The 125,832-nt window shown below is 34.6% G+C and overlaps 7 protein-coding genes across 7 annotated transcripts; 4 read left to right on the top strand and 3 right to left on the bottom strand.

The window, feature by feature from the left end:
- Nucleotides 1-12,978: 12,978 nt before the first annotated feature.
- LOC102801515 (uncharacterized) lies at nucleotides 12,979-30,070 on the bottom strand. Its single transcript, XM_006825024.3, has 2 exons — nucleotides 29,720-30,070; nucleotides 12,979-14,765 (listed from the first exon to the last, which is right to left on the bottom strand). The coding sequence occupies exon 2, from the start codon at nucleotides 14,661-14,663 to the stop codon at nucleotides 13,536-13,538; it is 1,128 nt and encodes a 375-aa protein (XP_006825087.2). The 5' UTR covers nucleotides 14,664-14,765; nucleotides 29,720-30,070; the 3' UTR covers nucleotides 12,979-13,535.
- Nucleotides 15,712-24,048, top strand: LOC100377383 (uncharacterized). The gene is made up of 13 exons (XM_085500214.1): nucleotides 15,712-16,729; nucleotides 16,939-17,064; nucleotides 17,482-17,660; nucleotides 17,930-18,074; nucleotides 18,299-18,418; nucleotides 18,548-18,881; nucleotides 19,300-19,649; nucleotides 19,813-20,067; nucleotides 20,348-20,732; nucleotides 21,292-21,561; nucleotides 21,849-22,088; nucleotides 22,775-22,906; nucleotides 23,406-24,048. The coding sequence occupies exons 1-13, from the start codon at nucleotides 16,274-16,276 to the stop codon at nucleotides 23,753-23,755; spliced, it is 3,342 nt and encodes a 1,113-aa protein (XP_085356340.1). The 5' UTR covers nucleotides 15,712-16,273; the 3' UTR covers nucleotides 23,756-24,048.
- On the bottom strand, nucleotides 22,513-29,646 carry LOC146742167 (ATP-dependent DNA helicase Q1-like). The gene is made up of 3 exons (XM_085500216.1): nucleotides 28,347-29,646; nucleotides 26,670-26,843; nucleotides 22,513-25,150 (listed from the first exon to the last, which is right to left on the bottom strand). The coding sequence occupies exons 1-3, from the start codon at nucleotides 28,460-28,462 to the stop codon at nucleotides 24,550-24,552; spliced, it is 891 nt and encodes a 296-aa protein (XP_085356342.1). The 5' UTR covers nucleotides 28,463-29,646; the 3' UTR covers nucleotides 22,513-24,549.
- Nucleotides 30,071-98,174, top strand: LOC102801396 (GATOR2 complex protein WDR59-like). The gene is made up of 24 exons (XM_085500219.1): nucleotides 30,071-30,134; nucleotides 32,119-32,168; nucleotides 33,245-33,380; nucleotides 35,023-35,108; nucleotides 57,485-57,565; nucleotides 67,119-67,156; nucleotides 69,289-69,377; nucleotides 69,858-69,974; nucleotides 70,138-70,215; nucleotides 73,691-73,850; nucleotides 76,071-76,150; nucleotides 80,581-80,856; nucleotides 83,113-83,277; nucleotides 84,079-84,174; nucleotides 85,805-85,961; nucleotides 86,525-86,588; nucleotides 87,177-87,333; nucleotides 89,378-89,517; nucleotides 90,912-91,106; nucleotides 91,717-91,864; nucleotides 93,482-93,666; nucleotides 95,191-95,333; nucleotides 96,495-96,602; nucleotides 97,591-98,174. The coding sequence occupies exons 1-24, from the start codon at nucleotides 30,084-30,086 to the stop codon at nucleotides 97,857-97,859; spliced, it is 3,069 nt and encodes a 1,022-aa protein (XP_085356345.1). The 5' UTR covers nucleotides 30,071-30,083; the 3' UTR covers nucleotides 97,860-98,174.
- LOC146742166 (uncharacterized) lies at nucleotides 39,148-40,774 on the top strand. Its single transcript, XM_085500218.1, has one exon. It carries the CDS (start codon nucleotides 39,221-39,223, stop codon nucleotides 40,055-40,057), a length of 837 nt encoding a protein of 278 aa, XP_085356344.1. The 5' UTR covers nucleotides 39,148-39,220; the 3' UTR covers nucleotides 40,058-40,774.
- Nucleotides 98,175-102,005: 3,831 nt separating the features above from the next.
- On the bottom strand, nucleotides 102,006-119,151 carry LOC100378344 (ankyrin repeat and SAM domain-containing protein 6-like). The gene is made up of 13 exons (XM_006825016.3): nucleotides 118,215-119,151; nucleotides 116,592-116,636; nucleotides 112,780-112,984; nucleotides 112,185-112,282; nucleotides 108,019-108,176; nucleotides 107,595-107,820; nucleotides 106,543-106,595; nucleotides 105,152-105,301; nucleotides 104,793-104,982; nucleotides 104,063-104,180; nucleotides 103,298-103,527; nucleotides 102,909-102,976; nucleotides 102,006-102,765 (listed from the first exon to the last, which is right to left on the bottom strand). Exons 1-13 carry the CDS (start codon nucleotides 118,936-118,938, stop codon nucleotides 102,580-102,582), a joined length of 2,451 nt encoding a protein of 816 aa, XP_006825079.1. The 5' UTR covers nucleotides 118,939-119,151; the 3' UTR covers nucleotides 102,006-102,579.
- A 2,645-nt stretch (nucleotides 119,152-121,796) lies between these two features.
- LOC100366884 (tubulin beta-4B chain-like) lies at nucleotides 121,797-124,416 on the top strand. The gene is made up of 3 exons (XM_002741537.4): nucleotides 121,797-121,918; nucleotides 122,531-122,750; nucleotides 123,211-124,416. The coding sequence occupies exons 1-3, from the start codon at nucleotides 121,862-121,864 to the stop codon at nucleotides 124,275-124,277; spliced, it is 1,344 nt and encodes a 447-aa protein (XP_002741583.1). The 5' UTR covers nucleotides 121,797-121,861; the 3' UTR covers nucleotides 124,278-124,416.
- Nucleotides 124,417-125,832: the final 1,416 nt, after the last annotated feature.

Below are 125,832 nucleotides of genomic sequence, written 5' to 3'. Positions count from 1 at the left end.
ATAGGATTGCAATTTAATTGACTTGTTCCACATATTTCGATTCCGGGTTTTATAAGCTGCCGAATGAAACACTGACCGAGTTACTGGCTATCAGTCAGTGTATTCTTGTCTGACATCATATCTGACAAATCATATCTTTTATACAACAGTGTCGAATGATAGGTTGACTGTTCCTTATTCATATCGTGGGATCAATTTCAAATTCATGAAACCTTTGTGCAGCTATATTGCGATCCCTTATTGGTGTGAAGTATTGAAACACTTTCTTGTGTTCAATCTCTCTCACACATGGCTATGTTATCATTCCATGTAAAACTGCAGAGTAGTTCAATATTGTCTCACATATATGGAGGATGTTTATGAAAATGTGCCTCATTGGCATAGTTTGTATTCGAACAATGTAACAACATCCTCCAGTCCAGATGTATGTTTCTGAGTTGGGACATGAAACGAACACAAGTGCAAGTGGGTGCAGATAAGTACTGATAAAGTTAACCTGGGTATATCTTTGTTTTTAGCTTAGCTTGAAAGTTCAAATAAAAATCAAAGAAAGCTTAGAAAGAACTCCCATGTGCTGAGAGTATTGGAGACACATTAAATATAATTCGAAATTATTTAGCTGAAAACTAATTATGCAAATCAGAAAATTAATATGACCAGATTTGAGTGTAAAACTAATGAGTTCTGCGCAATGTAACAGAAAATCTATGTCTCCAAGTTTAATTGAAATGTGATTAGAACCAAAAAATTATGAATTATTATGCTTATTAGGGAATTAATATGAACAGATTTTTACCCAAAACTAATTAGGTTTGTACATTGTCCTAGAGCATCTTTATACTAAGTTTCATTGAAATGGAATAATTAGTACCGTGAAAACTCCAAAATTTCGACCCCTCTAAAAATTCGATCGCCTATTTATTTGCCGGTTTCTGTGTTTTATTTACCTTCAAATTTTCGACTCCACTAAAAATTGCCGACTCATTCTTATTCGAAAATTGCGACCAGTTTTAGTTTTCCCCCAAACGAAAAAAAAAACGATGTGAGCGTTCAAGCGGGACCTTCCTCGAAGGCATGAATCCGGGTTTCTGATTGACTGAGAGATTTTTATTTTATTGGTAACGAAAATATATTCTAAATAAACGAAGTTTCAAATAAAAACGAACACAAAAATCTCGGCATGCTGCGTTTCTGAATTGTTGATTATTACTGTACTCAGTAGTGATTATAATAATGTACACAAAATAAATTTGTTGAATGGTTATGAAATACAAATAAAAGTCAACTTAGTTTCATCGTAAGCGAATGATTCCGGTCTCGTATAAACGTTTGATGCTGTAGGATATCCGCCATGTTCTCTTAGGTCAAATAGGTCAAATCGCTAATTAACCAATCAAAAAGCTGGATGATGCCAACGTGTTCAAATTACCATAGCTTATTTAAATATGTTAATGTTATTGAACGCAATGCGGAAGAAATTGGTGTTGTAGTACGATATTTTGGCTTGGATTTTGATGCGAAAACGGCATGATTTTTTTTAAATAAAAAAATTAGTTGTTTTTAAAAAATAAACTGGTCATCTGAAGAATAATTTAACATTGTTCACAGTGATAACAGCTCATTCTCGAAAGGAAGCTTACCCGCTCACGCTAGTCACGATAAAAATCATACACGTGTACTCTTGAATAGACAAACGTCAATGACTACGGTAAAACTTAGACTCTATTTTAGCCGGCAGGATTGATTGAAATGTCCGAAAAATGACGCCAAAATACACCTTAAAAGTCCCATTTTATTTTCTTAAATCCCATTTTATTTTTTAATCCAAGGGCGAATTTACGGCAGAATTTGGTCCCTCAAATAAGGGACACGTGAGCTTTGATTCTAACCGGATACATTGCACTGGGTCGGGGAGATAGTTTGCTAAACTTCCATGCATCTTTTGTCCAATGGGTACCTGTACTTCGAACATTCGCAAGTTTTTCTAGGTAGTGCGAGACAGCTTTGTCTTTTGACCTATTAGTTTTGTGCTGACCTCTTCTCCGCGTCTTGATGTTTTGTTTTGCTTGTCATAATACTCACTGATTGATGACTTTGTTTAGATTTTGAGTTACAACTCGGCCACGACCTTTGCTTTTACCGTGAAACATGAGGAAGTTTACGTCAATTGACGGACATTGCATTTTTTAAAAACTAATGAAGCACACTGTCTATCATCCCCATTTTTTCATTTGCTGATTTCTATTCTGAAAAATTCGACCGTCCGAAAATGCACCTTAATTTTGACTATAAAAACACGTCACATATCGAACACCAATTATTTAAAACCGGTCGAAATTTTGGAGTTTTTACGGTACTTTAGATATCAGTGTGAAAGCTTAAAATTGGTTAATTATGCAAATTAGGTAATTAATATGTACAGATTTTAACCCACAATTATTCAGGTCTGTCTATTGTCCTACAGCATCCATGTACATTCATTGATATGTGATGTATAGTACCTGAGATATCAGTGTGAAAGTTGGTTAATTATGCAAATTAGGTGATTAATATGCACAAATATTTACCGGAAACTAATTGGGTCTGCATAATTCTAGATTCATTGAAATGTGATGATTAGTACTTTAGATATCAGTAGAAAAGCTGAAAATTAATTATGCAAATTAGGTAATTAATATGCACAATTATTTACCCTAAAACAAATCAGGTCTCTGCATAGTCCTAAAGGATCTATGTACCAAGTTTCATTGAAATGCGATGATTAGTACTTGAGATACCTGTGGAAAAGCTGAAAATTAACTAATTATGCAAATTAGGTGATTAATATGCACAAATATTTATCGAAAACAATCAATCTCTGCATAGTCCTTGAGTATGTAAGTACCAAGTTTCATTGAAATGTAATGCTAACTACTTATATCAAATGCTGAAAATTAATTAATTATGCAAATTAGGTAATTAATATGTACTGATATTACCTTAAAAACTATCAGGTCTGTGCAGTGTCGTATGACATCTATGTACCAAGTTTCATTGAAATGTGATGATTAGTACTTGAGATATCAGTGGAAAAACCGAAGATTGACTAATCATTATGCAAATTAGGTAATTAGTATCCACGGATTATTACCAAAAACTAATCAAAACCTAGCATTAGTTCAGAGCATCTATGTACCAAGTTTCATCAAAATCCAATGAGTGGTTGTTTAGATATCAGTGGAACAGTCATGGAACCACTAAAAAATAGCTAATTATCATGCAAATTAGGTAATTAATATGCACGGATTTTTACCAAAAATTAATCAAATCTGCGCATATGTTCAGAGCATCTATGTACCAAGTTTCATCAAAATCCAATGAGTGGTTCTTTAGATATCAGTGGAACAGTCATAGAACAGCTAAAAATTAGCTAATTATCATGCAAATTAGGTAATTAACGAGCATGGATTTTTACCAAAACCTAATCAAATCTGCGCATTGGCCCAGAGCATCTATGCACCAAGTTTCATCAAAAACCGATGTATGGTTCTTGAGATAGCAGTGGAACAGTCGGACACACATACACACACACACACATACACACATACACACATACACACATACACACACACATACAGACACACTAACTGCAAAGACTCCCATTTTGTGCTTCGCACATGGGAGTCAAAAAGCTATTCTTAAATTATGCAAAGATTTTATATTTTTGCTTTGATTTATTTTTTCAGATCATTAATATTTATTCAGTAACTCTATTATGAATCAGCTGGACAGTTTGTATGGCTGTAAAACAATATACAGTAACACGAGACAAACGGCAAGACTGCAATTATTTTTGTGTGAATAATATCGAAATAAGCAACACTACTCCAAGTTTGAAATGCGGCAATCCTGACACTTTGGTCATACTTGGGTTACAAACACCCCTCCAATAAAATACATCACTCTCTAAGATCTCTTATTTAAGGTAGTAACCCACATTATCACACTGTTTCATTACATAGAACTACTATAATGACAAGTCATAATACGAATATTTTGAATTGAGACATCCTAAGTAACCTGTACACAAATGAATATGGATCATATACAATTTTGTGTAACCATGGCAGTAGGTACTACATGGTGCATAGTCTTTATATGTGCATTTAATGTAGCGAGAGAAGACCTTTTTAAATAACATTCTTCAAACTATGAATTATTGCGAATTGTTGATTTGAATTTTGTTGTGATTTTAAGCAGTTGGACAATGGATTTGATCACTTGATTGGTAAATGTACATAAAAATGAATGCTAACATGTCATTGGCAACATTCGCAAGGTTCGTCTACTTTGTCCTATTTGGTATTCATTATCCTCTTATTCTTAACAACATAATTATTATATTCTGCAGACCACTGGTCAATAAATTTATTAAGATATATTAGTTGTAATATTAGCTAAGAACAGATCATTTGTGTTTAGTAGTTGTTACACATGTTTGTGTTTTCTCAGTTTTGAATAATGAATGCAACTATCTTACTGGAACACTGACTCACTGTCAAATCTACTACGTTAATGTCACGTGTTCCAAATTTCAAAAGATGTCAATCTGTCTGTATTTGGAGTCACAATGCTTTGGAATAGTGGTCCATCGAAGGTGTTGACTATTAGAGAATTACTAGGCTGAAAAAAACTCTCTGTAAACTTTGAAAAAAACAGGCTTTTAATACAATCGGGCAATGTTCAGACCTATCTCCCAAACCCACAAGTATAATACACGTTCCTCTCTTAACAATAATTTATGCATTTCCAAATGGAAAACATCCATGGGCCAGAGGACGTTTCGGTATAGAGGGGTGACCCTATGAAATAACTTACCACCCCATATTAGAAATTCAGCCTCATTAGGCATTGTTATGAAAACACAATATATCTTAGTGAAAACTTTGTTGTAAATGGCTCAAGCCTATAGTGTGTATATTGTATTTGTTGTTCCTACAGAGGGCCCAATGAAAATTGCTTTATTGTATATTGGCCTACCCTCTTTAAATAAAGTGATAAATAAAGTTACATGTGCCAAGTAACACTGAGTATATACCACATATTTCAGCTGAAAATACTGCAGTATTTCTTGGAAATCGTGGGTTTAGTGATTATGACAAGGCCCGGCAATTAGTCTGTCACGTGAAGCCTTTGTATCCGGTAATCAAATGACTACCTAGTATGTTCAAATTTGCTTTTATATAGCTAGGCTTTTAAACAATATGTGGTAAATGAAGTTTTTGAATGAAATAGAAAACAGGGAATTCATTATTGAATCAAAGAAAGCTTAGAAAGAACTCCCATGTGCTGAGAGTATTGGAGACACATTAAATATAATTCGAAATTACTTAGCTGAAAACTAATTATGCAAATCAGAAAATTAATATGACCAGATTTGAGTGTAAAACTAATGAGGTCTGCGCAATGTAACAGAAAATCTATGTCTCCAAGTTTAATTGAAATGTGATTGGAACCAAAAAATTATGAATTATTATGCTTATTAGGGAATTAATATGAACAGATTTTTACCCCAAACTAATTAGGTTTGTACATTGTCCTAGAGCATCTTTGTACTAAGTTTCATTGAAAAGGAATAATTAGTACCGTGAAAACCCCAAAACTTCGACCCCTCTAAAAATTCGACCGCCTATTTATTTGCCGGGTTTCGGTGTTTTATTTACCTCCAAATTTTCGACTCCACTAAAAATTGCCGACTCATTCTTATTCGAAAATTGCGACCAGTTTTAGTTTTCCCCCAAACGAAAAAAAAAAACGATGTGAGCGTTCAAACGGGACCTTCCTCGAAGGCATGAATCCGGGTTTCTGATTGACTGAGAGATTTTTATTTTATTGGTAACGAAAATATATTCTAAATAAACGAAGTTTCAAATAAAAACGAACACAAAAATCTCGGCATGCTACGTTTCTGAATTGTTGATTATTACTGTACTCAGTAGTGATTATAATAATGTACACAAAATAAATTTGTTGAATGGCTATGAAATACAAATAAAAGTCAACTTAGTTTCATCGTAAGCGAACGATTACGGTCTCGTATAAACGTTTGATGCTGTAGGATATCCGCCATGTTCTCTTAGGTCAAATAGGTCAAATCGCTAATTAACCAATCAAAAAGCTGGATGATGCCAACGTGTTCAAATTACCATAGCTTATTTAAATATGTTAATGTTATTGAACGCAATGCGGAAGAGATTGATGTTGTAGTACGATATTTTGGCTTGGATTTTGATGCGAAAATAAAATTAAAAAAAATTAGTTGTTTTTAAAAAATAAACTGCTCATCTGAAGAATAATTTAACATTGTTCACAGTGATAACAGCTCATTCTCGAAAGGAAGCTTACCCGCTCACGCTAGTCACGATAAAAATCATACACGTGTGCTCTTGAATAGACAGACGTCAATGACTACGGTAAAACTTACTCTATTTTAGCCGGCAGGATTGATTGAAATGTCCGAAAAATGACGCCAAAATACACCTTAAAAGTCCCATTTTATTTTCTTAAATCCCATTTTATTTTTTAATCCAAGGGCGAATTTACGGCAGAATTTGGTCCCTCAAATAAGGGACACGTGAGCTTTGATTCTAACCGGATACATTGCACTGGGTCGGGGAGATAGTTTGCTAAACTTCCATGTATCTTTTGTCCAATGGGTACCTGTACTTCGAACATTCGCAAGTTTTCCTAGGTAGTGCGAGACAGCTTTGTCTTTTGACCTATTAGTTTTGTGCTGACCTCTTCTCCGCGTCTTGATGTTTTGTTTTGCTTGTCATAATACTCACTGATTGATGACTTTGTTTAGATTTTGAGTTACAACTCGGCCACGACCTTTGCTTTTACCGTGAAACATGAGGAAGTTTACGTCAATTGACGGACATTGCATTTTTTAAAAACTAATGAAGCACACTGTCTATCATCCCCATTTTTTCATTTGCTGATTTCTATTCTGAAAAATTCGACCGTCCGAAAATGCACCTTAATTTTGGCTCTAAAAACACGTCACATTTCTAACACCAATTATTTAAAACCGGTCGAAATTTTGGAGTTTTTACGGTACTTTAGATATCAGTGTGAAAGCTTAAAATTGGTTAATTATGCAAATTAGGTAATTAATATGTACAGATTGTAACCCACAATTATTCAGGTCTGTCTATTGTCCTACAGCATCCATGTACATTCATTGATATGTGATGTATAGTACCTGAGATATCAGTGTGAAAGTTGGTTAATTATGCAAATTAGGTGATTAATATGCACAAATATTTACCGGAAACTAATTGGGTCTGCATAATTCTAGATTCATTGAAATGTGATGATTAGTACTTTAGATATCAGTAGAAAAGCTGAAAATTAATTATGCAAATTAGGTAATTAATATGCACAATTATTTACCCTAAAACTAATCAGGTCTCTGCATAGTCCTAAAGGATCTATGTACCAAGTTTCATTGAAATGCGATGATTAGTACTTGAGATACCCATTGAAAAGCTGAAAATTAACTAATTATGCAAATTAGGTGATTAATATGCACAAATATTTATCGAAAACAATCAATCTCTGCATAGTCCTCGAGTATGTAAGTACCAAGTTTCATTGAAATGTAATGCTAACTACTTATATCAAATGCTGAAAATTAATTAATTATGCAAATTAGGTAATTAATATGTACTGATATTACCATAAAAACTATCAGGTCTGTGCAGTGTCGTATGACATCTATGTACCAAGTTTCATTGAAATGTGATGATTAGTACTTGAGATATCAGTGGAAAAACCGAAAATTGACTAATCATTATGCAAATTAGGTAATTAGTATCCACGGATTATTACCAAAAACTAATCAAAACCTAGCATTAGTTCAGAGCATCTATGTACCAAGTTTCATCAAAATCCAATGAGTGGTTGTTTAGATATCAGTGGAACAGTCATAGAACAGCTAAAAATTAGCTAATTATCATGCAAATTAGGTAATTAATGAGCATGGATTTTTACCAAAACCTAATCAAATCTGCGCATTGGCCCAGAGCATCTATGCACCAAGTTTCATCAAAAACCGATGTATGGTTCTTGAGATAGCAGTGGAACAGTCGGACACACATACACACACATACACACACACATACATACAGACACACTAACTGCAAAGACTCCCATTTTGTGCTTCGCACATGGAGTCAAAAATGACACCTTAATATCTATTTAATTGCCTCAGCCTTCTTGTGACTCTTTGAAAATAATATTTTATTAAATTGCATTTATTGTACTTCCAGGTTTTTTGGCTGTCTCACTACTATTCTTATATTCTATTTATGTTAAAGTAAACATAACGCCTAGTTAATATCTTGTAATCTGTGATTTACAGCACAGGGGCTGGACTCGATTAGTTGCTAATCACAACTATTTTCGTTCCCTATTCCATTTGTATATTTTTGTTTCTATATATTTTGTGTGTTAAGACTTACTTTTTGGTTCAGAATAAACATCAATCTATCTATTTAGTATCATGATATACCAGTGTAGTAGTTGATGTTACATTCATTCAATGCATCATCAGTGTATACAACATATCCCATAATATGGTTGCAGTGTCATAAATAGTATGTATCCTATCTCTGGAGTGGTTAACTACATTTACATGCATTTGAAGCATAGAAAAACCTAGTCATTATGCGAATTTCAGCAATGATTCAACAAATGGAACCACATTAACACATGTACATGCTCATAAAGTTAGCATTGAACCTACAAGACATGCAAACCACCTGCATGTTTTAGAACATGTCCACACTGTACAAAATAACAATGTCGAATCTAAATGTAACTTTAGTGACTGAATTTCAGAAAATCTCTTTGAATGAATTTATAGTGTTGAATAATATTCAAATATTAACAAATTCTACTTTATTCTATGTGATTGTTCATACATATTTTAATCTAATATATCGATCTAAGATTCACTCATTAAAGTTCCATGTACCTCCTTAATACTCCTATCTCGTCAAGCTAGAGGTGATTAAATAAATGTCAAATGTACATATAAGGACTATGCAACATGTAGTACCTACTTTTCTGGGATGTCATAAGAATACAGGAAAACAGTCTTCCCATCATATGCCAAGTTTAAATCAAATATTACCACACCATTTCCAAGATTCAGAGGATAAACAAATATTGTGCGATGCTCAGACATTATAAGAAGGTGCCGAGCGTTCCTAATTTCTATTTTGTATCAAACTTGCCTTTGTTGGAGTCATTGCACATCAATTTGTATGATCCATGTCCTGTTTTGTACTGCAGAACAAGTTTTGTATGTGACTTAGGCTACACCGATTTAATTTTATGGATGACATCCACGCGCGCATTAGTTTTCGCCTGTTCTCAAAAAAAAAAAAAAAAAAAAAAAAACTCCGACGACGAGTCTCCACAGATCGGTTTTCTGTCCGGAACTTGCCGACTCACATTGTCGCAAAGCGCCGACTTGTCGTAAAACTCGTTTTGGACTACCTCAAAACCAAACTCCGCACAGTTAGATGCGCGTTACGTAAAGCGAAAAGACCCATGGGAAAGAGATTGCCTCAAAACATGCAAATTTTGCCATAAATGATCCAACATAGCGACCACACCACCAAAATACGTGAGCATAAAAGTTCAGAGGTGAAACGGAGGGATTGTTGTAGACTGGTACGCAATTGACGTTAGCCAGGGAGACGTTTACACAGCTATACGAAAGGTCGGTAGCGGCAAGCGAGTTTCGCCCAGACAACTTTAAGAACATATTGACATGTCCAGAGTGGCTGTCCCGCGTTTCTTCTGCAACGATGAGAGAAATGGGAGAGGAGTGGAGGTGTATGGTAGCCTAAAAGTCGGTCAGGCGACAAATCATTTCGGTTGCTTTGTCCGCATTGAAGTCGACAAAACTGCAACGAAAGCAGCAGAAGCTCCTTGGCCGAAGTCCCCTTACGGGGTGAAGAAAAGTTTCTTATTATTTTTTTTCCTTTTCTGATTCGGATAATTTGCTTGCACACACATTCAGTAATATTTTGATCATATGACCCATTTTCATCAAGATACATGTACATAATTTTCTGCATCCAAATTTGTGTTGACTCTCTGTTGGTGTTTTTTTTTCAATATCGAGCCTCTTATAATTTGTTACAGAGTTGAAGTAGTTCTAGAGCATTTGTGTCTACACTTAGTCTATCTGAAGTGTCACTTTAAAAGCTGTAGTTTGAATGTCAAAGAAGTTAATTTCCAGGTTGCTGTTGACAAACTTATTGTTCATTTTTAATTATTTTTTTTTTCAATACAACACAGTAAGTTTTTCTTTATTATTGAGTTGATGTGTATGCCTTTGGCAAAGCTAACATCTGCCTTATCCTCTTGCCTTTTCAAAATCAAAGGTGATGATACCTGTGACAGTAATACAGTACGAAATGTGTACATCAACATGTGCCTCCTACAAATAAAGACTTGTTTTGTTTTTTGATACACTGTGGTTAAATTCGTAATAATAGCTCCGTAGTCATGTGGTTTTAGCAGCATTTTTTTTTTGACCGAATTTTTTTTTTTTCGCCCTCTCGCATTAGTTTTGGGGTCTTCAGAGGATGTCATCCAGAAAATTAAATCAGTGTGGCCTTAAGGTGGATTTTTAGCATCTATTATGTCATGTCATCCCACCAATTATGACACTTCCATGTAATAAAGCACTGTAATATTTGATGATATATGTACTCTATAATAAAAATGTGTCAATGAAAAGATCAACTTGCTCAACAGAAAAGGTTGAAGTGTGAAAGTTAAAAATCAGAGAGCCAATCGATTTATTTAAGCCACACCCATCCTAATTGTTTATTGTCATTCTCTGCATTTCCTGTGGCATATTGCAAGGAAGAGCGAGTGAGTCAAGTAGTTTTTCTAGAAACTGAAAAAGCAATATTTTCAATCCAATGGCAGCCCCATCCTAAGAAACATATTATGAAATATTACCGAGGATATTTTCTTATTTATGCTGAACCAGACTAGACAGTTCAGTGAGTGTAAAACAGGTTTGTAGAACAGAGACTGAAGACCTATCGAAACGACAGACCTTCTGAGATTAATCAAAAATCTAAAAATAGCTGCAAGCACCCTCAGTAACAATATTATCAATTTAAGCTGAGTCAGTGATGTCTATTTGTGTTGTAGACCAGATAGTCTGAAACTGCCGGACTGTCGGGGTCAGGGGTCACTGGACAGAACAAAACATATATACTTCTTATACAGTGTATATATTATAGTCTTTTTCTCTCCTAGTCAGTAGATGGAACGTCAATCATTACTTTGATATTTGATCTTCTCGGTTCCGTCTTTCAGGGTGGCGTTCACCCGTTAATGCTGAAAAGTAAGTTTACAAGACTCTGTGGTCCACTGAAATTAATTGAATTTTTTGTTGCATAAATATAAAGAATAACAGTACAATTCATGTCATATACCAGTATTAGACCCATTTTTTTCATAATCATATTTCCTACTAGACTTCAGTAACCAATCCCATATGTCCATGTGGTTTATAAATACATTGAATTTATCAGCATTAGTGTTTCCAGGAATGCACATTTATTTGTGATAATCTGACAATTCACGTGTCAACATAATTTGCATACACTCCTCTTATAAATCCTGGATAAACATGACAACTTTTTTAAAATAAATGATAAAATCAACTAATTTTTATTTGTATGTACAAAAAACAAAATCATAAAAATACTTAAAACACTGCCATCAATGACAATATGAGTAACTTAAGGTAGAAGCCTAGTCATAATTTTTGACAAAATTGGTCATAAATCGCATGACAATGTTCATTAGTTTATTATTTACAATCATGAAGCTAATGTCTCATGGTACAATGAAATAGCATTATTTTGTGTGTTACAGTTATGCTTTTTGAAATATTTCTTGAAAATTGCTATTTTTAGAACATTTATATAGAACACAATGTTAAAGAAAAACTGCATTTTTTGACACTTTTTAAAACCTAGATTTTTTAAATAATTCAGAACAACAAAAAGTACTCCATCATTAACAATATATGATTTTTTCAGCCTATGTCACCAGGCTAGATTTTGAGATTTGCATAATATCTCTGCCATAGAAACCTGTGGTAAAAGCGTTATAATAGTGTCAAAATGGCGATTTTCCACTAAAATAAAACCATCAATTTCTCGAAAAAAAGGCTGGTGACACCCAACTTTTTTTAGGTCAATATCCTTATATTGCCTTAGAGCACAATTTATTGCAAAATGAATAAATTCTGTTTTTTTTAATTTATGAGTAGGCTTCTACCTTAAGTTCAGAAAGCCCAAAAAAACCTACAAAGTACATGTAAGTTAGGCTAAAAAAATGTTCCATTTATGGACATGAGCTGGTAAAATTATTGTGCAATGCTTGCTAACAAACTCATTATTTTGATGTAAAGCATTTTCTATTCTGAACAGATGAACATAGAACACTTGAAATGTTTCTTTGCACATCATTAGGTCCCTAATTCTATTCATTAACTTTGTATATTGAACAGTACGTACTTTATAGGTTACCGGTAGTTGCGTTTAGAAATCTAAGCAAAATTTGAAATAATAACTTAGCCAACCAAAAATTGCTAGAGCTTTCAACTCAGTTTTGCCAATAATATAACTTTAGGTTGTATAAAACAGCAAACATCACACAATAGTTTTACCATCTTCTACAATGTTAAAAGTTTGGATTTGTATATATTTATAATGTTTTAACCAAAGATAAAACTTGTTTACCACTTGTTTTCTCCATAAGTTAGACAGTGTATATTTATGCTTAGTTTTATAACTTTTGTCAAAATGTGTATTATAAGAATTTGAGAAGAAATGAGTCCATGAACCTATGAGACCCAGGGCAAACCAAGGCAGTAACGAGATCAAAAGATTTATTTTCTGGATTTTATTTTCTGTTTATTCCATTAATAGCTACATGTGCTAAATTAAAACCCAAGAAACATCGTCTACTGAAAGACTGGTGTTCTCGAGGGCCGACATCCGGACATTTCCTCCTCATGGCAGAATTACCCCCTACATGTGTAACATACATAGATTTGGTTGCTAAGGATGACATCAAAGTTGAGTTTGTACTGTTTTCTTGAATTTAGCTGTTTTCACCGGCTCTTCGATCAGCGATTCACAGCAGCTTGTGCAGAGCCCATAGAAATACGTGGTACAGTGGTGAACGTCTTAGCAACGTAGAAGGTTCTGTGATGTAGATTCGCCCCGAGAATATAATGACAACAGCAGTGTTTAAAACCTAAGAAATTTCCCAGCGATATCAAATCCACTAAAATTAATATTTCCTCTTTTACAGTATCTGCACTCTCAATCAGTCTATCAACTGAGATACAGGCTTGGAATAAACAATGAACTTTATATGGGCAATGTTTTAATAGTTTCACTATGTTCTTGAAGAGCCAGGACTACTAGTATATTGCATGTTTACAATGCCCAGCCTTTTTTGTGTTTCGTGCAATAACATGTGTGATTCAACTGTGATTCTAACTCTGGGTAACATAAATTTTTCCAATCACTGCATAACTTGTGCTGGTTGATCTGTTCCAATTTAGGGGCCCCCTCCCTGAGTACATCATAAACACATGTGATGTCTAGCATACTCACAGGAAGGAGTGGACCAATCCATGGCAGTCGTACAATAATCAGTGTTTTCAGCTGTGGCATATTTAAACTCCTAATGAAAAACCCTTTAGAGGAAGAGACATCAAGGTACTGCAATGTGGAAGACATTAAACTGAACTGTGGATGCAATTCTTCATGTTGGTACGGTACCCATATTTCCAGTTTCAAGGATTCCAGTTTTTTGGCATTATTTAAGAGAAAGTTGATTCTCTCCTGCGGAATGCTTTTATAAACCCAAAAGCGATAAAGTTCCAAACATTTTATTTCTTTGAAGGATGAAAGTAATTCCAGTGATGTTTCAGACCAATCAAATTCCAAGCGCAAAGTGTTGATGTTGGGGGAATGTTTATTCAGAACAAGTAAAAAACCTTGTAATGCCTCAACACGCTGCTCCTTTTTCTTTTCCATGAAATCATCAGTTACATACAGTGAGCTGGGTTTTTCTCCCGTCACTGTCCAATTACAATCAACAATGCTGAGTTCATTCACGGTTGTCATATTCAAGGCATAAACCAATAATTTCAACCAAACATTTTTATCCTCATGGAGATCAAACTGAAACTTCAGACTTTTAATAACTGCTCTCCTCTCGGCTAAATGAGCTATGTACCGATAACACCTTTGCTTGAAGTCTACATAGTGCGATAGTGATTTGCATTTCTCGCATGTATTGACAGGTCTTCGGTTACCTATACCGATGTAAATGGTGCAATCACAGGAGGTGAGTATATGAAAATCTACACAGTTCCACAGCCTTGGGGTTCGTAGTAGATCGTTCCAGGATTTACACACAGTGGCAATTTTTGCTTTCTCAATACTGTTTAAATGAGAGAAAATGTATACCTGACAGTCGGCTGGTAACTTTTGAAAAGGAAACAACTGAGTATTGTCATCCTGACTCATTGTAAGACTTGTACAATGTACATACATTTGTGCAAATAATTGTACAAGGACCTCTCAAACTTAGAACCGGTTCAGGATAGTCAGGTTTACTGCAATGATCTTTTGATTATATCACTGGTAATACAAGTTCTGAAAATACATGACAAATTCACAAATAATTAATATATAATAAATATATATTGAAAGATGGTTGATATTACTAAGCAGGCATGGTTTATAAATCTGCTATAGATTTAAATAAAAAACAATAGTAAAATTTCGCCGATCTGTAAATCTGACTACAGATTTTCAAAATTTACTGGCTTATTTTTTTAAATTATTTAAACCAGTTTTAAAAGCTGCTAGTCTCTTGGTATGAGAGTTTTAGAAAGTACTCAAGGCCATGCATTTTGAAAAATTTGTAGAAGACATCCATAGTTTTGAAGACAAAATAATATTCAAATATTACTCATCTTCTCCATGTTCCATGTGGTCTTGACAACTCTACTGCTGATAATGTTGAAAGGTATGGCCAGAGTTAAGGGTTCAACAGTGCATGATGCCATCAAAAACATCAGACAGAACCTTCTCTTAATAATTGCAATGTGGTATACCCACAGAATTTATTAAACTACTTGGTAGAATGATGCTTTTCGAAATTATTTACAGCTGCCACTTAAATTGAATACAATCAAACTACCTAAATATAACCTACCGGTACTGTTGTTCGTACAAGTGTCCTCGTATCTGAAAAAGTTTAGTCTTTCCAATAACAATATTTGTAGTACATGTAGTGTTATCCATAATTTGCATATTGGTTTTGAGAACACTATTAGTTTGTAGTTATAGCTGTAGTAGATATTTAACTTCCCTTACCCTCCTTCAAAATGAATGTTGAGTTTGCTCTTGGACAGCAAAAAATGTCCCCATGTCGAGTGATTGTCTCTTGATCGGAGCCAAACATTTGTCTAGCGAATACTTCCGATTTGGAAAAAAATAACCATTTTTGCAGAAACGTACCTTGCTCTTTGACGCTAAAAAGCAAGGTTTTAGCAATAATAAAATACACCCCCCCCCCACTCCCATCCTGTGGTAGCTGCAGTTCTGTAGCTCTGGATTTCGCTGGTGTCCGTTTTTGGCGTTTTCTGTTGCATCGGTAGTCTGATTCGGTCGTCTATTGGTAATTGCGAAACCCTAGAGCTACAGTACGAGACGTAGTCAGTTACCATACCGGACGACACAAATCCGTGTCGGCCAGGTTATTGACACTTTATTAGCAAAATTGGCTGTCTACGCTCACCTGTGTATGATCGATCGTTATCTAAACACATTTGACAACTATTCTGATTTGGATGTTCTAAATTACCGACGTTATCTACTAAAATCAGACGAATACCGGCGAAAACCCACTATTTACGCTTCAAGGTCAGCCATCTTGGAAATTTTGACCCATGACGTCACGGCGCGTCATAGTCTCGCAATTTCACGAATAAGCCACTCGATTGGAGTTGTGTTGAGATTTAATGAATATTATGGATGAAAACAACCACAAATATATATGCAATGTATAAAAAAAATCGAAACATGGTATCAGAAATAAAATAACATAATATAAATTAATAATTGTATTATTTTAATTATTTATTTTGAAAAAAAAAATGATAATAATAAAAATGAATTGTGGGTATTTTCTCACACAAGCCAGTGTTTGCTACACCTCCATATCCATTACCATGTCTATGTGTATCAACTGTGGGAATGCATTTGAGGTAAAGGCAAAAGGATATAAGAGACATTCTCTTGTGAAACAAGTTGGTAAAGTAGAGTGTGTCAAGGATGCACTGGATGAAGTGTATGAAACAAACCTGACACCCCTAGGCCACAAATCTGATGCACCCAGGTGCCTATGTCAAGATTGCTATGCACTTCTGGAAAAATCTAGAAGAAAAATTAGAGAAGGGAAAGAAGCCAAGCAGGGTTTTTTTGCAAGATGTGCTGAGGGTACATATCTTCATCTTAAAAGAAAAAGATGTACTCCAACCAGAACACCACGCACTCTTAAAAAACATAGAAATGTGGAGGATGCTGATGAAAACCATTATGAAACAGCAAAGGTTAGTGTTATATTAAATACTAGTGTTAAATAAAATAATTTATTTAAAGTGTTTGATACTCTATTCATTATTTGAAAGGAAAGTGCCACAATTTATTGTACTACTTTCTCTCAAACATTGATTGAATGGCAAAAACCTAATTTCACATGTTTCAAATCTTAAAAAAAAAAATGTTACAATAACCCTAATTAAAGCTTCTTTTTCAACAGAAATTAACATTTGTGAAAAGAGTCATTCTTGCTGTTAAGAGACATGATTATGAGTCTGCTATTAGCATTCTGTATCACAGAAGTGTTCGTGCACGGAAACAAATTGCTACTGTTATAAGCAACAAGGTAGGTTTTAAAGTTGTTGTTTTTGGTGTGTTCAACCAATTGTCTTTGGTTCAACACACTTTTATTTATGAGAATAATAAAGTTAGAACAAATCTGATTGGCAGTTAGGCATAAAACAAAGGAATTGTAAACATCACATGGTTTAGAGGTCAGACAATGATGACTGGCATTTGTGCTAAAACAAGCCAAGGACACAAAGTTAGCAAACATTGTGGAAATAATCATCTAAGTAGAGATGTTACTAATTAATGCAAAATGATGCTCCTAATGGTTAACCTCAGATTACTGCATAATCAAACAACTAGTTGTATACAGTATTTTAAATGTCATTTCCAGTAATATAATGCAAGGAAAATGTTTGATATTTAATATTTCTTTTTAATATATTTAAACTTCTTTGACTGAAAATTATTATAGGTAAGGAAGGAAGTTGGTAATTACATTAAAAAAAGCAGACCAATGACACTTTCTAAAGAGACATGCGAGTCTTTTCAATGGGAAAAAATAATTGAAGAGGTCAATTGTGGTCTACCTCTGCTGACCAGTATCATCAGAGCAGCTTTAACTACCCAACGTAGTCATAATCTGATAGACATGTAAGTAAAGTTTGTTATAGATGACAATTTTTCAGTATAAATTTTATTAAATGTGCCGCAGGAAAGAAAACAAGGTTGTGTGAATTATCACTTACATAAAGTATGCCAGTTTAGAAAAACAAAAGTTTTTAAACCATATTTGGGAGAGGGTGTTATTCAATTGAGTGTTGATTGGATTTATCACTTACTTAATTGCATAATATTTAAAGAAAACTGCTTTAGCATTATTTTAAGAATTAATGGCATTTATTTCATATTTGTGTTTGTAGTCGTTCTGATGGTAGCTGTGGCAAACTAACTCCAGCATATGGAATGATTATGTGCAATTTGCTACATTTAAGAAAAAGAAGAAAATTTAATATAATACAAGCATTTAACTCCATTCAAATGTATAAAAGTGGCTGTAGTCAGAAGGTATGGAACATACATAACAATAATTTCATGCCAACCAATGTTTAGACATTGTAAATACACAGACTTTTAAATTATATTTTCATGTCAATCTCTGGCTTCTGCACAATCTGTATTATTTATCTGCTTTATTTATCAGTATGCAGTATGCCCACAGTATTTACTAATCTAATTTTATTAAACAACTGACTTTATTTTAGATTATGTTATTTTTTTCAATTATGCAGCTTTTCAAGTGCTTCCAGCATGTTGGTATTTGTTTGGGCGTAAATGGAACACGTGGCACAATAGACAGAATGAGAAAAAACTTTGACAAAGAAATGTATGACATGAAAAGCAAGATAGAGGTAACGTATAAGAATTTATTTGCATAGCTATTGGTGATGAATAGATAATGGATACAATGAATGTCAATGTGAATACTATTAACAATAAAAGTGTATGTTAAAAGTCATTTTAAATACATATTTTGACAGGAAGAACTAAGAGATGATGCTCCTAATATCAGTAGTGATGATGGTGACATAGATGTTGCATTTGGCGATGTTGATAATATGGACAGTAGGCCTAATGTTCATACAACGGATGGTGTAACTACCATTCCTCTTCAAGAGTTAATGACTAGTCCTACTACTAGCAGTGAAAGTGATTGTAGTGCCAGTGAAAGTGATTGTAGTGCCAGTGAAAGTGAAATTTCCATTACTTCTGCAAGCAGTGATGATAAATCTACAGAGGAGGATGGTGTTAGTTACAGACGTTCTCTCTTTGGACCAGACACAGGTGATGGTGGAATTCAACCATTGAATGAATGTAAGTTATATATAGTGTTTTGCACTAAAGAGAAAATTAACATTGTTGTAAATTAGTTTTTCCTTCATTTTGTATTGGGTTTTGCAGCATTTACATATTCTGTAAAGCCCTCAATTATAAAAATGATCAGTATATGTTATAGTTTCATACCCATGCAGCCCTAGTTTATTGTGACAATTATGCTATTACTATGAACCACCAAGCATGCATACTCATATTCAAATTCATTGTTATCTGCAACAAATTATATTATTTGTACTTTAGACCAGGACCAGTAAAATGCATGGTCATTTGATTGACATAACATAGGAAATGTATGGCTCCATGGAGATGGCAGTTTGCTACCAGTTGAACTTGCACCGGCAGCAGTAGCCTTTCATAATGTTTACCCACTTGTCTGTTTTCATTATATTTTCAGGTCCTGGATACAGTCTGTGCTGGGACAATGTCCAGAAACTAAGTTTATCTCGGTATCATACATCGTCTAAACAGAACAAATTTTTAATGTGGGCGATGTGTTTTGCTACACAGAACAGAGTACCTGCTATGCATTTAAATGATGAAAAACGAGAGCTGGCTACAACAATTCCATTGAATTCTTTCCTTCCCTCTCAAGAGGATTGGGATGCCCTTGAAAAACGTATGGCAGTTGTTGTTTCAAGGATAATCTGCAAACATCTCACACATTTTAAGAGCTCTTATTCTGATTGTGTAGTGGAACATATTATTCATGAACAGTCTGAGTTATCTAAGAAGAAAAGTAAAGTGGTAAGTTAAGCCTGCCCCTAAATACCAGGTGTATGTAAATTAATATCTAGATAATATCATATTCTTAACATGTGTGCATGTGCAAGTATTCTGCATTATAAGCATGTGAAATTATGATATAGGATAAAGCAATGATGTATTCTTTCTTTATCATTGTAAACAGATAAATTTAGGAGTAGTGCAAGAAAACCCAGGGAGTAGCAAAGGGGTGCTTGCAATAATGAAACACCTGAAAAAGTATGTGCCAATGCAGCCAGATGGAACCCCATATACTATACTGTGTAATGGTGATCAACAGTCAGTTGAAAGAATGATTGATGCCCGCATATCTATGGCTGCTAGTGAAGACCCAGCTAATAGGCTAGCTGGACTTGAACCGGCTCCACAGGAGTTTCATAGACGTGGCATTGTATTACAAGTAAGAATCTACCTCTGCTCTTATGTCATATTAGTATTATTAGTACATATTGCATTTTGCTGTATTAAAAGTGCTTCTCTAACTGAGTTAAACAACAGCATTTTATATTCTAGTTGCAGGCATAAATGTATGGAACTATACAGTCATGTGCATCTTGATTCGTGTAATTTATTGTATGAATAATACTACACAACTTGGTGATCAGTATCATAATTTCCTTAGATACAAAGTTTATATCTTAATGGTATTGTAGTAATTAGTAAAACTTTATATTTTCTAGGACATCATGGATAAGATGTATAATGCTAAAAGTGCTGGCAGTAAAGGCACTTTATACAATATAAAGACTGTTTTTAAACACAAAAATGTGAAAACCAAAGTAATGGATAACATGAATGAAGTGACAGATTTATTAACATTCACTACTGAGGGATTGGTGTCACTGCTTTGCATCAAACTGTTGGGATTAGATGATATTGATGACAAACCTGCAAATTCTCCTTGTGAAGAAAGGAAAGAGTTGAGACAACAATACCTACAGACTGTATCAAAGAATGTAGTTACACATTTGTGGCCCGTTATAGATACTTGTTCTATTTCACAAGCTGCTGATAGTGATGATGAAGAAGATGCAAGAGTATTCTGCATATGTGACCCAGATGAAGGTATTCTATAAATTTATGTCACAATTTTCTCAATCACAAGACTTTCTATAAATTTCCAAATTCATTTTTTCTCCTGGCCACTAACAATATCGGGTGGTAGTCAGTATGTGTGTTAAATTGGACTATAACCAACGTGAAATTGCCAAAAAATAATTGTTGGTTCTATACCTAGTGAATTTGTATGAAGCTTACTTACTAATAATTTTCTTAGTAATCTTCATCAAGTGCACAAAAAAATAATAATAACTATAGTGTTTCTGGTCACAGTGTGAATGATTAATTTTCATTTTTTTACTCAGAAATTAACATCAAAGCTAAAAGTAGTCAAAAAGTGAGATAAAATATAAAAAATAAACTTGTGTACCAACATCATGTTTTTAAAATGATTTTTTTTCACTCTGCTTTAAAGGGCTTGTACTACTGCTAGTGTGTTGTGTTAACACAAAAACATAATTTTGTGGGGGTTATGTATTGGGTTCTTCATGTTATTCATTATCTTTAGTATATGTCAAAGTAAGGTGTCACAAGTATTTATGTTTAAATTTTTGTTTTAAAAAAGGTGTGGATTGTGAAACCTGGATTGAATGTTCCGCTGGCAAAAGTTGTGCATTAGGAAGGTGGTACCACATTGAATGTGTAAATTTAGAAGAAGATAACCTTCCAGGAGAAGATGAAGAGTGGTGGTGTTCACCAGACTGTGAAAAAAGTGTTTCATTTTGTTGTAAGGTGTATCAACCTGGTATAGAAGTTGTTAAATGTATGGCCGGTAATAACTGTCTGAATGGTGAACGTTTTCATGTTGACTGCAAAGGATTAGTTGAGTTGCCAGGTAATATATATACATTCATCAAGCCCATAGACACTTTCTTTTGTAGACTATATAATTACCTTCTCATGTATATTTATTTAAGAATACAGATAAGCTGTATGATTCAGAACTTGTTGTCATTATGTAAATATAAATTGGTAGCTGCAGTGTATTTGCTTGCTTACATTCAAATGAAGAAGTGTTTTAAATTTGTACTTTAATTATGTTTGCTAACCTATAGACAAACTTGTAACAGACAGCCACACAGCTATTACATTTTGTTCATCTGACAACATTTTATTATCTAGTTGATGACTGGTATTGTTCAGTTGCCTGTTACAAGTATAAAGAAGCATCAGATAAAAAGGATCACATTGCAGAGTACACCACTGCATTGACCTGGAAAGGTTTGAAGTATTTCTGTGAAAAAGATTCGGAAAGAGAAAATGATGGTGAGGCAATGATGCGGACCTGGAGAATCAATATGATTGATTTTTGGTCAAACAATCACTACAAGTATCTTATACTTGGGCACAGATTATTGGCAGGTAATGATATGTTGCTATAATTATAACATGATTAAGTGCATAGAGGTACATAATTACTGTATTTGCTCTATTAATAGCACATATCGGTACTAGTGTAAATGACAGAGGTACTGATAAGGTGATATTTTGATAAATCATACAATTTAATAAATCAGTATACAATCAATGCAACTGTTGGCTTACAATTGGAGATGCTCTTTTAATAGAGAAAATACGGTAAAAGTTGCAAGTCAAAAGTCTCCATCACAAGGTATCTCTCACTATTATCACCACTACAGACAAAATCTGAAAGCTTGTATAAACCCAGACACCCATAATTGGCAAAGCACAACGTTGCAGAGCAGAACATTTTTACCTCTCCAAATAATAGTTTTCTTCATGTTTCAAGTTTGAAAAAAATGTTGGTGTGAATAATTGAACAAAATTTTACATTAAATTGTCTTTTATTTTCAATACAATTCTGAGAGTGCTAGTACTGGTACCACTGCCCCAATAATGTCTACAAAATATGTACAGTAAAACATAAGCTTTTACTATGCAAGATTTACAGATACTCTGATTAAGAGTAGATTGGTTTCTTATTAGAGATCATGCACTATGGTGCTAGTTTTTACAGTTAATCATCATGGGCAAATAAATAACCACACATGCAAAGTTATTAAGACAATATAAAATCACATTTATAGGCATAAATGGTTGGATGACACAAAGAATTAGCCATGAACTAAAGTATAACAGGACTGCAAATTTGACAGGTGGAGCTGGACATAATATTCCATTAGATTTGGTAAATGAATTCCTAAATAATGAATTCAAAGGTAAGTCTCTCTGACTAAAGTTAAACTCTTAACAGATCTTGCATGAAATGGGATACATAATGCAATTTGAAATGAATAATTATACATGGTCAAGCAATTAATGAGCTATTTGGAGCACAACCAAAGTATAGGTACATTTTGTTTTAGCCCAACATACAGTTCTAAAATTAACCTAAACAATGAATATACTAATCAGCTTTTTAATATCACCAGATATAATTGTCACCCTAAAGATCCTATACAACACTTTGAATTATCTACATACAGTATTTGTCTTTTATGTGTTAAATACATCTTTAGATGTCTTTTCAATAGCCATAAACCCAATTGAATCATGAACTGTATAATTACATTAACTACATAACAGCTTAGCTAAATCAGCCAATATATCATGCTTGCTAAAAAGACACGTTTTACAGTGTACATGTACATACAATTTGGTTAAAAGTATTTCTGCAGACAGAAAGCACACACTAAACTTGCTTTAATATTTTTTCAGATAACTTGAAGCACACACATGGACAGTACAGTGATTCTCAAGTTGCACGTACCAGTCAATTGGTCGGGAATCTGGGCTCTAAGATGGACCAAGCCTATTTTTCTAAGGTCATTGACATTCATATTTCAAGGACAAGAGCATCCAAAGAATCTTATGTAGATGATGTTAGGAAATTTATTTTAACATACAGACATGATGGCCTTTTTGATGTAGTGGATGGCAGGCGGCATAAAGATTTTCCTGACTTTGAAAACAAAATCACAATAGAAATGCCACAGAAATTAAGAACCAGATTGCACAAATATTCTACAAATTTAGATGCTGAAAGAAGTTGTCTCCCAACTGAGTAACATCAATTACAATAAATAGCGCCAAAATATATGTGGGGAAGGCTAGCAATTTGCCAAAATGGTCACTGCAGCACTGTATTTTGCCACCAATACATACTTTGTTTCCATGATATTCTATATACGTTTTTCATGAATATTATCACAACATCTGTTGACAAGTGTACATATGTTTTATTTATATCTAGACACAATGTAAAGTATAGGAAAGACAGTTTTTAGACATTAAGTGTTGATATTAGATTTTTACTGTTTTGTATTATGGCTTAAAAATAAAATTACGTGAAAATAAAGTATTACACAGTATTGGGTCATTCCAGTTTATATCTGCACCCCTTCATGCATAGTTATATTTCCAAATCACAATTCACCATATGATATGATGGAAATCCAAAAGTATAATCCTTGTAGTGTTAGGGAGTTCATTTGTGTCACCTTGATAGTTGTTTCCATACATAAGATTTCCTGGTCTCTTTTATCAAACAAGTATACAACCTGAATTATGAAATATTTTTCCCATAATATTTTTGGAAAATTCTGCCTCATCAACAAAGGGTGCAGATATAAACTAGTATGGCCCATTGTAAGTCCTGCCATTCTTCTACAAGAATGATAAATATGCAGATTTGGGTAGCAATGTTCAGACCTTACAATATGTTTTGAAAAGGATGGAAAGTTGAGTTGTTTATTTCTGCAAATCAGTGTCATTATTACACTCAAATGTATCAATATTAGATAATGCATGTGGTCAATATATGTTGTAATGAAGTTTGGATTAGTGTGAAGGGGTTGTATGGCTATACTCCAGCTGATAAATGTTGGCATGGACAGGCTCCTCTACAGATACAGCAACATACACAGTGATGACATGTACATTTTTCCCCACATGCTTGTGTACACCTATCTCGGTTAGTGAGACCCTTCAGGTATTCTGCATCCATTTCAGGTATTGTCAGCTCTTGAAGAATTGCAATTCTGAGACACTTCATTTTGCCTGTATTCAAGTTATTGCAAAGTTTCTTCATATCTTCGTCACACCTTACAATATCGGTTTTAACTGCATAACAGTAAGCCTCACCCTTCCTTGTGACATCTCTCCCACATCGCCCAACTTCTTGCCAATATTGCAAAATATTATTGCTCCCTCCCCAGTGCAGTACCAAATCGACATCTGGGATATTGATCCCCATGCCAAATGCAACAGTAGCAACAACGCATCTGATTGTGCTGTCTGATAGAGCAAAGTTCTCCAGTACTCTTTTCTGGTCCTCTAATTCCACATTGGCATGAAAGACATCGACCATTCTACATCTTACATTTTTTTTCTGGTCAATGTATGCATGGTTGCCCAAGTAATTCATGATATTACTCCACTGTCTACCAGTTTGGGTTTGAGTTCTGGAATTTGTATTGACAACACAGTAGTGTTAAATTTGACATTAAATTAATTTATACTGTTAGTAGCCCTATTAGTAGAACATTTGCTTATATAATACATTGTAACCATGTAATACTATGAAATCAAAACGTCATACTTTAATTAAAAAGTGATAGTCATCGCACTGCTCATGTGCATCGTTTGTGTTAATAAACAATTTATGATTTACCGTTAACACATCACTTTTCTTACAAAAATTGAACCAAGCAAGCACATTTCCCTTATTTCTTTAACTTTATGGAAGCTCTCTTTCAGTCACAGTTGTATTTGTATTGCTAATGTAAACATTGCATCATGGGGTGTGTTGTCAACAAACTGCATGGAGTTTGACCTTGCTCAAGCACAGTATGATGACTAGTATTGCCCTTTAAGTGATCAAGTTTTACAAAAAATATCATTTTGGATGTACTTCTACTGATGATGTACTTCTAATAAAGTTATTTTTAATTTCTGATAATAATCATGTATAATTCGCTGAGAGGAGGTAAACAGAAGATGAAATATTTAGACCTGGTCTAGTCCATATTGTGAATACCCACTCTGGCAATTAAGGGCTATACATTATATTTTAGCCTGTTAATGCCACACTTATCAGTATACTGTAAAATACTTTATTTTCGGTTGGATTTAATTTTCACTATTTCCGCTGAAGGAGTGATTCAGTGAATATACCTTTTTTTCCTTTATTTTACATTCAAATCACCAAAAATCAGTGAAAAAAATGCCATACAAAACATCCAAAAAGTCTTTTCAGGGAAAATTAATTCCAGCTAAATTTAAGTATTTTACAGTATTTACTGATGCAGCAATATACATGTAAAACTTCAAAGTTAATATTTTGATTACACTGTGTTTGTAGTTTATAAGTAAATCATGTACGGATAAAATAAACTCTTAAAAAGTGTTGTCTTTCAAATGGCATCTAATTGTGCTATAGTCTTAACAGGAAACCTCCAAGTTAATTTATTTTTTTGTAAAAATGTTCATGGTTTTGTGCAGAGTGACAATGCAGTACATTTCCAATAATGTCAGAACATGTAATTATTTTTTTTTACTCCAATTACAGTGTAAATGTATATACAGAAACATAACAAAAGAACAAGCATGCAATATAATATATGTGAAAACAAAACATTTATTAGCATAAAATTAATTAGTTTACAAAAATATTTACTTCAAAGACTAATAAAAATTTGTTCGTGAGAGAAACTTTTATCTTTTGTTACCGAATATTTGATTATATGCAACATAGATTAATTAAAAATACAGACCTCATGTATATAATTGCTTTTCTTGCATTTTTCCCCATTAATTTAATTTCATCAATATACCACCTAACATCCTCTAAAAACTTCATTCCTGGCTGACTCTTCATTGATAAATAAATATTAGGCCTATATAAAATGACATTTTCTTACATTAAACATTTTAACTATTCTAAAATAAAGATCAACATTATGTAATATTGTAGTTATTTACCTGTCAGGATGCCTAGCTATTGTAAAAACTTCTTTGTCTTCTAAATGCAAGGTGTTTAAAATAATCTTCTGTACTTTATCTGTGCATGTAGCACTCAATATGGCCAAACTTGCTCCTGTGAAATGGCCTCGGAAATCTCCAACTCGCTTGTAAACAGGCCTAAAAGTTTCTCCCCTACAGGTATTATGAAACTTCCATGAATATATGATATAAGCATGTATCAAATGAAAGGCATAGCATATTTTTGAAAATAAGAACACAGATTCACAAATTCAACATTGGTTTTTGTGTTCCTTTTTTTTGTAATATGACCAGGGTAGTTACCAAACTCATTTAACATAATCTAGAATCAAGTATAAATATTTGTATGCAACAATATAAATTTGTTCAATGCAATGTACAATGAAAAAAATGCTCCCATGTATGAGGGAGATAAAAACACAATTAAATATGTAAATGAGCTATTAATTAGGTGGCAACTCATAACTACATATTATACCCATCACCTGCCAAGTTCAGTCACAATAAATTTCAGTAGTTTATAAGATACTAACAAAACTTAAATATCAGTTAAACCTGCAAAGCGACTCATTAAGTGAACTCGATAGTGCATTCCTCATAGATTAATACACAGTATGTTTTTTAGTCACATTTAAACTAACAGTTCACAAAATATCAACAAAAATTCAAAAATCAATATGCTAATGAGCACATTGATTAAATTAAAAATCAAGAGTACATTTCTTATAGCTAAACACTACGTCGCTATTAAAAATTTTGTCACATTTGGACTAACAGTTCACGAGATATATAAATCAAAATAATAAAATATGCAAAAGAACCCGTTAATTGAATTGAAACTCTATATGGCATGCATGGTGCAAAGCTCATATGGAAATGTATAAGTATGCTTATACCATGTTTAGTCAATAACACTACCGATAGAAGTTTAATTAAATATGCAAATAAGCTAATTAATTAAGTTGCATCTCAATAGTGCATATCTTATATGGAAATATAAAGTATGCTAAAACCAAGTTCACAGATATCAATAAAAATTCAAAATTAATTAAATATGCAAATGAGATTGTTAATTAAGCTGCATAGTGCACACCTGGTAAGAAAATATAAAGTTTGTTTATACTAAGTTTGGAGTCATTTCGACTATTAGTTCATAAGATATTAACAAAAAATTAATTGATCAGTAACCTAATTAATGTTACAGAATTATAATTCCTCTTCAGTCTATTCAACTGTACATGTGTACCAAAGTTCAGCTAAATTGGATCAGCAGTGTCCGAGATACTAACAAAAGGGGAAATTATTTAATTGGATTTATCTTGAAGTAAATATGGCAATGAGATTACCATAACAATAGAAAACAAGAGACTGCCACTCCCATAGAAATAAACATCAAGTGCAATGAAATTGAAACTTTCCTCTTTAAAAGACATCTGTGTTCATGCAGGGACAAACATGGTTAATTCCATAAACTTTCTATAAGCTTTTGAGCTAATAACATGGACATGACATCATAACAACGATTTCTTGTATTATAAACTAATTTTTGCCATTACTTTTACCTGAATTTATAGTAACTTAGGAATGTCATAGGATAAGTTTAATTCTGTATAAAATATGGATGTGTAAAATAAATTCACTAACTAAATTTATTACCATGTGCAAATAACATGAGCCTCATCCAGTGCTACAAGACATACGCCTTTCGTGTATATTTCTGATTCTAAAATAAATGACCAGTCATCTATTTCCAAAACACTCTCTGGTGACATAAAAATTACACTGTATCTTCCTCTTTTCAGACCTTAAAAAATAATAGAAAAAAATTTGAGTCACTTTTGATAAAAGATATTTTATTTTTTGGTTGTGTAACAAAGTTATTATTATTTTTATTATGAGCTACTTCTATAAAAAAAACTTTATTTCTGGTTAATTTTTATTTTGAGAGCAAAAATAAATAAACTCACCCTCAATGGTCTCCACCTCCATTTCATCTCTGTTTACAATGCCAGCACATTTTATTCCTTTTAATGACCAGTTGGCCACTTGATCCATAACCAAACTTTTTAGTGGACTCACAACCAGGGATATGTGGTGAATACCAGGCTCTGCTTGGTCCAACAATAAAGGCGGGGTGATGTATACATCAGATTTACCAAAACCTGTAGGCAATATGCCCATGGTATGCCTTTTATTCATAATATTTGTTATGAGCTCCAGTTGGTCCTTCTTCAACTCATAACCTAATAAGGTTTCCATCTTAACGCCAAACAACTGCCTCACAACTTCTGTTGTGTATGAACTCATTTTATTGTACAACACTGGCTTGTGTGAGAAAATACCCACAATTCATTTTTATTATTATCATTTTTTTTTTCAAAATAAATAATTAAAATAATACAATTATTAATTTATATTATGTTATTTTATTTCTGATACCATGTTTCGATTTTTTTTATACATTGCATATATATTTGTGGTTGTTTTCATCCATAATATTCATTAAATCTCAACACAACTCCAATCGAGTGGCTTATTCGTGAAATTGCGAGACTATGACGCGCCGTGACGTCATGGGTCAAAATTTCCAAGATGGCTGACCTTGAAGCGTAAATAGTGGGTTTTCGCCGGTATTCGTCTGATTTTAGTAGATAACGTCGGTAATTTAGAACATCCAAATCAGAATAGTTGTCAAATGTGTTTAGATAACGATCGATCATACACAGGTGAGCGTAGACAGCCAATTTTGCTAATAAAGTGTCAATAACCTGGCCGACACGGATTTGTGTCGTCCGGTATGGTAACTGACTACGTCTCGTACTGTAGCTCTAGGGTTTCGCAATTACCAATAGACGACCGAATCAGACTACCGATGCAACAGAAAACGCCAAAAACGGACACCAGCGAAATCCAGAGCTACAGAACTGCAGCTAATCCTGTGGACGCCCGATTGTGTAAACAATCACTACTCATCAATGTATTTGCCTTTTTCGTTGTCACAGATAAACATAAATACAAAATATACCTACCCAGATAATGTGTTTCAACTCATATCATGCTAAAAGTGAATATCAGTCATTCATGTCATATAATAGACCATTTTTTCCAATCATTTTTCCTGTTCCTGCAATGCTCCATGTTCCGATCAATTTTCGCCGCTTTCCAATACTTCCGGGATTGTTTATGAGTTGTTGTTTCTTTCCTATTAGTCTGCCGTAATATTTACTACATTGTTTTTATTCTAAATTACAGTTCTTTACTGCTGAACGTATTATGACATTGTAGTTATTTTCAGCTATTCCGCACAGACTATTGCACATGTACAGAATTCATTTTCTTATTTACGACAATCGTTGTGTACGACAAATGTCACCACTTGGCGGCAGCGTCAAAATGGCTGCAAGATGGAACGAAAACATTGTGGCCGAGCATAGAGATTTGCAGGTAATGCATTCAGCCGTATACCCTGCTTCTATCGCAGGGGCTTGACGATCCAAGTATACGGTTAGTTGCCGAAGTGTAGCAGGAATTATTGCTCAAAATGATTTAAAAAGACGCCACAAATTACTACTACTACGATTTAAACAGGATTGTTTATGGTGATTTCTAGCCATATATTTCCTGCTAGATTTCGGCAACCAAACACATACCTCTTAGATCTTCATATGCACTGCTCCGACCTTATATAACCAAGTATACGAATGAGCCAATCAAACTGCTACTACTCGTGGGGAGTGTTTTTTTTTTTAACTTTGAAACATCTATCTTTTTGGGTGATTTATAAAACCATACACTTTGCGATGTACGTTCACCATTTTATAGAAATTTTATAACTGATTTTTCAATTCCCGGTCAAATATGCCTGTAATGTCACATCATTTTAAAAAACAGGATCATTTTTAATAAATCCAAAATCACTTTTGTTTACAACTTCATACAAGAATCCTAATAATTGAGATTTAAAGTTCACAACAGGCAATTTTGCAATATTACGAGTTGCCCATGGGGTTGCAGGAATTATTTTTGCTTGCAAATATTGTATTCACTAATTTGTATTCTCTTTTTTTATTCTGCATTCATCTTCAGCCTCAAAATCTTTTTCACAAAATCTTTCAGCAATCCCCATTTTCAAATCACCTTAATTCCATTATATCATATTCAATACTTATATAATGTGTTTCACATATGCAACATTAATGCCAAATTGTTCAGAAGGTTGTCGTGTGAATTTCGTTTACTAATTTGCACCAATCTCTGCGATGCTGTATGAATGCAACCACAAAAACGTCAGATTATTAAAAAGCAAGCTAAAAGTCAGTGTCAGTGGTAAGCTTCAGAGCCACAGCAGTCCATCTGTCGTCCCCATCCACCACAGAAATATGATTTTACACAGAGAAATTTAGAACTGCAAGTATAGACAAATTACATCGAAATGCACACTAAATACATATATTCTAGACAGCTATCAAATCATCAATTACTATGAACGGTGAAGCTGGTGTGTTCATCATATTTGCTTCTACTCTCACAATCCCTAAAATGCGCAAGTGAATGTTGTTGAGTTTGTGATTGTGTTTCTTTACATGACATGAAAATTGCTACAGTCAAAGACATGCTGAATAAGTAGTCCACTCAGGGAGTGCACATGTATAATTGATAAACCTGGGGACCCTGTTTATAGAAATTGTTAAAGTACTAGTGTGGAATTGTTAAAATTTTTTGATTACTTAGTAACAAATTTGCTATGCTTTTAGAAGTACAAACTTGAACCAAAAGAAACCATCTGATCCTAATGACCTGCTTCCTTGAGAATTGAATTGTTTCTCCCTTTAGTTTCCAAGCAAAAAAAAATGTTGAGAACCGAAATAACCGATTTTGCACCCAATTGTCTATCAATTTTTATAAGAACATGAATTCAGTCCAATGGTTAGCCAGGGACCCAAATATCCAGTTGTGGAAAAAGGGACAATGATAGTTCAGCCATGTATGTAGACTGTCGACAGTTCTCGGGCATAATAAAGAGTCACTTTCAAACGCCATAGGCATTTTCACGAAATGCCAACTGCATTTTAAGCAAGGGCTGCAAGGCCTTACACCCCTCACTTGAAATGCCTTCAGCACTAATTTTGTTAAAACACCAACGGCGTTCAAAAATAAGTGACTCTTTATTATGCCCGAGAACTGTCGACAGTCTACCATGTATGCTGTACAGGACCAAAGAGACCACCTAGGGTGCTGGTGGATTGGAATCTAGAGGAATTAGGCAACTCCAATGCTTGTTGAATTATAACCTAAATTAAACCTGTGTTAAATAATTAACAACATATTGCCTCAAATACTTCTATTTTAGCAAGTGCATGCTTCCGTCAATTTATAATAACCCAAAATATGAAATTATTTCTCATTTCTCATTTAATTAATATTTCAGGCCAATGCCATGTCAGTGGATTGTACTGGCCAGTTTGCAATTTTAGCAGGGTAGGTATCTTTATTTTTCATCACATTATGAAAGTACATGTACATATGTAGGTTTACAATTTTTTGTTACAAGGAAATCATGCTATGATGTTGTACCCTATTATTTTTTGTTGGGTACCCCGGTAATAGTTTTACGCTTTTCAACCTTTTCATTAAATAATCATTATTTATTGTATCGGGTACATTGTTTGTATTATGACAGAATAGGTATATAAATATTGTTCTCTATAAGCTTATAATGAGGGGGTTCTGCGTTAAAGTCCTTGTTATGTCATGATGTTGTATTATTGGGCATGGTACCTCTGTGGACATTTTCGTTATTGGATCATTTGAGGACGCGCATCATAACATGCTTAAAAGGTGATGGTCATCTCACCGTATCCTGTTCGATGTGAAACTCGTAGCGATGTTCACAACACATGTAAAATACATTGTTTGCTTACACAAAATTTGAACATGCCTGACGACGATCACGCACTGTCCTTCAAAGACTGGATGGCTCACAATGTAAATGTTTACGAGACGTTTACCGTAGTATTATGTAGTCAGGGTGCAGGGTGTTAGACATGTATGATTTTAAAAGAGTGGGTACCATCAAGTGAATCACAGTTATGTTATGCTCATAACAATGTGTGTCTACGGTTGGTTCATTCCCACTGTTATTTAGCTGGATCAAACTCTGAACACCCCCCTCAAAATAGTAGTGTTTTATTCCAGCGTTTGTGGCACATGCTGAAGATCTGATATTGGTTTGTAAGTTGTGCGTCTGTAGCGTTACCAGCATGTGTTCCAATTATGAGAAACACGTAGGTAAATTGTCCACAGTAGTATTCACCAATGATTTCTATAGATTTAGTAGTATGGTTTGGGTGCTACTGATGTATGGAAAAAATTGCATTAAAATTTTGTGTGAACAAATTTTACCCTTGCTGTATACATCACATGAAGCCCATGTAAAAGTGAAATGATTCCAGGAATGTATTATTATGAAAGACATTAACTTAGCACTAGTCTGTGATTCAGTCACTACTACTGTAAATGTCAGTTTTGACTTATAACTTTTATCATACTCACAGGAAAAGAGTGTGGGCTGTAATTAATTTGGATACACCTCAGGATGTAGTGAAGAAGTTGTCAAGACAAAGCAGGTGGGAAGTCAGTGTCGTGGAATGGAACCCACATGTTTTACAGAAGAACTTATTTGCCGCGACTGTAAGTACATATTTCATTTGTCAACTTCTTGATTTATGTTTATTGATCAATATCACTTTGCACGACAAGGTGCATGGGTGAATTTTTGTTCTTATCCCATGATAATAATATTTTAATTTGAGAACTAGCTTACAATTTCTTAAAGGGCTGCAGTCGTCGTGCCGCGTCCTGTTCGATATGGGACTCATAGCGACGTATACAACGCGTGTAAAATACATTGTTTATTTACATGAAATTCGAACACGCGCTGCGCGACGACCACCGCGCTTTAAATACACAATGTGAAAGATTTGTACATGTAAGGAAAGAGAAATTACCATTATTAGCAAAGAGCCTTTTCCAGTACCGGTAGTTGCTGTTGTCCTGTTTATCGTGTTAGTTGACTCGAACTAATTTACACTTGGCTGAGATACAATAAGGCTAGGTGTATGTCATTTGGTTTTGTGGATCAGATACAAAATATTTCCATATTTAGTCAAAGTTATATAATTTTTGTGATGGCGCAGTAGCCTGTATATAGCAATAAACTTAAAGGGCGGTAGTCATTGTGCCACGCATGTGCAAGATATTTGGGTCTCGTATGAACAAAAATGACGACTTTGGCTGTTATGCAGATCAACAAGTACTAACTGAGACGTTACTAAGCTTTAAAGTATTTTTTAGGTGATTGGAAGGAATCAAGTTACCATAGTAATTAGTGCAAGACCTCATAATTGTGATTTCTATTAGAAGACCGCAATGGATTGTGGGAGAATCAGTGTTTATCAACATTAATGTCGCACATGCGTGGCACGACGACTACCACCTTTTAACCTTTTTTGCCAAACATCCCTGCTAACAAAAATCATAATAGCATTTCTAAAATAAATTCCTTTTTGTAGTATTGCATATGAAAACAGAATTATTGTATGTCTTTTTACCTAGAATTGTTAATCAGGTAACTATTATGTTGACGGTGAATGTAAATCAAGGTACAGTGTCATGCAATGTTAATTCTTGTATGACTTACACTAGTAAAAACAAAGTAATCTAATACACTCTTGTGAGGGCGCTCACATTATAATAATTGTTAGGGTGTCTGCCCAGAAACAGAGAGATATTGTATTTGATTCCCAAGGTTAACTCTTCTCTCAGCAGTGACAATAGTGCTTTCCACACACCTGGCTTCTGGTTTTCTGGGTTGGGAAAAATGTTATCCATACTGATGAAACGTAACTGGATTGACCTCTGTGCGTCCATGTGTGTGCACCCCAACCTATATCTTAGGCATGCCTGGACTGATTACATTCAAACTTCACACATACATTACACATAATAGTATACATATGCACATCAATTTGTTTCACGATCAGATTCAAGATGGCCGAATGGCGGCCATTTTTGTGCTGATAAATGATGAATATCAAACAGTTCTGGCATTCCGGAACCAGATCTCGGCTGTTTACAGTTTACAGATTTTGTTCAAACTTGGTACATACATTATAGGACCTTGATGCATGTCATTTTATTTTTCTGGTTGGATTCAAAATGGCCGAGTGGTGGCCATTTTGTTTTAATGAAGGTGGTTCTAGTACCATATCTCTGACAATCATTATAAATAAACTTGATGTGCAGGATTTGATATGTTCTTTTTATATTGTAGTCTAATCAAAGTGCTGATATTTGGAGTTGGGCGGATGGCTGTGGACGACAAATAGCATCACTGAAGGCTCACACAAGGGTTATAAGGTAATACTTCAATCATGTGATATATGAGTGTACTTTTGCACAATAACTAATCAATCACAATCATTACTGTTAGTTGAACCGGGACCCATGACTGATCGGTCACAAGTTAAACTCAGTATCCACTCCGCTAAAAAATCAAGATCCCCCCTCTCCCTCCACTATAATAGGAAAAGAGTCACACAATACTGTCACTTTAAGATAGACATTACTGATAAAGCATTGTTTGAATATGTGATGTCATTATTCAAAGCTTTGCAGCAGACAGAGCTCGTACAGTACAGTTTTCCAGCCACTTCATCCCTTATAACGGCTTACTTTTTGAATCAAAACAAAATTGATCATATCTATAACTAATGGGATATATTCATGGGTTTTTACACCCAAAAATGGAGGTAAATTTGATTATTTACCATGAAATACAAAACAAACACTAAAATTGTGCATAGCTTATTAGGTACCGATTCAATCTTACCCGTTTTCAAGACTTTATGTAGCATGAACATTTTCTATTATATTCATTAACTACACATTGCTGTATGCCATTTCTGACGTGACAATCAACGCAAGTACATCCAGAGATATTGTTCTCAAGAAATTCTGTAATCTGCATTTTCTGAATTTGTTTTGGTATTGTTTTATAACTGTAGAACTAACATGTATACCTTCCCAGTTACTGTACTGAGTAATCCTAGTTAAAATGACTGAAGTTTTTTTTGTATATTCTTAACAAGTTTTGGTGTTCTTTAGCCTGTGCTAAACTACTGTTTGCTTTCGTGCATGTACTCAATTGGGTCTTTCCAATATGCACATACCGTAGATTAGCTTACGTCTAAGATTGTACTTTGTGTAGCATGAACACTGCTATGGAGGAGAATGAGAAGAAAATAATTAATTTTAAATGTTTACTAGTATTTTCAATCTTTAATCTCAACATGAAGACCATATTTGTTCTATTAGTACCCGGGGGTAGTGCAATAAATAAATGTGGAAGGTGTGTCTATGGTCAAAAATTGACACATTTTTATGATTCACATTCATACATAAACTGCTTTTTTTATGTATGTGTACCCGGTACTTTAATTAGAGCAAATACAGTATGGTTTCTGTGACAAAATATGTCAGAAATATACATACTGTAAAAGGGTTAATTATTCACTGGGTTTTAATTTTGCTTATTTCGCTGAATGGAAAATGGGCTAAATTAAAACCCAGTGAATATGTAAAATTTAGCATAGAACACATTATCTAAATGACAAAACCGTGAATTTAAAACCCACTGAATATGCCCGAAATGGTGAATCAGCGAAATTTAAACCCAGTGAAAATTAGTCATTTTACAGTATACTATTTGCATTGCAATTTGCACATCGATAGACTCCATTGTTTTAAAAGTACACGTAATGTGTATCTCAATTGTGCTTTTGAGAATTTCTTTTCACAGCCACATTTTCTCCTCTCTCCATTTTTTGGTTTTGAAGTGTAAACATTGTTTCATGAAAAAAAATGTCTACCCCTCCTCCCTTATTGTACCGACTTTTGTGCTACAACATGTAGCTTGGTAACTGTGATATAATGTGCTCTAATAATGGTTTATCATGTACTAAATGGACGACCTCTGACCTTATGATGGGCTATTTAATTTAAAGGCATGTGAGCTTATCCCCAGTTTGTCTAAAATCTATCAGGACATGCCACGGTAACTAGTGTGTACACTCCAATAGTTACTACTTTACGATTATGGCATCTGTCGTCACTTAACCTTGGTATTATTGTACTCTCATACAAGGGCTCATATTTCATTATTGAATATAAAATGGTTTACATTAAAAAAAAATCTTATTTGCATAAATTAATAATTCACTAGCGTTTTCATGTGTATTGTGAAGCAGAACGTTTTTAAATGGAATAAATTCAAGCATAAAATACATATCTGACTAGAGTAGTAAATAGAAGTTTCTTTCACAGATAGACTTCTTTCACTAAGTATTATGAGTCACATGTGTGTTTTAAACATGCCTGGATTTATCACATTCAAACACCACGCATACATCATACATAAATATCTCATTTGATCTGCTTCAATATGGCTGCCATTTTACTATATTTTTTTTACTGTCGAATATTCATTCAGAACTTCTGTCATTTCAAAACCAGATCTTGGTTGTGTATAGATGAATCTCATTTAAACTTGGTAATAATGCAGTGCTGATCACATTCAGACTTCACACTTACATATATCCCGGGATACGTGCACATGCATTTTTTGTGTGATCCAAATCAAAATGACTAAATTGCTGACTTTTGGCCAATCTGTTATGTTTAATGAATGATCTTCCAGGCTTGTATAATTGATATTTATCATGGATGAACTTACATTGAAAATGAACGGGGTCTGTGTATGTCAGGAATTGTTTAGTTTATAAATTACAGAAATGATTGCAGTCATCTGGCCAATGAATGGGGAACATTATTTTAGGAATCTAGATCAGCTGCTGCTGCCCTCTAGTGAGTCACTCTCTCATGGATAACCAAGGTAGTCACACGGGAGCACCCAATAGAATTGTCATCTTCAATTTTCATCTCCCTCCTGCACTTAGCAAAAACCATGCTTGAACGAAACATTTGAAAATTTATAGCATGAATAAACATTAGTGAGCTTATTAAAGGGCACATTTTGCATTATTAGCAATGAAAAAACACTTCAAGTGTATTGGCTAGGGAACCGCTTTGTCATTAAAGTTGACGTGTGACTTAGTTAACAATGCAAGAACAAAGTGGACGTAAATAATGATACACGTAGTATGATTATTAGGGCTTTTAGCAACAGACTGTTTACTGTTGTCCTGATGGATGTGGCCCATTACATCTGATAATATAATTTACCTAATCCCAAAGTCAATAGTTTTTTTAACGGTTAGTAATTATTTGTTCACCGACTATTGTCGGGGCACCAAGAGTTACCCTACCCATTGTGTTACGATGTTGCATAGGTATGTACCGGTAACTGTGGGTGATGATTTAAACAAAGAGAGATTCAGTGTCTAATACAGTGTAATGTTTAAGCAGAATTAGTGTTGCAAATACAGACTCTGCAGAGGATTATTGGTGGTTGGCGGACAGAGTTAGCATAACTTTATCGTGATTTGTTGATGTGTTTGCTTATATGGTAAATAACTTCTAAACAACCTCTGGACTCTGTTGTCGTATATATTACCACCACGCTGGAGTGCATGTTCCTGTTGTGTCGCTGCTATGTCAATAGAAAATTGTTATATAAGTTATAGGCGCCAGGTGATGACCGTGTCTCGACGGATTTTTTGTGTTTTAATCTTTTGCGGAATTTCAATTTTTGGATTAGTTTCGCGTGACTGTGAATTGGCACTGTTGACTTCTGAGTGCCTGCTTTAATAAGAGTGATCGGACAATGCTGGAATCTGATCTGTGAATCGTTGCAGAATCACTGAATGGTAAACACTTTTTGCAAGTACTTCAAGCAGTCTATATTGAATGTGAAGAAGGTGCCCACGTGTACCATTACCTGTTTGACGGGTGACGAATAGCAGCTGGTGTCTGATCAAACTTGCCTTTGGTATCTCTGATATGTTTGTTTTTTTCCCATGTGGCAGGCCATGGAGAGTTACTTTTTGAAGGTGTCCTGCACAAACACTTGAAGACTACTGAACAATCTTGTTTACATTGATAACATTACCGATAACACTGCTAGCATCAATATTGATTCATGCAACCAACAATGCTTTGTCACCATTACAAATATCTTTAGTTTTGTTACGATGGACTGAAAGGCCTCAATATACGTGATAAAAAAAACAGCATTCAAAACTCTGATTTGAACTTTGTTGATTATTATTATTAATATCAGTATGTTGCACATTCATAAAGCATGGCATCTGAACACTGTTGAGGACAGTAGGCTGAACATGAAACTGAACCGACTCGAAAAAGCCAAGAGAAGTTGTATGAAAAACATAAATCACTCTATTCGAGTTGTGGAGAGGGATGTTGTTACATCAGGTTTGCCGGTAAGAAAAATTAGTACGTCAGTTTTGCGTGAAGCTAAAAGCGCTACAGTGAGGTTTTCTGTGATTTCTAGTATGAAGGAAGCAGACCAGGACAGTGACGAACACTGCGATAGTCGTACTTATGACAGTGACGATGTGTCTGTTGATGCTGATGATAGTTTAAATGAGCATTCTAATGATTGTCAAACTGACAGTAAAACTGAAATACAAATGGAAAGTACAACTGAAAAGATTGACCCAAAAAGCAAAAACGCGTCATCGCAGCCTCGTTCTCACTCAGCAAGGTCAGCTAGATCTCCGAAAGAGCCTGTTGCAAGACATAGACTTTCTACTGGTAGTTTATCTGCCACTTATAACCAATTTGCTGACCCATTTGGAAGTCGAGCCAGAGGCAAAGTGCCGATACATCACTACTTGCCTAATGTTACTGACATCATAGAAAGACAGTCGAGCAGTCAATCAGAAAACAAGACCAGTAGACCAGCAAGCAGCACAGGTAAAGAAAAAAAGGTGACAGCACGCAGCAGACAAAACAGTTCAAGCTCCCGAAGCTCAAGCAGCATGTCCTTGCTAACTGGGAAACCAACTGCTGACAATGCATCGTACATACTCAAACTGTTCAAAATGTGGAATGATGTTGACACACCTCTTGCCCGGAGACTCTTAAGGCGACAGGTAGTACCTGTGACCAATAATATGTACTTCACTAGTCCCTCTGTGTATAGAGCTGCAGCAGCAGCTAAACACAGTAAATCTAATATTGATGAAACTTACACTGACTTCTATCCAAGATCACAGCAAGGGAGAAAACTTGTGTTACATAACTATCTTTTACCCACTATATCCAGTCAGCAAAGGTCACTGGCATCGTGCTCACGGACAGTTAACGTGTCCAGCAAAGGTCACTGACATGTATATCGATTTAGCTTGTCTGACATATGCTTACGAAAATTAGACAGCTACAGAAGAGATCGCTGACGTCATGCATGCAGTTAGTTACTGTATACCACTAAAACTTTTATACTTCTATTGGATAGTCTTTTCACTGTCTGGTGTACATGTACTATATTATTTTTTCTCTATAGTTTAAGGTAGTGAGAGGGAAGGAACGAGTAACTGTTTAAATTGAGATACAGGAGAATATGATTGTGTATTTTCCTTGTTAATATTTGCCTAAAAAATTACTTTATGGAAGTTCCCATGAACCACTATAATTTTGTTTTGTTTTTCACGGAATTGGTTTGTTTTAGGCCGAAAAACAGGATATCACTTCTGTGCATCTATCCACACCTGTATCTCAGAGATGCGTGGGCTGATTTCTCAGCCATGCACATGTGCACATCATTGATTATCTTTTTTGTTTCTGTTGACCTTTTGACCAACTGGTGGCTATTTTAGTTCCTAAACACCAAAGATTGAATGATTTCCAGTGTTCATTTCATTCACAATTGGTATTGACATTATTGATGGTTGAGTACTGATGCATGTTTTTCTGTCATGTATTTCTTTCTTGTTTTTCCCCCGTCGCTACCTTAATCTAACAATATCTAGAGATATACAAAGTCTCATAAATGTTATCTTTTTTGTCTTCTCTTTAATAAAACTAAAATGTAATGGCTTACAAAATGTGCCCTTATTGATAGGATTTCCTAACACCTTAGCATCAAACATATTGTATAACTTTACATTTTTGATGCCAGTAATTTTGATGGTTTCTTAAGGTTTTTGCATGGCTACAGTATCTGGAAAAGTTACTGTGACTCACTGTCTCAAAGAACATTTTGGCAGTATTTTTGGCAGGCTTGCAAAGATTGAAAAATGTATCCTGTTAAATCAAAGGGATATTACCAGGTATTACCGTAATCAAAAAATAACATTCAGTAGACTCCTTGATGCATGGAGCTGGGACCCCAGCCACTGGTGGCGCTGTATACAATCGAAACCTATTGAGGCTTGTCTACGCTCATTCAGACTTGAATGTAAAGCCCAGAAACAGCTGTTGAATTTGGTGACCAGTTTAGTATAATAGAAAGCATGTACAGTCTTCAAATTACCACAATTGACAGAGTGGGGGGGGGGTGGTTAAGACCTAATATACCCCGATACGTGATTCCGGCGTTTCATAATAAATGCTTTCTATTAATAATTGCACTTTCAAATAATATTTATGAGTAATGTGTACGTCATGATCTCGTTAAAGGTCATTAGCATATTGTATGTGTGTGCTTTGGTCTCTTTTCCCATATTCAATCAAACAAATGTCAATCAAACCTCATTGATGTTGCTGAACGTTGTGTTCGTATTCAAAGCCCACACGTAAGCGACGCTTCAAGATATATACACCAGCTAACAAGACTCGCCAGCCCAACGACTGCATGCTCAGCAAATGATTTGTATGCACTCCTACCATGTCATACTCAATTCTGGTTCCCCCAGGAACTCTGGGTTTGTTGTTCACTTATTCTGGGGTTTGTAGAACCATTTGAGCAGTTTGAGTTCATTATCTAGAGTGTGTGGGATACAGTGAGATTGATTTCTGTGCTCTCATTTTACTGGCTTACATACCTCATTTTCATTTTGCCTTGATGATATTGACGTCATAGTTCGCTAAGGTGCCTCTTCATGGAAAGGGTGTATAAAGATGTAGATAACCTTCACGGAATTAAAGACTGTAGTGTATTCCTGCTTTTTCATGGTGGAAAAAACTAACATAGTCGATAGAACAGAATTTTGTGATGTTGATTGGAATGCTCAGAACAATATCACACATGCATGTTTTGGTTACATCCCAAATCCAGCATGTGTGTGCATGCAAACGGAGTAACATAGAGGAGAGATTAAGAGAGCAACTCGTGGTGTTTTTTTTAGAAAATTAGCTATAACAATCGTTTTATTTTGGTTTTGTGAACTGCAATTATTCTTTTGTTTTTCCAGTTTATCACCACTGAGGGCGCTCTTCATTGATCTGTGATCATTTTCGTGTGGCATGGCAGAAACGTACAATATACTGGGTATTCTGGCATTATTAGACGTGTTTACATTATGTGCATCTTACCATATACAATGTATCTGATTCTGTTCCATGGTGCAGTCACTTTTATTGAAAGACGTGTGATTTTACTCTTATTTCATGTGGGATTATGTACGCATGTGTGGAAATCAATAGTATACCACACATGTACATGTGAATTCAGGAGCAACTTTATCAATCAGTGAACCTTTAAATATTGTTTTACTAAATTCCTACTTTTGATCTTCAGTGTTCTTTATAGCCCCAAACTGACCCTTACGATTTGAAGTCTTTCTTGTGGTATTTACAAGAGTGTGCACCCATAACAATGTATGCTGTCCGTAATGTTAAATGTATATGGTATCTAGTGTGTTAAAGTTTAAATTGGTGTTTCATCAACAGTTTTGCTCATGTTTTTAAAATAAATAAATCACATTTGATATAAAAATTGCGATTCTGAGCACATTTTGTTAAATTTCTATTATTTGTTTATGAGTCATTCTAAAATTGATAAAATCACTTTCTTGTATAGAGGTTGGTTTGCACGCAGGATTTCTCCAAATGATCCATATGTGAACCCCTGAATGTTTTTGGGGGGTTCTACATCTACTTGTAAGAACACTATTTTTATGGGTAATTTGACAAAAACAAACTATTTGTTAATCCCCATAAAGAGCTGTAAACCGATTGGACTTGATATATATTCCCTGTTTTGTGATTAATCATCTTGTTTTGTTCTTAACTACAAGTAGTTATGATGTTGCTATAATCAGAAAAAAGAAAGCTACATTACCATCGATGCCAAACAAATAATAATAACTCAATTCAGACAAAATTACAGGGCCCTTCAATGTCACTTTTGAACATGCACAGATACACATATCCCTCCATATACCGGTATTCATTCTTCCATTCATTGACATGTGTACCTTGGACACGCCTCAATCACATTCAAACTTCACAATTACAAACATCTTGGGAAACAGTGGGATGGGCTGCCTCTGTATAATTCATTCCCACCCCTCTTTTTGTGGTAGCACTTTTCTATTTATCCCGAGTACTGTTCTTTGTTTTAAGTAACTGAAGATAAAGAACTAAGTTTCAGTCAGTGGTGTAGATGTTACATTTACTTTCATATAACCGTCTTTTTAAACTTAAATAACATTGAATTACACACATTTGAGCTATTTTTCATTTATAAATTTCCACTGTATCTTGGACAAACTTGTGTTCTAAACTTATTATATTACCACCTGAGATTACTCCCATTCAGTGGAATTAAAAAAAAAAAAGCAGCAAACTAATGTATGTGTCAAGGTAGTGCTAAAACTAGCTCACTAAATTTATTGTGAAAACCTGCTCTGAATTATTTACGCGTACGATAATGATGTAAATATGTCTAGACTGTAGACAAAAGTCTACAGGTGATTGGAAATTTGTTGAAACAAAGATGGTAATCATTAGTTCTGACCTGACAACATCCAAAGTAATCTTAATGACAAAATCTTGATTGTTTTTACTGTAAGAAATTATCTATAAATCAGAATTCAAAGTTAAAGTCCAAGTTAACATTTACAATGGGAGCAAAAGACAGATCAGTTATTAATAAACGGTTGTGAGTTTGAGGTGCTATCCCAAGGATGGTTGTCCTTCCCTTTAAAGAAGTTCAAGGTATTGTTGTATATACATTTTACAGACCATGACAGAAGGGCACTAGAATATAATTAGCTCTGCTTCGCTGCCCACACCCTTGGCAATCAGTCGTTTTGTCATAATAGCATCATTCTCACTACCATGTGAAATGCCATTAAAATTGATTGAGACTCACAATTTGATTGAACCATCCGCTTATCCACTATATTTATTTACGGTTTTCTACATTTTACTATGGGTGAGGCCCTCTGTGGCACGTCACAATAGTTCCATTGGATTATACCTGTCTTATTGTATATAGACAATGTGCAAAGCACTGTTATTTACGGGGCTAGGGCATGAGTTCAGTATGCGGCCCCATTATCAAAACATTGTTCCCAAAACAATGAGTACGGGGACACAGCTATATTTGTATACTTGAATTAGGGGAGTTTTTATAAGTATTCATTCCCACTCCCTAAAGGACAAGGATTTGGTTTTTGAATTGTCATGTACAATGTACAGGGGATTGGATTCATGAATGGTGAAATAACCTTCATAGAAATGTAATTAATGTGTTTAGTGCTGGAATTGTTTGGGTCCAAACTCACTGTCATGGTGTTTAATTGATGTTGTTTATATTAATCATTGTTCGCCCTCTACTATCAAAAACATGATCACCTATTAGTATTTCAAGGACTGTGTATCCATGTGTATTTCAAAATATGTTAAGTTTCGTCAGTGTGTGGTTGGACATCTCTGATTGTGCTTGCCGTTTTATTTCACCATGATGATCCGCGGCTTATTTTATTCAATAATTTCACCACTGTGATGATTTATACTGTGTATTGAAATTATCAAGTGGAGGCATTTTATTGGTTGTTGATCCCCCGTATAATTATGAGATAGGAATCTGTAGTATACGTGACACCTGAGCCTTAGGAATACAGTGTCATTGTGTTATTTGACGCTGATAAAGCTACTTGACAATGCTGTTACTGACAGCGCATTTCCACTGTAACACGGTACTCCCGGAGTGATCACTTAGCCGCGTATGGAGTTAGCCTTTTTTTTTTTTTTTTAACAGTAGAGGCAACCTTGGCGACTAAATGCAAGGATTTATATTGCAGTGTGTATGTGTAACTGTGCGATTAGGACGAACACTGGAGATGCATAGTTCACTGGAACAGTGTAGTAACGGTGTGTTTACCCCTGCTAAGCGTGAACCCATTGACCCATGCTTGTAAGCTGGCTATCAATACATTAATACAGCTCCAGCAGGCTTGCTTGTATCAGTGTCTAGAAGACTACCAGGAGAGAAGTTAACGTTACAGGAAGGCATGCCAACTTGTGACGATGGCGGCCAGGACAAAATCTCGTGTCACTAATGAGGATAAAGCTAACCGAGCCAATCATTTGGATCGGTGTCGGCTTCAGTTACAGTTAAAACTTTTAGAAAGAGCCAAATCTCACTCAATATGCTTGCTGAATAATCAGATTCAACATTTAATTATTTCAACCCGAAACATGGATATGTCGACTGGTGCGGCAGGGTTTCTGAAGCAGGAACACCGAGATCTCAAAGCCGAAAAGAAGGAGTATTTCATGTACGGTGAACGTCTGGAGAGTAGGAAGTTCTCCAAACGCAGTGCTATGCTGTGGACTAAAGCGGATTTAAGCGAATTTGATCATGATAATGACGCTGATGGTGTTGAGGACACAGAACTGCACTACCCTCCTCTGGAGTCATTGCTGGAAAGTTCGAGTGAAAGCGATGAAGAGGGGTTTCTTCATGACGGTGACGAGAACGATGTTGACACGTGTGATAGTGGATTTGGTGACAGTAACATGGGATCGGTGAGTTGTAACATGGGATCGGTGAGTTGTTCATCTTCGTCAAGTCCCAGAGTTCATTTTAGTGAGTCAAAAAAAAAATTGGGGAAATCTTCATCCTCCTTGTTCGAAAACTCAGCTGTTAAGAAACGCCGTCCACATACAGCCCCCCCTCATCAGAAGACTCGAAGCATTGGCACCCCACCACATGTCTTAAAGCGAAGTACTAGTGCTCAACCACACCAGCTGACAGGAACTAAATTTTCTTGGTGGCACGGAAACAACATTGATGTAAGCCATGATGGAAATATCCCATCTCCTTATGGAAATCACCATTCTTCGTTGTTCCCGCATTTGAAGCCGATAACGGACGATTACCGGAAACACGAATCTCTTGTAAAAAAACTCCTCCAACCTCAGCCTGTTAAGACAAAGATGTCCAAAGAAAACAGTGAGGAACCAGTTAAAACAAAGAAAAAGAGACGAAAATGGGCTTGGCGAAAATCTGTGTATATGCCAACAGTTGCAAGTCGACAGAGAGAATATAGCACATTTCTTGTTGCAAGGAGCATTCGCAAAAAAGACAAATAATTATTTTATTTCAACGTTTTATTTCAACTATATTTTAGATTTCATTTTCTTGCAGTTTGTTCAGAAAGCAATAATATATGATGCTAGTACCTGCAATTTGAAAATCAAAACCATGATCTCCATTCTAGCCATTGTGAATTTAACAAAACATGTTCTAAATTTTGAAAAATGGTTTCATTTTTATTGCTGCAGAAAAATTTAATTTTTTCTGTTCCCATGTATGTCAGTTTAAAAATGTGCACATCACAAAAACAAAAAATCATTTTTAATGAAAAAGCACAAATTTCTTGACAATTTCAGAATAAAATAATTTTTTTTTTAAAAACGTTTTTACAAATTGACCATAAGCATTTAACTTTTTTTTTTAGGCCTTGTATATTTTATTACTTTCTTTTTTTCCCCCGCAATAGGTATTTATTTTTGTTGTCATGTTTTCTGTGATCGAGCAAGTGCTAGTATTTGTTTGGTTATGGTACAACAATCTAATCCTGTAGAAGCTAGAAACAAATTCATTAACGTTTTTTCTTGCCTATTATTCTAGTCTATTCATATCAAGTTGGCGTTAGTTTAGCCACACACAGTTGATTCCATTCAGTCTGTGCAATACCTTCACTGTCATTGTTGGTTCTCTTTCATCTACTTTTAATTTGGCTGTTCCACCTGACTGGGTTTGTGTACATGTTTATGTAAGCTTGTGATTATTCATTCTTTTTTTATCCCTGCAAAAGTGGTTCGTGTAGCTATAAGAAAACTTCTTCAATAGTTTTCTTTTTCAGTATTATTGATTTTCCGTTATTACCAAGAAACTTTAGCATGGCATTTTCATTGTCATAACTGTGTCAACGTGAACTGGCTCGTTCAGTCAATAGAGAATACAGCACCAGTTGCAACTTTTTCATTTTCTGGCTCTTCGCCATGATGCCATCTTTGAGGAGGTGTTGACATTGACAGTAAATCTCCACAGTTTGCAATAATTCTTACAAGCCCAGCTTAATTAAAAAACTGTTGGAAGCCAAGTCGATGAAATCAAGTTGTTACTGCATGAGTTCCTCTGGTGATGTTTGATTTCGTTTTTTTGCTATGTATCATTGAATTTAACATGTACCCTCAGTAACTAGGTCTGAACTCGATTAACCTGTTTGTACTCATCTTTTGTATGGCAAAATGTTTTCTTTTTTTCTCTTGTATCCTCAGAAAACAACTGTCTTCTGTCTGTGTTCATACCTGTTCTTTTCTGTCCCTGTCTCTCTTTTGATACTAGTATTGTTGGTTTCCTGTCCCATTTTTTCTCATATTTTACAAACAAAATCAAAGTTACCGTAAGTTATATAATTTTTTTTTTGTCATCTGATCCTTATTTTTAATAAGCTAGAATATACTAAATATTGTTTTGAATCCATTCAACAAACAGGTATCCCTATAATTCTGCCAAGCTGTAGGTGTGGAAATACTCACGAAATGCGAGTCATATTTTTAAATTTGAAATAAAGCATTTTCTGTAGGCCATTTTGATTTCCGTTTTGAAATGTGCATGGTGTCTCATTATATGTGTCAAATGAATATCTTTGTTATGCTTTAATTAAATTAAAAAACTCACTACAAAATTTACGGTTTTACAAAACTCTACTATGATTTATTTTATGCAAAATAATTTATTTGTAATTGCACTGTATCAATGTATATTTCAACACTTCAAATTAAGGCAAAATTTAAATTTTACGCTTAGAGTGTCATTATATCATGAAGATCTAATAATTTTTTTAATGTCACACATAATCGACTAAGAATTAACCCAGCTCTAACTATGATGTGAAAAATAATTGAACCTCCACAGACAGACAGACAGCAACAAAATCAAAATGTCCTAAGATCTAAAGCCAATATCCCCTTTTAATCTGTTTTGTGGGCATGTGTGCCTCCAGTTAGCATATAAATAACACAGATAGATAAATACTGAATAAAAGACAATTACCGAACCAATAATGTTGCAGCTGTGTTTTAATATCCTGCTGCTGTTGGATGGGTGTTGCCATAGAAACCACTAATCAACTGAAACATCTTGCGTTAGTGTTTCAATAAGCCCTAGAATATTATATTAAATCCAGAGAAATGTTTTTTTTTTTTTTTCATTTCAAAATGTGTTCATAAATTTTATACAAATTTGTTTATTGGCCTTTGATGAAGCTATTGGCAGCCTGTGCTATTGAATTTTGGAAAAATTTATGTGCATAATACATGAGCTAATTTGCATAATAATTAGTAAATTTAAGGATATGCAATTTATTTTTAGCTTTACAAGTGGTTCAGTGGCAATCAAATCTGAGAAAGATCTATGCATGATGATTAGCTAATTTACATATTTAAGTTGTGTGGTCTTCAATTAACCTGCATTTACATTTAGAGTATGTATATTTTATGCATGTTAATTAACTAATTAACATATTTATTGTATACCAGTATTTCAATACTGTGTTTAGTAGGAGATTCCTTCAAAGGAATATTTGTATCTCAACATGAATGTACATTAGCTTATATGCATGTTTACATATATCAGTAAATTGCTTTAATTTTGTGGGAAACAATCTTTAGTTTTTTCAACAGATTTTAAGAACAAAGAGTTTGTATCAGTTTAATTGTGGTTCTTCAGACAGGTAGCTGCAGTAACTTAAAATAATAAAATTTATACTTATAAGTGCCATCAAATTATCATAAAACGAAAATTTTCTGTCAGCGAAAATGTGACTGTTTAGTTACGTTTTGGTCTTTCATTTTATTGTCGTTCTGCATAGCTACTGTTTACTCTTGAGATATTGACGTATGTCTGTGTTGACTCATACGTGTTAGAGTATTACTCATAGCTCGGTTTCAAGTACTCTTCATCTCGGTTTTGTTCGTTGCTAGTTAAATACTAAATCCCTTTTTAACGAAACAGTGAAGGACGTGACATCGTAAAATGATAAATAAAAATAAATGATGTAAATTCTTTGCAATGTTTGACAGTTAAACAAATACTTTAGAATGTTGTGAGGCTGTTATTTTATTAGATAGCATTGTTACGTTTTTAAGAAGTTTTAACCATTTGAACGCAGATCAGTGACTCTCGCATTTCACAAATTGAAAGCGCATACATTTTTCCATAGTTTCAGTCAAAATTGATCAAAAATTGTATCGCCAATGCAAAATTATATTCTGAAATTAACAAAAAAACTTTTAGAAAAATATACTAAGCAAAATTTTGTAGCAAAGTTCGGTGAAAAAAATAATTGACATTGAAAAAAAGTTACCGGTAGTCATCTCTACTGCAGAATATATTGTTGTATTCTGATCTTTGATCTCAAAATCATAATATCATGAATTCATCAAGACCTTGAAGATATTAATCTGTTTGCTGACTATAGAAACACAAATATGTTGCACTGACGTAAGGCAAAAACAAATAATTGAGATTTTATTCTGGTCAGCGCATGCATCATTTTTTTTTTTAATTCAAGGCCCGGAATCAATTTTAGCCCAAGCTAATCATTTGTGAAAGCTGGTAGTCACTACCTTGCTTATCAATTTCTACATCCTATGTGCATTTACACAAATTCAAGAGCAAATTCTTTATGTATTTATATGTCATATTTTTACACATTGAGACCCAAAGTGCTGTATCCCACCCTTTATGTATAGAGTCAGATTTGTGTGATACTTACATGTATATGTATAAATGAAATGTTTAATTTTTGCTGCTAGGAATGTTTTGGCATCAGTGAACATAAAATTTGGCAACAATCACTGATACTTTGTTTCTTATATATATATTACCCAGAAATATTTTCACCATTACAAAATTTTGCGATTTTTACTGTCTCTCGTAATTCGTGAAAACGATTAACAGTATTTATTGTGTTTCAAGAAAATAACTCCAATGTCAGCTTTGTATTGTCGTCTTAGCTGTAGTTTCTGTATTCTCATGTGTCCCTCCCTGTCTGTAGGAAAACTTAGAGCGGGAGGGTTGTCACCTGTGCACGCGCAGGAATTGGGTCCCGAGCGACAATAACAACACACACTAAAAACGCAAAGGCTCATGAATAGACGCTTGTTTGTAAACAAAGACACGCTATGGCCATCTGACGCATGCGCAGGTGACGACTCCCTCGCTTTAAGTTCGATTGTTCCACCTCCTGTCAATACAGTGTATTTACATGTACATTCGCTACAAAGATTTCTACATGTAAATAATCTATCTCTTAAAGCATCACAATAATTGTTCTACATTGTGGGTCCCATGTGACGTATGCAACGCATGTAAAATTCATTGCTTATTGTCTTGATATTTGAACGCACACTGTGTGATAACTGTTTCCAATCTGATTAAAATCTGATGTAGTGTACGGGCTTTAATTATTTTGGCTATAAACTTATTTTAATTTTATTTTTCATTACTTTTGTTATTAATGCCTTTTTATTTTATTATTTTACTTTGATTTTGTGATTTTTTTTAAATTCTGCCCTACCTACATCTGATCCGACGTCTATGTAAGTCCCGTTCAAATCTCGCGTAAGTAACAGCCAATCACAGCCCCCCTTTTATACAGGCTGTCGGTTGCTTACTTTTCAGTGTAGCGATACTCTACGGGCAATCTTTCTGTACATTATATTTTGCCCACTTGAATAAACAGAAAATTGCTAGTATATTTTTATTTGCAAAAGAAATTCCACAGCATTTTACAATTTTTGTTATTACATTGAATATTTTTTTCACTTCCAACAAAAGTGTACACTTCCAGATACATCTTCGCCAGCCAAGGTTCGTTCATTCAGTCATCGCTTCAATTTTACATCAGTGAGCATAATTATCTAGAATGGAAGCAAAAAAATAAGTAAATCGTAATGATTAGAACACTGTAAACAGCTATAGTAAACAATGCAAACTGATTTTAAATTGTAAAACGGTCACCGGCCCACGGCATCGACGCAGAAAATTGGAGCAAAAAAAAATTTCCTGATCAATTGCGATGTGTTCCAATAAAAAATATTTTATTCCAGTCCAAATCAGCTCAATTACTTTAATAAAGAGTTATTGTATAATGTACAAAATGTTGATGCAATTTGATGAATATTTACAGCTACGGCTTCAATACCGTAGACGATGTTGGCCCGATCTTCAACAAAACATCACCCGTCTCCAGGGCAGGCGACTGGAAAAAGACACTGGTGTTCGGTCGAAACGGTGGAAACAAAATCGTCACTCCCAGAATAACTATGCAAAATAACGATCTAAAGTCGAACCATTCGAGCCACAATAATAACATAAAAATGACTTTCGTTGCATTTGACAATGATAAACTTACCGAAAAGCCGTGTTATTCTCGGTCGCTAACGTCGGTATAATCCGCAATTTTATTTGAGTGTGTTTGCCACCCGACTCCGCCCGGTGACGTCATCATGTGCGCTATAGAAGGAGCTCTGTGATTCGTTGACTAAAATCGTCGATAGTGGGTCTCGTTGAAATCATGTTACATAGGCATCGGCTCAGATGTAGGTAGGGCGGAATTAAAAAAATCACAAAATCAAAATCAAAGTAAAATAATAAAATAAAATAAAAGGGCATTAATAACAAAAGTAATAAAAAATAAAATTAAAATAAGTTTATAGACAAAATAATTAAAGCCCGTACACTAAATCAGATTTTAATCAGATTGAACTGTTTCCTGCTTCTTGTCCAATTATTTGTTTTGAGGGATACGCCCACCATTACAAATCAAATGTATCCTCTCTTTCAAAAACAAAACAAAAACAATTTATTATTATTGTTATTAATAATTTTCTTCTATTTCTATATTTGCATAGTTAAATGTATCGTCTGTATATTTCTGTCTTATTTATTTTCAAATGTATTTTTTAACTTCATTTACATATTTATATTTGCGTTTGCAAAATTTGAAATTGTTATGCAAATTAACAATAAAGTTTCAATTTATGAAATTTCTGGCCGGAATAAAGTATTCTTTTTTTTCATCCATATAACATAATTTGGATCATAATATTTACACATTTAATATAGTGGCCAATATTTTTCCCTGTCCAAATGAAAAATGCCACTTAGATAAATTATAAACAAAAATTGATGATAATGTTGTGTATATACTACATGATAGACCCAATGGTGTAATGGCGATATTGTGACATGTATGATGTATGCATTTTAGATTGGTTCAAATATGTTAGCATTCTGTAGAACAAATTGTCCACCAGTTGACCTTACTACTGTAAAATACTTTATTTTAGCTCAAATCAATTTAATTTTTGTTGGGTGTTTTGTATGAAAAACCCTTTCACCACCATTGTCAACTTCAACAAATAACCTTTTTACTACCGTTGTCAACTTTTACTCCAAACCCTTTCACCACCATTCCCAACATTGACCCTAAACCCTTTCTCTACCATTGTCAACTTCATCAAATAACCTTTTCACCATCATTGTCAACTTTGACCCTTAACCCTTTCACCACCATTCCCAACGTTGACCGTAAACCCTTTCTCCACCGTTGTCAACTTTTACTCCAAACCCTTTCACCACCATTTTTAACTTTGACCCCAAACCTATTCACCACCATTCCCAACATTGACCCTTAACCCTTTCTCTACCATTGTCAACTTCAACAAATAACCTTTTCACCAACATTGTCAACTTTGACCCTTAACCCTTTCACCACCATTCCCAACATTGACCCTAAACCCTTTCTCTACCATTGTCAACTTTGACCCCGCACCCTTTCACCACCATTTTTAACTTTGACCCCAAACCTATTCACCACCATTCCCAACATTGACCCTAAACCCTTTCTCTACCATTGTCAACTTCAACAAATAACCTTTTCACCAACATTGTCAACTTTGACCCTTAACTCTTTCACCACCATTCCCAATGTTGACCCTAAACCCTTTCTCTACCATTGTCAACTTTGACCCCGGACCCTTTCACCACCATTTTTAACTTTGACCCCAAACCTATTCACCACCATTCCCAACATTGACCCTAAACCCTTTCTCTACCATTGTCAACTTCATCAAATAACCTTTTCACCACCATTTTTAACTTTGACCCCAAATCTATTCACCACCATTCCCAACATTGACCCTAAACCTTTCTCTACCATTGTCAACTTCAACAAATAACATTTTCACCAACATTGTCAACTTTGACCCTTAACCCTTTCACCACCATTCCCAACGTTGACCCTAAACCCTTTCTCTACCATTGTCAACTTTGACCCCGCACCCTTTCACCACCATTTTTAACTTTGGCCCCAAACCCTTTCACCACCATTCCCAACATTGACCCTAAACCCTTTCTCTACCATTGTCAACTTCAACAAATAACCTTTTCACCATCATTGTCAACATTGACCACAAACCTTTCGCCACCATTGTCAACTTTGACCCTTAACCTTTTCACCATCATTGTCAACTTTGACTCTAAACCTTTTCACCATCATTGTCAACTTTGACCCTTAACCCTTTCACCATTATTGTCAACTTTGACCCTTAACATTTTCACCATCATTGTTAACTTTGACCCTAAACCCTTTCACCACCATTGTCAACATTGACCAATAACCTTTTCACCATTATTGTCAACTTTGACCCTTAATCATTTCATCATTGTCAACTTTGACCCCAAACCTTTTCGCCACCATTGCCAACTTTGACCCTTAACCTTTTCACCATCATTGTCAACTTTGACCCTAAACATTTTCACCATTATTGTCAACTTTGACCCTAAACATTTTCACCATTATTGTCAACTTTGACCCTTAACCCTTTCAACATCATTGTCAACTTTGACCATTAACCATTTCATCATCATTGTCAACTTTGACCCCAAACCTTTCGCCACCATTGTCAACTTTGACCATTAACCCTTTCAACCATCATTGTCAATTTTGACCCTTAACCATTTCATCATCATTGTCAACTTTGACCCTTAACCATTTCACCACCGTTGTCAACTTTGACCTTTAACCCTTTTCACCATCGTTGTCAACTTTAACACTTGACCTTTTCACCATCATTGTCAACTTTGACCCTTAACCTTTTCTCCGTCATTGTCAACTTTGACCCCAAACCTTTCGCCACCATTGTCATTTGACCCTTAACCTTTTCACCATCATTGTCAACTTTGACCTTTAACCATTTCACATCATTGTCAACTTTGACCCTTAACCATTTCACATCATTGTCAACTTTGACCCCAAACATGTTCACCATTATTGTCAACTTTGACTCTTAACCCTTTCAACATCATTGTCAACTTTGACCCTTAACCATTTCATCATCATTGTCAACTTTGACCCCAAACCTTTTCATCATCATCATTGTCAACTTTGACCCCAAACCTTTCGCCACCATTGTCAACTTTGACCATTAACCCACTTTGACCATTAACCCTTTCAACCATCATTGTCAATTTTGACCCTTAACCATTTCATCATCATTGTCAACTTTGACCCTTAACATTTCACCACAATTGTCAACTTTGACCTTTAACCATTTTCACCATCGTTGTCAACTTTAACACTTGACCTTTTCACCATCATTGTCAACTTTGACCCTTAACCTTTTCACCGTCATTGTCAACTTTGACCCCTAACCATTTCACCACCATTGTCAACTTTGACCCATAACCTTTTCACCACAATTGTCAACTTTGACCCCTAACCTTTTTCACCACCATTGTCAACTTTGACCCCTAACCTTTCACCATCATTGTCAACTTTGACCCTTAACCTTTTCACCATCATTGTCAACCTTAACCTTTTCACCATCATTATCAACTTTGACAAACAGCCTTTTTACCACTGTTGTCAAAACACACAAAATGCGCAACAAAATCAAACACTACAATGTCGTCCCTCAGCAAAGTTCACTAATCACAGATTCTTAAGAGACGAATTGCATAATCATAGGTCTCAAGATGTTTGACTGAAAGTTCTGGCAAAATTCACGCTAAGTGCAACTAAAAATCATGCAAAATTGCTAGAAAATCCTAGTTTTCACTTTCATAAGATAGTGAAAGCAAACTAGTTATTTAATGAATATTGTGGTGTATTGTGTTCCCTTGACAAGTTATTGGCATAACTTCTGGATGGAGGTAGACAAATCTGATCGGCTCATGAGGTATTATATAATAATTTCAAATATTTGTTGTTTTTGGTGTTTTGGTTTGACACTAATGTATTCTTCGTCAATCTTTTTCTGTGTAATATGCAAAACAAATGGAAAACATTATCGTATTCAAGATACTGAACGATGACATGCACGTGCAATCTACGCAAACTGTAACAATAATGATGTAGACTTGAATGTACCGGTAATTGTGATTCCACTAGAAAGTTTAAAGTCGAGCATGTGCAATATGAGCTAGACCTACTTGTCAGTTACACATGTGGTAGCAATCCTTTTTTACATACAGTTCGAACATTAGCAACAACGCAAACACTGCCCTTAAATGATATATGGGATAAACAAGTGTTATCAATTGGCAATTAATTCTAAAGGAAGTTTAACTGACCCATAAATCATAGAAGAGGTCTGATCCTCTTCACTGTCCTCATCAAGAAACAATAACATTCCTTCTGCTCGCTAGGGGTAGTTTGTTATAAAACTCCTATTGTGTTAATTTAATTTGTTTTGCAATTAAGTTTTATTCTTTTCTCGTAAGTAAGACAGAATCTGCTTACTGAGAAGCACCACCTTATTATCACTCGAATTATAAATTGGTGTAAGGTTGCGGTCAGAGAGAAATAAATTGATCTTCATCTAAACTATTCTACAGGTGTTTGCTAGACAACATACTGCCAACTGGGAGAAATACTCATGAATTTCAAAAGTCAGTGAAAACATTGTAGTAGTGAATTTTTCTTTGGGTTTAATTACACAGAGTGTCAGTGACATTCATGAAATTTTATCTTCGCAAATGCTATAAAATAAAAAAAATAAAAAAACATTTCCAGCAGCGAAAATTAAGCGGTTTACATGATACCTACATGGATGCCGATACAAAGCTTGAATTTAGAAGAAATCAGATGAAATTATTTTGTAAGTTTCATTGTGCAATTCCGAGAGATTGACAAGTTCCTCTTAAAACCAATGATAACAAGTTATTACTTTAGACCATGTGCTAGATCCTAAATAAATACTGATTTCACTGTTTAATGTGGAGTGTTTGTCTATGTTGTTTTCATATGTCAGTATGGCTCTATCACTGTTTGCATACATTGTATACACGCTAGATTTTCTGACCAGCTACTCAGGAAAGAATGAGATTCCTATTCACCCACCACCGACAGAAATTTTTTTTCTCAAATTTTTGAGTGTGTAGCTGGACTGAACAATGTCTTTCTCTGTATATACCAGAAAAGTTGGCAACTATCCATTGCAAACAGACTGTTAATTTGCCATCTATTGCCACTGACACTCATGCTAATGTACTTGTAACAAAAAACAGATGTGATATTCTCCTTTTATTTGTAATGGAATTTTTTTATTTCTATTGAAATAAAAGTGACGTAGTATTACAATTGATTAAAGCATGCCCACTTAACGATTGAAGCAGAATAACATAAGTCTACTCTGCTTACAAAGTATTGTTCATAGGTACCTGACCAGATTTTGTAATCAGTACATAGTGCCAGTGTACTGAGATGTCAGAGCCGAATTCTAAAATACAATGAGTTTTCAAATTCCATGTGAATGTGTCTGCCTTTACCTGTAAGCATGTGGTCCTGGCTTGAACTCCCATTCTCTGCGTTGTTTACGAGGTCAGAAATTTCTCTGGTTGCTCTTCATCCATCAAGCCTCCTACTTCTCCTGCCCATGTCTCCTCCTCTCCAATGTCTCCCACTACTCCCCCTCTCCAATGTCTCCTATTTCTTTTCCTGCCCATGTCCCCTCCTCTCCCATGTTAACTGGTCCTGGCTTGAACTCCTATTCTCTACATTGTTTACAAGGTCAGAAATTTCTCTGGTTGCTCTTCATCCATCATGTCTCCTACTTCTCCTCCTGCCCATGTCTCCTACTTCTCTTCCTGCCCATGTCTCCTACTTCTCCTCCTGCCCATGTCTCCTACTTCCCGTCCTGCCCATGTCTCCTCCTCTCCAATGTCTTCTACTTCTCTTCCTGCCTATGTCTCCTCCTCTCCAATGTCTTCTACTCCCTTTTCGTACTCAATGTCTCCCACCATGTACATTGTAATAACAACTGATTCTCTTTACTCTTTACAGTGATGTTAACTGGTCATGTTTTGATTCTAACATGTTGGCTACATGCTCAGTGGATACCTACATCTATCTCTGGGATATCAGGTAAGTCTCTACTCAGTATCCATCTTGATCACGTCACACATTCCATCCAGGTGTTCATTCTTTGATTTCTTCCAGTACTGTTTTTTCTCTATTAAAAGTGCGTCTACAATAGTACTGTAAAATCTGTATTAGAAGCTATGACTTCTATTAAATTGGTACTATACAACTGAATGTATGCAGCACCTGACATCTACACATATGAAAAATAGTGAATTTTTGTTCTTAATTGTTCAAAAAGAATGTGTGTGGCTTCTATTAGGAATGCAGCTACTAATACAAGTTATACAGTAGTCTACGTATACCAACAGAAAATCACTTATTTTGACCATAGACATATTACTGTCATTTACATTTAGCATGTGCCATACAAATAGAGTACATGTATATGTCTTAGACATGCCTTGATCAGCGCAAAGCCAACACAGGTTGCCATACCAACTGGTATATTATTTATCAGTCTGATTGTTGTTTCACACAACATAAATGCTAAAATTAAGGACGATGGTTGCCACACAACATATGTTCAAATTTTGTGTAAAAAAAAAAAAAAATATTTTACACACATTGTATACATCACATGGCGCCCATGTCAAACAGAATACGTTGCGGCAGTCTCCCGCCATCATGTATATTTGACTAGTAATCCATGGTGATCATCAAAGACTTTCAAGAAACAAATTATTACAAGATATTATCACTTGATATTTCTTGTTTATGGCGGCTATAGTTGGTATAAGTGACATGAACTTGTATTCTCCATAATAACCTGAGGTGAGTGGGTAATACTGACATGATGTATCATCAGCCAGTTCCATGAATTAGTAATATCAATTTATAACTTATGTTAATTTATTGTATGATCTGAGATTGTCTAAAAAACTAAGAACTATGCTTACAATTCTTAGGCTATGCTGTTGCTGATGAGGCACTGTGGTACGTCAAGTGACCAGGTCATATTTTACTGACTACCAATTTGCTTAGTAATAGCATTGGCGTACTAGAGATGGACACTGCACGGTGTTTAATCACTTTGATCACAGTCAGAGGGACTGTGCTTTGATGTATGTGCGTTACCGCCACCAGATTACTGTTAATCCAGATCGTGTCTGCATAATTTCCTGTCCAGGGGAAACGAACACGCCCGATTATAGCCCGGTTCATCTTCGTTTTGTCCCGATCGTCCCAACTATCCCACGATGCAACGCAAAGTCTCGGAGATTCTCGCGAAAGCTAATGTTAAAGAAGTCCATGTTTAACATCGAATTACGACAGCCGAACTTTTCCGAACATTTCCAGCTTTGTGCCATCTGTAAATTTCACTCGAATTGAACTTGGGATAAAAAAATTGTCATCCGCTCACACCAGGTTTACTGGCAATATTAAATTAAAATTGTTAACAAATGTAGAAATCGGTACAGATATGCTCGTAAACTTGCCTAGAACATACGGATCTGCGTTAAACCTTTGATTTACAACTTAACATTGCACCAGCTCACGGGCAAGGTCTGCGGTCTGTATTTTTTTTTTGACCCAATATATTATAAAATTTAAGATTCGAATCTTTGTCGTGAAAAATCAAAACTAAGATCGGGCGGCAACTCAGCCAAGATGAAAGTACGTCTGCCTATTCATAAATTTAAGATGAGTACAATAGAAAGACAATGCGTCTTATCAGGTGTGAATCACCGTGCAGCGTCCATCTCTAGTACGTCCATGGTAATAGTATGGAAACTTTTATCATCAAATTATTTATCAGAGCGGGTATATGTACTAGAATTAAAAGTTGAACTGCTTTTTTATCCCTTCAATGAAGCGCTGCAGTCCAAGGGATTCACAGCAACTATAGCCTTCTTCAGAGAGAAAGTCATGAACATGATTCATCCATTATGCCAACATCTTGTAATCTGATATATCAATATTGACAATTAACTTAGAAGCAAGGGTGATCATTTAAAGCTAATGCTTACATTCAAAAGATACCACATGCACAGTACTTGATCTATTCAAAGAGTATAGGCTTTAACATAAATGACCAGAGTTTGCATCACAGATAAAGGTATACCTCTAAAGTAAAGACAGCTAACCTTTTCAGCTTGTATGTTTTCAGTTGTTATTGGAGATGTGCTTCTAATAACGCGCAAATATTGTTACATGACTTACTGTGTGTGTATTTGAGGATATCAGTTTACAGGAGTACGGTATCTGTGACCTGTTTTATCTAGTAACCCTGTTTTTATGAAGTTCTTGCATCAACAATCCTCACTGAAGTGAACAATACTTATACGGATCAATGCTTATCAAGTACAAATACAGTATTTGCTCTATTAGAAGCGCATATCAAACCGGAAATCACATTTGTTTTATACTGAATTGTTGAAATTTTACTTTGACCTCTGTGATTTATGTAAACGCATGTGATAATAAGAATAAGAAGAAAATAGAAAATAAGGTACTGTAAAATACTTTATTTTAGCTGGAATTAATTTTTGCTGAAAAAAAAATTGTTTTTTATATGGAGTTTATTTTTTCTGATTTTTAAAGAGTTGAATGTAAAATATAGGAAACTAGGTGTATTCACTGGATTTTATTTTCACTGAATCATTCCTTTAGCGAAAATTAATTCCGAGCGAAAATAAAGTAATTTACAGTTATATTAAAAACTGCTTTATTTTCCCAAATGTCAGGAGTTATAAAAAATCTTGAAAATTCTGTTCTGGATTTTCATTTAGCGTGAACACCAATTAATAATTATTATTCATGAAAATTGTCTTTTTTTCATTTGAAGCCATTTTCTCGTATCCTACACGCTCAACTACAACACAGTGTCAAAAGCACACAAAAAGCGCAGTAATGTAAACATCTTCTTGTGAAATTATTAAAATCACTGAAATTGTAAACCATATTCTAGAAATCAATACATTGTATTACCTTACCATTTATTGTGATTAGAATCGAAGTCAAACTGTAAATTCAGGTCATCCAATAATCCATTCACAGATTTATTTAAAATGTAGCCTGTTGAAATAAATTGCTAAAAATAATTTTTTCATCTTGCATATTATAAATTATTTAGCCTTAAACTCTTAAATTGGTAATCTTTGAGTTACCTTATTATTCAGATTATACTGATTCTTATATTCACACAGTATTCACATGGATATGTCAATATAGACTTCATGTGCCAAGTATTGGTGGGTTTGAATTTCACCTGCCTTGCAGTGAAATTCTGTTTTTATGAATAACATGATTTTTAATTATCTCGCTCGCAGCACACCCGAACTACATAGACTTGTTGTTGACTCTGTTTCTGTAATAGAATCGAAATCTATAAATAACTTCTTATTCATTCCACATATTGGAATGATCTCTCATATATCACGTTTTATTAGTGTACTTTTTTGAATATTCTGAAAAGCATATATTACTGTTGTGATGCGAGTCCAGTGCAATTTTCATTTCATTATTGTTAGAGGTAATAACACACCTGTCTGCGAGAGTGCCAATGATGATAATGACACATAGAAAATAATGGATTGAAATAACTCGCATGTTGATAGCTTCCAGGGATATTCAAATTACTGTAATCACGCATCAAAATTTACATGGTATCATAGAGAATTAAAATGTCTGCAAAAATATTATAGAAAATGTTAAAAATATTTAAATATGTGTATGCTCAAAATGCGTTGTAGTTTTCCCTGTTAGATCTTCATCTGCAGTATACCCAATTGTAGCACATCATTGAAAGATATTAAACTTCTAACATTTATTGCAGGTTGAATGAAACTGAAGCCAATCTTTGTGAACGCACATGTGTTGAAACACTCTGCAAAAGTCTTTAGCACATGAAATTTGAACATCAGTCGAGAAGCCGATTGATCGTCAGCATTTGGACGTGCTGATCAATCATTGAAATTTGAACATTATGCATTTTCTTCAATTTGCACAAAATGAGGCTTGTTAGTCTCTGACTGCCCTCCCTCCAATATAGTTAAAATGAATGATTTTAAAGTACAATGTACACCTATCGACTGGCCTTGAGCTTAGATCTGTTTCCCCCTATATGTGGGTCATACATGACAAATTTACCAACAACATCACAGAATCTAAATATGGTCGCTGTAATTTTTAACTACTAAATAGAAGTTCTTATGCTCTATCACAGAAATTTAAAATATGCTTTTTAAATTTTAAATATAATATTTTGAAACTATAATGTGCTGTCAGATTAAAAGGATTATGTTTAAATTTAACAAAATATAAATTATATTATAATTCAGTACCCAATGATATGGATGCTATGTATTCACATCTTGACATCGAAATATATAATTTTCAATGAAAGCGCTGCGTTATTACCGATAGGATAAACTTTGATATTTAAAACTCTGTAATGCTGTTAGTTTATTTTAGCATTGAATAAATCATTGCTACAAGGAAGCGTAATAAATTTAATAAAGTCGTATAAAGAAGGAGACTAAATACCATTAGTGTACTGTGATTGTTAGGTGATGCTGAAATGTTACATGACATTAAGTAATTATGTAAACAATCACCCACTAATTACAAAATCAATTACAGGTAATGAGTTTTTGTAGTGCTGGAACAGCAATTAGCTGGCTTCTTATGAGTGGTTTAAACCACTAATCATCAGAGGGGTGGAAAGCTTAAATAACAAATATTACACTTTTGGATAACTTAAATACACTGCATAAAATGCGCTAAATTTATCTTTATATATTGTTTTTTTTCATCATGTCATTTTTGACTTATTTAAAAATTTAGGATGTTAAAACTACTGTAAAATACTTTATTTTTTCTTGGAATCAATTTTTGCTATTTTAACTGAAGGGATGATTCAGTGAAAATAAAACCTTTTTTCCTATATTTTACTTTCAACTTGCCAAAAATTAGTGAAAATAAATTCCATACAAAACATCTAAAAACTCTTTCCAGCTAAAATAAACTATTTTACAGTATTCTCATTGTGCTTGTCTCATTACATAGTGTTGATTAAATAGTTGCTTAATTAAATATAAATACATATGAATCATCATGGCAACACATGTATCTAAATCTTTAATACGCATACACACAATTTGTCTTTATTCTAATGATGCCGATTTACCTTTAAAGATTGTATCGCTGAAAACACTGACCCATTTTATCGTGTCTCAAGTCAGCCACATTTGCATCATCAAATAATTTAAAGTGTGGCGTTTTTTGAGAATAATGACAAAACTAATTGAGAGCTGAACATTTCTGAATGCAATGCGTATTAAGAATATTTTATAGTTTATTTATAGTATCATTTTTAATATTAATGCCACTTGATTGTTAGCGAGACGTGTACATAGTTACAATGCAATGTTTATTAACGCATACATCTTTGAAGTATTTGTATTGTACGCAAAATATTTCTTTTTTGTACAAAAACTAATTTTTCCGTAATCTTTGAACTGTTCAATCAAAATATAAATCTCCCACTTACAGCTAAACTGAACACCATGAAACTACTATATAGGGCTCATTACAATGCACTGTTTCTTTCACAAACCAGTGAATTAAAAAACTAGCTGCAACATCAAATCCACTGAAATTAAACTCGGTGAATATTTCCTCCCGCTGCAGTAGTCAGTTTCGTAGATTAGTATGAAATAAACAATCTTATCACTCGTTATCAACATGACATTTACCCGCCCGCCGCTTTAGTCAACAGACATTGATGGTACACCGACAGAATACAATTATTGTCATAAAAGCTTATTCCACAGCCGTCCGTTTGAATTACAACCAACAATGTAGAAATAGCGATTCATCTATTTTCGTTTAGTTTGAATGAAAATTAAACTGTCATGGATAACTTGTCTTTATTGTATCTGACATCTGTGTTGTGTTGAAAAATGAAATCGCTTTAGAAACAAATCTACTGTGAAATTATACATAAATTATATATTCATCTCTATAAACTGAAGACCAATGAACTGAATCCCTCTGTAAACTGAACCCATCTGTAAACTGAACATCTCTGTAAACTGAACCCTGTAATTGGAAAACATCTGTAAACCAAACTCTTTTTCTGCATGGGATGTTTCTTTTAAATATGTTTAATAATATAGAAAACAGACCATATTTTCTTCATTAGTATCACATCTTAAAAAAAAATTAATGTAAAGTTACAGTTTGACAGAGTGGAGCTGTTCATATAGGTGATAGTCCGTCGTCGTCCGTCTGTCGTTTGTTAAAATTTTGTAATTTCTCGGAACAAATGCTATTTTTGACTTAACAGCTCAATTTATACTTGGGTGGACCTCTGTCAGATTTGTTGATTTAGTACCGATATCATCAATTCTCTATTTTTGGTGAATATTTTTGTCGTTTTTGGTACAAAATAATATTTTTGAATTCTTCTTAAACACTACCAACCTGATTGCTTTGATACTGGATATGTAGGCACCTTGGGTAGACCTCTGTCAGATTTGTTCATTTCATGCCGATATCTTCAATTCTCTATTTTTGGCAAATATTTGAACACTAGTAGCCCAATTGTGCTTTGATATTTGTGATGTACCTTATTTTTGTGAACAATTTGTTTGATGAAGTTAAGTTGACATGTTCTCAACAGCCAGAACAAAACTACTTTTTGTGAGTTATCAGTAATCGCATTTTGTTTTGCGGATCGGCTTGCCTACCACGATGTTCTTGTAGGACAGTGGAGCTATTTCGACCATCAGGTCGCTTGTTATCCTATGAGGTGATGTCAAATTTTAGTACCAGTAAGTGTCATCTTCAATTTTGGACTTTTGATTTTGTATTGCAGGAGTTTACAAAATTTTTGTAAAATATACCGGTATATTGTTTACGTGAATAAAAAAGTGTGCACACATAACATATTTGCTTTACTAGATGCACATTTCAATAAAAGCATACATCAGCTAATAGTGTATGCAGGATTGTGAAAATTCTATTGGACGCATTTGCACAATTTTGATATAAGCACATGTACCACTAATAGAGAAAATATGGTGCATATCTCTGAGGGATAAATACAAGAATATTATTTAAACTTGTGAAAGACTGAAACAAATGGTTATAAAATAATACATACTCAGTAACCATATAGGGGAAATATGGTAGCTGTATTAAGCCCCTTGCTGATCAGAGTCAACATGAAGTAACTGCACAGAATCTAATGTTATGTACATATTTAGCTAACATAGTAAATATATCCATTCCATGTGCTCTGTTGAGTTTGCATTTATAATCTTAGGTGTCAGTTGTACCCCCCCCCCCCCCCCCGTAGTCGTATTATCTAGCTAAGTAACTGTTGTTGCTAAGTTGATGCTGTAGCCTTGACATTCCTATTGTACTGTATTATTTGTCATAACTTGTTAATGTGATATTAGTTTTTGTTGCATTTGTTATAACATAATAAATCTTTGAGTTATTGTATTATTGACTCCCATGTGCGAAGCACATAATGGGAGTCTTTGCAGTTAGTGAGTGTGTGTGTGTGTGGGTGGGTGTGTGTATGTGTGTATGTGTGTCCGACTGTTCCACTTCTATCTCAAGAACCATACATCGGTTTTGATGAAACTTGGTGCATAGATGCTCTGGGCCAATGCGCAGATTTGATTAGGTTTTGGTAAAAATCCATGCTCGTTAATTACCTAATTTGCATGATAATTAGCTGATTTTTACCTGTTCCATGATTGTTCCACTGATATCTAAACAACCACTCATTGGATTTTGATGAAACTTTGTACATACATGCTCTGAACTAATGCTAGGTTTTGATTAGTTTTTGGTAATAATCCGTGGATACTAATTACCTAATTTGCATAATGATTAGTCAATTTTCGGTTTTTCCACTGATATCTCAAGTACTAATCATCACATTTCAATGAAACTTGGTACATAGATGTCATATGACACTGCACAGACCTGATAGTTTTTATGGTAATTTCAGTACATATTAATTACCTAATTTGCATAATTAATTAATTTTCAGCATTTGATATAAGTAGTGAGCATTACATTTCAATGAAACTTGGTACTTACATACTCAAGGACTATGCAGAGATTGATTGTTTCCGATAAATATGTGTGCATATTAATCACCTAATTTGCATAATTAGTTAATTTTCAGCTTTTCCACGGGTATCTCAAGTACTAATCATCGCATTTCAATGAAACTTGGTACATAGATCCTTTAGGACTATGCAGAGACCTGATTAGTTTTAGAGTAAATAATTGTGCATATTAATTACCTAATTTGCATAATTAATTTTCAGCTTTTCTAATGATATCTAAAGTACTAATCATCACATTTCAATGAATCTAGAATTATGCAGACCCAATTAGTTTCCGGTAAATATTTGTGCATATTAATTACCTAATTTGCATAATTAACCAATTTAAGCTTTCACACTGATACCTAAAGTACTAATTATTCCATTTCAATGAAACTTAGTACAAAAATGCTCTAGGACAATGTACAAACCTAATTAGTTTGGGGTAAAAATCTGTTCATATTAATTCCCTAATAAGCATAATAATTCATAATTTTTTGGTTCTAATCACATTTCAATTAAACTTGGAAACATAGATTTTCTGTTACATTGCGCAGACCTCATTAGTTTTACACTCAAATCTGTTCATATTAATTTTCTGATTTGCATAATTAGTTTTCAGCTAAGTAATTTCGAATTATATTTAATGTGTCTCCAATACTCTCAGCACATGGGAGTTCTTTCTAAGCTTTCTTTGATCTTGTGTATGTACAGATGTAACTTTGAACTTGTACTAACATTCACATATTTTTTGCCTAATATTTTACTAAAATTTACATATATGCATAATTTGCTACTAAATTTACATACAATTTGCATAATGTGCTACTAAATTTAAATACGATTTGCATAATGTACCTCTGCATTATTTGTATTAATTTTGTACAAAACAGAGTTATTTTGCTTTGAATATTTTGGGTGGGGGGTAGATTTTACTTTGAAGTTAGTAATAAAAGGGGTAAGGTGTAGTAGATTTCCATCAAAATAGAAGTGTATGGTCAAGTTTATAATACTGTAGAATACTTTATTTTCTCTTGGAATTTATTTTCGCTATTTTCGCTGAAGGGTTGATTCCGTGAAAATAAAATCTAGCGAATATATTTTTTTTCCTATATTTCACATTAAACTCATCAAAAATCAGTGAAAATAAATTCCATACAAAATACCCAAATTGTCTTTTCGGCAAAAATTAATTCCAGCTAAAATTAAGTATTCTACAGTAAGCTGACCTGTATACATGTATGAACATTTATAGATTAACTTGTATTACTTGACAAAAAAAATTTAAACTTTCGTCTTTTCCAAAACCAATAGATGAATGTTTTTTCATTTTAATTTTAATATTCTTTCAGGTTTCATTAAATACTGGCAAAAAAACAATAAATAATGTGATGACATGATGTTAATGAAACTGGTGATTATATAAACTACAATGTATATGGACAGCCCTTCTGTACCTTATATTTCTTATTTCATTATAGAGATTCACGGAAGCCAGCGTCTGCTCTTTCAGCTGTAGGTAAGTTGATATTGAACGTGGTGCATGAAAGACAAATTTGTCAGTCTAGGTACTTTGAAAAAGAGGTCAATGCCAGGATTGCATTCCAAACTAATTGCACCAACACAAGCCTCTCGAGAAAACCGAACATATGGGCCAACAAAGGCATTAATATCCATGGCCCTCTCTCATGATATGTGTCATCGTCATGACAACCTCTTTGTTGATACACCAGTCGCGGTGCTCTTCAGTAAAAAAAGGTTTACTTAGCAACGAAGGGAGCACTCACAGGCATGGCTAAGATGTGCATAGCCGTCAACAGTTATACAGAGTGCTTTGTTGCTCCCTTGACAATTGTTTATAAAAGGCTCTTTGTTTGTCTACCTGTTAAAGACGCGACGTCCCTTGCATACACTATTAAGACATTTTGGCTGGGAGCCTATTCGGGTACTTTCTTACTCGGCTATGAATGTATATATACTCTGGTTACCGGCATTTCTCTTTGTGTCCAGGGCAGAGGGGGCACTTTCATACTTTCATGTAATGGCTGTCAAATGAGTCAGATTTTTAGGTCTTTTAATGAGTATGGGTTTGCAATTTTAATGCAGTTTGGTACACTATACGTTTTGCTATTTTAGTAGAGGATACAAATGAGTCAGATTTGTAGGCCCTTTGAGAAGTATGGGTTCCATTTTAATGCAGTTTGGTATACTATACGTTTTGCTATTATATTAGAGGATACAAAGCAGTCATATTTTAGTGATCCAGCCCAATAAATGTATTTTAGGGCAAATACGGTATTTTGAATATTTGTTATGACTTTTTTCAGTCACCCATGTTATACTGTGATCAATTTCAATGTAGTGAGAGACAGATTTTTGTGAATTTCCGGAGTCAGTGAAAGTCAGGTGTGAACATTTCTTCTCTGTCCTACGACATGGAGTGTCAGTGAATTTCGTGAAATGTTGTCTTCACAAATCCAGAGGGGGGAGGGATGCATTCATATCGTCTAGACAACGCATAGCTTCGCTGCGATTTACGCTCCGTATTTTAAGCAAAGCTTGGACCCCTAATACATTTTGCTGGATACGCCACTGCATAAAATCCTGGAGTCACGAACATTTCTAGCGCTGAAAATTGACCAGTTTACAGTAAATTGGTATGCAGTTAATGTAAGACGAGTAAAGCCAAATGTTCCATTTCATAGGTTACTGCCAGGCATGGACAATGTGATACTTACTGTTGCCCAGCACATACACATCATTGGTGGCCAAGCTTTTGGTAGTCATAACAGAATTTTCAAATATGGGTCAATGGGATAAACTATCACAAATGAATATATAATAAGGAGTGATGAGCTGCATTTTTTGATAATTTTTCACATATTTTTATTTTGAGTCAAAATTAAATTTTGTGGTACTATAAATATACATGTGGTAAAACATTAGGATGTTTATTTTATATGCGTATCCTACTGTTATTGAGTCACACCGACTTTTGTGAAATATTGTCCTCACAGATGTTATCAAATGGAAAATTCTTATCAGCAACTGTAATTAATATGATTACTGTAATATTGAATCACTCAAAGAATATAAATTTAAATTTATATACTAGTTCTCAGTATATCATGGAATGATTTCATTCAAACCTGGTACATACATTGAACTAATTATTGTGACCTCGATGCACATTATTTTGTTCATAAATTTGGTTTTAAAATGGTGAATGGGTGCCATCTTGTTTTAAACAAATTTTCCCGGATCCTTATCGACAAACCTAAACTAATTGCATCCAAACATAAGAATGTTTCATGCTTCATTTCAAGTTCTGATTCAATATTAATGTTGTAGTAGAAATGAACAAAGATCTAGGCATTGTGAAAGTAGATTTCAGGCTTTTGTTGATGGATTTTGTTCAAATGCAGTACATACGATACATGTAAATAAAAATTCTTTATTCGGACTCGTATTCAACTCTTGTTAATGTGTATCATGGGATGAAAGTACACATACACTCCTATATGAACTTGCATTGAAAACAGACAGGGACTATGTCATTGCATGACTTTAGTTATTTAATTGTTTGTTTGGTTGGTTGTTTATTCATCATAGTTACTTATTTGACTGTTTATTTTGTTTTTTTACTTACAGCGGGTGCTGCACAAGTCAAATGGAATAAGATAGACAGTAACTACATAGCGACTGCACACGATGGAGATATTAGAATCTGGGACCACAGAGTAAGATAAAACAAAATTTTTTTTAAAATGATAATAGTTTATTATGCAACTGTAATCTGCTGTGGATACAGTAAGGTAAAAATAGTGTAAAATAAAGTATAAGTAATACAACTAAAAATAACTACAATTTTAACAGGTCTAATATAAAGTACAAATAAATCGGTAATAAATGAAAATACAGTACCGGGGTAAGTAAAGCAAAGTAAAAGTTCTCCCTACCCAGGGATTTACACAGGCAGTGTTTTGTATATGGTATTTTTTAGATATAGTAAAAGAGCAATGAAAATTTTCATAATTTTAAAAATGTTTCAATATATTTCACCATCTTGTACAGTTATTGGTTTTATACCCCAAGTGTTGGTTTGTGAAGATGTACAAATAATAAGGTTATCCTGGGGAAACCACAACATGTGGTTGCATCAGCCTCTATTACCGTACACGTCATTCAATATAATAAAATTACTCTTGTTCACTTAACAGAAAAATTCCACTCCAGTGCAGTATATAGCAGCTCATCTCTCGAAGATTCATGGATTAGATTGGGAACCTAAACAAGAATTATGTCTCGCCACATCCAGTCAAGATGGTACAGTTAAGGTACGCATACAATTCTGACTCGATTATCAACGTTCGCTTGTCTTCATTAAAACCCTTGTCTCAGAGTTACAAGGAAATTTATCTCAGTCTTACTCTGGGCAATTGGGCAAGGGCGAATGTACAACATTTCCTGCTGACATTGTTACTATTATTCTTCTTTTAGTTTTGGGATGTGACATCACCAAGGCAACCCCAGTCAACACTTAATTCCACGGCACCAGTATGGAGAGCAAGATACACGGTCAGTGACACAAGCGCCTGCAACTTATCAAAGTGTTTCTGCTTTACACTACTCCAGTATGATAAACTATCTTTTGCACTGACCAGTTTGAGTGTTTGTACCTACATGTATATTGTTACTTACTGGGTGTGGTCACGCACATATGCTTCACAAAAACTCCCTTCATCGTGAGAGCTTGGTATTAAGCACGTACACTCATTATTATTTTTTGTTATCATACTGGAGTCTATTGTTAACAGACATGCATGTCTATTGTACATTGGAGGTATCAGGATAATATATGATTAGTGTAGTGCCAGTTTACAGTGTTGATGTAACCTGGGGAGCTCTCATTGTGGATATATCAGTAGCGCGAAGTTCTTATTTTCTTGTCTTTATAGTTGAGTTTTATTTTTTGGGAATTGTGTGCTGTTGGGTTCAGAATTTATATTTCTGCAGTGGTTTGAATTGAGTAAAAAATTAAATCTTTTGAAAATAAGTTTTTCAATTTTTTTTTCATGCAAGGTTTTGGCTCAACTACAATACAGCAAACTCAGTAAAAGCCTGAATTTTTATTATATTAGGAAGGTTTTCACCAAAACTGAAAAATTCTCTTGTGTCAACAAACCTATGTTTACACTTAAATATACTCATAAATATTTCTGCAACCAACCTCATTGAATCCGAATGAGATGATTGGATTGGATTGGCTTGGCAGGCACCTCCCTCTATTCTGCTAAGTGCCTAAGACAATTGGTGATTGGTCAACGTTTTCCCATCTCACCTTGATTTTCCTAGATATACGTGTATCTGTCATAACTTTCATTTTTTTTTTATAAATATTCAGATTTATGAATAATTCATAACATACATGGCTTTATTGACTCTAGTTTATGCAGTTAACATTATAACCATTTTCAGTATAACAAAGTTTTGACGTACAAGGTAGATTGATGCATGGAAATTTTTTTACTGCTTAAACAGTTCCACAATTTGGCATGCTTTAAAAGACAAATAATACCTGGTTTATGAGATTAAAGATCAAGATCCAGATTGATCATCCTATTACTGAAAATTGCATGTCAGAATATGCCATATCATGTTGGGATCTAGTGGTGCTGTTTTGTACTTAAAGCGGGGAAGTCGTCACCTGCGCATGCGTCAGATGGCCATAGTGTGTCATTGTTTACAAACAAGACTTACCTATAGGCCTTTGTGATTTTAGCGTGTGTGGTTATCGTTGCTTGGGAATCAATTCCCGTGCATGCGCAGGTGACAACCCTCTCGCTTTAAATTTCCCATAACAACGTGCTTGGTTTACTTCTGCCTCTTTTGGTAATACACTTCTAATTGGGCAAATATAAAATTTTCTGAGATTGACTGTCACTATGGAAATCGTTTCACCAAGGATGTATCCTTCTCTCACAACACCTTGATGTTAAGAACAATGTACCCTGTACTGGAGTACACATTTGTAATTTGGTTTCCCTAACATGTGAACTCAATGAATGAAGGCATCAACATGGTTTTTAATTGCGTAACTAAGAAACGAAGGCCATGCATGAAATTACATACAGTGTATTACAGTGGGAATTAATTTGCACATAAAATGTGACGTACTGTGTATTGTTACCAGACATGGCATTTCTTACTTGTGGATTATGTCAACTACAGGAAGCCAAGTTACCGGTAGCTGTTTGTAATCTGTACCAGACATCTCAATTTTCGGTAGTTTGATTTTGTTACCATGGTGATTAACATACATTGTCTTCTTGTTTTTCACCCTCTCATCATCATCATAAGAATTCACTTAGCTCTACTTCAACCTAGACAAATAGTGACACTTTTAATAGTTGGACAGTCTAAAAGAAATGTATTTCAACACTGTTAAATAAAGTTCATGGTTACGTTCAGATAAAGCATATCGCATGAAACCTCTGATAAAACACGGCCATTATTACAATTGTTATTTCGTATCTCTTAATAAACGTAATATAATCTGATCGTTTTTACAAATATGTACGTGATAGCATTCAAGTCTGTATATGATTGCATATACACATAATAGCTTGGTGTGTGCAGAATTCCACCACAACATTGTACCGTGGTTACACATATTAGTTTGCTGGATGCATGCAGAATTACGCCACAACATTGTACCGTGGTTACACATATTAGTTTGCTGGATGCATGCAGAATTCCACCACAACATTGTACCGTGGTTACACATATTAGTTTGCTGGATGCATGCAGAATTACGCCACAACATTGTACCGTGGTTACACATATTAGTTTGCTGGATGCATGCAGAATTCCACCACAACATTGTACCGTGGTTACACATACTAGTTTGCTGGATGCATGCAGAATTACGCCACAACATTGACTAGGGTATACATATACTAGTCTGTCTTCCTTCATGAATCACTACTCACTATAAACCTTAAAATAAAAGTACACTGAGGTGTATTCCATCTTTGGCCTCAATTTGTTTATTTTGTAATGATATCTTCAATTCTCTAATTTTGGTGAATATTTTTGTCATTTTTGGTAAAAAGTGATATTTTCGACTTCTTGTTAAAAACCGCAAGTCCAATTGCTTTGATATTACATATATAGGTACTACATGTGGTCCTCTCTCAGATTTGTTCATTTTGTAATGATATCTTCAATTCTCTAATTTTGATGAATATTTTTGTCATTTTTGGTAAAAAGTGATATTTTTGACTTCTTGTTAAAAACCACAAGTCCAATTGCTTTGATATTACATATATAGGTACTACATGTGGTCCTCTCTCAGATTTGTTCATTTTGTAATGATATCTTCAATTCTCTAATTTTGGTGAATATTTTTGTCATTTTTGGTAAAAAGTGATATTTTTGACTTCTTGTTAAAAACCGCAAGTCCAATTGCTTTGATATTACATATATAGGTACTACATGTGGTCCTCTCTCAGATTTGTTCATTTTGTAATGATATCTTCAATTCTCTAATTTTGGTGAATATTTTTGTCATTTTTGGTAAAAAGTGACATTTTCGACTTCTTGTTAAAAAGGGCAAGTCCAATTGCTTTGATATTATATATATAGGTACTACATGTGGACCTCTTTCAGATTTGTTAATTTCCTGGTGATATCTTCAATTATCCAATTTTTATGATTATTTTTGGTGAAAAGTGATATTTTTGAATTCTTGTTGAAAACAGTAAGTCCTGTTGCTTTGATGCTATACATATTGTTCATTTTCTAATGATATCTTCTGTTCTTTAATTGCAATGTGCATTACTAACAGCGGAGCTATCTCAGCCGACAGGCTGCTTGTTTGAAAATGAACTGTCTTTATTTCAGGCCTTGTATGTGGAATGTGTGGTTAATGTCTGTCCAATAAATATATATCTACATTCGCAGGCATTTGATGTTGCACTGTGACCTTATATGTGACATTATGTGTGGTTAGCATGCCCATCTTAGCATCAATAAATATATATATTTGCAGCCATTTGGTAATGGTCTTGTGACAATAGTTGTACCTCAGCTGAGAAGAGGAGAGAACAGCTTACTGCTATGGAATACAGACAATTTATCTGTTCCAATGCATACATTTATTGGCCATTCCGATGTGGTATTGGAATTCCAGTGGAGGAAATTTAACGAAGGTAAATTTTTATGATGTGAGCTGAATTAATTAACAGATTGTTGATTAATGTGTAAATAACTGCATTATCTAATTAATTAAGGTTGATGAATTACCATATTGTTAATTCTACTTAGAGGGTCATATTCGTTATCATTTGGGTTTTTCATTCGATGTAAATGAACGTATTACTGTAAACCACGGTTACTAGGGACCATGCGTAAACTCAATAATTATTCACTGGTTCCAAATACGTGAACATGTAAAATAACAATAGAACCCTGTGAAGTTTGTTAACTTAAAACCTAGTAAAATTACTCCAGTCATCAAAGTAGTGAAATTAAAATGCCAATGAAAATAATGTTTTTAATTTGAAATCTGTCTGGTATCATTACATTTATTTTATGACTGAATTCATGCAACATTTTTTACTCTCTTTTTTTTAAAAAACGATAGCATTCAGTATGGATTATAGAGTCACATGACTATGTCAGGAAGATGTTGTGATACAAGCATATGGGGTTATCTATAGTTTGATGTGTGAATAGGATTGTTCATTTCATAAATTAAATCCTACTGCATAACTTACAATGAAGTCTATGTGATCATAGGCCATATTCTCAGATACAATGTGTTTGAATGGATTCATTGTTTATTAGCGTATCAACAGCTTTGCTATTGTTCATAATACACGTAATGTAGTTACCGGCTTGCATGTAAATCTTAGCAACTATCGAAAAGGTGTAGCAGATCAGTTCTAAATATTTATTTATTTTTACACCATTTGGGCTCAGAAATTGTGTAACTGTTTATCAGGGTCCTGTATTCTTTTAACCATGTTTTCTACTAAAAAGGATGTATTTAATTCAATTTTTCAATATTAGATCTGTGTTTGAAAATACTGCAATGTATCATGCTTTTTTAAATCATGAAAATATATTTTCCCATTTTTCTTAATATTGAATCCTATGGAAAAATATATTGCACCATTATTGAATCTTTAATCCTATGTGAAAATATATATTGTGCAACTATTGAATTCTATGGGAAAATATATTGCACCATTATTGAATCTTTAATCCTATGTGAAAATATATATTGTGCAACTATTGAATCCTATAGAAAAATATATTGCACCACTATTGAATCTGTAATCCTATGTGAAAATATATATTGTGCAACTATTGAATCCTATGGTAAAATATATTGCACCATTATTGAATCTTTAATCCTATGTGAAAATATATATTGTGCAACTATTGAATCCTATGGGAAAATATATTGCACCATTATTGAATCTTTAATCCTATGTGAAAATATATATTGTGCAACTATTGAATCCTATGGGAAAATATATTGCACCATTATTGAATCTTTAATTCTATGTGAAAATATATATTGTGCAACTATTGAATCCTATGGGAATATCTAATTATAATTCACTATTGAATCCTATGGGAAAATTTATTGTATCACTATTGAATCGTCAATCCTATGTGGAAATATATATTGTGCAACTATTGAATCCTATGGGAAAATATACTGCACCATTATTGAATTTTTAATCCTATGTGAAAATATATATTGTGCAACTATTGAATCCTATGGGAAAATATACTGCACCATTATTGAATCTTTAATCCTATGTGAAAATATATATTGTGCAACTATTGAATCCTATGTGAAAATATATATTGTGCAACTATTGAATCCTATGGGAAAATATATTGCACAACTATTGAATCTTTAATCCTATGTGAAAATATATATTGTGCAACTATTGAATCCTATGGGAAAATATATTGCACTATTATTGAATCTTTAATCCTATGTGAAAATATATATTGTGCAACTATTGAATCCTATGGGAAAATATATTGCACCATTATTGAATCTTTAATCCTATGTGAAAATATATATTGTGCAACTATTGAATCCTATGGGAAAATATACTGGACCATTATTGAATCTTTAATCCTATGTGAAAATATATATTCTGCAACTATTGAATCCTGTGGGAAAATATAAAATCACTATTGCATCCTATGGGTAAAATATATTGGATCACTATTGAGTTGCAAATAATATTAACATTGTCTTCTATGAAATATATTCTACAAATAGCATTTTTTAAATCAATATGCATCTTATTTTCTTTATGAGTAGGCTTCTATACCTTTGGCTACAGTATCCAATATGTGACCAGCTTCTCTTTTATTTCTATTATTTTTTTATTATTCAGATAGTACAGATTACCAGCTGGTGACTTGGTCCAGGGATCACACTCTTCGCTTGTGGAAAATAGATCCTCATTTACAAAAGGTATTCATAGTAGTAAAAAAGACAAGCTGAAAATATCATCTATACATTCATCTTAAAAACAAAAGATTGTTTGCATTTTCTGTGTGATGGCGCTGTATACAAGGTATTAGTATATTTTATTTGGCCTACCACATTGCCCCTTGCTTCCCTTTCTGAATAAATTCAGTGTTCTACAAGAGAACTGGTGATGGTTGTAGAACCATAACTGCCTCAGCTCAAAGACTGTTATGTAATACAGGGGAATGTGAAGGGAAATGTATTGTAATGTTACCTCTGTGTAATGTACAATATATCTGCATTAACCTTCACTGTGAAGGAAAATGTGGGAGTTGACTTAAATGACTGGTAAAAGCAAGGCTGGTCAAATTCTGCGAAATAGTAGTTAGAATTTCCAGATACGCAATCGACACATTGTGAGATATCAAAATATGGATGATAAACAGCAAGTGATATTCCAGAGATGTAGTTGGAATTGAAGCAAAGGAGTGACCTATTAATCCATGAAACATACTCACACATATCTGTACATATCATCCTGTCTTATTGTGTGTGGGCAAAGCTGTCATGCACACAATCGGAAAAATATGTTATTACTGTAAATAATTATGAACAATAAAACTGAAAATAAAAACTATGAACAATTAATAAGGAAAATATGTGATTTGCTATGCAGTTTCCAGACAATTATTACAAGTCCCAGAAGTGCATACGTACACAAAACGTACAGTTTGGTGACAGAACCCAAATGAGAAGTCTGGAGTCACGGCGAATACTCTCTAGCGAGTCACCCCTCTAAAAACGTCATTACTGTGCCAATGACATTGAACTTTGCTCTTCCATAAAGCAGCAGTTTCCATCTTCAAATAATCAAAATAAACTTGATACCCTGGCGAAGCATGTCTATTGTTTTACAACGACTGTCCCAGGGGATTTTCGTCTTCCCAATTTCTCAAGATAAACGTCCCAGGGTTGTTTTGTGTACTAGAATTTTATGTTTATTGGCAGCATTTCTTGTATTAATTTCCATTGCACAAAAAAAAAAGAAGAAGCAAATACTATTACTGAAGCACAGAATTTGCATGAATTTTTCTCCCCGGCCATCCATGCAAACTGCAAACGAAGTCTTTTACCTCATCCATAGTTGTTGACACTTTGCAACCGCCTTGATGGATGTATTGTGACGTATTTTGACCCCGGATTCTGACCTTGCGTTTTGGCTACATGTACTGCCCTTTCATACCAGTTCAATTTCCTTTCATTATTACATCCAAATGTCATGATATTTAATATTTAAAACCAACCTTTATTTCACAGTCACTTTAGTTTTCACTTTTCTAAAATTATTTTACTGATCAAAAGACTTTTCACTCCCATCATGCAATCTCCCAACATATCTACAAATAACCTCGCTCTCAGGAGCTGAGAAATCAGAGTCACGCGCCAAGTAGCACTTGTTTTTTATTATCGGTTATATGTTCATTTCAGAAATGTACACGGTCTCTTTACACGCTCCCGTCTTATATTACTCATCTGATTACTCAGAACAATAACAAATGACGTAAACAATATAAGACAATTTATGATTGACGCGATCAGTATATAAACTAAATATATATATTACCAATTGAAAAATTAAGATACCTAAAAATACTCTCAGAGCAAAGATTTTGTACACTGTGTTCTGATCAGTCTGTTGGTGATGAAATGCATGCTCGTTTTGACTGCAAACTGGATGAAATTGTAAAGGCATGTAGCAACTTTTGGAATACTCTATCATTGTACAATGATAATATTTTAAAATTACCAAAAGAAGATGTGTTTGAGCATATTATGGGAATAAAAGATTCATTGCCAACAGTCTAGGAAAGTTTATCAACATAATTTTACCTTATAGTTAGCGTTATCTGTTTTTTTTTTTTATATCTGTATTTCGTGTTATTGTATTTTTTTGTGTATGATTATTGACCATGGTTAATGTATTTCCAAGTCTTTTACCTCATCCATAGTTGTTGACACTTTGCAACCGCCTTGATGGATGTATTGTGATGTATTTTGACCCCGGATTCTGACCTTGCGTTCCGGCTACATGTTCTGCCCTTTCATACCAGTTCAATTTCCTTTCATTATTACATCCAAATGTCATGATATTTAATATTTAAAACCTACCTTTATTTCACAGTCACTTTAGTTTTGACTTTTCTAAAATTATTTTACTGATCAAAAGACTTTTCACTCCCATCATGCAATCTCCCATAGTACTTCCGCAGACACAGCGGCGATCGCCAACATATCTACACATATCCTCGCTTTCAGGAGCTGAGGAGTCAAAAGACTTTCCACTCCCATCATACAATCCCCCATAGTACTTCCGGAAACACAGAGGCGATCGCCAGCATATCTACAAATAACCTCGCTCTTGGGAGCTGAGGAATGAAGAGCTCCACGTTGTTGACTTTGTTGACAGCGGAGCTAATAAAATGACTGAGGGCTTGACCATTAAAAACTCTGGAGGGTAGACTTGTGCAAATTATTTTATCCTGCACCTAGTTATGGGCTACATTATATATATTTTTTTGCTTTGACATTTTCAAGTATGTTTCAAGGGATATGTTTTTATTAATATATTTTTTCCTTAACTTCTTCTTTAGATTTGTTTTACAAAGTTGTGTTTATATATATGCTATTCAACTTCCACTTTCCTTTATTTCGATTGTCAACCTTTAATTGTATGGTGTCAATCTGAGCGTGACCTAATTCGTGGTTATGGGTGCACTTTACAATGATGCCTGCATTGTTTGATATGTATATATGAGTAACGACCGGCGTTGGAATACAGTGTATGTAAACCTGTTGTAGGCAATTAGTTCGTATCAGCACCGCATATAAAGTATTTTGAAGTCTGCGTAACTGGTAAATGTCGTCGTAGATGGGCGATCTCAGACATGGTGTGTGTCTAAGTACGAAACCCGAAACCCGAACCAGACACTTTGCAACTGCCTTGATGAATGTATTTAGACGTATTTTGACCCCGGATTCTGACCTTGCATTCTGGCTACATTTACTGCCCTTTCATACCACTTCAGTTTCCTTTCATTATTTCATCAAGATTCCACGATATTTAATATTTAAAACCAACCTTCATTTCACTTACTCACCAGTCACTTTACTTTTCTAAAATTATTTTATGATCAAAAGACTTTCCACTCCCATCATGCAATCCCCCATAGTACTTCCGGAAACACAGAGGCGATCGCCAGCATATCTACAAATAACCTCGCTCTCAGGAGCTGAGGAATAAAAATATGTAGCGTTGTTGATAGCGACTCAATTTCTCTCAGTCATATACATTTGTACAGTGAAATCTATCTGTCTAAACTGTACCCAGGGTAAACTGGAAATTTGTCAAAATTGAATATCTTGTAATAGTCAATTGTTTCTCAGAGACTTAAATTTTAAAATAAAATAAAATTTGTGGTGTTCAGTTTATACAGGTTTCACTGTATCTCAGTTTGTGATGTTCAGTTTATACAGGTTTCACAGTATCTCAGTTTGTGGTGTTCAGTTTATACAGGTTTCACTGTATCTCAGTTTGTGGTGTTCAGTTTATACAGGTTTCAATGTATCTCAGTCTGTGGTGTTCAGTTTATACAGGTTTCACTGTATCTCTGTTTGTGGTGTTCAGTTTATACAGGTTTCTCTGTATCTCAGTTTGTGGTGTTCAGTTTATACAGGTTTCACAGTATCTCAGTTTGTGGTGTTCAGTTTATACAGGTTTCACAGTATCTCAGTTTGTGGTGTTCAGTTTATACAGGTTTCACTGTATCTCAGTTTGTGGTGTTCAGTTTATACAGGTTTCACTGTATCTCAGTTTGTGGTGTTCAGTTTATATAGGTTTCAATGTATCTTAGTCTGTGGTGTTCAGTTTATACAGGTTTCACTGTATCTCAGTTTGTGGTGTTCAGTTTATACAGGTTTCACAGTATCTCAGTTTGTGGTGTTCAATTTTATACAGGTTTCACTGTATCTCAGTTTGTGGTGCTCAGTTTATACAGGTTTCACTGTATCTCAGTCTGTGGTGTTCAGTTTATACAGGTTTCACTGTATCTCAGTCTGTGGTGTTCAGTTTATACAGGTTTCACTATCTCAGTTTGTGGTGTTCAGTTTATACAGGTTTCACAGTATCTCAGTTTGTGGTGTTCAGTTTATACAGGTTTCACTGTATCTCAGTTTGTGGTGTTCAGTTTATACAGGTTTCACTGTATCTCAGTTTGTGGTGTTCAGTTTATACAGGTTTCACTGTATCTCCGTTTGTGGTGTTCAGTTTATACAGGTTTCACTGTATCTCGGTTTGTGGTGTTCAGTTTATACAGGTTTCTCTGTATCTCAGTTTGGTGTTCAGTTTTTACAGGTTTCACTGTATATCTTTATAGCTTTGTGGTGCAGAAGATTTCATTGATGATGTACACAGAGATATGGTGAGTATATCTCCAGGCTCAAGACACAGCAGCATCAGTGGGGTTGCCATAGAGAAAACTTCTCTAGGATCAGACAAAGAACAGACTGGGAATGCTGTGGAAGAAATAAGTGAGAAGGTTACAAATGTGTCTTCATCAGCCACTACAGTGACTGCCGTTCAACCACAGACTTTACAACAAGAATTCTCTCTGGTCAATGTGTCAGACATCACAAATGTCAAGTTGGATGCTGTAAGTATTGTCATTCATTCGTTCATTCATTCATTCATTCATTCATTCATTCATTCATTCATTCATTCATTCATTCATTCAGTAGTCACTCGCTTTTTCTCGCATAGTTATTTGGATTTACCCTATTTTTTAAAACTTTCACATCAAGTTGTGTAAACTTAAGAATGGCCTCTACATTTCACTTATCAGGTGCACAATGATAAAAAATATCCTCTAGGGGGGCCTTGGATTTATTTGTTCTATTAAATATAGACCAGTCTTAAAGAATATAATCTATTTGTTTCCTACTGACCAGTCTTAAAGAATATAATCTATTTGTTTCCTACTGACCAGTAGCCATGTGTATAATTTTTCTGCTTGCTATTGACCAGTAGCCATGTGTATAATTTTTCTGCTTGCTATTGACCAGTAGCCATGTGTATAATTTCTCTGCTTGCTATTGATCAGTAGCCATGTGTATAATTTTTCTGCTTGCTATTGACCAGTAGCCATGTGTATAATTTCTCTGCTTGCTATTGACCAGTAGCCATGTGTATAATTTTTCTGCTTGCTATTGACCAGTAGCCATGTGTATAATTTTTCTGCTTGCTATTGACCAGTAGCCATGTGTATAATTTCTCTGCTTGCTATTGATCAGTAGCCATGTGTATAATTTTTCTGCTTGCTATTGACCAGTAGCCATGTGTATAATTTCTCTGCTTGCTATTGACCAGTAGCCATGTGTATAATTTTTCTGCTTGCTATTGATCAGTAGCCATGTGTATAATTTTTCTGCTTGCTATTGACCAGTAGCCATGTGTATAATTTCTCTGCTTGCTATTGATCAGTAGTCATGTGTATAATTTTTCTGCTTGCTATTGACCAGTAGCCATGTGTATAATTTCTCTGCTTGCTATTGATCAGTAGTCATGTGTATAATTTCTCTGCTTGCTATTGATCAGTAGTCATGTGTATAATTTCTCTGCTTGCTATTGATCAGTAGCCATGTGTATAATTTTTCTGCTTGCTATTGACCAGTAGCCATGTGTATAATTTCTCTGCTTGCTATTGACCAGTAGCCATGTGTATAATTTTTCTGCTTGCTATTGACCAGTAGCCATGTGTATAATTTTTCTGCTTGCTATTGACCAGTAGCCATGTGTATAATTTCTCTGCTTGCTATTGATCAGTAGCCATGTGTATAATTTTTCTGCTTGCTATTGACCAGTAGCCATGTGTATAATTTCTCTGCTTGCTATTGACCAGTAGCCATGTGTATAATTTTTCTGCTTGCTATTGATCAGTAGCCATGTGTATAATTTTTCTGCTTGCTATTGACCAGTAGCCATGTGTATAATTTCTCTGCTTGCTATTGATCAGTAGTCATGTGTATAATTTTTCTGCTTGCTATTGACCAGTAGCCATGTGTATAATTTCTCTGCTTGCTATTGATCAGTAGTCATGTGTATAATTTCTCTGCTTGCTATTGATCAGTAGTCATGTGTATAATTTCTCTGCTTGCTATTGATCAGTAGTCATGTGTATAATTTTTCTGCTTGCTATTGACCAGTAGCCATGTGTATAATTTCTCTGCTTGCTATTGATCAGTAGCCATATGTATAATTTTTCTGCTTGCTATTGACCAGTAGCCATATGTATAATTTTTCTGCTTGCTATTGACCAGTAGCCATGTGTATAATTTCTCTGCTTGCTATTGACCAGTAGCCATGTGTATAATTTCTCTGCTTGCTATTGACCAGTAGCCATGTGTATAATTTTTCTGCTTGCTATTGACCAGTAGCCATGTGTATAATTTCTCTGCTTGCTATTGACCAGTAGCCATGTGTATAATTTCTCTGCTTGCTATTAACCAGTAGCCATGTGTATAATTTCTCTACTTCCTATTGACCAGTAGCCATGTGTATAATTTCTCTGCTTGCTATTGATTAGTAGCCATGTGTATAATTTCTCTACTTCCTATTGACCAGTAGCTATGTGTATAATTTCTCTGCTTGCTATTGACCAGTAGCCATGTGTATAATTTCTCTGCTTCCTATTGACCAGTAGTCATGTGTGTAATTTCTCTGCTTACTATTGACCAGTAGCCATGTGTATAATTTCTCTGCTTCCTATTGACCAGTAGCCATGTGTATAATTTCTCTGCTTCCTATTGACCAGTAGCCATGTGTATAATTTCTCTGCTTCCTATTGACCAGTAGCCATATGTATAATTTCTCTGCTTACTATTGATCAGTGTTGTACATGCTTGTATTTCAGTTGGATGCAATGCATAGAAGTTGCAAAGTCACCAGTGTTCATGTCAATAACATGGTCACTTTGAACGTCTCATTTCCTGCCAACTATCCCAATAATGCGGCTCCTGATTTCACCTTTACCAAGCCAACCAACATTGATACTAAAACCAAAAGTAAATTATTAAAGGTAGGTACAAGTACGATATGTATGGGTTTATGTAGCATACTCTGAATAATAAAACTTATATACTGCTGCTGGATCATTTGTTTTCTCTGTCTACATTTACAATACAAGTCTGTATTAATTAAATCATTCTTTTGATTGGAGGCCACTATATGCTAATTTTTTTTCTAACAATCCCATTGGTTTTGGCAGGGTTTGATTTATCGGCATATACAGTGAATTTCATGAAGGCATGAGTGTTTTTGAATGTAAATTAAAATTGAAAATGACACAATGTGTTAACAGATGTGTCAGTCAATCAGCCAATGATTGGAGGAAATCTACGAAGACTTGTGGTTATTGTGCATTACGAGATGGCGTCTTTAGCCAGGGTATTATGTTTTACAAATATTTTTTTTTAGATTTTGGTCTTCACAAAATTTACTGTATAAAGAACAAATGACAGAATCATGTTAATTTTCATACATTGTTATTATTCTTCAATATAATATATCAATTTCAACTTCATCATTATGAAAATTTGTGAAAAGTTACCACAACTTCATTGACACATTCTCCATAGCTCGGAATGTTTCCCTCATTCTAGATCATAACAAAACTATAGTAGCAGAATGAGGAGGTGGAGGAATATGGTACAGTTGGCAGCCATGACAACAGGCATTCACTGCAATAAAAAGATAACCTGTTCACTTATCTAAATTCTCAATGTATTTTATGTATTAGTATTTCTCTGTGAATGTCAATACTTTAACCACAGTAACAAATCAAGTCACCAATTTTTGAATGAATTTGATTTATTTTTAGATACTACAAGAAACCTCTCACCAGCACGTGAAGAGGAATCGTACATGTCTAGAACCGTGTATACGCAAGCTAGTCACTGGTCTAGAGACGCTAACGGTTAGTAAACAATTGATGTCTGCATGTTGACCTACGTGTACGTTCTGAGGGCATGTAGATGTCACGCAAAATAAGATTCTTTTGTTTTAACCGATAAATAAGTTTTAGTTGGGAATATATGGAGATACTGATAAGAAAGAAGTAAGGCCCAGTAAGGTTCAGAGTTGTCTGTGCCAATATTTATTCTTTCATTCTTGTTTAATTACGCATGGTATACTGACTATAGTTTGAAGGTACGATCAAACATACACAATTTACTGTCACAGTGTGGTACCAGGAGATGGTATGATAAAAAATGATTCAATACTGTAAAATGACTAATTTTCACTGGGTTTAAATTTCACTGATTTACCATTTCAGGCATATTCAGTGGGTTTTAAATTCACGGTTTCGTCATTTAGATAATGTGTTCTATGCTAAATTTTACATATTCACTGTGTTTTAATTTAGCCCATTTTTCCAGTCAGCGAAATAAGCTAAATTAAAACCCAGTGAATAATTACCCCCTTTACAGTAGTTAGTTATCCATTCAATGCTGGGGACAAAAATCTAAATAAGTTTGATTGTGATCAGTACTTTACTAACCCAAACCATTTCTTGGTGCGATTCAGGTGTTAATCATTGCCATTGAAAGAACGCAATCTTGAGTTCATAGTCCACCATCTTGAACTTGTTGGACTGTGCTATTTTTGATCTTGAGTTCTCAGTCCACCATCTTGAACTTGTTGGACTGTGCTATTTTTGATCTTGAGTTCTCAGTCCACCATCTTGAACGTGTTGGACTGTGCTATTTTTGATCTTGAGTTCTCAGTCCACCATCTTGAACTTGTTGGACTGTGCTATTTTTGATCTTGAGTTCTCAGTCCACCATCTTGAACTTGTTGGACTGTGCTATTTTTGATCTTGAGTTCTCAGTCCACCATCTTGAACTTGTTGGACTGTGCTATTTTTGATCTTGAGTTCTCAGTCCACCATCTTGAACGTGTTGGACTGTGCTATTTTTGATCTTGAGTTCTCAGTCCACCATCTTGAACTTGTTGGACTGTGCTATTTTTGATCTTGAGTTCTCAGTCCACCATCTTGAACTTGTTGGACTGTGCTATTTTTGATCTTGAGTTCTCAGTCCACCATCTTGAACTTGTTGGACTGTGCCATTTGTTTATATGTGGCTACAATTTGTATCACCTTCAGCAGATTATTTAAAAAGTCTAAAATGACAAAAATTTGCCAATGAAAAGTGCATTTATATAATATAAAATATAAAATATAATATATTTAGAATAACTCTATAATACTTACAAAGGAATTGGTAGTACACGCAGATAAGATGTACACAACAGTGTTGTGGCTTCTGCGTGCCCACACAACTCGCCCTCGCTTTTAATAGAGGGGCAAGATAAATAAATGCAGAATGACCACATGTCTGAAGGTTTCTAATTCTGATAACATTGATATATGCAAATGAATGAGACATTTAAATTTTGGCGTTACTACTACATGCAGTAGTAATTACTTTTTTCACTAAGCATTTTTAATATCTTTGTTGGACAAAAGTCGCAGCTACTATATTGGTATTCCTGATAACATGTGATCCTCTATATTAACGTCCATATTTGTTATTTTTCGCTAGGTTGATGACAAGGTTCAAGACAGTTCACAAACGCCATATAACTTACAGAATGTGTCTGTAGTGAAGCAGCCTGTCATGCCAATCATTTCCTATGGTAGCTACAGAGATCATAACATCCCCTTCCCGAGAACTTCAGGCGCCAGATTTTGTAGTGTTGGTAAGTGCAGGCTTTGTAGAAATATCCTAATTATAGCATCTCTCCTAGGGTGCACTGTGACGTCATTTCAACTCCAAACATTTTGATCATCTGTGAGTGTTATTTAATAATTTTATGTGTATTTTCGAAACCACATACTGAATCAACATGAAGACCTGTTTTGTTAGGTCTTTGTAGTTGATGCTGGTCCTACAATCATAACTCTGTAGTCATCTAGTTGCTGTGGAGTTGGGTTATGCAAGTCTTGCTTGTTTCTTGTGTTCATTCCAGGTGTATTATTTGCTCATACTTCACCATTATAGCCGTACACTATTTAGTACGTAGATAAGAAGATGCATTTTTTTGCACTTGCTGTGAGTGTGCAAACAAGAACCAGATTTTTGCATCCAATCGGAAAGGTGGCATTGTTGGCTGCTGTTGTTATTGAATATATATTGTATAACCTATAGACAGTGGTGATAGTTCATGCACAACATTTCTTGGTGTTTGTCAAAAATGAAATAATATCACTGTGTACTAGCATATAGTGGCTGTCTTCATTGGGTGTTGTTTTCTCATTGCAGGCAAGCTGGTAGTTTTTATGAGACCTGTTGTTAAGAAAAGTAGCAATCCTGAAAACACACCAAGGTGAGTTACTACAGTAATAGGCTGCAGGTTATAGGTCCCACCCACCCTATGGTGAGATAGGCTGGAAATGGCAATGTCACAATGGTAATTAAGATGATGGTCGTCTGAATATAGGCGTTCTTTGTGCTCAATAAATCAAAATGTAGTTTAACAGACCTAGTCTTTACTCTACCGAGAGTGGTATGATTATCATATAAACATTATAGACAAACTCAGAGTTGACAAATTTAACCCCAGTACACTTACTATTAGTAAATACATGTCAATCATGTTGAAACAATACATATTTATTTATAATAGGCCATCGGCCCATTATATTTACATACATTATTAATATATTTAAAAATAAAATTACAATTTTTAAACAATTGACAATTCTTGTAGCTCTTTTCCCAATTTCATTGCGTGAAAAGTAAAGGCTCCCAGTCTTTGAAGAAGATCTGTATTTTTGGTAGCCATTAATTTGTAATATTTACTGACTGTTGGGGGATTAAAAAAGTTAGCAGGAATATATTTTATTCTTAAATTAACTAAAAACAATACCATTACTATTCCCATGCAAACAAGAAAGCTCGTTATTTTTTGCAGGTCACTGTCTGTCTTAGGTACATTCCGTACCTTACCAATAAAAGGAATGGCATCCCAAACATCACAGTATAATATTTATAATACAAACCTAGGGAGTCCTACAAGAGATGTTGAAGTATCTATCAGTAACTATTATAAAGACAGAGATAGAGAAAGGGTAAGTAACCTAGGGAGTCCTACAAGAGATACTGAAGTATCTATCAGTAACTATTTTAAAGACAGAGAAAGAAAGGGTAAGTAACCTAGGGAGTCTTACAAGAGATACTGAAGTATCTATTATTAACAACTAAAATAGAAAAAATTAAGTAACCTAGGGAGTCCTACAAGAGATACTGAAGTATCTATCAGTAACTACTTTAAAGACAGAGATAGAAAGGGTAAGTAACCTAGGGAGTCCTACAAAAGATGCTGAAGTAACTATTATTAAAGACTGAAATATAGAAAAGGTTAGTAAGCTAGGGAGTCATACAACTTTAATAAAAACAAATGACATGAAGAATAAATCTGAGGTATGTACGGTACCTTCTAGAGGGCACTTAAGACCAGTTTTGAGACTCTCCCACAGAGAAAGATGCCATTTGAGACTGTGTTTGAGACCGATTTAGAGACACTCGGATGCCACATAGACAGGGAATGAGACCGTGTTTGAGACCAGCTTTAGAGACTCGCAGATGCCACGCAGACCGAAAATGAGACCGTGTCTGAGACCAGCTTTAGAAACTGAAATTCGCGCAGTCTGATTGGACAACCTTCTGACATCCGAAATTGTATTCTACTCTTGTCACCATGGATTTAGGAACGGAAAAATTGTTGACAGATTTGTTAGCGTACGAGAAAATTAAGACGCTAAAAAAGAGAAAAGAAAACGTGACAACAACATAAATACCTCATTTAGAGAATAGTTTGACGACATACAAGACTGTATTATGATGTAGTGCCCAAAAAAGTTGGCGCCACTGAGCAACGAACGAGATTACGTTTGTTGGGTCGCTTATGCATGAGTTCCTGTTTAGCGAGTTAACATGTTTTTACCGATGATAACTACACTTCTGTGATTATTTCAACGCTGATATGACCATTCTCATTTTAACGAAACATATTACTACTGGTTTATATTTTGTGTCCATCTCTAATTTTATTTATACAAGTTGAAATGGTTAGGTTGAAGTGCTCGGGCTCATACTTCTATTTAATCCTAAACCTCAGACAACTAATCAGTTGTCTGAGCCTAAACACAGCCTCTCAGCAACGCCAGACATTTTTTTTTTTTCAATCCGGGTTGCGGTTAAACGAACTTCTTGTCTACGACAGGCATAGAAGAACTTGTCACACAACATGTACTTTATTTCTCCACATATTCTATGAATTCGTGTTTATGATTTATCTCGGAAATGTGTGCTAATTAACTCTGTTACCGAACTATATCAGTAACAACCATTGTAGTTTTCATGTCCATTGTGGCAAATTTAACACCTCTGCGAGGTGTGACTACTTTTGAAGCCTCCCATTGTTTTTACGTAGTCGGCGACGCGTGACGAGGGAATTCCTTTTTAAAGGGGTTACCGGTACCACATATTTTTACTGACGTAAAATAAAATATTTACTATGGTAACAGGGCATGGTACGAAAATGGTGTATGTTAGGAAGGCTTTTTTATTATTTATTAAACAGTTTATTCAATAGTTTGCATAGAACCGTGATCACGGGAAGTGCTATTCGCATCTTGGTACTCGCATATGGTACTTTTTCAGGTCATGCATACAGTAGATGTATGTATGTTTGGGTACTAAATTCAATGCGAAATGCCTGTACTGTCCAGTTATGGAGTACTATACTAAACTCTAGTTTATTTTTATTCCTTCCTTTTTAGTGTATTAATACTGTATATTTTTTACTATTATTTGTAACCATTCCCTCCGAGGAGTGATTATGTGTTAATAAATAAATAATAATAATAATATTTATTGCATCCTTAGAAATACAGTCGCGCCGTTTATGGTTAAGTTTGGTGAAGTTAATAATTGTAGTATAAAAGCACAGTCAATTGAAAAATAATATTCAGACTGGCAGTACTATTGCATTTTGTTTGTGATTTTCATTGGGCATATGGTTTATTAATGTATTATGGGGTTTGCAGTAATACCATATAAGGCAATGACAATTTACATGACTCTCAGTTATACATGTCTATTTCATTGTAGAAAATCCGTGGTAGAGGGTCGTCAAAACATAAACGTGGCTGGGAAGTGGACTATGTGAAGCCAACGTCATCAGGAATGGTGACAGTCTATGACATAGAAATAGTCTTACCAATTCATAAAACATTAGCGCAGAACTATGTGTAAGTATATGTACATATTACCATGGAAACTCCAAAAATATGTCGTTTTACACAGAATCAAAAGTATGTGTGTTAAACCGTGCATTAAAACAATATTACACATAGATATGTCGGTGTAATATGAATTATGAGCAGAGTAATAGAAACATGGGCCCTCATAATTAAGCAAAGAAAGTGTTTTGCTTACAAACTAACCCTTTTTTCAAAGCATTGAATTTCCAAATTTCAGATTATCAGATCTATTTTTGATGGTTTTATTTTCTAATACTTCAAGTTCTATTTCTTATCAATTATTAGTCCCCGCTTGGACGCAATCCGAAAGCGGGGACTTATGTTTTGACCTCGGTGCGTCCATGCATGCGTCCAGACCTGTATCTTAGAAATGCCTGGATCAATAACAATCAAACTTCACACATACATCATACATAATATTATACTTATGCACATCAATTTGTTTCATGATCTGATTCAAGATGGCCGAATGGCGGCCATTTTTGTTCTAAAAATCATCAAACTTGTGCATTTCTCGACTGGCCGACTGGCGGCCATTTTGTTTTAATGAATGTGGTTCTAGTGCCATATCTCTGACTTGCTGTGACTGATTATGTTCAAATTTTAAATATTCAATATACATCATGTCATCCTATTAAAAATGGCTGAATGGCCGAATGGCATTTATTGATGGATTTTGTTCAAACTTGGTACATACATTAGACATTACATGTTCCTGATGCACGTTATTTTATTTTTTAGATCGTATTCAGAATGGCTGACTAGTGGCCATTTTGTTTTAATGAATGCTGTTCTAGAGCCATATTTCTGACATGCTTTGACTGACTATGTTCAAATTTTATATATTCATTATACATGTATTCTGATTTTGTTTTACCAAATAATATTGTCTTTGGTGAAATAGGAATAAGAATGTGAATGCAGAAATCCTGGTGATATACTGTAGAAAATCACTTTCGAGAGAAACATAATTTAGTGTATTTGTTCGCGGGTCACTGATTACCCAGAGTTTTACCAGGTAAAATTTCTTAGGTGTCAGTATCTTTCACAAAATTTCGTCTTTACAAATACTGTAGAATACTTTATTTTAGGTGGAATTAGTTTTCGCTGAAAAGGCTTTTTGGGTGTTTTGTTTGGAATTTATTTTCACTGATTTTTGACAAGGTGAATGTGAAATATAGGAAAAAAAGTATATTCGCTGGATTTTATTTTCACTGAAGCATTCCTTCACGAGAATAGCGAAAATAAATTCCAAGCGAAAATAAAGTATTCTACAGTACCTAAAATCTCAAATTTCTGGCAGAGAAAAGTAAACAGTTCACAGTATTTTCATATTGTGGAAAACCGAGAATTACATAACTATAATCTGTTTTTCTTCACAGTCTGGATCATAATGATATTCCTGGAATGTGTAGTAAAAATGCTGCTGCAGCTGCCACTGTTAACAGAAAGGACTTGGTACAGATTTGGTCCCTGGCATCTCTAGCAACAAATAAAACGTTAAAACCATCTAAAGATCCTGATACAGGACCACCTTGGGCAATACATCCATTTGGTAGAAAACTACTTACTTCTATGTGAGTACCGGTACAATATGCTACCATACCATGATTATTTGCTACTATTAAAGCAATACATGCGTGTTTGTTTTTATTTAAAACTTAATTCATTTATAATATAATTTTCGTTACCAACAAAAGTAAAAAAATAAATGCATATTACATTAAATATACTGAGTATTTTTTTGTTATCATGTGAACAGTTTTTTTGTGATGCTTGTTTTAGAACCAAATTAAGGCCTTTCACTCTTCCCTGACACCTAAATTAGTGATGCCTGTTCAAGAAATTATACGATGTAATACATGTAAAGTTTTTAGTTCCAAGATGGAGGATTGATTTTATGATTGATTTTGGTAAAAGTGTATACCGCTGTTTTTAACATATTTCAATAGATTGTTTTGTTGTTACCTCTCAGAGAAAATTTAAAAACTATTCAAAATGAGTTGAAGTTAATATATGAAGAAAAAACATTTGATTTTCTAGCAACAAGAGACATGGTAACCCTCTGTATTTGCCAAATATTCTTTACTAGTAAAATATTAACACTACTACTTTCATGTTATTAATAGTTAGAAATATCTGATCAACATTGTTAAACTACTGAGATTCAATATTGTTTATTTTCAGTTTACAAAAATACAAGGCATTACACGATGTACAGACATTGGCTATGTTATCATGTGCTTTTGGTAAACCAGCCACTCCTAGTGAGTTGTATGAAGAGAGCCATGGTGGTATGCCTCGATCTGGATCACTTGGCAGTATACCTTACAATGTAAGTTACTTATCATGATGATGTATTTCATGCCATTGGTACCCTAGGTCATGGTGCCTTAGGTCGTGGTGTCCTAGGTCATGGTGTCCTAGGTCATGCAATCCTTGGTTATGGTGAATTAGGTCATGGTGAGTTAGCGAGGTCATGGTGTCCGAGGTCATGCAATCTTTGGTTACGGTCATGGTGAGTTAGCGAGGTCATGGTGTCCAAGGTTGTGGTGTCCTGGGTCATGATGTATGTTCTCAGTCATGCTTTCTCCCTTTCAACATATACAGTTAAAAAACACATTTTTGAGGTAACCATGTATTATTATATGTTTGTGTTAGTAAAACACGGTAGGTCATGGTGTATTACCGGGGTAGGTCATATGTTCTAGGACATGGTGTCCTGGATCATGATGTCCTAGGCCATGGTGTGGTAGGTAATATATCCAAGGTCATGGTTTTCTAAGATATGCTGTGGTAGGTCATGGTGTCCTAGGCCATGATGTCCTCAGTCCTGGTGTTCTGGATCATTCTCAGTTTAAGAGAGCATATGGAAATCACAATCACTGGTAACGTATAATTCCTGTCTGACTTCAAATTCGTAACTTAATTTATCACGTTGGCAAACTGACAAATTTTACACGTATAGTTGCAACAATGTGTTGAATTAGTCTAAATAGGGAATGTCAACTTCGTCATTTGTTTTGTTTTAAAAGACAACCTGTAATACTAAGAGCTACCATAAATATACTAATTTAGGCATAATTTTTCAAACATACTAAATTGGTCACTGACACTGATTAAGAGTACAGTACTATGTTTATTGTAAATGGGTAATCTTTGTTTCAACACTGAGCTGTTATCACCATAACAAGATGCTCAGTTTATCTTCCAAGAATTTCTAATTTTCTGATTTAAAAACAAAATCATGCTGTTTTCCCACCAAAATCAATGCAAAAAAGATCCTACTGCAACATTGGTAAATCTCTCCCATGTATTTAGCTTCGACTGAAACTTCAAATTTGTTCACATTCATTCATTTGTTTGTTTGTACATATTGTACCATGTCCTGAGAATATACTTTGTGATATTCTGGGTGATGTCCCTTATTACGGTACATCTTTGTTTCTCCTTGCAGTCCAGTTCGGGATTTCTTTCGTCATACATTATCATATACCTCGTATTGCCTGGCCTCGTAATACTATGGGAAGTTCACCCATACATCGGCAATAATTTCCCATATCACGCCTGTCCCAGCATGCCTAGCTTTCCCCAATCATTCTAAATTACGCTGCGTGTTTCACGGCATGGTAAAATTTTAATTACTCCTGTAAAATATATGATAAAACCTTTATGGACTGGATACGGCTTTTGATGCCCTCGGTCTTGCACCTTATGTGCCCTCACAAGCTTGGGCGCTCCCACCACACTACCTTAGGCTGCAAAAGCTGTATCCAGTCTATAAAGAATAATAGCATATCCATCATTGTTTATCTGTGCAGTTCAATAACTGTTTCTGCCATATAGAATAATAGTGATTCAATATACCCCATCTTTAAGTTAGTCTCTTCTCACAGTCCTGTAATTGCTTTCAGCTAAAATTTGACACATGAATTTCTGTTTATTCTTGCAGTCCAGTTACAGCTGTCTATATTATAACAACGGTTTGACATATCCAAACGAATGGTCTATTGGTAGTGGTGGTGGAGGAATACAGAGCATCAGCTGGTCACTCACTGACTCACCAGATGACTATAGATTCTCAAAGCATTTAGATCCAAAAGAAGTTGAGAAGGAACGTCATGAAGATATGACACAGTAAGGTTTACTCTGTATTTGAGACTCTGGTCTTTTTTTTTAATTACAGTCGCTGTCGTATATTGACATCTCAAAGTCACTTGCGTTACAGATCAATTTCTAGAAAGGTGTGCTAGCGAAAAACTACTTGACTTGCATATTAAAGGCCGACATTTACTCGTCTGTGTTTTCTTTCATGTTATTCATTCCATTGTATTCTCTAACATAAACAACGCACTAGTGGCAAAGTAGGCATTTTGAAAACGATGTGGGTGAAGCTTACAGTTTACAAACTCGAAACTCAACGCTTTTGAAACCCATTTTCCCGCAAAAGTAAATGGTTTAGTTGTCAAATTCACTACTATTTTTATTTATGGCTTCCCTGAACATTCATGGCACCACTCACGTTTGAAAAATAGAAAATATAATGCAATGAATCATGTTTCTCGTGTTTTTGTAGAGCTTCTAGTCACCGTTGTTGATGTGGGTGAGGGCAACTTCATTTGAATAATAAACTCCGTCTGCGCCTTTTTATATACCATGTCGGTCTTTAAGTAGTTTGTGAGGGGTAGTTAGAAGTAATGTCATCAGTGACTAAAAGTGACTAGAACTGCTTCATATTTTAGATTTTAATCAGATTCTTTGTCTTCTAAGTCATTTCATGTATTGCTAATACACAAAGCTTAACTGAGACGCAACCAAAATTATTAAATTCTGTCAAGTCATTGGAAGCAAAAACAAAAGTTTTCGGAATTCATAGTACCGGTATGAAACCCACAATCTATGCTTGATTTTCACAAATTTGTTAAAACATATTTCCAAAAATGATGGTAATCTTGTGCTTATATACAATTCTTATGTCTACAGAAATTTGTAGGTCACTTTGTGAACATTGGTTGCCATGGTAACATCCCTGACATTTTGGTTTATTACTGAAATTGTTTCCCTTCCCAAGCTAATGAATTTGTTATTAGTCAAACTGAGAAGCATTTTACCAACTGCAACCAACGTAAAAAAAACAGGTCACTTATAAACTAGTAGTGCTCAGGACCAAAGTTTTCCAAGAAGACTGACTACCTCAAAACTCAAATTATATCAAATTTAATTTTCAGATTTATCTGCACCCACTGAGCATGTATGTGTAGGGAATATGACACCAAGTACTTGTGTTTGTTAAATCAATATAGAAAATAATACAACCTATTAAAGGTGATGCTGGATTGCTCTTGGTCATTCATGTTGCATCTTGTATTTTGATAAATGTCTTACATTTATATACCAGTACACTGTAATTTCCTCAGTGATATTCATGACTTAGTTTCGAAAAATTACTGTTATGTTACCAAATGTATTTTAATTAACAGAAGATGTGAGACACTTTTTTTGTACAAAAACAAAAGATTTCTATGTCAAACTGCAAGAGGGCAGTATAATCCTTACCTGTACATTACCATACTGTTCGTGAATAGGTTATCCACTTTTTAGTTTAACGCAAGTGGTTGATATCCTTGTATCTTGATTTCAATATGGATTTGTAACTTTCAGTATAATGGACCCCAATCTAATACTTCAGTATGATGAATATAAGAAGGCATATTCTGAGATATTGTATCGATGGGATTTGAAAGAAGCCAGAGCTGAAGTACTCAAATACGTGTCCACCTCACAGCCATCACATGCTGGTATAGGTAAGAACTCAGACATTATTCTGTAACACACTTTCCTACTGGATGAATCACTGACCAATCGGTGATCCTGTACCAAATATTTAAATGACAAGTATGTGTCTGCATAACCTTGTATGTAATTGGTCAGTAGGTATTGAACAGTAAAAATTCAATATATTGAACAATAAAAATTGATTTTTTAAAATTGTTGATTATTGAAAGTTGTAATATCTATATATTAAAAAAGAGAAATCTGATTCTAGTCCTTGTAGTATTGTACATCAGTAGGCCTCCTCAACCTCTCTCCATCCTTCCTCTAAACATATTATTCAAACAATAGACTTGTAAAAACTTGATAAAAATTTGTTTAAGTGTTTAATACATATACCCTAAAGCTGTATTGTTGTGAAGTAGTATGTGTGCAATACAATATTTATGATATTTATGAATAGACGGGTTGAAAACCCTCTGCCTTAGTCTCGGAATTTCCTAGCCGCCAACATTCATCATAGATTCAGCATATCAGGGCGTCATCAATTCCCTGAATCACATGCGTAATTCTCTGTTTGACAATCAAAGGTGGACTAATTATTATTAATATTCAATGTGAGGCATTTTCCGTTTAATTAGTCTGAGATGCACAACGGATTCCTAAGTTGTTTGCTGGATATGCATTAGGTCCCTTCCAATTGAATTTACAGGATGACTACAATCAAATGAACATCAAACATTCGTTTTAGTTTACCTGTGTTTAGCACGATCCTGATTTTGAAACGGCAACACATGACAGGATATATTGTAGTGATGACAGTTGATGAACAGTATAACTCACAAACACCATAATTTTCAGATTTGATTATTGGCCAAACTCCTCCCCCTGAGTATAAGCCCACCCATCTATTTTTAGACATTGAGGACATCTCTGAGTATAAGCCAAGGGTTTAAAGCGGGGGAGTCGTTAATGGCCATAGTGTGTCATTGTTTACAAACAAGCGTCTACCCATGAGCTTTTGCAGTTTTAGCTTGTGTTGTTATCGTCGCTTGTGACTCAATTCCCGTGCATGCGCAGGTGACGATCCTCTCGCTTTAAGTTTATAAGGACGCAAGTTTTTCTGACAATACTACTTTCAGTGCAACATGTTGATAATGTTCACTAAATGTTGATGTCATGTTCTATTGCAGAGTTTGGTACGTTATGTCAACACTGCCACCGTGAGGTCAAAGGTGCTCACTGCGTTGAATGTAAAAGATATAGTTTCCAATGTGCAATATGCCATGTAGCAGTTAAAGGTGAGATGTATGTTAATATAATCAGTTACTGCCATCCAAGGATTGTTCTTACAATTCTAAGCAAGACAATGAACTTGAAATGTGCGTGATAATTTGTACAAATGTTGTATGGTTTGATACACTGGAAAATTCGGCGGAAAAATACTGGTCATAGGTAATTAATTTTTCCACCTAAGTGAAGCTACCATATATGAAATATCATTCCATAAATGTACTGTAAAATCTGTATTAGAAACCACTTTTTTTATTAAAATTAGAGATTTAGAGAAACATATATAAGAAATATATATTCTAATATAGATTTTACAGTAATATTATGGAATGATATTTCATATATGGTAGCTTCACAATTCGTTGCAAACTTTTGGAGGGAAACAGAATTATACCAAAAAGGTAATCCTCACATATGTGAATTTTTGAATAATCAATGTATTTCTTAAGCATTGTGATATGGAGATATGGGATGTAGCTCTCGCATGAATTAGAGAAATCATGCAAATTACAAGATGGTGCACATGATATGTGAGATGATCACCAAATTCGAATAGAAATGTACATTTATAAAAAATACTAAATGAAAATGCAAGAATAGTGTTTGCCTCAGACTCATGTATTTGCAAAGTGTGCATAAATCGTGTTTTGTATTTTGGAATATGGCGATATACTTACTCACTTCTACCTGAACATTCAAAACTTTACAAAGCATTCTGTGATGTCAGTGGTTAAAATATTTTTTGATAAACACATGATAAAATCTCTACCACATTACACATACATGCAGGTTAGTGACACCAGATTTTAATTCATTTGCATATATATTTGCATAACATTCATTTGCATATATGTTGGGAGAATTGCAATTCTGTAATCAACTACAAATACTAGTAGACATACGCTGTTTTAAAATTCCTGTGAGAATAATTCTATCCCATAATCTAGTCTTTTGTTTTTTTGGACATTAAATTGCTAAAACTGTAATTTTTTTCAGGTTCTTCAAATTTCTGTCTGTCCTGTCGCCATGGTGGTCATTCCCACCATATGCTGGAGTGGTTTCAGACTCAAGATGTCTGCCCTACAGGCTGTGGCTGTTATTGCATGCAGGAAGATTTCCAGTTGTACGGCAGAGAGAGAACTGATAGCTTCAGTCGTTCTGGACACACAGGCAGAGAGCGAACAGACAGTTTTGGCCGATCTGGAATCACTAGCAGGGAAAGGGCTGACAGCTATGGAAAATCCGGATTCTCTAATTTTCTCTAGTTTCACAGTGATAAATTAGTACACAAATGCAGCTGCCGTTTTCACTACGCCAGTTACTATTGTATGTGCATTGCATTGTGGGAGAAACACTTCTATTTAATATAATGGAAAAGTACTACTGGTATCTTCAAAGATTTTCATTAAAATTATTTTTTTTCAGCAAGTGGTCAAATTTTTAGATTAAACAAAACATAATCACCATAGTAACAGATGCAGCAATCAAAATATCGGAAAATGTTACTACTTTTCTTTCTTAAGATAAACTTGCCTAGATCACCCTGAATGAGAAAACTAAAATTATTTATGTAAAATACACTTTTTTGAATACGTGTATTTATTTAATCATGAATGAAATGGTTATCAATTTTTGACTCCCGTGTGCGAAGCACAAAAAGGGAGTCTTTGCAGTTAGTTTGTCTGTATGTGTGTATGTGTGTGTGTATGTGTGTCCGTCTGTTCCACTGATATCTCAAGAACCATACATCAGTTTTTGATGAAACTTGGTGCATAGATGCTCTGGACCAATGCGCAGATTTGATTAGGTTTTGGTAAAAATCCATGCATATTAATTACCTAATTTGCATGATAATTAGCTGATTTTTGGCTGTTTCATGACTGTTCCACTGATATCTAAAGAACCACTCATTGGATTTTGATGAAACTTGGCACACAGATGCTCCAAACTAATGCGCAGATTTGATTAGTTTTGGGTAAAAATCTGTGCAATATTAATTACCTAATTTGCATAATGATTAATCAATTTTTGGCTTTTCCACTGATATCTCAAGTACTAATCATCACATTTCAATAAAACTTGGTACATAGATGTCATAGGACACTGCACAAATCTGAAAGTTTTTAGGGTAATATCAGTAGATATTAATTACCTAATTAGCATAATTAATTAATTTTCAGCTTTTGATATTTCAAGTAGTAATTGTCACATTTCAATGAAACTTGGTACATAGATGTCATAGGACACTGCACAGACCTGATAGTTTTTAGGGTAATATGAGTACATATTAATTACCTAATTTGCATAATTAATTAATTTTCAGCTTTTGATATTTCAAGTACTAATCATCACATTTCAATGACACTTGGTACATAGATGTCATAGGACACTGCACAGACCTGATAGTTTTTAGGGTAATATGAGTACATATTAATTACCTAATTAGCATAATTAATTATATTTCAGCTTTTGATATTTCAAGTAGTAATCATTAAATTTTAATGAAATTTGGTACATAGATGTCATAGGACACTGCACAGACCTGATAGTTTTTTGGGTAATATCAGTATATATTAATTATCTAATTAGCATAATTAATTAATTTTCAGCTTTTGATATTTCAAGTAGTAATCATCACATTTCAATGAAACTTGGTACATAGATGTCATAGGACACTGCACAGACCTGATAGTTTTTAAGGTAATATGAGTACATATTAATTACCTAATTTGCATAATTAATTAATTTTCAGCTTCTGATATTTCAAGTAGTAATCATCACATTTCAATGAAATTTGGTACATAGATGTCATAGGACACTGCACAGACCTGATAGTTTTTTGGGTAATATCAGTATATATTAATTATCTAATTAGCATAATTAATTAATTTTCAGCTTTTGATATTTCAAGTAGTAATCATCACATTTCAATGAAACTTGGTACATAGATGTCATAGGACACTGCACAGACCTGATAGTTTTTAAGGTAATATGAGTACATATTAATTACCTAATTTGCATAATTAATTAATTTTCAGCTTTTGATATTTCAAGTAGTAATCATCACATTTCAATGACACTTGGTACATAGATGTCATAGGACACTGCACAGACCTGATAGTTTTTAAGGTAATATGAGTACATATTAATTACCTAATTTGCATAATTAATTAATTTTCAGCTTCTGATATTTCAAGTAGTAATCATCACATTTCAATGAAATTTGGTACATAGACATCATAGGACACTGCACAGACCTGATAGTTTTAGGCTAATATCAGTATATATTAATTAGCTAATTTGCATAATTAATTAATTTTCAGCTTTTGATATTTCAAGTAGTAATCATCACATTTCAATGACACTTGGTACATAGATGTCATAGGACACTGCACAAACCTGATAGTTTTTAGGGTAATATGAGTACATATTAATTATCTAATTTGCATAATTAATTAATTTTCAGCTTTTGATATATCAAGTAGTAATCATCATATTTCAATGAGACTTGCTACATAGATCTTCTAGGATTATGCAGAGACCTAATTAGTTTTAATTGGATATTAATTACCTAATTTGCATAATGTTCCACTGATATATAAAGAACCACAAATTGGATTTTAATGAAACTTTTAAAGAGAACTATGCAGAAACCCAATTAGTTTTTGGTAAATATTTATGCTTATTAATCTCCTAATTAACATAATTAATTAACACTGATATCTCAATTACTGATCATCACATTTGAATAAATTTTGGTACATAAATGCTCTAGGACAATAGACAGGCCTGATTAATTTTGGGTTAAAATTTGTTCATATTAATTCTCTAATTAGCATAATAATTCATAATTTTTTTTTTCTGTTCTGTTCATATTAGTTACCTGATGTACATAATTAGTTTTCAGCTTTTCTATCAATATCTCATGTACAAGTAATTTTGAATTAATTTTTAATGTGTCTTCAATACTCTCAGCACACGGGAGTTCTTTCTAAGCTTTCTTTGATTGTCAATGTACTGTAGAGTAAAACGGTACACCCAAATCTTACCTGCAGTGATATTGTATGTTGAATTTTTTTGTAGCCAAAATCCATAACCACACTGCCAGGAATATTGGAGGCAGTACATTCATAATGATCAGCTTTATAATCATATTTAGGGTGATTTATTTGAAATATGGGGAGGGAGCTGCAAGAAATGGTTAACTGCATACTTATTTCACACTACTGTAGCAGGGATTTCCTGAGAGCATGTCTGAACATTAATGTTTTCTTAATTGTCCATTAAGAAAGCAATTTTCTCCTCCCATTTTGGCTGTGGAATTTGTTTTTTTACTTCATTTCGACCCACATAATTTTTTTCAAAAATCGTTCGCATCCCCCCGATAGATGGGTCACCTATATAGTGACATATTGTACAGGACAACACTATTCAAGGTTCATCTCAAAATAAGAGTACAGGCGACCTTGTTTACTCATTTTGTTCATTAGCAGCAGCTGATTCATATACAACACATTCTACTTCTGAAGTCTTAATTAATATCTGCATTTTAAGTTTCACCTACATTTACAACATTGTGGAACAGCGCCCTCTATGTTGGGTGTTGAACCTGTAACGTCCAGTACTAGTAAGTGAACAAAACTATGAAGTGATTGAATGAAACAATATACTGCTTGATTTTTATTTGAATATAATCAGAAGTCAAATGAATGGTGTTAACGGCACATTGCAGAAAAGTGTTATTACTGTAGCGGACTCTGACTGGCCTTTACGTTTAAAGTTGATCTGATTAGTATTTCCAGGAGGGGGCAATGTTCCATCCCCCAGAGTGTAATTTTTTTGATGTATAAATATATCAAAGTTGCTTTAATATATACAGATACTTTAGTAATGTGTACTGGTATTAATTTGACAAGTTGTTTGTGAGATTGAGGTATGCATGTAATGTTTTAAATATTTCACAATATATAAATATACTAGTATACCGGGGGTAATATGCATGTTTAGTGTATTCAATATCGCTGTCAATTTAATCATTCACCATGTTCAGCTGAAAACCACTTTTTTTAAGCCCCGTTTGGAAAAGTCCAAAAACTGGGATTATAGATTGACTATATTAAGCCAAATCTTAATTAAGCGTATCTTACCAAAGGTTCCCCCAAATCAGACTGTCAGTGAATGCATCCTGACCAGTTGGCCTTTTCATTAAATCTGCGGCACACTCGCTCATATTTGGGGGATCTACCTACTTGGTACCTTCAGTCAGCTACAGGTATTTGAACTCCGGGTTTCCAATCATTAGACACTACCAGCACATCACACTCCAAGGCGAGGTCATAACTCCATTATCCAAATACGAGTGAAATGTACATGTCCAGTCAAGAATGGATGCGGTAAACCTGGAGCAAGAATTATTTAATGTACAACAAATTTTATTCATGTAAAAGCATTACTATAATTTAGCAACATTAGTTTGCCAAATATTTTGATTTTTTCAATAGTACAATAGATGCTATTTTAAAAGAATTCTGGTATATTTGGTACCATAGACACTATTTTTGTATTTCTCTACTAACAATTGACACGTGTAAAAAAAAAAAAAAAAGTACTGGTATATTTGGACCTTTTTCACCACATAAACAAGTTGTAACTGATTTGACAAGCAGCGGATTAACTTTGTAAAGTTCTATCTAAAATGTGTCAACTCATTAAACTTGAGCTTTTTGGTTTAAGTTGTGTAATAATACCATTCCCCAAATGCTATTAGCAATGGGTATGTCAACTTCTGCATCAGTTTTTACTTACAAATACACACTACAACATATTGAGCTGAAATCACTGTGCATGTTCCATTCACAGGGGGGGGGGGGTGATAGCGTATTACACGTGATGGATTAATTGATCATTAAAAATCTATTCTATAAAATATAAATTTAAAAAGTTTTAAATATATTCTGTCATTTTAGGGATTACTACAAGCACAGCTCATAGATGAGGAAATTCTGAAACATGATAGTTTGTCAGTGTGGTTCGTAAAAATTCTCTCTCGCGGCCTTTCCCTGTATTCAATTCGGAGATCACGCTTAAAATCTGACGTCTAGGTTCCATGTGAGAAATACCAAGTTCTTTCAGGTCATCGTCCGTAAGCGTTAGGAACGCTTCCATGTCAACCTGTCAACCAAAAAATAATATATTAAATGATGAATCTGCAATCATTTGGATTAGATTCACCAATATAGTCACACTGCCACCTGGTGACCAAAAAGGGAAATGAAATTTTTTTTTCAATAATAATCACTTCCCCCTCGACTTACTTCCTGTTCTTCAAATATTGGGGTGTACTTTTCAAGAGATAATTTCTTCATAAGTAATGACAACTCGTCTGCAAATGAAAAAAAAACAATTGTGTCAAAGTTTGTGTAATGAGAACACACGGTAGTAACTGTGGGGATACCAATATCTAGGCATTGGATAATAATTAATCAGCTTACCTATCTTGCCAAATCGAGAATCACAAAAGTTAATTATCATCATAACTCCCCTAATCACTGATGTTGCTGTGTTTAGAAGAGCCATTTTCAAAAGATAAATGCTAATACCGGTATATACCACAGAAAGAAGTAAATATTATGCTGTCCTATTTGTGTGAAATTCACATCCTTTCTCATTGTTGTACTGAAATAAACACATACTGCTTTCTTACCGTCTTCACTGATTCCACTGCTTGAACTGGTGTTTTTCTGTTTATGCGAAGAACTTGAAAAGGTGGACGAACTTATAGTGGAACCCAGATAGCCTCTGGGATCAGGTGATGCAGAAGGGGTCAAGGTTGTGCTGCTCTGTGAGGTTCCACTAAAATGTTGATTCGGTCTTGACGGGGTCAAAGAACTTGAGGTGGTAGAGGAATTTGAGCTGTTCAATCCGCCGGGATGCCTGTCAGTGGAATACAAACAAAGTGAGTTGGGACAGCAAAGAATAGATCCGTAAAACTCTCATTGATACTTTACAACATGTTTAAACCAAACCCAGTTAAATGGACTTGCTCTTGCCGCAAGAGCGCCACACTCAACATTACCATTTAGCTTTCAGCTATAAATAAAAAGACTCATTTCTTTCATTTGATTTCTCGTCGAAAACATCTGTGATGTGCGATGGTCGACATATCTATGGATACTACCAAGCCATTTATGAATTATCTTGATTTGAAAGGATATCATAGTGTGTGACATTACTAAAAGAGCAATATATTATACAGTAGTGTTAAAGCGGTGGAGTCGTCGCCTGCGCATGCGTCAGATGGCCATAGCGTGTCATTGTTTACAAACAAACGTGTACCCATGAATCTTTGCATGTGTTGCTATCATCGCTTGGGACTCAATTCCCGCGCAGGTGACGACCCTCCCGCTTTAAGTATTGTTGCCACTTGTAATAATCAGGGTATACACATTCTACTTGACATACAACTTACACGTTTGCATTTACTCTGTTTGATGATTTATATTTGTGTTGAATACTCGATAAATGTATCTCTGATGGCCCTGATATGAAAGCCATTGTTGGGTAGGACACTGGTCTTGGTCGATTCACTGCAGAGAAAATATAGTGTTGTATATAAGTACATAAAGCAATGAATGTTATTGTCGCATTATGATGCAGGGTACATAGCACCAAAAGCCAAATGATTTCTAAGACTTTTCCAGACTTTTTTCCAAACTTTTCAAAGACATTTTGACCCTTAATTTGGGCACGGGATAGCAATCACTGCCGACACTTGTCGGAACTGGGGTAGAAAACACTTTATAAAAAAAAGACTCTATGCAGAGAAAACGAGCCTTTCTAAAATGAATTACCAGTAACTATGAAGAAAGTTAATATAAAGACAATTCAAAGACTTTCCAGAACCCAAAAAATCAAAAGACTTTCAAAGGATTTTCCCAATGCTACGGACCCTGAGATAGACTAACCTTTCAAAAAAAGTACACATTTTGTGTCTGTTCCACCATATAGATGACATATATCAATAGAGAATTTAACTTTTGTGTCTTAATATTCAATTGGCTACTGGTTTTATTCCAAATTTTAGGAGAAATGTATAAAAAATTACGTGGGTTATTGTGTGAAAAGTGACGATAGTTGACTTCCAATGGAGATCAAAAGGTTAAATGTCATCAGTAAGTATCTGAGGGCAAAGTTCATACCTGAAGGATCATATGTGTGTCTTCTGTACATTGGATGTGACCGATGCGATGCTGTGAATACACGACCCACACCTTCGGCACCAGCTGAAGAGTTAGGACTTGACGATTCATACCCGTAGTTTGCTGAATCACTTGGACTGCGAGGACTGGAGAATTTAGCAGACTGCATGATCCGCCGATTAACCCCACCCTGTTTTACAAAATACAAAATATATACAGTTATTGGCGTTGCCACAGGCCAATATTATAATTGATTCTTGATAGTATTTTTTGAAAAATGATCTAGTATTCAATACCAGTTCATTATAACTCTAAGTTTGCCAGCTGACGTTTTTTATAGACACTAATATTACTTTTACCTTTGTCTCTGGTGATGATGTCTTAGAAGACAATGACTGCATCTTTGGTCTATCTGAACTACTGAGATCAAATGATGGTGGAGGAAGGAATGGCGGTATTACAGGCATCAATTTCTCATTGGGAAGCTTAGACGTTGGTGATGCCAGTGACTGAAATGTACAAAGCATGAACAGTTTGAAATTGTCACAAAAAACATATTTGAATCTACTAGATAATGTGACAGTGACAACTGGGTAGCAATACGAATATACCGAAGATCTGGTAAATAAGTAAATAAATATATATAATAATATATAGATGTTTTTGGTTTTGTACATATGCTCATTTGTAATCATTTTTTTGAACTCTGTTAGATTGATTTTGTTCAAACAATATGTATACGACAATACATATGCATGTCAATTTTTTGTTATGTTTCATTGACTTTTGACCAGTTGCTATGCCAATAAGCAGGGCTGATTTCCTTCCCACTTGATTTTAACTTAACTCATTGTGATTTATCGATGTATGGCTTTTTTTTTTTTTGCTTTGAAATGACAGACTGGCAGCCATTTTTGGTGCTCATTTGTCCAACCCATTTCTCAGATGTACTATCAAGATTTTGTTTAATTTGGTAAATAGGCAAGACATAATGGTTTTGTATTACGCTAATATTCGCTAATTTGTGACTGAAATCACACAATTTCATCATGAAATACATATAGCCTGGTATAAACATTACATAATTGGCTACTGATGGCAAATCAGTTTGTTTTGTGACTTGATTCAAAATGGCAGACTGGTGGCCTTTTGATTTTTTTAATGACAAGTGTCCATACCCATTTCACTGACACTCTAACAATAAATACTGCAAGGCAAGATATAATGATTTGCATAATTTTTTCATGATTTTGATGATGACAATTTTGTTTTAATATTTTTTTTTTTTTAAATTGTGCATGGCAGTTTGTTTTGTTTCTATGAAATTTCCTTAACATCCTTTTTTTTATGTTAATTATATTAATTATTATTAATCAATTTCATCACTAAGTATGCAATACCCTTCCTGACTTCAAAGATAAAACCCACTCAGAGAAAACCAGAGATATTTTTAGCATAGCTGTTTAATGTAATCATGTAATGTTGCACACCATTTTTTTGGAAATGGTTAATTTAGAAAAATAATTACCAATTATAAAGAAGAATTACTCAGCCGTCCTAAAATATGATATACGATTATGTTTATTAGACTAGGTACTCTAGGTTGATAAAATACTAACAGTACCTTACTGCATTGACAACACCATTGTTAAAAGCATAAATAAACGCATGAGTGTTTGAACAGTCATGATATTATTATTAAAGTACTATTGAAAACAACTACTTAACAATGTCTGTTGACTTGACTCACCAAGGTATAGAGTGCTTTACTGGTCTGACTGTTATCTAAACCACTGTCAATACCTAGAAATAAAGTACACATAATAACAAGACATTAATCAATGTCGTAATAATTCTAGCCACTGATTGGCTAATTGCCACACAGTAGTGCGTTATAACTATTAGCTGGTGTACTATGCCAACTGTGGTATGGCAATGTGAAACATGGGGGACAGGAAATGAAAGCTTCTTGAATGTCATTATTTAATATACATGTACCATTCAGAATCTGTGAAAGAACTGCGTTGTGTTTACATCAGACTATTTTAGCGAGTGTCCTTGCTTTAATATTCACAAAGCATATTTTTTACATTGTTGAATGTGCTGATAGTCACGCTCATTTCTGTTTATGCAACCAGACATTTCCAAGTTCCCACTGCATTATGTGATGCTATTGGTTAAAACTACGTTAAATTATAATTCGCAAATCACATTCGCTTCTCATGAAATCTTCATTGCATACCACCATATGTGGTTATGGAAGTCGTATATCCATATTTATAAATCCTTAATATGACTCATTTGACATTTTCACTAATCAATGAGCGTCATACCCTATGTACATGATCTGGCTGTTTGGCCATAAAAAAAAGGTGGTCTGGGATTTACTGTAAAATACTTTATTTTCGCTTGGAATTAATTTTCGCTACCGTAATTTCACTGAAGGCATGATTCAGAAATCCAGCGAATATATTTTTTTTTGTATATTTTATATTCAACTCGTCCAAAATCAGTCAAAATAAAATCCATACAAAACACCCAAAAAAAGTCGCTTCAGCGAAAATTAATTCCAGCTAAAATAAAGTATTTCACAGTATCATTCTCAAAACACTCGACATAAGGCCTTAGAACACAGCTTTTGATTCAGCTGTTTTAATTTTTGTCAGCAATATTTTTTTTTTTTTTTAATACAAGTATAATGTTTATTGTTTTTCATAGTAACTTGAGAGCTACAGACATCAGTATCACATTGTAGATGAGGAAAATAACCATGATTATGTTGGTGTACTTTGAGATACCTACTTGCTGATTTTTTAGGACTGCTCAGTTTTCTATCTAACTCATCTAGATTCATAGTAGAACTGGATTTCCGTTTGTGGTCATTTTTCTCTCGCTCAGCTTTCAAGGTGGCGTCAGTTGTGGTGTTTTCATCATGGAATGGTTGTAGACGATTGGACGAAAATCTGGCACGGAATGTACTTGTGAGCTTTAAATTACGAAAACGATTAGACATTCTTGACCACCATGCCTGGGGAATAAAATTATTAATTTTTAATAGCGTCAGAGTACCGGTAATCAGAGCACTTTATTTCTGATATAAGTCCATGTGATGATTACAACATGTCTAAAACACTGTTCGCTTTATAAGAAATTGTGCGATGACTGCGAAGAATACTTTAAACTGTATTTCGTACCCTGTATCGAGTGTGACTGAAAGTCAACATACCTTAAGTCCACTCTTAGGTGGATCATCATCATTATTCATATTTTCACTACTTTTTGACCTTGACGCCCATGGCATGGAAGCCGATTTACCACGCTGTGGTTTGTTCACTTTCATACCGACCGATGCTAGCTGCCTCACCAGCTCTGTGTCCGTATCATCTAGAGTAAGCATAAACAAATAATGTACATTTCATTATTTTAGAAATTCATGGAGCAAATACCAACAGTCTGTTAATGAAAAATGATGTTTAAAATTACGACTTAGGGTAAATCAACAATCATTCTAATGCTAAGATACACATGTAGTTCGCATAATTTTTAATTATAATTACACAAATGTACAACCTATACCTAGATTGGTAACCTGGATACAAAAAAAAAATGACAAGAAAACACAAGACAGAAGCTAAAGAGTAATTCAAAAACCAAACAAGCTGAAAAAAATAGGACGGAGGGAGAGGGAGAAATCAACTTGATGGCAATGTACAGCTCAATATCTCAGTAGAAAATGAGTGGATGACCCGGAACATGTGCAGGCAAACATGTGCCTGTGTATATACAGTCAAAATTGTGACAAAAAAATGCACTAAGAGCGCACATGCATGGATATGATTGAAAAATTAATCATTTTTACATGCTTTATAGTTTACATGATTTTAATGTCACAGAAATGCTTTACCAATGCTTGATATATAACGTAACATGACCACCAGAAATCTTAATTATCTACCCATACAACTGTTATTTCAAAAGCAATAAGATTTGAGCATTAACAAAATGATATACAGTAGTGTTTTTTCCCGTAAAATATAGTCTGAGCACTCTATGTAACTTTGGTTGTATTTCTAATGGAACATATGCAGTCTACTTGGCGAGTCAAATCACTGGTGTCTTACTTTCATTTTTTTTATCTTTATTGTATGTTTATATCTTGGAAGCAAGTACAATCTGCTATCTCACAATTGTAGCTGTACATCAACATCTATAATTTCTATATCTGGCAACAACCAATCAGCCAACGAAAATAATCCACAGTAGCTAAGCTTCCATAGCCACTACCGTAATTCTGGTAGTAACTCAGCGTGTTTTTGTTTTTTTTCGATGTTCATATTTTTTGAAAATCAGTTTCATGAATTCCTCCTATAAATATTTTTATAACTGAATTTGAGAACGAAATTGAAAAGAATACTACCCCCCCCCCCAAAAAAAAAACCAATAACTTGATATGTATTATATGATTCCTCTGAGACATTTTATTTAAATTTACAGAATTGTGATGAAAAAAAAAAAAAAGATTGGAAAACAGTTGGGAATCAAAAATATAGCATGTGGTGCACAGAAATACATCAACAATTGTTGATGCAGACGACGATTTGAAAAGACAAACCTATTATTGACATACTGCCAAGTGGCAGTCTTTTGTGAACAGTAGGCTAAAAATACTGATCATCTATTGTGTGCCTCAGCAAGCCAATATAATGGTCTACTGGCTAAATAAAATGACCACAGCATTGATGAAAGAAAATGCACAACTAAATAGTACACAAAGTTCAATCAGAACAATGCCAAGGTCAATGATCACCTAAATGCAGGAAACAGGGCGACACTGAAGACGGTTGTCCAGTCGGTAAATATTGATTTAGCATACAACTAAAACAAGACATGAGGTCACCACCTATGTAGCGCAGGGCAAAGATACAGATTTCACACAGATAATGATCAAAAACGACATACATTGTTGCTTGTTATTTTAATTTTGAATTGACTACTAGCGGGATCACAATAACAAACCTTGTTTTTTTCATCGAAACAAACAAAATGATTGACAGAAACAATTTTGATAATGAGTTTCTATAATCATCTATTGATGATAAAAGTGCACATGGTATGTACCAAATAAACGACTATCGGTAATTAGCTCATTTATATTTGAATATCATTCAACATTATCATTGGACATTAACTCCTGCGGTGAATATATTTTATTGCTGACACTTACGATCGTATCACATGCTTGTCAAAGATACATAAAAGAAATGAAATAAAACTGTGTCATCGTGCCAACTGTCCTATACCCTAATATGTCCGTCATGCACACAGGCTACTTGAGGACACTTTTATCCCAATACTCATCTCTGCATTATAAAAATCAGACTACATTGGAATCAACACACTACATAGAACATATCTGGAAATATCCTGTCAAACAGGCTGTCATCCATAGCAATGATGTCATCCTCATCTATTGTCATACCAATGACATCATCCTCATCTCTCCTCATACTGATGACATCATCCTGATCTCCACTCATACTGACATCATTCTCATCTCTCCACATACCAATGACATCATCTTCATCTCTCCTCATACTAATGACATCATCCTCATCTCCACTTATACTGATGACATCATCCTCATCTCTCCACATACCAATGACATCATCTTCATCTCTCCTTATACTAACATCATCCTCATCTCCACCCATACTGATGACATCATCCTCATCTCTCTGCACACCAATGACATCATCCTCATCTCTCCTCATACACATGACATCATTCTCATCTCCACTCATACTGATGACATCATCCTCATACCAATGACATCATTCTCATCTCCACTCATACTGATGACATCATCCTCATCCCCACTCATACTGATGAAATCATCCATATCTCTCCTCATACCAATGACATCATTCTCATCTCTCGTCATACAAATGACATCATCCTCACCTCCAATGATACTGATGACATCATCCTCATCTCTCCTCATACCAATGACATCATCCTCATCTCTCCTCATACCAATGACATCATCCTCATCTCTCCTCATACCAATGACATCATCCTCACCTCTACTCATACTGATGAAACCATCCATATCTCTCCTCATACCAATGACATCATCCTCATCTCTCGTCATACAAATGACATCATCCTCACCTCCAATAATACTGATGACATCATCCTCATCTCTCCTCATACCAATGACATCATCCTCATCTCCACTCATACTGATGACATCATCCTCATCTCCACTCATACAAACAGGCTGTCATCCATAGCAATGATGTCATCCTCATCTCTTGTCATACCAATGACATCATCCTCATCTCTCCTCATACTGATGACATCATCCTCATCTCCACTCATACTGACATCATTCTCATCTCTCCACATACCAATGACATCATCTTCATCTCTCCTCATACCAATGACATCATTCTCATCTCCACTCATACTGATGACATCATCTTCATCTCTCCTTATACCCATGACATCATCCTCATCTCTCCTCATACCAATGATATCATCCTCATCTCCACTCATACTGATGACATCATCCTCATCTCCACTCATACCAATGACATCATCCTCATCTCTCCTCATACCAATGACATCATCCTCATCTCTCCTCATACCAATGACATCCTCACCTACACTCATACTGATGACATCATCCTCATCTCTACTCATACCAATGGCATCATCATCTCTCCTCATACCATTGACATGATCCTCATCTCCACTCATACTGACAACATCATCCCCATCTCTCCTCGCATCAATGACATCATCCTCATCTCTCCTCATACCAATGACATCATTCTCATCTCCACCCATACTGATGACATCATCCTCATCTCTTCTCATACCAATGACATCATTCTCACCTCCACTCATACTGATGACATCATCCTCATCTCCACTCATGACATCATCCTCATCTCTCCTTCATACCAATGACATCATTCTCATCTCCACCCATACTGATGACATCATCCTCATCTTCACTCATGACATCATCCTCATCTCTCCTCATACCAATGATATCATCCTCATGGATGACCAGCGTGGGCAGATCCCTGCATCATCTGATATCTCCACTCATACTAATGACACCATCTGCTATCTCCACTCATAGTGATGACATCATCTGATATCTCCACTCATACTAATGACATCATATGCTATCTCCACTCATACTGATGACACCATTTGATATCTCCACTCATACTAATGACATCATCTGATATCTCCACTCATACTAATGACACCATCTGCTATCTCCACTCATAGTGATGACACCATCTGCTATCTCCACTCATACTAATGACATCATAAGCTATCTCCACTCATACTGATGACACCATATGTACTTACCAATAAGTACTGCTAGATCAAAGGCTGTGCAGCCATCCTTAGCTTGGATATTCACATCAGCCCCTTGGGTAATTAAGTATTTGGCAACTTCTTTTTTCCTGAAAAAACAACAACAAGAAAGCCATCAATCTAAGCAGATCCCCCAGCATGCATTGTTTCATGAGAAGTAAGAAGAGGTCACTGTTTTGATTGGAGAACTGTGGTGTAACAGCTACGATGACTGGATAGTAGGGGTGTTGGGTTAGTTAGTTGGAGAGTACATAAATGTATATAAATACAAGTATATGTATCCTTTCAGGAAATACGACATGTGTCCACATTTCAATGGCATGGTGTGTATTTCATATAAACACAGTTCCAAAGCCTGGTAAATGTTTACTGAAATGCATCATAATAAGCAGTAAATTTATTTGATCTGTTTGTGACCACACAAGAATAAGCAGTGTTCAAAAATGAATAATTTATTGATGCTCTACTATTTAAGATTGTGAAAGTGAACTTTTATGAGGGTTCAAGAGGTTACATAAAAATGCAAATATATTTAATTGACAGTTAGAAGAAAAGAATTAACCAATAGGAAGCATTGGTCACCTACCCATAGTAAGTAGCCTGCATGAGTGCTGTCCAACCAGACGCAGTGTCCTGTCGATTTACATCAGCGCCGTAATTTACAAGTAATTCAACAATCTCCAACTGTCCGCGCATTGCTGCAAACATGAGGGGAGTACCCCCGTCTTCACCGATTGTATCCGCAGCCTTCACATCATCGTGAAGTATTACACGTATTCTCTTGATATTGCCTTCAATAAATAAATAAAAATTATAATAATTATTATTTTATACATTTTACCGAATATATAGTGTTTGTCATTGTAAAGGATTACTATAGATGCTATGATGCAAACTTGTAAAGTTTCACTAACTATATCAGCTGCATTTGCATTTTAAGTCTTAGTTATAACTATATCATTGTGATTACTTCAAGCTGGTTTAGTCCCCAAAGACATGCATGTTAACTGACAGTTACTAACTTGTTGCATAAATACATGCAGTGACTATAGCTGTTCTAATTCTCATGCATACATCTTTCAAGGAATGAAGATACATGTAAGTGCTGCTTAGCCAATCAAATTGTCTTATTTAGATTTGAAAAAGAATTTTAAATGGAGAGAGTTATATTTATAAATACTAGTAAACATAAATACATGCTTGTATTTGATTCGATGATTATATAAAAAAAAATGACGAGTAGTTTTAGTTGTTGTATAAACTTGGACGAGAGGACCATACACAGGTAAATGCAATACTTGTGCTACAAGAGACATGTGTAACAATTCATAATAATGAAAAGTCATATTCTACTTATTGCCCACTGTCTGTGTAACCAATAATAAAGTAAGAATTGGACTGGAATTAAATGTATTCTATTTCCTGGCATTATGTGGGCATGACTGCTCTGACATAATTCTACCATCCAGTTTTGGTCTTGCGTTCATAGACCACTTCGTCTTCATTTTGAAAACTGTAGAATACTTTATTTTCGCTTGGAATTTATTTTCGCTATTTTCGCTGAAAGAATGATTCTGTGAAAATAAAATCCAGCGAATATACTTTTTTTTCTATATTTCACATTAAACTCATCAAAAATCAGTGAAAATAAATTCCATACAAAACGCCAAAAAAGCCTTTTCAGCGAAAATTAATTCCAGCAAAAATAAAGTATTCCACAGTAACCAAGTTCAATTGCGAGTGGCAAATTTAGACTAACAGAAACTCCTTGGGATGCAAATCAATAAAAGCTTTGTAAAGATTGCAAAAAAAAATTACATAACAAGCTAACATTGTGCCAACATTAAACAGAACTAAGGGCTTTAAATTTACCCGGGGTCACAGGAGTCGTCGCCTTACATTCCCCACCTGCCTTACTGACTTTAATAGTACAGACTCGCGTGCATTGAGATTAAGCGAATAAATCTGGTATGAAGTTCCTAACTAGGAAACCTGTCGCATATGCTGTTGCTATGTATACAAACAACATCTGGGTATTAAACACTATTTCTCATGTTAAAAAACGCCCTGATAAAATAGTCAAGGTTTGTATCTAAATGTTCGTATTTGAGCGCCCAAATGCGAGGAAATAGACACGCTGTTATCAGTCTAGCTAAGCGTTTGTTCAAAGATAAGACAGAGGTGTGACATATATACATATATACTGTACTGTGAGGTCCAGTGCGAACCGGAAAATCGAAAAATAATCAATGTGTTTTCATTTAAAACTTGTACAAAAGGCTTGAAAATCTACTGAGAATCATATCATAGCAAATTAAACATTCTACACATCGAATATATAATAAACCGATGATTGACAGAGATTATTATTCAAAACAATGGCAATGATTAAGAACCTTAAAATGAGATTTTGATAAAAAAAAGTTATAGGGGTTCTTTTTCGTATGTGCGTGATATCAGACACCAGCATTTTTATAAAATTTTATTAATTTTTTTTTATGATTTATATTTTTGGGTAATCAGAAACAGAAACATGTGGGAAATCTACCCATATACCTCTATATAATTCATCACCAACATAACTACAACATCAAATTTTAGGATTACCATAGCAACAATAGCAGTCCATGTTTTAAATATATATTACAAACCATACACATACAACCTCCCCCACCCCCATTCCTATTTAGTAACTAAATGAAACATCACAAATGGCATGCAATACCCAACCCCCCCTCCCCCTTCCAAGTAGATGATAATGTTTAACAGTCACGAGGAAAGAAAATCGTGATACAATTTAAAGTATTATAAATGAACAAAGACATTATTATAAAGGATACTTGTTTATGTTTGTCTATTAATTAAAATAATTTTTGTGTATCCTAGAGTAACAACTATTCATCAGACGTAAAGGCAGTCAGCGTGCCATCAACAACAATAACACTTCACATAAGAGACGGCGTCTGTCGTCAAGCGATACAAATGTTTTTACGATTGATTTATTATACGTATCACACATGTATATTGCATTTCTTTGATAAACTCTAGCGTTTTTTTTTGTTTTTTTCCCCGCAGTGTACAAATAACACTATTGATTTTTCCAAATAAAGAATCAGATACTCGTGTGCTCTGTTTGTGAAGAAAAAATTGTAATATTCAGTCAGCTCTACAACTGATCGGTTGATATCTCAAAGAACTACCACGTCGATTTTCATATCAAAAAGTTGCTGATAGTTCAATAAGATCTACATTACGATAATGTAAAAATTTCAACCAACAGCGCTTTTTTTTTCTGCCTGGAATAGCTAATGAATATTTATTTAAGGGGTTCGTTCATCATCATGCCCAATACATTATTAAGTAATAGACATAAAATACTAATGAATATGTTAATATTGTTGTAATTTGAGTTAACAGTTCTCGATGCCATTAATTGATTTAGTGATATGAAGTCTATCAATGTAATATACCACTCCTAATATCAAACAGTATTTCAAAAAAAAGTACGAGAAAATAGACATTGTTGACATACGTTGATATTCTAATGTGCTTCTAACCTTTTCATCACCAGTTCTCTCTTTTCATCACAAATTCACAAAATAGACCCGTTTATAGTCTGCACTTTCTTTCAGAAGATTGGGACAAAAATAGCCAAATTTTATGACTAAAAACTGAAAATTTACTCAAATTGTGTCTCTTAGCGCAAAAATTAGGGTTCATTTCCAGAAATATTGAAGAATATAAGAAAAAAGAATAAAACAATTTGGGTGGAAAAGTTAAAAAGTTAAAACTAGCCAGAAAGAATCAATAGACAATTTGATGGGACAAATGATTTCAAATTCTTTGCAAAAACAAAACAAAAGGTCAATGCTATAATGGCCCACAAGGTAAATAATTGTTCAGATGTCTATATTTTTAGCGAGAAAAAATGTAAAATGCACAATAAAGAAAATCACAGTACATTTGATTCATTTAACAGCTAATTATGCTAATTAAAAACCCCACATGTGATCAGCGAATAGTGATTCATAGAGCCCTGCAAACGCTTGCAATATTCTATTATTCTTTAATAATTGTAGTTTTAATACTTTACTAACTAAATGAAACATCACAAATTGTTTTATTGGTATTAGCAGCTTTCTCCAATTTTAAAAATTACATTTATGATTTGCACTATAACTGATTTTAATTACTTTAATGCTAATTTGCATTATTTAAAATTACCACATTGAATGATGGGTAAAAAGTCAAGAGTAAAGATCTATGGTCAATGGTCATTATGTATACAATCTAGTTCAGGGTTTTAGGAATATTGATGGAAAGCAAAAAAGGTCTGATTTTGTTAAAAAGTAACAGTCATGTCCAAGGTTGAACAATAGAGGGCAGCAGATTTATTACCTGTCTTGGCAGCATCCAGAATATTTGGTTCAATATCCTCTGGTTCTGTAAAAAAAAAAACAAAAAAAAAAAAAACATTTCAGTCATTTAATAATACATGCACACACAAAAAGAACCCCCCAAGTGTAATAACAAGTTACTGGATTATCCCATCGCACAATTGGCTTTTATTAACCCATAAACTTGGGTCACAACAATAGTTGAGTGAGACACCTGTGAGAATTGTCAGTTCACAAAAGTTCAAGGCAATTGTTGACTCAGATTGACTACTAGTACTTTGTGAACACGGAAAACTTCAGTAATAACATGTATTTAGAGAGAAACAAGGGAAGCAAAAAAGGAGGTATTATGGCTTAGCAATGTCTACTGATCAATATTGGTACAATACATATTGCTACTGTCATTAAACTTGGCCTTGTCACATTTCATAGCAACCATTGTCTTTGTTGCAGTATAACTGTTAATTGCATGGCAACCATACACACAAAGACAAGTCTATTTTGTTTATCCAGGGACTGGGGATTTATTTGAGTTAAGATGGGTACTGCATGTTTAATACATGTTTTGAGTGGGTGGCTACTTTGTTGTTCTTTTCCAGATACAAACATCCATGCCTAAATGTACAGAAAGCAGTGTACAATTCATAACAAACTTAGTTTGACCATGGAATAATGTGTAGTTTTATGGTTTGGCACTGTATTGAAAGTTGGAAAAATTTATCAATAAAATAATATAAAATAATTATAAATATTTTTTCAGTTTTAGTCTGTACAAGGTAAATACTAAATTAATCACTTTAATTTTGCAAGGACAAAATTTTCTGGCGTTTGACACCACATTTAAACTAAACATACAGAATTAATGTGATTTGTTTAGAGGCTTGTATTGTTTAATGTACCAGTATATACAAGAACAATGGCAAAGAAGAGATCAATAAAAACACTATATAAAACAATGGGGATTAAATTAAACACTGCCACAGTGATGATGGATAGGGCCTTTAAAATAATTCCTACCCTTAAATAGCAGCATACTGCAAACAAGATGCTTATTATGTGCATATACTAGTACATCCTGTGGCAACTTGTGAGGACTTGTGACAAGATTTGAGATTGATACGAATGAATAGCGTGAAAGTTTGAAACTAATAGAAGATGCTGGTATCCCCAGATAATTTACACACAGATTTTGAAATACCTTTTAATTTATTTTTACTGAAGTAGTTAACAGTAAAATTAAAATCCCTGTGAAAATATATTTTTTTTCTCGTGACAAATCAGTGAAAATTTACTGTATGTTCATGTGCCCACCAAATTTAATAAAATAGAATGATTATTCCACCATATATATCACCACAAAAATCCAACATGATTTACTATTGATGTCACTATTATAAAATCTCCTGGATAATGACAAAATTAATCTATGATTAATTACTGCAGTACTATTATGAAAAAAATAAACAGCGATTCTATACATCATCATACGCTTTCATCAACTGTCTGCATGCATATGTACAAAGTGCATCCATATTGAAGGTGTATGGGGGCGTCACTATAGAGACAATAAACATGTTTCCATAGCAACAAGTCATGCTCATTTCAGAAACTCTTTGATGCTTACCAAGTTTTGGTTTATTTGTGGTCTTTCTGTCCAGGTATCCACGCACCTCTCTGGATCGTTTTCCAGACTGAATAGCGATTGACAGTGCAGTCCTTCCTAATAAATTCGTTACATTTGGATCACAACCACGATCGACAAGAATTTGAGCAGTTGTCATGTGCCCGTTCAAAGCCGTGACCATTAGAGGATTCCACCCGGTGTTTTCATCCTGGTGGTTCACTCTAGCCCCCCTATCAAGTAGTAACCTGACCACAGTATCGTGACCATATTGCGCGGCCACTATCAACGGTGTCACCGTCTGCGAGTCGTCAGACAAATCGAAGACCGGTACTTCGAGTAACATTCTGACGACTTGCGTATGTCCCCCTCGAGCAGCCACCGTCAAAGCCGACACCCCCAGTTTGTTTTTAACGTTCACGTCCACTTTATTTTGAAGTAGTAAGGCCACTACTTTATGATATCCACCCCTCGCAGCCTGCATCAGTGCAGTCCATCCATACGAGTTTGTCAAGTCGATTTTAGCTCCCCGCATTATGAGGTATCGTACCAAGCTTTCGTGACCGTTTGCGGCGGAGACATGTAGCAACGACGATCCTTCGCCATCACATGCATCGACTGCGGCTAAATCCTGTTCAACAAGGGTTTGCACAGTATTAGTGTCTCCATGTTCACAGGCAGAGAGTAATCTGGTAACAGTCTCGTCATGGTCGTCAACATCGACCATCGTGCACCTGCTGTACCCGGTCGAGTAAATACTGAAAGATCCCCGACGATTCCCCAAATCCAACACTTACGCCATCATCTACATGTTACTTGTCTATTCTTAGTACGTTATGAATTGGTATGACAGTCGTAACTTCGGTACAAATAGTCATTTTCTTCGGCACAACTTCTTGTTCACATATTGCTACTGCGATGTTTCTTCGCATCCGCCATTATGAATTCCATGCTGTTGACGTCATACGGGAAATACGTCACCTTTCACCCCGAGTCGGGGATACACAGTGGCATGGCACAAGCTTATGAAGGAAAGAACTGACGTTTGCGGGAATTTGATACTACATAAAAATCTGAACGAGAATATAATGTAATAAAAATTAATAACATAACAATTTAATAAATCTCCGAACTTAGACCAGATTATTTTGTCCATTTTATAGAAATAAATTTAATATGACTATCATTATGGATTTATATGGAACTACGTATAATAATTGTTCTTCGAACATTCGTCTATAGACTTCCGGGCATGGAGAAAACCGTTACACTAACACCACAATTTAGAACTACCGATGCTATTTTTTATAGCATTATATACTCGGTTACAATGATTCGGTGGTGTAAAAGAACGAATTTAGCCTGAGGTCAGATTGTGTAACTAACTGGTGAGGGAATTAAACGAAAAAACTTACAGTTTATTTAGGAAAACTTTTCGTGAAATAATATACTTCAACTTCTGTAAAATGTTTTGTGAATTAAAATTAAGTCGTCACTCCTTCTCAATAGACGACGTACTATAATACAACTCGTGTCAAAAGCACAAGTTCAAGTTGTTTACTAGTACATTTGTACATGCAATTCGAGCTCGTTTGTTCGTTTGTTTTTATAGCGTTCGCGTAGGTGGCCATTTTTAACTAAACTTTTGTTTTTATGGAATGCGTTCACTCTGTTCATTGACCTGGGACTCTAAAACCAAATGTAGGGACGTATGAATAATTCTAGCAATGTATATTCCACTTGCCTAGATTGATTAATGCAATGAAGTATTACAATCCTGGATATTCTCTCCCGTTGAACATTTGATTACTAGTATTCATTTCAATTGCGCCATACTTTAGATAAGTTTTCCCCATTTTCGTGCCTGGAAAGGCTTTTAATAAGGTAATAAAAAGTCGTCTTTGTCCTATTATGTACTTGTATTCACATGTCTTAAACCGTAAAAGCGTCAGTAGAAAGAATTGGTATTATTATTATTATTATTATTATTATTATTATTATTATTATTATTATTATTATTATTATTATTATTATTATTATTATTATTATTATTATTATTATTATTATCAACTATATATGCGACACGTTAGGATAGCATTTTGATGGCAGGTAGACTGTCAGGATATAACTACCACTGTACAAACCGAGAGATGTAAAACAACTGATAACACTTGTTATTATTTTGTTAAAGATCAAAATACGCCATGTACAGTACAGTGAATTGGGAAAATAGTTTATTTTTATCGAACATTTAAATACCACCTTATATTATCACATGGACTCCAAGGGTACAGATGTAATTTTGTTTTAATTTGACTGGTCATGCCGTGTAAACCATAACGCGCGTAGTGTCAAATATTGTTATATCAGGTACAATGTTCGAATTTAGAGAATTCATCCGGTATGCTCTCATGATGATGTTTCCACAGATTTGATAATACTGACATATCGGTGGCAATGCTTTATACATTATTACTTCTCGCAAGTGAAAATGATCCTTAGAATAAAAAATACCGTATATGGTAGCTTGCTGTCCAAATCTACTCCATCTACCGGTAATAACAAAACATGAATAAACCAACCGAAATACACCATTAGTGTAAACGCGGACAATAATAATAATTGTATACATAGAGGTGCCCGGGAAACCGAATATAGGATGATGATGATAGTGATTTATAATTATTTATGTTGTTAATTATTAATTGGTAACGATATTTCACCGTTGAAGGTAATAAAGTTATGGCTTTCGTCCACTTTGCAGGTGTTATACGCTTTTTCAGATTGTTTGCCTTCGCAGTGGCACAGACATATACGGCATGTCCCAACGTTGGCATGAACAATACAAACAATAAGACTTCGTTTAAAAATCGTGTTTAAATAATATTAATGTAGAATGTTGCTAAATACTGCGCCCCCCCCCCCCCCCACAGCTGACAATAGGCATCAATTGTTTGAAATTGTAAAACTTCTATTTGGTGCAACACAAAACATAATTACAACTTGCATTGCTAATAAGACATGGTTATTTTTTAAATATTTTCTTAGAAATTATGTCCACGTATGTATAATAAAATAATCAAGAAAACAGCGTGTTTTTGTTATTTTGTCAGTACTAAAAAACATACTATTAAAAATGAAACGATAGTGACAATCCTCATAAAACCATCAACAACGAATGTTGAAGGCTACAGTCACGTAACATCAACAGGTGCAATTAGCAATTGAACTTGTTACGTAACCACGTGATATCGATTGTTTTAACACCTCATGTGCAGTCTTGTCAAGTCGTGAACATTGATATCGTCGACGCGGATTGATTTCTAATACGTACGTACATATTTCCATTTACCATGACAACTCATTTTATTTATGGCAATATTTTTTAAATTATTGTATAAGCAAATGAACAAAATCGTAGACAAAAGTGAAAGAAAAATGCCTACTATGTATATAATAAATTGTTTCGATCAACAGCAGTGATTCGCGAAGAATTATTTTAAGGAGCGAAAGGGTTTCGCTCACGGGTGAGTTATTAGTCCAGGGATCCTTTAAATTGCCGGTTGTTAACTTGTGGGCACCAGAGCAACGCACAACTCCGACTGAAACATCAAGTTAGCTAGACTGACATTAGTACAACACCGTTCAATATGCGTGAAATCGTCCACGTTCAAGCTGGCCAGTGCGGTAACCAAATCGGCGCAAAGGTAAGTAAAGAAAATAATTTCATGATTTCGGTTGCACTTGCTTTCGATATATTAGTCCATGTCCCATGTGCCTTTTTAGTCATCCATGGAACTAAAAAATCGTTGCTATACACGTGTTGTTATGGCAACATTACAATACGGCAGTGGTTATATTTATTTCAATTGGCTTACATTTTTATTTTTGACATACCGAGTGTACAAGAAATGTGCCCTAACCATGCTTGCGGAAATGGTAGCCACGTTTTTTTCCCATGAACATGCTGGTTTGTTTTAGCATAATCAACCACCCAACATGCTTGGCGTTTTCTTTTACGATTTAAATCTAATGTTTCATTCGTAACGATTGAAGACTTCTGATAACACCTGCTTATTTTTCTGCTATCAACATCATGTGAATGGTGGACATCGTAGCTTTGCATCGCTGTAGTTTAAAATAAACCAACCGATAAACAACCAGTTTTTATTCTATGCTAAAAGGTTGCCAAAAAACTGCCGAAAAACACGCGTGAATCATCAAGCGTTTTTAAAAAGTAGATTTTCAATAATGATGCAATATGAACATTTTTTGCAACATTTCATAAAACGTTCTCTTCTATTTTTTTTTTTTTTCAGTTCTGGGAAGTAATTTCCGACGAGCATGGCATTGACCCCACCGGCACCTACCACGGTGATTCCGACTTGCAGCTGGAGAGAATCAACGTGTATTACAATGAGGCTACTGGTGGCAAATATGTTCCCCGTGCTATCTTGGTCGATTTGGAGCCCGGTACCATGGACTCTGTGAGATCAGGGCCCTTCGGACAAATCTTTAGACCAGACAATTTTGTTTTCGGTACGTTTTCTAGTTTCTTTGTTATACAATGGTTTAACATTTACTTATTTTGTATAAATTATATTGCATTTGAATATTAGTTACACTACATTCATAAACCCCATAATTTATATATACACGTTATAAAACGTGTATAAATTTCTAATTGTGTAAGTTTCAATGCACAATTTTTTTTTTTTTTAGATGATGAATATCACTCGTGTAGAATTTCCCGTCATATCAATTTCTCTTCTACCTGAAAATGAATAAGTTCTACATTGTTTACAAGTTCCGTGTCAAACCTTACCAGAGTGTCTCTAGCTCATGAAAACTTTTTTCCTGCTTTGAATTTAACGCGAGCGTCTTCCTGCATACATTGTTCATAAACGTTTTCTCATTGTCATTAAAAGCCCTTCTCACCAGAGTAAAAACATTTACAATGTTCTTTTCTCTAATTTCACTTGTTCCGTCTCACCTGTAGGCCAAAGTGGAGCTGGTAACAACTGGGCGAAAGGCCACTACACCGAAGGTGCCGAGCTTGTCGATTCAGTCCTCGATGTTGTCCGCAAAGAATCGGAGAGCTGCGACTGTCTGCAGGGATTCCAACTTACACACTCCCTTGGTGGTGGCACTGGCTCTGGTATGGGTACACTCCTCATCAGCAAGATCCGTGAAGAATATCCAGATCGCATCATGAACACATTCAGTGTTGTACCATCACCAAAAGTATCGGACACTGTTGTTGAACCATACAACGCCACCCTTTCAGTTCATCAGCTTGTTGAGAACACCGATGAAACCTTCTGTATTGACAATGAAGCACTCTATGACATTTGTTTCCGTACCCTGAAATTGACCACTCCTACCTATGGTGACTTGAACCATTTGGTATCTGCAACCATGAGCGGCGTTACTACGTGTCTACGATTCCCTGGTCAGTTGAATGCCGATCTCCGTAAATTAGCTGTCAATATGGTACCATTCCCACGTCTGCACTTCTTTATGCCTGGTTTTGCTCCATTGACCAGCCGTGGGAGCCAACAATACCGTGCACTCACCGTACCAGAGTTAACCCAACAAATGTTCGATGCCAAGAACATGATGGCTGCCTGTGATCCACGTCATGGTCGTTATCTGACAGTAGCTGCAATCTTCCGTGGTCGCATGTCCATGAAAGAAGTTGACGAGCAGATGTTGAATGTGCAGAACAAGAACAGCAGCTACTTCGTCGAATGGATCCCCAACAACATAAAAAGTGCCGTCTGTGACATCCCACCGCGTGGTCTCAAGATGTCCGGTACCTTCATCGGCAACAGCACCGCCATCCAAGAGCTCTTCAAACGCATCTCTGAGCAATTCACTTCTATGTTCCGTCGTAAAGCTTTCTTGCATTGGTACACCGGTGAAGGTATGGATGAAATGGAATTCACTGAAGCAGAGTCCAACATGAATGACTTGGTATCTGAATACCAACAATACCAAGATGCAACAGCCGAAGAGGAGGGCGAATTTGACGAAGAAGAGGGAGAGGCTGAAGAGGAAAATTAATTATAGAATTCCCGAATTGTAAATTTACAATAATTTATTAATATAAATTAATTATATCATGTTCAAACTATTTGTTTATAATTAACTATTTTTGTAACGATCACTCAATTGAAGAATAAAACTAAGGCATATGAAACAACGTTGTAGAGTATGTATAATTTGTAGGCCATCGTAATGTCTCCATACACGCACCGAGTATACATTAAGACATGTAACCTTAATACACAACTATTTTGTAAGTTTTCCAGTAGTAATGGGTTGAATCTGAGAAGGCGACTCTCTTCAGTTATCTGAGTATACGTGATGCGAGCTACCCTCGTTCATATAAAGATTATAAATAACATAGTAAGCCGCCTCCAATCCATGACCTCAGTCGTGTACCAAATAATGCTGTGTTAGTAAACAGTTTGGTCGTGTACCGAATAAGGCCATGTTCTCTTCGATCCTGTGTTAAATAATATTGTGCACTCTATTCGGCCGCATATTATCGTGTCTGTCGGCCTCAGGCTCGTAGCCAGCACCTTTGAATAGGGGATTCGAAAACAATATATTTTATGTGAATTTTAGAATATTCAAAAAGTGTCATTGAACTTGAATTTTTATATTCTCGGTTTTAAATTCAATTGGTTTACTTTGTGTTGCGTTGATAAGTTATTTCACATAACATCTTTGAACTATTTTATCATTTTAGAGAAAGGAGCTATTCCCCACCCACAGACAAACGCACCCACACCCTAGATCCACTACGGCAAAATGTTATACACAAAAAAAGACAAGACTGTACATATCTTAGCATTATTATCTAAGCATTTTAAGGTAGAATGCTACTCGCGATTTTTTTCGCCCTTCGCAAATTTTAGCACACATAAAAGTGACACGATTTCATGTCGAAATCTGTCTACAATTATTCATTTTAGTATTAGTCAATTTTGTATTATGTAATTTTATCTCTGTACAGGGCCTCAGCCCATCGTACAAAATGTAATGGGTAGAAAAAGTGCATAGCACGTTTTAAAAACAATACAACATCCATGTAAACGTATGGTACTAAGTTAAGCTGGATTCATATTCATCTCGTCCCTTGAAACTTCAAAAAGATACAGAGTTAGTTGATATATAGTGTGACAGTTTGTGTAGCGACGAAGTAACCCCAGACTGTCAGTATTTGCATAATTGCATAGGATTATTGACAAAAGATCAGCCCTTAGATCATTATAACATGGACATATAAAAACAAAGTGAATGTCATTTTCCACCATGCTAAATTCAAATGTATCACTGCAAAAACTAAAAATTTAGTGATGTAACTGTATTTTTGTGTGTGTGCCTAATTCAACATTATGTTTATAGCCAAAACAGCAAACTCGTCTGTATATAATTTAGTCTGTAATTGCTTGCCAATAAATTGTGAAATTGAGGCATGCCATTCTTGCTGACAACATTTTTTTATTCTTTGAGTAAATATCTCTAAGAAATTTACAGTATCTCCAACTTGTTTTTCAAACCAGACAATGCCGAAACCAGATTTGAACAGGAGATTTTTATGTGGATTTCC

This window comes from Saccoglossus kowalevskii, chromosome 6, assembly GCF_978046115.1.
Source record: "Saccoglossus kowalevskii chromosome 6, keSacKowa6.1, whole genome shotgun sequence".
NCBI classification, from domain to species: domain Eukaryota; kingdom Metazoa; phylum Hemichordata; class Enteropneusta; family Harrimaniidae; genus Saccoglossus; species Saccoglossus kowalevskii.
Note: the sequence above shows the minus strand (reverse complement) of the source record. Positions and strands in the feature narration are given on the sequence as shown.

What these genes read in the sequence shown, in the direction of transcription:
- LOC102801396 (XM_085500219.1), top strand. Translation starts at nt 30,084, where the DNA reads ATGGCTGCAAGATGGAACGAAAACATTGTGGCCGAGCATAGAGATTTG. An exon ending in AGAAAACTACTTACTTCTAT is followed by an intron (nt 91,107 to 91,716) that starts GTGAGTACCGGT and finishes GTTTATTTTCAG; the next exon opens with TTTACAAAAATACAAGGCAT. An exon ending in GCCATCACATGCTGGTATAG is followed by an intron (nt 95,334 to 96,494) that starts GTAAGAACTCAG and finishes GTTCTATTGCAG; the next exon opens with AGTTTGGTACGTTATGTCAA.
- LOC100366884 (XM_002741537.4), top strand. Translation starts at nt 121,862, where the DNA reads ATGCGTGAAATCGTCCACGTTCAAGCTGGCCAGTGCGGTAACCAAATC. An exon ending in GTAACCAAATCGGCGCAAAG is followed by an intron (nt 121,919 to 122,530) that starts GTAAGTAAAGAA and finishes TTTTTTTTTCAG; the next exon opens with TTCTGGGAAGTAATTTCCGA. An exon ending in ACCAGACAATTTTGTTTTCG is followed by an intron (nt 122,751 to 123,210) that starts GTACGTTTTCTA and finishes TCTCACCTGTAG; the next exon opens with GCCAAAGTGGAGCTGGTAAC.
- LOC100378344 (XM_006825016.3), bottom strand. Translation starts at nt 118,938, where the DNA reads ATGGTCGATGTTGACGACCATGACGAGACTGTTACCAGATTACTCTCT. An exon ending in CAGTCCTAAAAAATCAGCAA is followed by an intron (nt 106,596 to 107,594) that starts GTAGGTATCTCA and finishes CTTTATTTCTAG; the next exon opens with GTATTGACAGTGGTTTAGAT. An exon ending in CATCATCACCAGAGACAAAG is followed by an intron (nt 104,983 to 105,151) that starts GTAAAAGTAATA and finishes TTTGTAAAACAG; the next exon opens with GGTGGGGTTAATCGGCGGAT.
- LOC146742166 (XM_085500218.1), top strand. Translation starts at nt 39,221, where the DNA reads ATGAAGGAAGCAGACCAGGACAGTGACGAACACTGCGATAGTCGTACT.
- LOC102801515 (XM_006825024.3), bottom strand. Translation starts at nt 14,663, where the DNA reads ATGTATGTACATTGTACAAGTCTTACAATGAGTCAGGATGACAATACT.
- LOC146742167 (XM_085500216.1), bottom strand. Translation starts at nt 28,462, where the DNA reads ATGTCACCAGAGAGTGTTTTGGAAATAGATGACTGGTCATTTATTTTA. An exon ending in GCTCATGTTATTTGCACATG is followed by an intron (nt 26,844 to 28,346) that starts GTAATAAATTTA and finishes TAATACCTGTAG; the next exon opens with GGGAGAAACTTTTAGGCCTG. An exon ending in ATAGCTAGGCATCCTGACAG is followed by an intron (nt 25,151 to 26,669) that starts GTAAATAACTAC and finishes TACAAATTCCAG; the next exon opens with AACTCAAACCCAAACTGGTA.
- LOC100377383 (XM_085500214.1), top strand. Translation starts at nt 16,274, where the DNA reads ATGATAATAATAAAAATGAATTGTGGGTATTTTCTCACACAAGCCAGT. An exon ending in CTACTGTTATAAGCAACAAG is followed by an intron (nt 17,065 to 17,481) that starts GTAGGTTTTAAA and finishes AAATTATTATAG; the next exon opens with GTAAGGAAGGAAGTTGGTAA. An exon ending in ACATGAAAAGCAAGATAGAG is followed by an intron (nt 18,419 to 18,547) that starts GTAACGTATAAG and finishes ATATTTTGACAG; the next exon opens with GAAGAACTAAGAGATGATGC.